The 144,179-nt window shown below is 38.3% G+C and overlaps 5 protein-coding genes across 14 annotated transcripts; 3 read left to right on the plus strand and 2 right to left on the minus strand.

Moving 5' to 3' along the window:
* The first annotated feature begins 3,562 nt into the window (after positions 1-3,562).
* RHOQ (ras homolog family member Q) lies at positions 3,563-38,399 on the plus strand. Of its 5 annotated transcripts, none has more exons than XM_007436503.3 (5): positions 3,887-4,656; positions 5,699-5,757; positions 28,500-28,664; positions 31,281-31,376; positions 33,327-38,399. In XM_007436503.3, the coding sequence occupies exons 1-5, from the start codon at positions 4,506-4,508 to the stop codon at positions 33,357-33,359; spliced, it is 504 nt and encodes a 167-aa protein (XP_007436565.1). In that variant the 5' UTR covers positions 3,887-4,505; the 3' UTR covers positions 33,360-38,399. The 5 variants fall into 5 exon arrangements, with proteins under 5 accessions (XP_088003979.1, XP_088003999.1, XP_007436565.1 ...); XM_015889504.3 differs by having other exon boundaries at positions 3,889-4,656; positions 28,590-28,664; positions 33,323-38,399; XM_007436502.3 differs by having other exon boundaries at positions 3,899-4,656; positions 33,323-38,399.
* Positions 33,667-55,610, minus strand: PIGF (phosphatidylinositol glycan anchor biosynthesis class F). Its single transcript, XM_007436500.4, has 6 exons — positions 55,469-55,610; positions 54,527-54,777; positions 52,874-52,965; positions 48,978-49,094; positions 41,971-42,079; positions 33,667-34,014 (listed from the first exon to the last, which is right to left on the minus strand). The coding sequence occupies exons 2-6, from the start codon at positions 54,752-54,754 to the stop codon at positions 33,901-33,903; spliced, it is 660 nt and encodes a 219-aa protein (XP_007436562.1). The 5' UTR covers positions 54,755-54,777; positions 55,469-55,610; the 3' UTR covers positions 33,667-33,900.
* A 55-nt stretch (positions 55,611-55,665) lies between these two features.
* Positions 55,666-63,238, plus strand: CRIPT (CXXC repeat containing interactor of PDZ3 domain). The gene is made up of 5 exons (XM_007436501.4): positions 55,666-55,819; positions 57,774-57,839; positions 62,076-62,130; positions 62,772-62,875; positions 62,999-63,238. Exons 1-5 carry the CDS (start codon positions 55,804-55,806, stop codon positions 63,061-63,063), a joined length of 306 nt encoding a protein of 101 aa, XP_007436563.1. The 5' UTR covers positions 55,666-55,803; the 3' UTR covers positions 63,064-63,238.
* Positions 63,239-66,314: 3,076 nt separating this feature from the next.
* On the minus strand, positions 66,315-83,040 carry LOC103050242 (GTP cyclohydrolase 1-like). Its single transcript, XM_007436504.3, has 6 exons — positions 80,602-83,040; positions 73,643-73,752; positions 73,161-73,216; positions 72,041-72,072; positions 71,311-71,395; positions 66,315-70,596 (listed from the first exon to the last, which is right to left on the minus strand). Exons 1-6 carry the CDS (start codon positions 80,912-80,914, stop codon positions 70,470-70,472), a joined length of 723 nt encoding a protein of 240 aa, XP_007436566.1. The 5' UTR covers positions 80,915-83,040; the 3' UTR covers positions 66,315-70,469.
* A 31,868-nt stretch (positions 83,041-114,908) lies between these two features.
* On the plus strand, positions 114,909-135,237 carry SOCS5 (suppressor of cytokine signaling 5). 6 transcript variants are annotated; one of them, XM_088147827.1, is made up of 3 exons: positions 114,909-115,380; positions 117,691-117,981; positions 131,613-135,237. In XM_088147827.1, the coding sequence occupies exon 3, from the start codon at positions 131,625-131,627 to the stop codon at positions 133,206-133,208; it is 1,584 nt and encodes a 527-aa protein (XP_088003953.1). In that variant the 5' UTR covers positions 114,909-115,380; positions 117,691-117,981; positions 131,613-131,624; the 3' UTR covers positions 133,209-135,237. The 6 variants fall into 6 exon arrangements, with proteins under 6 accessions (XP_088003953.1, XP_015746012.2, XP_088003949.1 ...); XM_088147823.1 differs by lacking the exon at positions 114,909-115,380 and adding an exon at positions 115,446-115,881; XM_015890526.3 differs by lacking the exon at positions 117,691-117,981.
* Positions 135,238-144,179: the final 8,942 nt, after the last annotated feature.

Raw genomic sequence — 144,179 nt, forward strand, 5'->3', positions numbered from 1 at the left:
CATTCTGACAAATCTGTCACATTCTAGTAATATTTCTGCTGAAAAGCATCTGATCTGCAAAGTTGAGTGACCTCCCCAGGGTGACTTGCTTGGTACATACATATCATACATATACATACATATCATCACACTATTACCTATCAGGGTAAGGAACATTATGCAAAGGGCAAAAAAAAAAAAAAAGAACCCCCCCCCCCAGTAACCAAGGGAATTAAAGGCATGAGATAATAAAAAGAAAAGGAAACACCATCAAAACTATTTACTCCAACATCATATTATATTATAACATCATATAAAAACTATTTACTCTATATCTCATCATACTTTTCTATCCTTGTAAGCCATCCTTGCTTCCACTGCATCCATACAGTGATTCATACATTGCCTGTGTATGTTAAACCCCTTTCTCTTTCTGAGGATGTCATCAATTCTGTCCAGCTACAACTTTCTCTGTCTTCCTATTCTTGATTTATTCACTCTTCCTTCATATATTTTTTGCAGTTTGATTCTCATTCATTCTCTCTACATAACCAAACCACTGTTTTGTACTGGTTACTCTTATATGCAGTCCACATTCATTCAGCACCCATTCCTTCTTGACCATATTTCTTCTTTTAACACACTCTTCTTAAGTACCCTATTTCCACTGCATCCAATTTACTTTTATGGTCCTCCTGACATACTCACCTCTCCCTTCCATATATGAAGTGGTGAGAGACACCCTCTTATCTACAGTTATTTTTGCTTCTTACAGCAAATATCTGTTCCTTACAATAGCCCACATACTATCCACTACATTTCTACTAGCGTTGCACATCTTAAAATTTCTCCATTTCCCCATCCTTAGTAAACATTCCACCAAGGCACAAAAATACACCTACTTGCTCTAATTTTTCATCATTTATGCATAACTTGCAACAAATCACCCCATCTTCCCTGTCAAACACAACTACCTTGGTCTTTGATACATTAATTTTCAGATCCATACTCTTCACTGCATCATACAATCTAACATGCTGTAAACCATTAAGGTTTTCCACCAACCACACAGCACCTGCACACAAGAACATGTATATCCTCAGTCAACACACCACCAGCATTCCTTACCCACACATCCATGCCTTACTCCCTGCTCAGTATCGAAAGATTTGTTAAGCATTCCATTTACTTCATGCATGCTTCACTTCCATCATATGGTGCTTTTATTGCATTCAGCAACCAATTTTCAGCTCCATATTTATGTAAAATATTCTGTTTTACTGGAGTTTCAGTGCCAGTTCTCTTATTTTCCCTAGCTTTTAAATCTTTTAACTCTTTTGCACCTGTTAATTTTTTAGTGGCATTTTGTTGTGTCCTGTACTTCTGTTTCATTATTATTTAAGCGCTGCTGTAATTTTTGGCATTGCAAGATATACAACAGTTTAGTCAACAAACTTCAATTCTCCACTATGCAAAGTGCATAGTGCCCCATGAGCTTGCTCATAACACTGTTATGAGTTTGGTCGTCTTCATTACTGTGAAACAGCCTATCGCTAGGCAACTAATGGATGGTCAGGGATTAAACAAAGAATATTAATGTTCTTTAATGGCTTGAAAACTCTTTCCCATGCCTGTGGGGTGGGAAATGACACTGTTGGGTTAACAAGAGGGGCAGGAAAGAGATAATTTTAGAAAGTCTAAATGTGGACAAAGAGAGTTTTGAGATGAAGTTAGTTAAAAGTGGAGCCATGTTTTTTGTTGTACTGTAATTCTTTTTCAGGAATCTAAAGCAAGATATGTTGTTATACTGCTTCTTTTTTGGAATTTGTTTGCTTCCATGAGAACATAAGAAGAGTTCTGCCACTAGTTAGTCCAAATTTCCTGCTTTCTGATAAAACAGCAAAGAGCGAGTGCTCACAATGATGCCATCCCTGGAACCATGCTTTAGTGAATGCCACTATTCTCAATTTTCTTCAAGGAGTTGAAATGAGGGACTTATGGACTGGCACTTAACAGGAGGTTAGCAATGTTATTCCTGTATGTTAGATTTAGTCACTGCCCTGTCTGATGTCATCAACAGTCAGAAAAAATGGCCAGAGACCTCTTCCATTTCCATATGCGCACCCAGGGACAATGTTCTTAATTCACCATGTTACTAGCCAAGAATCTGGGCCTGTTGAACCAATCCATGGATTGCATCATGAGAACATGTTTACAATCAATTTATTTTTATTTTGGAATGTACTACAGGTGAGTGTTGCTAATGCAGGGTAGATGCAGAAAGCTGACAATGGTTTAGTGAATGTGGTTAGATAAGGGCTTGAGATGATTTTCCTAATCTTAGCAACGTCCAGATGCGAGAACTTTAACTCCCAGAACTCTCTGCAGTGGCCATGCTGGGTGGGAGATTCTGGGAGCTGAAGTCAACATATTTGGAAGTTGCCAAGGTTAGGAAACACTAGACTAAAGACACATGTTCATATCTCCTTCTTAGCCATGAAGGTGACAAGGTGATGCTAGGCCAATCATTTTATAGTCTGATTGTTGGGAGATTCCTGATATAAAGATTGGGTCTATCTTAAATTTTTTAAAAATTGGTGGGCTGAATGATGAAACTGGATCTTAGAGATTTTGACCAGAACAGCCTTTCCCAACCTGAGGGCTCCCAGATGTGTTACCTTGTGTTACCACTGTCTTGTGGTAATGATTCTACCCATTCTGTCAGGCCATCTAGAGAGGACCTGCTTAGGATCTCAATCCCACATAAGGTGAGAGGATGTGAGAAAGAAGGGCAAGGCTTTTCAATAGTGGCCCCTACACTATGGAATACACTGACTCCAGATATATGCTTGGCCCCCTCACTTCTGGCTGTCAGAAAACTTTTTAAAAAAAACTTTTCTTTTTAAGCAGTCTTTTGGCAACTTTTAATCTCTAGAGAGTATGGGGGGGGTGACCATCTGCATTTATTTTAGTCTGTGTTATTTATTGTTTTGAATTATTCTCTGGGGAGATTGCTATTTAAAATTCTTCTGTTCACTGCCTAGAGTTGTTTGAGGGGGCAGTGTAAAATTATTAATAAATAAATTGAGGGACTATACCTATAAATTGATGTCTTAGATTACTATTCTCACTCTCTCTCCCCACCCCCCACCAGCTACCCTAGATGGTATCACTTTGGAGGACAGCTGCATTAGATTTTCTGCTTAGCAATAAAGGTTCCTAAGTGACCTATCTCACAGCCTGATTTTATCACACAGTGCTGTTATGAAAATAAATATGTTCGAGTTGGCATAAAATATGAAAAGTTAGTGTACAAAAATAGAACAACTTTGCTAACATCAATTCCATTTTGCTGATACTGCTATCTAAAGAATTTTAAACTGACATTGATATTTTCCTGATCATATCGTTTAAAACTCAGTGTTCAATTTTTAAAAAGCGCTTCCAAATACATATAATTTTATATAACCCCCCTCTGCACCTAACCAATAGGAGGAAAGAATCGTAGCAGCAATTCGTCACTCACAATCAAGAATGATTTCGAAAACATTTTACCAATAGAAAGTGCAAAAAATAATACTGTGCCTCTGGGGATGGAGCGGGGGCGGGGCCTGGATCATATTCAATTATTAGTATATCTTGATTATTTACATCATCGCTCAAGCCAGGGAGGCACTTTGCAAAAGCCGTGGACGTTTCTCGGCGCTGCAGGCTCTTTGGAGAGGAGCCCTCAGCTGTTCTGTAGCTACAGTATTTGGCATCGCTCCTCCTTTCTCCTCTCAAGCGAGCCGGAGGTGGTGGGGCTGCCTCGTTATTTTTCTGCTTTCTGCGCGTTTGGGAAAGTGGTGCCTGGAGCCGGGGGGGGGAGGGGAGAGGAGGGGGGAGGGATCTGAAGGAAAGTACTGTAAAGCGGGGTCCCACTCCCACCCTCGCTTTGGAAGGAAGTCTGGGCCTTCCTCTCTTCCTCCTCCCCTCGGAGAGCGACGGACGGAGGGAAGGGGGGGGAGGGTTTACCCGGCACACGCGAAGCAGTTTGGATTCTAAGAGGAGGGGGAAGAAGAGGAGGAGGAGGAGGAGGAGCTGGACGAAAGTGGTGCCCGTCTCGGTGCGGGTTTGGCTGCTCTAAGTTCCTCTTCCAGGCGCGCTGCTGCTGCTGGTCTTATGAAAGACTGTGTCATCGCGCCTCACTGGGGCGAGAGCAGGGGAGGAAAATCCCTGCCAGCCAAATTTGGCGGAGGAGGAGGAGGAGGAGGAGGACTTCGACCACGGCGAGGGACAGAAGAAATGCCATCTTCAGTGATTTGTGGCGCCTGCTGAAACAGGCGACCCAGCCAAGCCCGGCTGCCAGGCGCAGTCTAAAGCTACACAACTCCGGACTGGCTGAGCTCGAAATGCCACCCAAGGCGCGTCGCCTTTCCCGGCTCGGCGCGTAAACGGCCCCAGTCCTCGCTCCCCCTCCCCCCGGCCGCCTTTTCCCGCTTGGCTCTCCCTCTCTCTAAAATGACGATCGGCTCGGAAACCTCATCATGGCCAACGGGACGGGGGCGGCGGCGACAGTCATGCTGAAGTGCGTGGTGATCGGCGACGGAGCGGTGGGCAAAACTTGCCTGCTCATGAGCTATGCCAACGACGCGTTCCCGGAGGAGTACGTGCCCACAGTCTTTGACCATTACGCAGGTAAGGGGGACGAACAAACGTGTTTCGTTTGCAAGTGCTGAGTAAGTGTCTCACTACCACCTTTCCTCGTAGCCCCCTCCCCCCTATTGCCTCTCCCCGGCCGTCTTGCTCGCTCCCGCCCCTTAGCAGGAAAAGCAGCAAAGCAGGAACTTCAGCAAAAACTTTGCTCCCCCCAGCTTCGCGTCTTCCTCTCTCCCCCTCTTCCTCATTTCTCTCGATCTGCCGCCCTTCAGCGAAAACCCGGGTCAGCCTTCCCCAACTGGGAGCCTTCCAGATGTGTAGCCCTCTCAATCGAGTTTGAGCATATCTGGGGGGCAGCGAGTTAGGGAAAGTCAAGCTGGAATGTGTAATGGTTTGAATCGTCTTTTGCTACCGGGACACTTTGTGGCAGTTCCCTCAAAATGGTTTATTTACGGCGTCCCCCCTCAAACCCTCTCCCCATCTTGGAGGGCTTCCTTCTCTCTGCATTATGTTTGACGTGTTAGTTACGGCAGGTGGGACAAGTGATGGGATCTTTCAACTGTACTCAAGTTTGTTGTGAACCAGAAATATCCCGCCCCTCCCCAGTGACAAACCACCTGGAAGAGAGAGCAAAGTGGTAAATGTTATTACGAAAGCAGAAAAGATCTTTAGCCATGGTAAGATGGACTTTGCCATATTGTGACAAAAATCTTTATGAACTTGAGGGAAAATGTTTCTTTAGGACCCCCCACCCCCACCCCTTTGCAATCAGTTGGAGTAGTTTGACCCTGTTGTGAGCCATGCTTGTTAATGGGTGCCAAGAAACACATGTACTCGGGGCATCTTTTCTGGACTATGTTGTGACATTGAAAAAGCGTTTTTGTTCTCTTTCCTGCCATCAGAGAAGCTAGTAGTGTTTGTATAGTTTTATATTTTCAATGCTTGATTCCCCCCCCCCACTCATTTGCCACTGAACCATGGTGAATGATTGAAATTGCTCCTTTGCTTCTCCTCTTCTAGAGAGAAGAGACCATATGTGCCAGTCCCCCTTCCCCACTTCATTCTCTCTTTCTTTTTCCAGTCAGTGTGACAGTTGGGGGCAAGCAATATCTTCTCGGTCTATATGACACTGCCGGACAGGTAAGTACCTTTCTGATCAAGTAGAGCCAGACAAGGATTGTGTTGAAGAAAAAAAAATAAGTTCAGCTTAGAGTGTGTTCTAAACCTTTAGTTGTTTTTATGCTCACTTGCACATGTTGAATTATTCAAGATTCTGTTTGTTGAGAAATCTCACTACAGCAGCTTGTACTAATCGCCTCATTTGCTGTCTTGCTACAGCTTTCAGAATGAACCTGCTTCCCCTTGTTTTCCCTGCACAGCTCCAATTAAAAGACATTGCAAACAGCTCTGTTAATGTGATGGTCCAACTCTGGCCTTACAGTGAAAACTAACAGTTTGCACTGTACATTTTTGGTTCCCAATGCCTGGGCTGACTTTTGAGTTGCCTGTTGGTTCTCATTGGTGAATGGGCAACCAGAACTGCTTCTCTGATTGGTGAATAATGGCATCATCTACTATGGTAGGAAGGCATCTTGTCTCTTTCTTGTAGACCACTGCTTTCTGTCCTGAAAGAAGTCCTTTAAACTAAAACGTTTGCAAGGAATGACTGAATAATTTGGGAGTACAGGAGACTAGGGAAGGATGTCTCTCTCCCCCTTGCTGGGATGCATCTACTTGGAGGCAAGGGGAGCAAAATAAATAAATCCCAACTACAGCTTTTTCATCCAGAGCTCCTGGAATGACTGGTGAATTGCCATTGATTCTTGCAGTTTGACTTCCTTTTACATTATAATGCTATGGGCCCCTAAGTGATATCCTCTCAGTAAATTAATCTAGTATTGTGCCATAATGCTTTAAATGAAGACATTCATAGTTATGATGCTACTAGGATCAAAAAAGATTTAGCCAAAATGTACTTGAAAGCTGGTTATGCAGTCCATGACTCACTTCCTTAATAATTGCACATCTGAGTAGCATCAAATACAACTCATAAAAAGAATTCTGCCTCATCATATTCAGAATCTGTCTTAATCTGCCTTTTCTAATCTGGGTGGGTCAAGTGCATTTCTGTTAGATCCCCAACTTCCATAATTCCTCAGCCAGCCTAGCTGTATGAATGTTGAAGTCCCAACACTTTGGAAAAGCACCACCTTTGAAAGGGCTAATAGAAACCTTTACCTTATGTCCCACAGTGGCCAGTCAATAGCAGGATTTAAGTATTTAGTCCTCTTCACTCATATTTCACTCATAGATTGGTACTAAGAGGCAAGCTGCTTCTAGTTCAATGTCAAGTAAACATTGAGAAACATACTCCTTTTTAAAGCCATTTAAGTTAGGGCCATCATCATCTCCTGAAGTGCAGGCTTATGTGCTGTGTGCAAATTAATTCATTGGACTTTCTGTAAATAGTTTGAGAACGTTTGAATACACAGAATCAGGCCTGTAATCAGAATTTTTATGCTGGCAGCAGGACTTCAAAGATTTATATGAGGGTCTAATACATGAATTGCGACAATATATGGTTTGGGTAATAAGATGTTATTCTTAAAGACAAAAAGAATCAAAATATAACATATATAGAACTGGGCATTTGGCTAGTAGCTCAGTAGCAATGAAAATATTAATAGGGTAATTTAATCTGTTATTTAAAGTTCTTTAGCACATGTTACAATCATACTGTCAACCTTTCTCTAGAGCAGTTCTTACTGCAAATGCTTTGTTTTAACAGCCAAAGCATTAATTAAACATCTAAAAAAATAGCAGGGCCTTTGGGAAAATTGCAAGAACCCAGTCATTAATTAGAAAGTCCATTAGAATTATATCAAACCTTTCAGATTCCCTCCTTTTTTACAAGAATGGCAGCAGAGTCTTATTAATCCACATAAAACATCCCAAATGACAATTAGAGATTTGCAGTGCTGGATTTGTATTTGTTTTTGATGCTCTTAGGGACCTAGTGGCTCAAGAAAGCAATACCACACAATAGTGGAATATCTATCTGAAATGCTTATAGCTGCAATAGCTATTGATTTAGGATTTCATGTTGGGTAGCTGGCATACTTGGTAGCAGGCATAAAAAACAAAGACTCCTGTGGCATCTTAAAAATGAAGACTTTTATTGTGATATATCTCAGCAGGTGGGAGCACCTGGCTGATCTTCTCTGGGTTCTGAAACTAAGCAGGTTTGGATCTGGTTAATACTTTAATGGGAGAATACAAAGAATTTTAAGGCTGTAAGCATACTGGGAAATAAAAACAAAGAACATCCTGGAAGAAGGCAATGTATTTTTGCCAAGAAAATTCCTCTGACATGTCCATGTAGAGACAAGGAATTAAGCTTGACTGGAGGACATCTTTATTTTACTTTGTCATTATGGCGTATAATGAGGGGGGAAAGTTAATGCTATAATAAATCTCTTAGTCTTAAAGATGCTGCAAGTTTTGTTTTGCTGCAGTGACTAACTTTCAGGCTGAGAATCACCAGGTAAAAAGAATTTGAATAATAATCAGACAATATTTGGGGGTTTTTTTTGTTTTTTTTTTTCCATCCTATAAACATCACATAACCAACGGACACAAGACAGGCTAACAAATTCTAATAAGATCTGTAGAATGCAATAAAATAAAAATTATATATTAAATGTGATAAATGTCTCCAAAGGGCTGAAAAAATAAACCCAGCTGGGTGATAGATTATTCTAAGTTTTACTTTTAAAATCTAGACTGAAATAGTCCTACAAAGTAGGTATTTGGTAGACTCTGTACAGTTGAGACGTTCCACAGTTGGAAGGCTACCACTGAAAAAGCCTGTTTATGAGAAGCTATAACCCCAATTCTAGTAGTTGATTAGCCACGTATGTAAAGAGGCAGTCCTTCTGATACGGTAGCCCAAAGCTATGAAGGATTTTGAAAGTCAAAATCACAGGTGCTGCTAGCCAGAGCATTACCAACACTGATAAATCAATCATCTTATTCAATGTTGTGTCATAAACTGTAAAGGTTTTTTGGTCGGTGTTTGAGGATGTAATATTTGGAGATGTGTGAAGTAATATAGATGGATATCCCACTGGGCAGTCCTCTTCAGCATCATGTCCTCTGGATGTATTGGGACAATTCCCAGGTAGCATGGCCAATAGCCATGTTGTAGCATTCTGTATAGTACTTTATCTTTGTGGTCCAAGTCTTTGAATTCTGAAGCAGTTACCACATACCTGTAAAATAAATCAGACTAATTAATTCTGCATTACAGATGGGAACAGGCAGAGATCTAAACTTGAGAAAATATTGCTTGTATAATACACCCCCACAGAACCCAGGGCAGAAAGATGAACCAGAGAATTATGAACCATTTCACCACTAAGCCAGAGCCAATTTTATAATTTCCCTTTTATGTTTTATTAATACATGAGAGGTGTAAAAGAAATATTTTGAAGATTTGGGAGGATAAACTGATGAGTACTTACATATTTATAGCATATCCTAAGGTCCTAGGAGTTGCATGTATAATAACAGATAATTTGACATGAATAATTCTGCTACTAAGGAAAGTATATTGTAAGTTTAAAAGCTTGAAATTAGTTGTCTTGCAAAAGAAAGGAAATCTAAACCACTGAGGTCAAACAGTCTGATCTGTAAAATCACAAGTCAGTCTTTTGATGACCAAGGCTTCCTGTACATTCTAGACTGCAGCTCAGAAGCTCTCAGCCACTGATTTGTCATAAGGTTTTATTGGCTTGAGGCCAGATGATGTTTTCATAGCCTCCTTGTGGACCTCTTACCAATTCTGCTTGTTTTCATGACAAAACTAGGGATTTTTCAGTAACAACCCATGTAGTGGGGAAATAGAAATATTTGTACTTAACTGCATGCCTTGGGGAAGTAGTTGTTCCCCTTCAGGTATCACATCAGACTTCATCAGACCTTCTGCTAATGCTACCCTGTGACCTGTACGTAGGCTAAACTTCCCAACCTGATGACCTCTGGATGCCATAGACTACAAATTGAGGAAGGCTGTAAGCAGAAGGATTCATAATATGTTGAGTATGCTGTTATTCTTACTGCAAGACAGTCAAGACAGAGAAACCTTGTTAATACTTAAGTGTCAGGTTCAGCCCAAAGAACTCCATGAGACAGTACAAATACAGTTCTGTTGCGTTTATTAGCTTCCACCTCAAGACAGAAATCTCTCCAGACTGAACCTAAGTTCCCAAACCAGCAAGCCACAACACCGTGAATTCCTTAGGGTGGTGCCAATCTCATCTTCTTAAACTTCCCACGCTCCTTTTGAGGGCTAGGGAAACGCTTATCTCCCTGAGCGTGGCCTTCATAACACCATTCCATCACATTAAGATAGAAACTTGGAACTTATAGCCCTTCAGTAATTCATAAATACTTGTTGTGTTGACATAAGTGTGCATGCATGAACTAGAACAGTTTGTGAGGCAGATGCATGTATCACAGCAAACCATAATGTAATTTATTTGATTTTGGTTTAATGCAGTTTAGAATACTGCAAATGTTGCAGAACTACAACCCCAGCATCTCTCACCATTGGCCACACTAACTTGGGATGTTGGGAATTGTAGTTTAGCAATCTCTGGATGGCCACAGATTTCTTTCATCAGTGCTTTAAGCTGAAATGTGTATCTGGTCTTATCTATGGTAAATTAAATTTATTATCTGATGTTTAAATTAGGATTCTGTAGAATATATGCCCTTTCTAATTTTCAGATAAAAACAATGTTTTTAAGAGAGTAAATTCTCCTTCTCCCTTCAAATCCTTAATATGTAAACATTCACATTGTTGAAGTTTTCTGCCCTTGCTGCTGTTTCTGTGTCATCTTCCCTAAGAATATATCTCTTTCTGCTTCTCATCCGTTGGATATCATGAATGTCATGGTGAAGTAATGTTTTGTAGATAATTGCTTATGCCTGCATGGTGACATCACTGAAGGTCAACAGGACCGGCTGAGGCTGAGGATACTGTTTCCCGGACTGTTCACGTGGGAAGCTTAACCAATGAGGGGTCGTATAATGAGCCCCATCATGCTGTTGAAAGTAAACAAAATCTATTCAGGGTAACTCTTCTTGAATAACTGTACACTTTGAATTTCTTGTGTGGGAATCTCTGTAGAACAATGCTTTCTATTCTTTTTTTGATGCTGAGAAATATTTTGTAGTTTTCCATTTTTTACAGTCTGACAGTGGAATGTGGCAATTGAGTATGTTCATTCTTCTTTGGAATGTTCTCCTCCTCCAACCTCATTTTTAGGAGTTCTCTTTGTTATGTCTTTTGGTAGTTTTGCAGTTGGGTTCCCCCCAACTTTTGCCCTATGAATGGAAGGTACTGTTTCAGCTGTTTAAGAATCATAATTCAGAGGATGCATGTCTCAAGTGACGTTTATTTGCTTCTTAATTCTGATTTTATATATTGATGCAATGGGACTGCCCCTTCTTTTCCACCTTGCTGCATCCACTCACATCCCATAGATTTCTTTAGAGGATTCCATAGTTCTTTAGAGTGGATTTAGAGAAGGCCCTGAAGAAGAGAGGTGAAATCTATTCCACTACCAGATGATGCTCTCATCTGCAGATGAACTCTACAGAATAAAACTCTTCCACTGCTACTTTAAGAGCATGAAGCACATTATGGGTGTCTTAGCTGGGTGTCTTAGCTGACACTAATTTGCAATCTTCATTAAATTCATTAAATGTAAAAGTAGAAATGCCTTAGTTATATTGAAAGAATAGTGTGTGTTTGTGTGTGTTGTGTTTGTATATGTGAGCACCCACATATGCACACGCACATCCAAAATCAACAGCAAACTATTGTACTCTACACTTACTTTGTAAGTGCCCCAGATATCCTAATTTTTTAGGTTGAAGAAAACTGGAAAAGAATATGAAGCTGAAACTATTAACGTTGTAGTAAATAAGATGAACCTTTGATTATTTGAATGTTGAAACAACTTCCACCAGCAGCATTATCCAGTAGAAACCGTTTAAAAATAATGTCATAAGGGGACAGCCAAATGACTGCAGATTCTGAAAGAACCTACCTTGTTTTTGTTTTTTTTAATCAACTCTCTTAAAAAATGTCTGTCTAGCTTTAGAAGAATTGGTTTTGAGTAAGGAGTGTGATTTCTCAATTCTGTAGAATTATTTCTTGCATAGTTACTACAAACCAATTTTAAGGAATAAAAGTTTTACTAAAACAATTACTTAGGACATTGTCTTTAGGATATCACTCTATATTCTGAAAGAAGAGGAATCTTCTACTGGAATAGAATTGAATCGGGATTCAAGGGTGGGTAGGTGGGAAGATAAAAACCTGTAATCTCCCAAATAGGTTTTCTCTTAGGTCTTAACATTTTTCTGAGGCTGTTTTGTTTTGTTTTTAGTTTTTAATGAAATCAAATAAGGGCTTGGTTTATATTCTTATCAGTGCATAGTACTACGTTTACCTGCTTTCAGCTTTGCTCAGTCTGTGCATCTGCAGTACGTTCTATTTAGTTTGAATGCTTTAGGATCTGCTTGCAGAAGATTTTTAAAGCAAGCAAATGAAATCATGTATCTCACACTTTATTTGCTTTATAAGTGTTATTGTAGCATCAGTTCAGAAGATGTTATGAAAAGATGTAAGAATAAAAATCCACACCACCGACTAGCTTTTTGTCCAGAGTTTCGGATGTAGCAGTTTTAGGTTGTGAATGAAATGGGAGTAGGTGGATAAATATGCACGTGTACACACATGTACACACAAAAGTTCATTTTGTTGCTAGCTCAGCCACCTTACTGGTTGAAATATTCAAGGCTCTGTGGAGCAGAAAATAGCCAGTGCACTTGCTGGTCAAAGAATCCTTATTTCATTCTGCAGCTGTAGTGACTAGCTCCTATTTCTAGGAAGTGGGTGGGAAATGCCACTCTTTAGCGAACATAGCATTCGACCATCAGTTCCTAGCAGAGGCAGTTTTTCCTTTCTATTACCAAAATAGAGTAGCATCAAGGATGTTTTTTAGCTTTCCTTAATTGTGTGGATGAAACCTGTAACTATATTTGGGGGTGGTAGAAGAAAATTAAAAGGCCGCAGTGGTCCAGAAGAAAAAACTTCAAAAACTATAGTTGGGTATTACTTTTATTGGGACCAACCAATATGCCAGAAACTAATGAACAGACTGGTTCTCCAGAGTTCTTCAGCAGCCTAGTTGATACTTAACAACAGCAGAGAGAAGGGAGGAAGAGACAGGGAGGAAGATAAAAATGTACAAGGATTTGGCCAGATGTTGTGGTTGTGAGATCTATATTTTAGATAATGTCTCAAGATTCAGATTGCAGACTGAATGGTTGAACTGATGCATTTCCAGGTTATATCCAGGTTTTTGGAAGTGTTTGCAGATAAGCTCTTATTGTGCAATTACCATATCATGTTCCCAAAGCTTTAGAAATTTGGGTATGATCGGCTTCCATTTGTCAGTCTTATATGCTTTCTCACTCCTTCCTTCCTTGTTGCTTTTTGGAGAAAAATCTGTTAAAGAGGAAAATAGAATAACTGTTGAATATATTTTGAGTGCTTGTGTGTTAGAAGACCTTCCATTTAAAAATGCACTGGAACCAGGAATTAGTCATTAACACACTACTGCTCTTACTATTTTCATAAATAGTTTACATTAATTTGAAAAACACTTTCTTGATAAGCTGTGAAGTCAGAATTGCTTAAAAGAGCTGTCAGAAATCAGTGGAAAACATGGCATTTTGAAGAAACACACCACTGGATAGGCTGATTAGAGTATAGATTGTATGTTCCATTACAGAGGCATCAACACATTGATAAGATATAGCACTTGTGTGATTTGCTGTGGGAAATTTTAGTCTCAGAAAAGGAAAATCAAGTGACCAAGAAGGAAGTTTTATACAATGGAAAAGATCAATCAGAAACTATTTGGTGAATTGGAGGATGCAATAACTGAATAATTAGTCAGCTCTGGCTACCCAATTAAGTCTCTAAAACCATTTGCAAGGGGTTGAATATAAGCTACTGTACTTCTACAAGGCTCTAGCTCAGATACGCATGTTCAATACGCAGACCATAGAAGTGAGTTTAGAGAACTGCATATTCATAGGAAATAAATTACTTACATGACCACAGTCTCCATGAGCTGAGTAACTTATGAAGAGGGTTGTTCAGAGGCACAAACCATGGCTCAATTTGTCAAATACTACTAGTACAAACCAGACTTTGGTGTGGTATCTGAATCAATTTTTTCTCAGATGATTAGAGACCAGGCCTGAATATTATAGAGGGGAAAGGGACACATTGCTAAATTAAAAATAATTGTGGGCCGCAAAGGAATAGTTGTTTGGTGGCTAGTGGAGTGGCAACAGAGATGGAGTTGGCGGTGTCAGTGAGGCATTGGAGGTGCCCAGCAGCATGTTTTTCGAGGTGGCAATTCCTTCCTGGCAGCAGTGATATTTGGCAGCAGTGAATTTAGAGAATGCCAGCAGGCCGCCCGGGGGATGCGGTGGCGCAGCGGCTTAATGATGCTGAAAGTTGCCGGCCAGAAATGGTCGACGCTTCAGCGGTTCGAGTCCAGCCTTCGCGTTAAACAGGGTGAGCTCCTGTTTCCTCCCCAGTTCCTGTCAACCCAACAGGTCGAAAACTCACGTGAGTAGATAAATGGGTACTCTCACTCCGGTGGGAGGAAAAATGCTGGCGGCGCCTTGCAAAAAGGAGTTGGGAGCAGTTGCCGGTAAGCGCGAAAAACCGCGCGCGCCCGAAAAAGGGTGCGAAGCAATGGAAACCCCGCCTCCTGCGCTCGCCAGCTGGGCTCTGCTCTAGGAAGGAGGCTCTGGCAAACCACTTCTGAAAAACAATTGCCTTGAAAACTGCAAAAGGACTCGTCCAAAAAGCAGTCACTGCAGAGTCCGTAACGACTGAGCGCAGACAAAAAAAAAAAGGCCGCCCGAAGCTCTTCACAGGCTGCATGTTGTGTGGGCCTGCTAGAGAGTGATGTTTTTATGCCTTGCTTACTCGATGGTTCTCAGAAGAAAAATAAATTACCCAAAATAATTAAAAAGTAGAAAAATCTTCTGTTAACTTGCATAATTCAGCTTTCCTTGTCAGAAATTGTTTAATGTAGGCATGTTGTGCATGTTCTTGTATGTGTATATGTTGAGATTATTACAGAGCCTATTTTTCTTCTTTTTTAGACTTGCCATAGTCTCCAACTATGGCTTTATTGAGTAGCAGCTTTAAAAATTTTACATTCATTGTGTTTTATCTGTAGAAGATTATATACTTTTCGTTCCCAAAGAGAAGAAAGCAATCCATGCTCTAGCCTTTTCTTAGCACCATCAAAAAAGCAACTTTAAAACACTCAACTTCAGAAAATGATAAAAAGAGAGGAGTTGGCTGAATCATCTTCTGGAAGATTTTGCAGGCCCTCATTAGCAAGCTGTGTTGCGGAAAGAGATTATAATGTGGATCCAGAACTGGGACTGTACCCTCTCAAGACGGCAACCTTGAGTATAGAGGAGTGCTTCCATATACCCTTTTTAGCTGCACTAATGGCTACCCTTCAACACATGCAGGCTGGCTTTTTTCAGCAGCTCTGACCGATCGCTATTTTTGGTTCCACTTCTAAAAACAGATGGTTCTGATTGAGAACTTTTGCTCTAACAATGCCTTGCCATAAGCAACAGATGGTTGGCAGTGGAGCAGTTACAAAATCTAGAGATGTTTCTCCAGAGCCTGCAATCTTGTGTAATATTTAATAAGATTTGCCCAACCCAACTTCTTGATCCTTTGTCTTTTTGAAGATATCACCATGTTATGAAATACACATTTAGAAGTTTGAAAGAAACCGGAGGGGAAAAGAGAGATTTTTATTATTTGGTGTGGGTTGGAAAGGGATGAGAGCAGGGTTGTAACAGTTCATTCTAACATTTTAGGCAGGTTTCTAATTTTACCACCACCCACCCTTTTCAGAGAATATGACCAACCAACCATTCTGTACTGACTCATGTAATGATCACTCTGTTGACTGATTGGTAGAATCTGGAATATTAAAAAAGGAACAGATCTTCTCTGGGCTGTTTCTTCTTTGTTCTGTTGACATGTTGGATAATTAGGCATATGTCAAGACCCTCCCTCTCCAGGGAAGCCACTGTCAACCCCTAGACTCCCCTAGCTATACATGCCTTCCGTCCTGTTGATTTCGCCTGTTCTCTCTTCTAAGTAGGCAAGTAGTACCAGCAGTGAGAAGGTTGACTGAAGGTATTTTGTTGAGTCCGTCCTGTCCGAACCTGAAACTAACATAATCTCTGTGTTTTCTGTTCCTTATATTTTGTCTTTCCTGAAACATATTTTAGGGCGTCTATAACTGTATCTCATGCTGCAGAAATTCTGGAAATTATAGTTCCAGTGCATCTGGAAGTTGCGAAATTGGGAAAAAAAGTAGTTTAAGAAATGTTATTCAGACCGTTTCATAATCACCCTAATTACTAAGAAACTGTTCACACAAACATATCCAGTAAAAATTATGACAAAACAATACTGTAATACAGAATAAGAGCAAAAAAATCAAGAAAAGAAAGAAGAGAAATTGGAATTCCAGAATTGGTGGCTAATCAATGTAGTGTATTCTTAAGATCCTTCAGTCTGGTTGCTTTTTTCTCCATTAACCAACATAGTGCATTTGTATTTTTCTAGTGTACACAGGGACTCTTAAAACACCTCAGAAAAAGGATGTGTGTATGTGTGTGTGTGTATGAATGCATGCATCCATCCATCCATCCATCCATCCATCCATCCACCTATCTATCCAAATATTAAGAATTTATTTATTTTTTCTGTGTTTTATCATCATCCTTCTTCCATGTCAGAATGGAAGAAGGACCCAAAGAAAATGAAAAAAAGAAAGAAAATGGAATTCATATTAATCACCAGTCAGATTCAATCAGGAATAATTCAGTTAGAGCTTTGAATGTTTGCAGAATAAAGGAACTATTTACCACTGTAGTAGTTGGTGATAACACAATCATCTAAGCATAGCTATAGATGACCTATAGTGACCCAAATGAACAAATAGCTTTAGCTATTTCACACTGGAATCTCCCTTTGAAAAATGTCTAATGAGAATGGAAATACAGATTTGAAGGCAATGAAAGCTGTTGGGAAACACACACATAGAGTTTTTGGGGGAGGGGTGTGCTTTCAAGTCAGTGTTGACTCCTGGTGACTCCCTGGACAAGTCCCTGCAGTTTTCTTGGCAAGGTTTTCCAGAAGTAGTTTGCCATTGCTTGCTTCCTAGGGCTGAGAGAAAGTGACTGGTCCAAGATCACCCAGCTGGCTTTGTGCCTAAGGTGGGACTAGAACTCTCAGTCTCCCAGTTTCTAGCCTTGTGCCTTAACGCCTGCACCAAACTGGCTCTATACACATATGCAGTACTTAGGACATTGGGAGATTTCTATGGCATGTATCAGTTTAACTCCAGAAACAAAATTCTAATTTAAGAATTATAAAATCCATGGAGAATTTCAGAATAATCAGATTTTGGAAGTCTCCTAGGTCAAAATCTGACTTGTTGCCCATCACTTTGAAAATGTGGCTTTTAAAACTGGCTGCAGAAACCAGTTTTATGGTGAAGCTATTAGAGCATGGAGATTAAAGGACCTCTTTTAATTGCCAAATGGTCATGAAGGTCTGGACAAACTGTCCCCCAACTCTCAGCATGAGATGTTTGCCCTTTTCTGATATTTATAGAGAAAATAATGAGTTCTGTCTGTTTTTTTTTTAAATGTCTTTGCGTAGTGGGTTTAGTGGTTATAAGATTGCTTGCACTCCTATGGTGCTGTGTGTCTTTTGTCCGAGCTGATATTTGTAGTTGCAAGACAGCCTTTAAAAGTGAATACATTAAACATTTTGATGCATATACTTAAAGGCAAAAGCATGTATAGGCTAAACAACAATTTGCTGTCCCATCCTAGGTATTTTCTGGGCTCTTTGTTACTTATTTCTCAGCAGGTGGCAGCAATTGGCTGACTATGTCTAGGAAGCTAAGCAGGGTTGGGCTTGGGTAGTATTTGGATGGGAGAATTCTAGCTATACTAGAGCTGTTAATCAGACTGGGAAGTTAAAAAAAATCCTGGAAGACAGCAATACCAAACTACTTCTATGTATTATTGTCAAGAGAACTAGATAGAACTGTACATGAAGTGGCCAGAAGTCAAATACAACTTGAAGGAGATTTAACTGAGGTTTTCAGATTCTCTATTGTCTGAAAGTTCAGATATCACTTGGGTACTACAGAGAGTACATTATATGATTACTAAACAGCTATCCAGTTGCCATTGGGATATAGACCCTAGGTGTTGGTATCTAAAAATTAAAAAATGAAATAAATGCTATGTTCAAATTACTTATCTCCAACATGTTTTATGCTTCCTATTCCTTTCTATGTGGAGTTTGCTGGAGGTATGTTTTCATGTGACTTCACAGACATTTTTGATTATGTACAATGTGGAGAAAGCAGGTGCAATTGCTCTGGTCCTTTCTTCTTTTCTGTTTACTAAGATGAGCACAGAAGATGGGTAGCCTGATTTCTGTTGAATTATAGCCCGCACAGGTGATTTCATGGTATATTAATAGAGTAGTATTTGTTTTACTTCTAGTTTTGTAGCTTTTTATTTTTATTATTTCTAAACAATTTGCTTTCTTGCACAAAATAAGAAGAAAAAATACCTGGAATTTATTTCACCATCACCGGACCACAGGAAGTGAAAGTGAAAGACTTCATGTGGTTCCAGGGTGGCGTGCAGTGTACTCTGCCCTTCCCGCAATTCCCCAGCCTTCTCTTTCTCCTGTACAATTTAAAAATGGTCCAGTATATTCCAGGTACATTTTCCTCAGAAGTTAAGAAGGGGGAGTGGATGAAGTATGCTGGAGCTGATATATTCCATGGGTGCTTCTCTATGGAGGGCTTCTAATTCTACTTATAAGAAGGCAGTTGAGTAGTTCATCATCTTTCTCTTATGAATTTATTTTGGAAAAACAGATGAACTAAGTATTGGGGAAATATGAGAGGGTTCCAACAGAGACATCATCATTTAGGGTTTGATATAAGTTGAATACACTGTAAAAGCTTCATTTGCAAACATCCCAGCATAGTTCTGCATATATGGTGTTGAACTTGGGTTGTACTGATTGGTCTAGAGGGATTTAGGCAATGACGTTTTTTCATATCATATGATTTTTTAAAAACTGGCAATGCTGTGGATTGAAGATGGAACTTTCTACCTCAAAACATGTGTTTCATCACGGCCCTTTGCCAGTTTAGGATTACCATACTTCCTCCACAGAATTGCTAAATTGTTCCATAGAATTGTGCTTCTAGATACACAGTGGCATTGAAAAAATTCAGTGTAAATTAGACTGCACACTGCTTTCCAGAAATGTGGCTGGTGGGACAACTGTTATCAGAGCATAGTTGAATTTTCCGGAGGAAGAGCAGGGATATAGATTGAAATTCACTGAATGGTTTGTCATAATTTCTGTAGCTTCTCTTTGGCTCTCAGTTATTGACCCTAGATTTTCTGGTTGAGGATAATTTTCTAGGGGATTACACCAGGAAGACAGTATAACCGCAGTGATAGAAATGGATGCTGGTTTACCCCGGTGAAGGTCATGCACAGACTTTCCCAACAACTTGCATGTGTCTTTTATCAGCTGAGGAATTTGGCACAGCATCTCCTGCAACCCCGTATGTTGTAGATGTTCTGCTTTTATCAGTATAGTTGATCAGCGGTCAGTGTTGGTGAGACAACATCTAGAAGGCACAGTTTTTTCATCGTTGGACTTGAGTATATTCTTGAACTACCTTGAGGGAAAGAGGTTGATATGCTCTAGCCTTACAGCTAGTATTATTACCACACTTTGCAACTGTGATTTTTTATTGGGGGGAGAAGAATGCAGTCCTAAGCAGTGGATGAAAACTGAAGACACATGGTTCCCCGTGCTGAAATAGACTTGTTATTTTATGTAATTACCTTTTGGTTCATGATAGGGTAGGTCAAAATTGATATCTACCCAATTTTGCTTCATGATAACAACGATGATTAGGCCATATAATTTTAATGACAGGTATAGAGGCCAGAAAAGTTCTGATACACTATATAGGGTTACCACCATACCTAACAAGTATGTTCTTCTCATGCACTGCTGGGACAAAGTCAGTTGTAGAATCTTCTCAGCCTCTTCCAATCACAAAGCTCTGTTTTCAGTAGGGATGTCAAAAAAATTCTGCCATGGACATATTGTTTTGAATGAAATGGCAACAGACTCTGTTGTTAAAATCTGATAACATCTGTTCTTGGCTTAACTGTGTGCTGTTGGGAAAGCTGTGTGTTTAAAAAATATAAGTTGAAGAAGTTGGGTGCAAATGCATATACTGGGCTAGTTTGTGCAAACTGTATTTAATAGGGAAACTTCATAGAAAATATAAGAGAACTTTGATACAAAAGTAGAGGTTTAAAAAAGAAAATCTGATAGATTAGGATCATGGTTTAATACATGTGGCATACATTGGGTTTGGATTGATCTGCCTATCCCTATTTTTCCCTCTTATGTGTTCTTGTTCACCAGTATCCCTTGAAACCTGTTCAGGAAACCTTTTAAAGCTGACTTTTATCCTGAAGATCCTTGCAGCCTTGCGTCTGATTTTGCTTGAAAACGGTTGGCCATTGTCTGGTGACATTTCAAAAGTGGGAAGGGCAGCTGAATATGATTTTCAGTGGTTTGGGGAATAGTGCTTGAGTTAACCCCTTGTTCATAAGAACCAGGGCCCTGCTGGACATTATCTTATGCAGCTCCTTTTTCTCTGCATATATCAGGATGCCCCTGGGAAGTTGCAAGCCGGATAAGAAAGCCTAGCCCTCTTTCACTGTTCTTCCCAACCTTCAGATGCATCCTGCCTCTAATTGTGGAGTCAGTGCATAGCCATTATTGACCGGTAACCATGGAAAACCATGTCCTCAAAGAATTTGTCCAACTCCTTTAAAGATTTAGACTGCATTTGGGGGCCCTCAGGAGGCATGGAGGTGATGGAATAGCTGGAAATTTTAGCCTTTCCACTCTCCTTTTTTTGCTTTAAAAGAACAAAATAAAATAGGTCGATTTTCTTATTTTCTCTCTCTCTCTCTCTTAGAAACATGTTTTGTTCTTTTTTGTTGTACTAAAGGAATTAAAATAATAAAAAAAAATTTAAAAACCACATTGGATTTCTGCTATTATATGATAGACCAGGAGGACCACTGGCTAGATCGTGAGCAAGCTCAGCCTCCACCTCCCAACTCCTCTTGAGGTTAAATAATGAAGCAGCAGCTATCTGTGAAGGCCAGAAGATTTTGAGCCTATCCCATAATTGTGGAATGTGATTTTGTAGAATTTAAGGAGGAAAATCTAAATGTACCCAGATTTTTAGGTGCAATAAGAGATTTGATTTTATTTTGGGTGAGCCTTGCCTGATTCCTTACAAAGCTATTTTCCCTAAGGCTCAACCCCCATTTTGGATGGGTTTGATCATTGTTCTTTTCCTTACACTGGCTCTGAATCTTAGACCTTTTTTTTGCATCGCCAACAGCCAGCTTCATTCTTGAGTATCATAATAAATTAAATGCTATTTTAAAGATTTCATTTTTTATGCCAGTTTATGTCTTGTTGGGTGTAATCTGGTAACATGCCTCAGAAGCCCTGGATTTCTTCAGATTGACTACCAATATAGTGGGCTTCAACTACCCTTGTGGTGTTGGTGGAGTTTTCATTTAATCCAAGAAAGGAAGGCATCTTCCTCCTTTTGGTCCCTTGACTGGGGGGAGGAAAATAAACTGATGGATGGGAATACCAGTGAAAAGAGTCATGGCTTGTCTTGGTTGGCGGTGCAGGTCCTGGGGTGAGAGAGCTTACAGGAAGCGATCACAGCACCTTAAAGAAACAAATATTGTTGCTTAACTATTACTTGTGTGAGGATTTTTTTTTCTCTGCTCCAAATCTCCCATTAATTAGCTTCTTTGCACATCCACCATATGTTTTGTTTTGTGAGACAAGGAGAAAGCAGTGTCTCGGTACACTTTCTGAACACTATGAACAATTGTATCTGCCACTCATGCCCCTCTTTTAGTCTCCTTTTGTCTAATTTTAGTAGCTCCTTTCCTCACAGAAGAGTGGCTCCATCGCCACAGTTATTTTGGTTGCCCTTTTCAGCATCTTTTCCAATTCTTGAATATCCTTTTAGAGATATAGTGAGTGGGGTTGTATGCAGTATTCTAAGTATAGTCTCAATAAAGATTTGAATATCCACCCTCTGATGAATAAAGTCATAATAAATGGGGCTGTAAAAAGCTTGTCCATGATCTCAGGAGAAAGTGTGCACAAAACTTATGAGATTTACTGATTTCATGAGATTTGAGGCGATTTTTGGAGAGCATCCATTTGTGGAAGATTGTATGATAGCTTTTTGCCAGAACTCCTGGATTAACCTCATATGCAGATCAATCCATTATACCTTGTGTATAACTAGGTCACTGTACCTTGGTTAAAAAAAAATTGGCGTAGTGTTCTGTGCAAATACAGACCCTGACTGATAGCAGCTCTCCAGCTCTGCAGAAGTTTTCCCAGCCCTATTTTGGGTACTGAAAGTGGGATGAATCTGTTTGCAGAATTTATGCTCTGCCATGTATTTACATCTCTCATTAAAAGGTATGCTTTTCCATGTCATGAGAGGTGCTCTATGTTTAATTGTCTAATACAGAATTCCCAACTCCCCAGCATTTTTGCCAGTGATGGTTTGTTTCTTCAATTCTAAAGACACCCTTTCAGATCAGGCACTAAAAAATGTTCACGCTTAATAGAAAACAATGCACAAAATCATTATTCAGGGGAGAGCAACACACATATAAAAACAATGCAGATACATACTGCGTTGTCTAATATAGTCTGCCATATTTTGAATGTATAACAAATCACTTTTTAAAAAGGAGTTAGATCAATGTGTGGAGAATAAGTATGTTAGCGGCTATTAACAGCTAAATCAAAATTCTGTTGAGCGGAGGCCATGTATCTGTGAGTATCAAATGAGTAAACAGGTAAGAAGTTCCTGCTGCACCTGTAAGCTCTCAGCTGTCTAATCAGAAACTGATTGCTGGCTTTGATATCTTCTTTTTTCTCATCCACTTTTGGAATGAAACCTTTTAAGGCAGTGAAAAACACACTGAATCAATCTACCTTTCAAATCACATTATAAAATAGAGAAAAAATAGTATTAGAATGAACAGTGTATAAATGTACTTCACTTATAGGTAGAAATTGCTTTGTTTGAATAGCCCACATATAAAAAAAGCACCCTGCGGGTTGAAAACTAGCATGTCGGGAAGCCTCTTTTTCTCCCTGGCATATTATTTTTTTGTATTACATAAAGATTTTGCATGACCTCCATCGAAATATGCAAATTTCGACATACTTCATGAAGTGATACAACCAGTCAATATAGTACAAGTAAACTGAGCCACTTTCAAAATGATGAAATGTGCAAGTAGAGGAGCTCTGATCTGTATCCTGTTTTATAGATGGATTGGCTTATTCTCTATAGGAGTATATCTTATGTTTAACTTTTATTTTGATAAGGCCTTAGGGCTAATCCATAAACTTTTATTTGATTTGATTTGATTTGATTTGAGTCTATCTGCTCCTGTCATTGTATTTTTTCACTGGCCGTGAACTATTCTCCAGATGGTTCCAGTAAATATCATGCCTTGAACAATAGATGAATAACTTTTATCCTCTTGTCTGTGGTAGAAGTATCCTGAGAATTCAATATAAGGCCCAAATGCTATATAAAGTCTTTGGGGGCTGACCACAGTGATTAATCTTAACTAGAGAATAAGTTATTGTCTGCAGTAGGTTTGTTAAATGGTATTCTTAGTCCATAAATTATTATTTTTAATGAGTTCAGTAATGTGTCTAAAGTTTCGGTATTTATGTTGCTAAAGTTGTTTGTATTGACTGCAATTATACCAGTTCTGTCTCTTGCATCTTTGATACACGAGTTGATAGGAAGCAGAAGGTGTGTTCTTTCAGATGCTCTACTGGTGTTCAGTAGAGCATCTGAAAGAGGAGCCCAGGCTTGTGCTTCCTGAGGTAGGGATACAGGAAATGCCTATTTGAAACATCTTGCAACTTTAACTGATGCACAATTCACAGTTCCAGAATCTGCTGCAAACCGGCATATGCCCTTAATATTGAAATCCATACTTTTTAAAATGTTGCAGTACTGTCAGTAAAAAAGAAAACTAGAAATAAGCTAAGAAACCACAAAAAAGTCCTGTATCCTTATTCAAACATCACTTAAAATTATAGTTGCATTCAACAAGTCAGTAACAAACTGGGTTTAATCTGAGGCTTGCTGCCCTAAAATAAACAACAGTTTATTCACTAAACCCATGAACGCATCACACCAAAGCAAAACTAAACAAATCGCATTATGACTTAGATTAGCATGTCTACCCAATCATATTTTTCAGAGAATTAAAGCATATTTAAAGGGGACAGCCTTTCTCATGTCTACATTTACCTGTCAAGGTATCCCATTGTCCTATCTAGACATTATAGTACCGTGCAAAAGTTTTAGGCAGGTGTGAAAAAATGCTGTAAAGTAAGAATGCTTTCAAAAATATATATTGTAATTGTTTATGTTTATCAATTTACAAAATGCAAAGTGAGTGAACAGAAGAGAAATCCAAATCAAATCAATATTTGGTGTGACTACCCTTTGCCTTCAAAACAGCATCAATTCTTCTAGGTACACTTGCACACAATTTTGAAGGAACTCGGCAGGTAGGTTGTTCCAAACATCTTGGAGAACTAACCACAGATCTTCTGTGGATGCAGGCTGCCTCAAATCCTTCTGAATCTTCATGTAATCCCAGACAGACTTGTTGATGCTGAGATCAGGGCTCTGTGGGGGAAAACCATCACTCCCAGGACTCCTTGTTCTTCTTTACGCTGAAGATAGTTCTTAATGACATTGGCTGTATGTTTGGGGTCGTTGTCCTGCTGCAGAATAAATTTGGGGCCAGTCACATACCTCCCTGATGGTATGGCATGATGGATAAGTATCTGCCTGTATTTCTCAGCATTGAGAACACCATTGATCCTGACCAAATCTCCAATTCCATTTGCAGAAATGCAGCCCCAAACTTGCAAGGAACCTCCACCATGCTTCATTGTTGCCTGCAGACTCATTCTTGTACTGCTCTCCAGCCCTTCGGCGAACAAACTGCCTCCCGCTACAGCCAAATATTTCAGATTTTGACTCATCAGTCCAGAGCACCTGCTGCCATTTTTCTGCCCCCCCAGTTCCTATGTTTTTGTGCATAGTTGAGTCGCTTAGCCTTGTTTCCACGTCGGAGATATGGCTTTTTGGCCGCAATTCTTCCATGAAGACCACTTCTGGCCAGACTCCTTCGGACAGTAGATGGGTGTACCTGGGTCCCACTAGTTTCCACCAGTTCTGTGCTGATGGCACTGCTGGACATCTTCTGATGCTGAAGGGAAGTAAGCATGATGTGTCTTTCATCTGCTGCATTGAGTTTCCTTGGCTGACCACTGCGTCTACGGTCGTCAACGTTGCCAGTTTCTTTGTGCTTCTTCAAAAGAGCTTGAACAGCACATCTTGAAACCCCAGTCTGCTTTGAAATTTTTGCCTGGGAGAGACCTTGCTGATGCAGTATAACTACCTTGTGTCTTGTTGTTGTGCTCATTCTTGCCATGGTGTATGACCTGTGACATGAAATTGTCTTCCACAACCTCACCTTAGGAGCAGAGTTTGGCTATTCCTCACCCAGTTTTAAGCCTCCTACATAGCTGTTTCTATTTCAGTTAATGACTCTGTTTCAACTACATATGAAATTGATGATCATTAGCACTTGCTTGGTATAATTGGTTAATCATACACCTGACTCTAATCCTACAAGATCCCTGACTTTGTGCAAATGTACAAAGTGTGCAAGTATAAGAATTGATGCTGGTTTGAAGCCAAAGGGTAGACACACCAAATATTGATTTGATTTAGATTTTTCTTCTGTTTGCTCACTTTGCATTTTGTAAATTGATAAACAATTACAATATATATTTTTGAAAGCATTCTTAGTTTATAGCATTTTTTCACACCTGCCTAAAACTTTTGCACAGTACTGTACATTTTCAAATAATTGGTAGAGGGATAAAAGAACTGTAATGTCTACATACTAGCCTTCCCTAACCTTCTGTCGTCCAGATATGTTGTCCAATCCCAGCGTAGCCATGATGCTCTGGGTATTATTGGAACTGAATTCCAATACATACAGAAGGCAGCTCCAGTGTGTATCTTGAGAAATGAGGTCACTTAAAAGACTTTTAGATCCTTAAAAATGATTTTATCTTCAATCTCACAGCAGCTTGAAGACAGTACACTTCCAAACATATTTGATTTACAGCTATGGGGTTACTTTCAGATTTTGCTGTGTTCTCCATCCGGAAAAGATCATGTTTTCCTGGATATGACGACTGGAAAGCTAGGCTTACAAACATAAAAATTGCAATGTCCCAGGTGGCTTGTTTGTCACAAGTCAGAGGTTAACTGTCTTTTGTACATGAAGGTTGTGTTTTTTGTTTGTTTATGGCTAGTAGTCTCCATGAATTGATCTAATGAATTTTTAAACTGCTAGTAGCTTTCACCACATCCAGTAACAGTTAAAGTTCATAGGTTAATTGTGTTGTGTGAATTTTTGCTTTCTTTGAAATCTTGTTCAGTTTTTAACTGATTCATTGGATGATCTTGAAAGTATTGTATTTTGAGAGAAATGAAGTATGTGCTTTTATCAGCTTCAGATTTTATATATTTTTCTCTGTGATTTTTTAAAATAAAAACTAAGATGAAAAACCTCATAAAGTTTTTCTTTATAACATATTTCATTCTTGCTATGCTTAATCACAGGTCTCATTACTCTTACTAGTTTTATTTAATTATTTTAAGCTAGGACATCTAAAATTGAGATTCATTATGATGCACTGGTAATCTTAGCTTTAGAAGTACATGTTCCAAAGACTGGGAGCAGGGACTTTCTCTCTCTCTCTTTTATTAATAATTAGTAAGGTAAAATACATGGTTATGGCAGTGTGCTGTCTATGCCATAGTGCTACTTCATTGGGGAAATGCTGAAAAAAAAAGTAGGAATTTATTCTTAAATGTAGGACTGTAAACAGTGGGATTCCCCAAGAATCTGTTCTGGGGCCACTATTTTTAACATATTGAAGAATAATCTAGAATTAGGAATGAACAGTGAGGCTGTACAGATAATGGATAACATCAGATTATTTTGAGTAGTTAACAAAAAGGGGATACAGAAAAGTTCTCAAAGGATCTCTGCAAACTGGGCTTTAAAATGTCAAATGTCAGTGTGAGCAAATGATACATATTAAGACAAAAAAATCTTAATTTCATGTATATGCTACTAGAGTCTGAACTGGAATTGATTGAACATGGAAGAGTTATGGTAGAGAGGTTCCAACAGAAGAGAATATATGTAGCTCAGGGTTGAACTGTGGAGTCACTGGTGCTCTCTGAGCTAGGTTGTTTGCTTGCAGATGTTTCATTACCCAACTAGGTAACATTGCACTGATGATGTTACCTAGTTGGGTAATGAAACGTCTGCAAGCAAACAACCAAGCTCAGAGAGCACCAAGGACTCCATGATAGAGAGGTTAACATACAGCTGCTGTGAAAAAGGCAAATTCCATCCTTATCGAATTAATTAATAATAAAACTTACAACATACCTTGTATGTCTTCTCTAGAGCTATAGAGAGGTAGTAATGGAAGCAACATGTGAAAGGGGAGGGTGATTCCAATGAGCCAAGGCTACAGTGTTCAAGATACCATGTGGTAGAGATGTATAAGATTATGTGTAATAAGAATACCCAGTCCCTTCCAAGGAAGTTGAATAATGTAACATTCAAGACAGATATATGATAACAGATATTCAAACAGTTATCACGAGAAGTTGTGGTAGCTGCTAACCTGGACCATTTCAAAAAGGGATTAAATAAAGTAATGGGGGTTGAAGACAGCCATTGTGACAGCTGTTTTAGTCTGTCCCAGATCAGAGACAGCAAGTCCTGGGTATCCACTGCTAAGGAATATAAGGAGAGGGCCTGTTGTGCTTGAATCCTATAGGTGGACTTTCTGTTGGGTCTGACTGGCCAATGTGGGTAATGTATTCATAAATCTTTGATCTGATCCAGAAAAAAATCCTCTTAAAATATTTTGGTGAGAACCTCACCAAGGAAGCAAGTAGTTCAGTTCCATTTTTTGTTCTTTCAGACACTATCCATGAAAATGTTAAAATCAGCCAATAGCTGCAGCTTGGCTTAATGTCTTGAAAAATAAGGGGTTTGTTTGTTTGTTTGTTTATTTTTGTGTGTGTGCATGAAGTAATTCTTAAACATATATCCATTATTCCATATACTGTAGCAGCTGATAGGGAAGATCACTGTCTGGTTTTGTAGTATCATCATCATCATCTAGTTTTTATACTATCATCTGAATATACCAAAAGTAGGGGAAAAGCATAATTTGCAATAGATTGGAAGAAGCTTTTAACTCTGTTTATACAGCATGTAAAATACTGAGACTGATTGCTTAGAAACACCAATGTGTGTATCCATTAGAAATGACTGATCAAAATTCAAGTTTTTAGTGAAAAGTAATATGTGTATATATAAATGTCTGTCTTCAGGAAGACTATGATCGCCTCAGGCCGCTGTCATACCCCATGACTGATGTTTTCCTCATCTGTTTCTCTGTGGTAAATCCGGCTTCTTTTCAGAATGTGAAAGAGGAATGGGTACCAGAACTGAAAGAATATGCACCAAATGTACCTTATTTATTGGTTGGAACCCAGGTACGTAGATTGAATATCATATCTATATTTATGGCTATTTCTGTTGGTAAGAATGTGCCATGGAAAGAGCAACAGATATTTTCTTCCTCATTTACAAAAAGCACATGCACCAATTATCTTTGCCCCTGAAATGTTCTCAGTACCTTTAAAACTCATTGGCATGTTCTTTCCTGTGATCTTCACCTTTCTAACTCTACTGCCATCACTCTTCCCATTCTAATTATTTCTTATGCCACAATGCCCTTCTCAGAATAGTGCCATCTTAATTTTTATCTGAAAAGTCTTTTCAAAACTCACCCTTTCCCATGAAATCTTTGGCTTAACCTGATAGGTACCATTTACAATTGAAATGAAGTCCAATTTCCTCTTTGTCACATAAATCTAGCTTCTCCCTCTTTCCAGATCAAGCAGCCAGCTCCTTCACCCCTTGCTCTCTCCAAGCATGTAGGCTTATATTTCTAGTTTGCAACTAAAATAACAAGAAATGCATCCAAAGCAATCTAATTTTAGAGCCAGAAGGGACAACTGGAGCCCTCTAGTCCTTCTGTGATTAACACCATTAGTTGTAAACAGGCCTTGAAAGATTAACTATGGAATGGAGAAACTGTCCCAATGAAGAGAGTGAACAAAACTGCATCTCAGTCTACTTTTGTTGTTCTTGTTAGGGAACCAAGTCCTTTGAGAATACCCCCCCCCCCGCCCTTTGTCCTCTTTATGAATTTTTAAAACTTCTTTCAGCATTTAAATTGAAAGCAAAGCTCTGCATCTTGATGTGCTCTGCTTATGAACAAAAAGGGTGTTTGCTCATTAACAATAAAGCAGCAGTTATAGGATCCAAACAGATGATTCAGACAAACGTGGGTATCACATGCTGCAGCTGGATGGAAAGAAGAGTCTTGTGGTCATTAAGAGTCTCCTTTGCTGATAAATATATACATAGATACGCATCTCTGTGTATCCTCTGGGTGGGAAGAATCGGTTCATCCATTTTTACCCATGTGGCTGTGGCAGTTTCTGGGCTCAGTGCTCACTGCTGGCTTTCCAAATAGAAATGTGGGTGTACTTGGTCGGTAAGAAAATGCCTTCCTCCTTTTGAAACACCCCAAATACAGTCCCACATATATACTACTGCAGTCAGACCCTGCTTTTTTACCATTTTTATTCACAATTTATGCATCTTACTGTTTCCCTCTTTTTTCATGTTGAAAAGTTAACCATGAAATTCTGATATTCAAGACAGAGCTACACATCAACAGTACTCCTATTCCTTTATCCCTGAAAAGCAGGTAGACTTCACACACTAATAACAATGAGCAAAGATTTTCATGTATTTACGGCCCTGCTGCTGATGCTAGAAGGCTGGAAATCCCCTAATTCCTATTCTGCACTAAATTTAAAAATTGCTTTTATTCCCCATCCCCCATCTATCCATTTGTCTCTATGCAAAAATCTCTGAATGATTTCTATGAATGAGTTGGCTGCAAAGCCATCAAACCACTCTTACCTCGAAAGACCTGCTAGAATCAGCAGTGGTGAGCTCGCAAATATAGAAACAAACTAGCTCCATAGAGCTGCAACAACTCTAAGAAAAGACAAGTTTTACTATGGCTTCAAGTACATCACAGCTGAGCCAGAAATAAATTGGCTTGACTCTCAACAACTGAATCTATGGAGTCATAAAGGTCCGGAACTCATTCTGAAACTGCACAGAGTAGTTGTGTCTATGAAATAATTGTTTCGCAAGCACCAGTTTACCAGTAATCATGCAGAGACACTTTCAAGCTCCTACCCAGATGGTGCTCTGGAGGCCTTGAAAACCTGGCTCTTCTCCCAGGCTCTGGCCTAAGGTGGATGGACCCCCTTGCCGGGCGTGTGGTATATGTTTTGTGTCATTGGCTGGATTTGCCATCTTGTATACTTTTTTCTAATGTAAATTGTACATCTGTTATCTTCTCTGTAGTTGGGGTGGTGCCTAAATGGAATAAATGAATGAATGTACAAATAACGAAGAATGGGTTGGGGGACATTTAGCCTTTCTTCCAGATACCTATTTTCTTCTGCAAATTTCCTCCAAGCTTCTTCTTCTTAATTAATTTCTGGCTTGAGTCAGCAGAAGAAAGTAAGTAAGTGGGAAGATTAAGCAGTCCCTGCCTCTCATCTTCAAATTATTGGCTTCCTGTATGCTGAACTACAATTTTGGGAATTTTAGTTCAGCATATCTGATGGAGGAAGAAGAGGAGATTAGAGATCAGTAGTCTAGATTCCAGGTTGCTTAGTTTAAATGAGGTGGCTATAATATGCTTTGAGGTCACTCTTTGGAAATGTCATGGGGCCTCCTACATTTGCACAGTTCATTTGAACCACAGTGTGCCTTATGGAATTAGGCTTAAGATTCCAATTAAAGTGAAGGTTATAGATTGAATTAGCCTGAGTTAGCTGCAGTTAAGTTTCAATATTAATTATGCCTAATTTAAATTCCAAGGTGTTCAGCGAGACATTAGGATGGTTAACTTGTATTGGAGCCAATTCTGTTTTTTTTAATAAAGTCTGTGATGTAAAGTTTGATTTGAATCATGTAGAAGGAAGTATACACATCTACTGTAACTTTCCTAACAGATTGATCTTCGTGATGATCCTAAAACATTAGCAAGGCTAAATGACATGAAAGAAAAGCCAATATCTATGGAGCAGGGCCAGAAGTTAGCAAAAGAGGTAAGCTGGATATTTAAGAGTTCAAATCTTGCTTGGCACTATGTGTGCTGAATTTCCCCTACCTTTATTTTATCTTTCTATATGAAAAGACTTGCAATGTCCATACAAAAGGATCTGCAAGGACTGTCACCCCAACCTACAGGTACTCCTTGCCTTACATCCATTCATTCAGTGACTGCTCAGTTATGGTGGCACTGAAAAAATGGACTTATGACTGATCCTCGAAGTTCTAGCCATCACAGCATACCCTGATCACGATTGCGATGTGGGTGCTCAGGCGCCTGGCTTGTGATTACGGTGTCACAGTGTGCCACATCACATGATCGCCATTTGTGACTTTCCCTGCTGGCTTCTCACATGCAAGGCCAATGGAGAAGCCAGCAAGGAAGATTGCAAGTCACCCCAGTAAGTTGCTTCTGCCGTTTTCTCCCGAGGAGCCCACTACAGAGTCCAGGGATCTTGTACTCCGTAGCATATCTGCACTCCATAGCGCCTGCCTGTTACATAGCACACCCCTCGTGCACCCTCCCACACACACACTCACCTGACCTGCTATGTAGTGCACACTACACCCCTTCCTGCTTAATGACCCGCACATCTTGTGGTTACGACAGCACAAGAATTGCTGTCATAAACCAAGGACTACCTGTACTTTGAAAGTTGCTGTTTCATGGCAACATGAAAGGAGATCTCCATGTAAATCCCTTTGAATTCTTGGAGGATATAACTCTAACAAGTAAATAAAAATATAAAATATAAAAATCAGCAAACATTAGTGTAGCGTTGACAGTAAAAAAAAAAAAAAAGATAAAACAATTGCCATTTAATTCAGTTATTCCCAGATAACTGTATAACAGCAATTCTTCCCTAACCTAATGCCCTCCAGATATGTTAGACTATACCTCCCATCAATAACTGTAGACAGTGAGGGGCCACAGGAAGGCTCGTGTGGAGGATTTGTATCCAGGCATCTTTCTTCAGCTCTACTAATTACAAACACTGCATTTTTCTGCATCTTGGTTCTGCCTTCACTTTTCTTATACTAAATTATCCCTAAAATTTAATATTGCATTTGTCCACCATTTTCCTCAGTATGTGACTTCTTTCCAGACCTGAAACTTGCTGCATGGCCAGCTGCCAGCATCCTTGAGCATGGGCAGGACGTGCTCCCAAAATTCCAGCTGTGCCCACAGTCTCAGGGAATAAACTTAGTATGGCTCCGTTTTTCAAATGGGCCAGTGCCACTTTTAGTCTCCTTCATTGAGAAGGAGCAACAAGAATGCAGATTTTGGTACTGCATTTAAAGGCAGCTGTGTAAAAATTAAGCACTACATAATCTTACCTGTTAATATGGCTGTTTTGTTCATGAATAAAACATAATATTAAATACTGCTAAGTAGGAAAGTTCATTTAGTACTTTTCAATAATTAAAAGATAACTTACTTGAATGAAAGGCAATAGAACACAGTGAGAGTATGAGTTGAGAAAATTAAAATAATCACCTGAATTTTTAAGCGTTTGAAGTATAATATTATATCAGGTGTGATAATGTATTTGGGTATAGACAATTTTCTGTTTGATGGTAATCTCTGTGAATATGTTAAATATCCATACATTTCATTTGCTCTTTACACCTTCCTAAAATGCCTCAGGTACAAATATACTGCCAATAGTAAAACAAACTGAAAACTCCAATATATTTAATGTTTTTCTTTCAAACCCTGAATGTAATGAAAAGAATTCTAAATCTGTCACCAAAAGACAAACTTGAATCACTTCTTTTTCTGGAAGGTAGAGTGCTGGAATGTTTTTCTCAGGGCAAAGACAAAACAAAAAACAAACATTGATGTTTCAATAAAAATGAAAGCCCCCTGGGCTTGCAAATAGAGTTTGGGGAAGGTGGCCACTGTCTGTGTAGCTATTAAATGCATTTGTTTTCTTGACAGATAGGAGCCTATTGCTATGTGGAGTGCTCAGCTTTAACACAGAAAGGATTGAAGACTGTTTTTGATGAAGCCATTATAGCCATTCTAACTCCAAAGAAACACACAATGAAAAAGAGAATAGGCTCAAGATGCATTAATTGCTGCCTGATCACATGAAAGCTGCTGGGACAATGGCCACGCATACTGTGAAACTTCTGACACTGTGCAAATATACACTTCAAGACAGCAACACCTTATTAAGAGATCCACTGATGGACAGGGAAGCTGATTTTAGGAACTGGCATTTGGTGAAACCCAGAGGGGGAGGGAGAAAATCACAAATGTGTGAAGAAGTAGGCACCATCTACTGCGAAGATTTTATTCAGATGGGAAGGAATGTACAATCTCTCAGGGGTAACGTAATTTAGGACACACAACAAATGTATGATCACATTGCCACTGCATGTCGACCATGCTGTAAAAAAGGAGCAAAGCCCAACAATGGTCTGAAAAGATTTGGAAAGCCTTTTGCTTTGACCATACCCCTGTGCGGTCTTCATGGAATCACACAATCAAAATGCCTTTCCTCTTTGTGCCAGTTATCTGCTTTTGTATGTAAGCTGCTTCCTATTCCAGTATATCCACAAAGATGCAATAAGGAGTCCGGCCACATAGCCAAAGGTGGCTCCCAGTGAACAGGAAATGGGCCACACCTGAAAGAGGAAAATGCTGCATTAGAAGAAGAAAAGGATGTACTTTAATGAGCACAAGTTTTTGGTATAACTGAAAGAAACCAAAAGGGGGTACAGAATCCTTTGCAAAGCTTGACATGCTTTTACAGAGAATGCCAAAAATGGTAATAGCCATCAAGCATTTGTTATGAATACAAACAATTGTACAGTTTTTAAACTCATGTGCATTAAAGTGTAACTAGCTGCTGGCTATTGCATATGATGCTTGATCAGAACCAGGTAAGAAATATGTGGTGCATCTGTGGTCAGAGCAGTTGATGTATTCTTATTTTCCAGTTAAGTTGCTAATTTTTTTAAGCATGGATGGTTAAACTGTCTGTATTTCTTCTCCCTCTCCCTTCCCTACTGCATTCTTTCAGTCCTAGGTAGCTGTGATAACACATTTGATATTGAAGCACAACTGAATGAAACATACTAAAGGAGCCCATAAACCAGAGGGAAGGGCCGGGGCACACACGATAATGATTGCTTCATGCAATGACCTTTCTCTGCCAGCAGTAGCAATGAATATTTGCAAGGTAAAATTCTGCAATCATGCTAGAAAGCGTATTGAATTGGATCTGAGCATCTGTCTTCTGTGGATAGAAGGTTCTCCATCACTGGAGACTGCTGATCCAGGAGAAGAGTCCCTGTAATAAAATGGAGGAACTGATGGTCTTTCCTGATTCACCACTTTTCCTACAGTCCTCTTAGCTGCTTCTGTTCTGGAATATTAGGGGAATGGGTACTGGGTTCTGCACAGGAATGCCCCTTTTGACCAGCAAGAGAAATCTGAGCAGAAATTGGTTTAGAGAATGGCTCCCATGGCTGGAACTAGATCCAGCCTTTGCAAAACTCTTGCTCTCTCTTTTTTAACCCTCCCTCCTCCCTCTCAGTGCTGTTCTCAAATGAAATTAATTGGCAGTTCCTGAAATATATTTGCTGCTTATGTGTTATACCTGCACTTGGAATTCCAAGTTGTATAGGCAACGTGGAGCTGCAGTTAATATCCCAATATTCCTGTGTGTTCAGCCAAGAAGTGAAACATGTAAGGATGAAAATTCTGGGAGCAGTGCCAGATATTTATGTGGAATTCCCTAGTCAGTATTAAACAGCTGAAGTATTAAACATGGCAGCACAATCCTGTTTATGCGCCACTAACTGAATTCAAGCCTTGCAACTATACTCCAAGATCTGTTTGTGATGGGTGAAATCAGAAGTTGCTAGCCAGATCCATTCAGAACAAAATAAAGATACTATGTCACTTGTAAGTAACAACTCTGGCTACCAATCAGTCAGAGATCTAATTAAATCAGCTGATTGATCAACTGAAATTGTATCTGAATTAAAATAACTTCACAGAGGGGGAAAGCATACTTGTTATTTTCAGATAATGCACATCATACCATATCTTAGAAGAGGAAGCTTCAGAAAAGGAGGGGGATGGGGAAGAATGCCTCTTCCAAGATAGTGCCTGCTTCCTAAAGTTTTTATCAATATCTACACACAAAAATTAAGATTAAAAAAAGCTGACCAATTATGCAGGGCAACTTTTTAGCCAATACAATAGTTTTAATTAGTTTTACTGATTAATTCACTAAATGTCACAGTGTAATAAAAATGAATGCATTGCAAATGAATGCTGCTTTGAATTCCAATGGATAGGCAATCAGATGAGTTCCTTAATTGGGCAGAGCATCATTTTGATCATCATTCTTCTCTCTTTAAGTGAAATCCAGTTCAAGCTATGTTTATTTAGCAAGACAGGAAGTGTTAGCTGCTTAACATGGGTGGAGTTGTAAAAAGAGGAATTTTATATGTAGCTCCAAGGAGGAGTTTCCCTTTTTCATTTTTGCTGCTTAGCAATGGCAGGAGGGAAGGGTTTGCTGGCACAGAGGGAATGGATAAGTTGAGGTTCAACAGGACTGCATTTTGACAGTTATATCCTGCCCTTGCACATTCATTGTTAAGGCATATTGAGAATGATTTAAATTTTAAAAATAATTATAGAGTTTATTAAGGAGCTTTCAGATTTGAAATTTACAAACTATAAATATAAAAGACATTTCAGTAAATACTTTTAAGAACATTAGTTTGGAGCTGCCTAATTACCCCAATTTTGTTATAAGAGAGAAAATTAATCGCAGATGGGAATATTTGCACAAATGTAGATAAGAGACATTGAAAGCACATTAAGAGGCATTAGCTCTGTTCAGTACTTCCCCTTTTGTCTGAGCTCTGCATGTGAGAAAAAAGAGGAAGGGGGGCTAGTTAGTTCTCCTCCTCCCTCATGCTCTTGTGGCTTCCTCCACATTGAAGCCAATTGTTCAAATTCTGTAACTCAGGGAAGAGTCTTGCTGTACAGCTGCCATTCACACATAGAAAGCAGTGAGGATGGGAAAGGGAGGAAGAATTCATTCATTCCACCTCCAACTCCTCACATATAAAGCTTATACATGAGAGCCACTGAATAGGGCTACTTCTTTCTTAACAAACCCCACATTTATTTCCACTCTGCTGAGTTTGCATCTCTTAGCAAAGTGACTCTTAACCTATGAATGCAAACTGCTGGCACAATAGCCTTCCTTGCCATGATCCACAGCCATTCTGCTCTAAGCTAGCTACTCTAAAATGATTCATAGAATGATGAACTTGTGGCCAACAACCAGCTTTGTGCTACCACACAGCTCCTGCATGTACACACAGTGTAAATAATCTGGCTTGAAGATCTGGGAATGTGTTGCTCTCACTTTCAGACTTGCAGATATAACTTTGCAGCAGTTATCGTTATCTGCTCCAATCTAAAAGTTATCACTGTGTGTTCTTAATATGAATTGATGTACAATGATCCATTCTATTTCTATGGGGTTAAAAGTATGCACAGATATTCTCAACAATCACCCCATCATTCCTGCATCTGATGACTGTCAGTGGGCCCCGTTGTACATCAGTGGGCCTGACTGTAGAACTCTTCTTTCAACTATTTTCATGTAATAATCTGCAATTACATATGTTAGGACAATAACTCTCATGGTTCTCAGCCAGTATGACTAGGAATTCTGCCTTTGGCAATCAAGTACATCGGAAGTACTGTACATCCAGGCTGGGAAAGCTGATCTATCTGCTTGGGGGTTCATACAAGTATTTACTAGAATGTAATTTACAATACATATATCTAAGGCAATGCCCAGTTAGGCAAACCAGAAATGGGAAGGAGAGCACTGCTATTCCAATCCATAGGCCTTAACTTATTTGAACCACCCTTTACTCAAGTAAAAGGGTTGAGAAAGCTTTCTTGATAGCAATGGTTTATTTTGGTACAGACTTTTAAATATTTAGCCAAAATTAAATAATATATTATTTGATTAATGAACTGACTCCAGTTCTGAAACTTGTTGGCCCAGATAACACAGCAGAGGTCAACTTTTTATTTAAATGAAGGAAAACACTGTGTTGCAGCTTATCTCTACTCTTTCATAGAATGCTATAGGTTCAGGCTATCCTTACAGTGCCTTTTGCTATTCTAAGGTAGGTATACACTGTATTTCCTTAACCTTTATGAAAGGCACAATTTACAATCCCCTGTCCTTCATCTTGTTTTTCACTCATCTCCTGGACACCATATGAAATGTAATCCAGGCAATATAATGCTAAACTAAGTGTCTGTATCTCTGTCTGGGTGGCATTTAGCTCCTGTCTCTGGCTTGCAAAAAGCATGCGCGCACACAAATTCTAGAACAGCTTCCTTTACTGGTGTTTTGGAAACACAATTGACAGACCTCTGAGATATCATCCTATCCCACATGAAGAGATCCAGGTGGTTGAAGGCTATTCCAGAACTAAGTTTGAAGAGAACAGGAAGGGAAAAGAGCCAACTTACTGTTCCACATTTTCTCCTAGCCATTATTTTTTTCATATTACTCATAATTCATCAAACCAATATCTTTGTTGTTTGTAATATGATTTGATCTTTTGTGCTTAATCTTCATATCACTAAATGTGCATTTAGTGTTATATAGCATTACTTGGAGGTCTTTAGAAGAGCAGTCAAGACGATAATAATATGTTCGTGAGGTGCCTTAGGGACTCTCTTATTGACCTTGCTTCAGCCTTTTATTTACAGCCTGAGAAAGGTCACCATTTCAGTATGTCATGCCTGCTTTTCAAACCAAAGATCTGCTTATTCATGTTCAGTAACATGGGACTGCATATTTTTTGCAAAATGTTAAATAGTGTATATTTAGTGCTAACATACTGCATTTGGCCTGGTGAAGGCTGAATTTCCAATGGACATTTTCGTTCAAAATAAATTAAATTTCACCAGGAATTGACCAGACATTAAACAATAATAAAAATAATCTAGGCAATGGTGTACTAGTCTTTGTATGAAAAACTTGTATAATTCTATCCCTTTATGCCCAGCATATTTGAACCTGATCAACTACTCTTACAAAGGTCATTGGTTTGCTGTGTTCCTAGTTATCACCTTAATTACATCTTCCTTCTCATAAGTCTATCACAAAGGTACAGAACAGATTTCCTAACACAACTCAGTGAAGAGCCAAGGGTAATAAATTAGATTAATACTGCTAAAGGCTGATCCTTGTTCCTTGCATAACCATGATTCTTCAGGGACCAAAGCCTAGTTAAATTGGAAATATGGTTATGTTGGCTGCAGGTTTTTTCCAATTAGGACAGGAAAGAGAATATGGCCACGGGAGAAGAGGGCTGCACAGTATCCTTTGGCTCGCTTTCTATTACTTAGATACAAGACTTCCTTAATCAGGTACTGATTTACAGAAGTTAGCACTACCACTACAGACCAATTACATGAGAAACATCCAACGCTGAGAATCTTGATAGTTTCTCCTCAATTAATTTTGGATTTTTGCTACTACAACTCACTATTTTTAAAAACTCTATCATGCCAAATCCCTCTGCTGCAAAAATCATTTTCCAAACTAGAAATACAAAAATAACTCCTTCGGTAAGCATTCTGCTTCTCATACTGTGCAGTCATCACTTTTCCATTCTCCCACACCTTTTCTTTATTAAAAATGTCAGAGGCATTGTAAGCCCCAGAGTCCACCACTTCTCTTACGGATATTGCAGAAATAGTTTTAGAGCAGTGCTATGATCTCTGGAAATAAGTTTTGACAAAAATGTAACAGACTTTACTTTTGCACTAACTTAAAGCAAATCCAAAGAACCAGAAAGGGCTACTTGGATATATGCATATTATTACTGTACAATCCAGGAGCTGCAAGTTTCAAGATTTCAGAAGCTCTCAAAATGGACACCAAGAGGATCATTTTGCCTTCCTTTATCATTGTTGCCAAGAAGCAGCACCAAGTACCTGGACTCTGTATAGGTTTTGCAGATTTCTGCACAGGATATCCTGTTAAATGATACAGTAGGTTGTGACATCCAACGCTATACTTTCACTGGTAAAAATATATCTTTTTGTATGAGTCAATTCTCTACTTTTTTGGGAAGCACACTGGTTCTTAATATAAAAGACCAGTTGATTATTTCTTTAGCCCTGTTTTTCCAGCAGAAACTCTCTTTCATTCCAGGGGCTCATCTATTTGGTACAGTTTTGAGGTAAAGGCTCATTTATAAGCTCCTTTTGCAACAACAACATTCATTCATTCATACTTTCATTCAATGTCCCTTATTAAGAAAATAATAAAATAAAATAAAGCCTGTTGGTGAATTTGAAAGCTCTGCCAATTCATAACCTACCACACCTATAATTAAATTTGCTGGTATGTGCCTAGCTATTTCCAGTGGCTTCTGAGAGGAGAAATCATGGTAAAACAAAACATTACTGCCAGGATGCTTTCTAAAACTTCCAGGAATCTAGAGGTATCTTAAATACTATCAGGTATTCTTGTGTAGGATTTCATGACCTAAAACCCATTTCACCCACGAATTTAGCTCTGATGCATGAAAGATGATACTCCAGTCAGCTTGTTTAAAGACCTCTTGCTTCAACAGAAGCCTCTTTGCCCTCAAACTCTCTGCTGGTGTGAAATTGGCTCTGTGCTTCTGGGTACCTGTAAAATTTTGTAAGGTGAGCCAATACCAGCTCAGTTCCTGTCAGAAAAAAAAGATGGTGAAGGCAGCTTTGCAGCATTTCCTCTGAAACGGGGGGGGGGGGGGCAGCCTTTCTGTTAATGGGAACTCCCACCTCATCCTGTTTCTTGGGATTCCCCCCTCCCTTCTGTAGTCATGGCACCTTGAAGGTGGGCACTGGTGTCCCCTTAATGTCCTGGTTTTTTGTGCTTGTTGCCTCCACCAGCTTATCCTCAATTTGTTTTATATTTTTATGCATATTATTTACCATAGATCTATCTAGCATAAAAAATATGTGGGAATATAATTAGATGTTTGCTTCTTAAAAAAAAAAAAAGGAAACCAACATTCCAATCTTCAATTTATTACTTCTGAATTATCTAGCAAGATCATTTGCATTTAGTTCTGAGGTGAAAAACTGTACAAGGGTAATAATTAACAGTAGACTACATTCATTTACATTAGAGATTCTGTTCAATCTAGCAAGTTTCAGAATGCTTAATGCCAAATATCCTTACCCTCTGGTCGTGGGTATATCTGCTTTGAGAATATTTTAATCCATCTTACATTAATAAGAGAATCAGTTTATTCCCCCTCCCCAACAGTAATTTTGGCAGATGAATGTATAGTACTGTTTTCCTGCAATCCTGCCAGCTTCTCATTTTTCCTATAAGCGGCAAAATGCTTAAGGACTTGTTGGAAAACTGCAAAACATGTTTTCGGCACTGGGTAGCTCAGCTATGGCTTTTTCAAAGATCAATCTGGAGCCAATAGCCATTTCAAATGCATTTTGTTAAGTGCTTTTAATGGAAGGCAGCAGCACACCACAGGCCACATTCTCAGACGGCATAAGAGTGCAAGGCCTCCATGACATTAATGGGCTGGATGCTGACTGGCTACTGCTTGCACTCGAGAAATGCCATTAACTGTACATTAGCAAGCAGCAAGGTCTTTGCACTGAGCACATCTGAAAGTGTTCTGACAACCACGTAACTCACATTGAGAAAGCAGCTTCATCCACTTCCAGTTTGCTAAAGAAAACATTCTTCCATGTTGTTCTCAAGGGCCTTTACAGTGGAGGTATTTAAATGGTTCAACTTCCTTCTCTGGCAGACCTACTGTCCTCAACCCCAAGCAGCAGGCTGGCTGGTACATATTAAGACAGTTTATTTTAGGGTCAAGCTTAATTGGCTTCTTTTTGCAGTCCAGAATGATCTTATGCTATTGAATTGGTTTGAGCTGTGTTTTCTTGTATTGCAATTTTTCAAACTGATTCTGAATTGTTTATGGTAACCTGCCCAGAAGTGATTATTGTAAACTGCTAGTTCCTACAGAATTGAAATGCAGGTTGTAGTTTGATCATCTGAAGAAGATCTAGCTAAAATAAATACCAGTCGTAGTTAATAGGATAAAAAAAAAATAATAAAACCAAAATTTTAAAAAATGCATCAGAGGTGGGGAGTTAAATGGCCACATAATATGTTTTATACTTCAGTGTGTCTTAAGCACAAGATTGCTTAGAAGTCCTACACTCAGCTTCAACAGGCATGGTTGCAACAGTTGAATTCATTAATATAAGATTTGTGATAGCCCTTTAAGAAAGCTTGAAAAAATGAGGGTTAGGCCAATTTCTGGAGGAAATAAACAATCTACCAGGGGTTCTTTTTCAGGCTAACAGAATCTTAAAGACCACCAGTCTCTGAAAAGAAAATGCTAGAAAGCAAAATGGGAAAGACATTTGACACTTTGCTCATAAGCTTTTATAAGGGAACTAGCCAGATAATTTGCAAACTCAACATGCAGCTGGAGGGACCTGGTCTGATCAAACAGTTTTAATTTTTATAAAACAGAGCAACCAACCTGCCATGGACGGTCCCAGTCCAGTGGAATAGGAAACGCTCCAAGCCATGCTCCCACTACACTGCATATTGTGGTAATTTGGAGATTGTTATCCCAGATGGACATAGCCCTAAAAAAAGAGTAAAAAAACAAGTTAATCTTTAAAACTGTGTGTTCTTCATCAGTTGATTTGTTTATTCACCCATAACTTTGACTTACCTATCCAAGACTGCAATATTACAAAATATGAGTTACTCATTTGCAGATTCCCATCTCTTATTCTTTTTTTTAAAATTGTGACATTTTAAAAATTAAAGATTTTGACCTATCATGGCCCATCTCTAACGGGATGTCTTCTAGTAGTTCTTAATAAAACAAATGATAGGACTTATAAACTACACATTCTGGAGAATACCATAGTTGCACTAAATTTATTATTTTAAAAAAAATAGAAAATGTATATCTCACATTTTCATGGGAGTGCTTTTTCCATTAGGAATATTTCACAAAGCATAAAAATTATTAGAAGGACTTTGTCACATGAGTCCACTCTATTTTTCACACTGTGGTCCCAAAATCTCAAAGCGTTTTGTTTTTTTCTATGCACAACAGCCAGTTCTTTATTAGGCCTTTGCAGCAATACAAATCACACTTTCCCCTTTGAATGTAGACTGTTCCACGGCTCTATTCTTTATGCTGTTCAAAAATTATGAAAACACCGCTATTTTGAAAGGGTTGATAGGTTTTTAGCAATCATTTTATTTTATTTTCATGTAGTTTATGCATATACATTTTCCATAGAAATTTTTAAGGAAATTTTTAAAATTACATTTCATTTTTACCAGTTTCTGAAAATCTTTAGGTGGATTCTTAAGTCATGACAATCTGCAAAATAAATAAATAAATAAACTCCCTCTATTTTCTTTCTCCAGTTGTGTTAATTTATAAGTTATGCTTTCTACAAGTCCAAGCATTATGACCTGAGCTTCAACAAAACACTCTTTATATGCTTCCAGACTGGGCTATAATTTGCTTTGCGGCTGATAATTTTTTTTTTTTAAGTTTTACTTTTTGTTCTTTATAATAAATATATTTAAGAACCTGTCCCACTGTAAAATTCAGTAATTATGTGTCATGTGATAAAATACAATCTGGGTAAAGTATCTATTCTGAAGTGCTTTAAGGGGCACTTCTTTTATTTCTGCTGATTATAGAAATGAGTTTTCCACAGCATGAAAACTTTGTATCTCCCTCAATTAGGAAAATTTCTGCAATATCCCCTTTTTCTACCAACTCTGAATTAGTTTACTTCTATGCTGATAATAAAATAATGGAAGAGCTAGCAAGGGAGTCAAGTGGGAGTTATGTAATTTAAAATATGAAGTCTTTTTTTCAAACAAAATACTATTTTCTACCTATCCAATGTGGCTCATTCTTTTCTAAGAAGGGATAAAATGCTCAAAGATTTTGATTTTTTATAGAAATGTTTGATATGCACCTGCTGTTTTATTAGATTCTCCTGCAGAAAAGAAATCATATGATGCAATTATGAGGCATTACATTTTATTGTTAAAGTACTTGTACATTGCTGATCATCAAAATAATCCATCTGTGGCTCCTGCATTTTCCCATCTCCTTTTTTCTTGGCTTAAGGCAAGCTGCAGTCTGCCATTTTGTTCAAACCTACAGGTTGCATTTACCCAAGGAGAAAAAAGGGAAGGAACTGCCTCTTGGGAAGAAAGAGAGAATGCATGAGCTATATGCTAAATCTTGGTTTGATGTGATGGTTATACTATCTTATAGAAAAGTCTTCTAGAGATTGCCATGAAGGCAGAATTTTTTGTTATCTTTATGGCTAGGTTGGCTTGGTAACTAATGCATGGTTAACTGAATAAAGCCAACTGTTGGGTTTGTACAATGCACTGAACCATAAATAAGCCAACACCCCTGCCCCTGTGTTGCCTCGTTGTGATGGGGGTGGTGTTTCTGGGAAGGATGGGAGTAGGTTGGGAGTGTATGCCAAGAGTATATATTGCCAGCAAGGTTACTCAAGGGATGAAGGTCATCCTAGCTGCCCAGCTAAAGCAAGCAGACACTTATTTTGGGCAGCAGAGATTCATTCATTCATTCATTCATTCATTCATTCATTCATTCATTCATTCATTCATTCATTCATTTTATATGGCTGTTCATCTCAAACATATGACTCTGGGTAGCTAACAGAGAATTAAAAAAAGATTAAAAACAGCAGAGCAAAACAATAAATAAAAAATATAGGAGCTGAGATAAAACCAGCAACAGTCAACATAACCAAGTTACAGGCTCAACCACATAGGAAAATGCAGGACATGGATTATCATTTTAGTGACGACCGAAGACATCAATTCACCAATTGTGTGGGAGAAGGCAATGGTAAGCCATTCCTGTATTTTTACCAAGAAAAGCACATGGATAGAAAATATAAAATGATTGACAGTTGGAGAAAATGTACAGTGGAACCTCGGTTTACGAACTTAGTTCGTTCCGTGACTCTGGTCACACCCCAAATTGGTCGCAACCCGAAGGAAATTTCCCCATAAGGTTCAATGTAATTACCATTAATCTGTTCTGGCATGGAGGACAGGGAGGTGGCTATTGCTTGGAGGGAGAGTCCCCTCCCTACGAACATGTGTCAGGGGTGGAAAAATGGCTGCGGACCACATGTCAGGGGTGGAAAAATGGCCGCGGACCACGTGTCAGGGGCAGAAAAATGGCTGCGGACCACGTGTCAGGGGCGGAAAAATGGCCGCGGACCACGTGTCAGGGGCGGAAAAATGGCCACGGACCACGTGTCAGGGGCGGAAAATGGCCGCGGACCACGTGTCAGGGGCGGAAAAATGGCCGCAGACCGTGTCACGGGAGGGAAAATGACCGCGTATCCTGTTCGTACCCTGAGGCGGAGTTGCAAACCGAGGTAAATTTTTGTGGCCGGAGCTGGTCGTAACCCGAAAAGTTCGTTAACAGAGGTGTTCGTAACCCAAGGTACCACTGTATGTGGTTGTTAAGAGTTGACACTGACTTGATGGCACATAATGGATCACTATGTGAGCCCAACTTTTATGTTCATCATTTGTAACTCTGGGAAGGAAAAAGTCAAGAAAGTGCCTTAGCTGAAAACTGTGTTGCAAGAATTCTGCATCATAAACACTGGGCCGCATATTCTGTTCAGCTAAAGTACTGGAGCAGAATCTGTCAACTGGGCCAAAATCCCATCCTCAGAGGCATTGGTGCAATTTAGGGATTCCACATGCACAGCAAGATTTACTAATTAATTTTAGAGTTGGTCATGAGCCATTTGGAATATACTGCAATTTCTTCCATTGTGTTAGCAATTATGTTCAGCTGGGAACAAAAGGCTCATAAACTGAGAATTTAAATTCACAACTGAGAAAGAATCCAATTCAAATCACTAACTTTTTATGCAGGTGAAATTCATATTCTTGTCAGATGGTTATGGAAACTGTGAATAGCACTTATGTGAAGAAGCAACAGAGCTGCTGCTTTCTGGAATTGAAACCAGATGTCTCCCTACACAAGTCTGAGGGGATTTGTGTTTATTTAACATCAGGAGTTGGGTTTTAATTAAAATTGGTTGAGTTTCATTCCACCCCCTCCTGAGAAAATAGTTGGTTAGGAAAACGTACTGGGTGGGCAGGAATAAACTTTGATAACTGTATGTATCCAGCCCAAAAGAGAAGACATTTTCTCAAAAGTAAATGAAGTGGGCCTGTAACTTCAAGGAAAACAACTGACAGTATTTGTTGCCACTCTAAAGTAATGGTAACATCCCAGTTACCATTATCACCTCACTGAAAACCAGGGCATAATTACAAGATAAAATGATACTTTTGAAAGACTACCAGGACAAAAAAATGAAAAGAAATCTAAAAAACATATATCTAAAAATCTAAAGAACATAAGCAGCAATACTGCAATTTTAGCACCAGTCCAGCTTTCATAAATACTCACAACATCAAGAGTGAAGCTGTATTTGATTAATGCAAAAGTAGGAGAAAAGAATGAACAAGAATTCAAACAGAAACACAGCAGAATCATCAACTATCTGTAGACAGCCAAGGTTTGTTCATTTAGAATGCAATTTTCTCCCAAATACTGAACAGTGCTACAAAAAAAGCATTGTTTTTCTGTTTCCATTAATACTGACAATCTCTTCCCATAATTATTTTTACGATTGGTTGGTGACAGCCAATTATTAGCTTTCTGACACTGAATCCAGCACCAGGATATCAGAATACAGGTGACAGGAGATATTGCCATAGGTTTCATGCTCCTTGGTGGCAGAATTACTGAAGACAGAACCATAGCTAGGCAATCATACAACCCAAGACAGATTTACAGAAAGGTTTCTTAATGTGGTATAATATTTCTGCTATATAAATCCAAATTGTATTCCTTCTTTTTAAAGGGAAGAATGGGGAGCCATTAAAATTTATTTTAAAACATACAAATTCCTAGGGACAGTTGGGAATTTCAAAGCTGGTGAGGGAGAATGTCCTTTAAATACTACTGAACCATTTCCTTAATTGGACCACTCCAAACCAAGTCCCTCCAGAGATTCCCATCATTTATGACCACTGGTCATGTTGCCTACACTGAAGGAATGGAAGTTATATGGAGTGATCTAGGTTAGGGACACATGCCAAAGCATCATTTCTCAACTTTAATCACACAAAACAATTTTGATTTGATCCCCACACAGCAGCACCTCCTATCAGCCAAGAGCAAAATAAAATCTCCATATTTAAAGTGTTAAAACTTTTTTAAAAATCAGATTTGCACTACGAAACAAATCCATAGGGAAGGTATTCACTTTCATTCATTGCTAGAGTGTTCATGGCTGGGACCTAATCAAGAAAAAATTTAACTAAGATAGCAAAAAGTCTGAATCCCAAACCATTCTCTTTATTCACTATTTGTTGCTGCAATGTAGATTTTGCTGGAAGCAAACTACTGAGATTAATAAATAATGCAAATGGCATCTAAGACAAAAAGGAGCCTAACTTTCGCTTTCAACGGCCATCTCTCTCTCTTTCTGATTTTGTCAACCCATTCTTCCTGCTCTAAGTATCTCCCTTAAATTAATTTTCTCCCACAAGTCTCCAGTCCAAAATGCATTTCCCACTACCATCATCCATATATTCCGTCACTTATTTATTCCTCTACAAAAATCTGAGAATTTGAGACAGGAATATTAACTCAGTGACAGAATATATACAATGCCTGAAAATATTTTGATTTTAATCTAGGTTTAATCTTTGGACCTCCAGCTAGACTAGGAAAATTCCTCTTTGAAATACTAGAGAACAACCATCAGAAATAAAGACAGGCAATAAGACAGACAAACCCATGATCTCACTCTGTAAATTGCAGCTTCTCATGTGAAAAATTTCTTCCTTTAATCATCAACTTTGTCTCCTGTTCAGTTTTAACACAGTGGTGTCCCAGGTCTATGCAATAATACAGGAGTAAATAGACACTGAAACTCAAAAAACAGAATTTATCTACCTCTAAATCCCAATCTATGTAATACTTTTTTCAGTCAATGCTGCCTAACCTATTGCCTGCAGGACAGGCAGGAACAAAATAAATTATTTTTGTACACCTGCATTGGCATTCTTTTGTCAGTGTCATGACCTATTGGATCCCAAATATCCCAGCTATTTCTTTAGTTTGTGAATACAGGTTGTCCTCGCTTAACATCCATTCGTTCAGCAACCATTCAAAATTACGATGGCACTGAATGGACTTACAACCAGTCCTCGAAGTGCCACTACAGTGCCCATGTGGTCATGTGAACAAAATGTAGCCCTTTCAGGCCCACCTGCATTTACAACCACTTTTTTCAATTTTAATCAGGTGAATTGAGAGGAGGAATGGGCTGCCTTAAGATAAATGGGTTGAGTACATGAAAGACATTACAGAGAAGATCCAACAAGACAAATGTCAAGGCTCATTTAACCAGACTGTTTCTACACTGAGATCTGACCTTTTCAACTGGATGTCAAGTTGCTGAGAACAGAGCATTTGGGATAGTTCAGCACATTCTTGGCTTTGCATGTTTATGCTTTACATGTTTTTAACAAAATATGCAAAAAATTATTAAAATAATTTCACCCCAAAAGACAATGTTATTGAAAGGATGCAAGATACATACCCAAACTCTTAGGAACAATTTTTCAAAGAGTAGATTTTTTTGCAAGGAAAACAAAATGTAGTAAATAAACAATGAGTACATACTGGAATTAACCAGCATTATATAAAGCTATTTTAACTGTGTTTGCTTATGAGCCAAAGTCTTGTTTCCACTTCTGGCTATAATTGCATAGAATGAGAAGCTACTGTTTAGCATTATGAAGAAATGGTGCAGGAAACCTCAGCTTGTGGACTCCACCTCTCTAGTATGACCTTGCGACTGGATATATTCATTGCAGTTAATCTTACATATGGTTCGTGAAAAGAAGCCAGCTTCAAATCAAAAATTATGATGCGTATTTGTTCATAATTGCTATATATCACAATTTAAGGTTTGAATGCTAAAGCCTAATTCAAATATCTCACTAAGCTGCATTCTGCAGTTTGATGCCTCCTGTCCATGGGACAAATTACACAAATCAGAAAAGTAGGTTATAGTATGACATCTGAACCTAACCTCTGGCTTGTTTTTTTTTTTAATCCAGAATTGGGAGCAAAGAATAAACTTAAACTTGTTAAGATAAAAAAGGCAGGGATCTTAATTCAGATAAATGAATGAGAAAAGAAATCACACTTGTAATTACTTCTGGTGGCAGGAGAAGGAGCCGCTGAGCAGTTGTGCATTAGATTTCTGCTTGGATTTGCTAAGCCAGAATGTAGAAGTCTTCTATACCTCGCCTCTGATAAGAATATGGCCGTTATTTAACTATTATTTATTAAAAAGAAGTGTCTAATCTCAACTTTGACATTGCAAATCTCAGCTGCATGCAACTTACCCATTTTTACTGAACACTCTGAGCCATATTTGAATGTTTGGCCCCAGCAAACATAAGCAGGGCAAAGTAGTAAAGGTGGATAAAAGAACTGCAAATAAGAAGGTCTCCAAGACTGATCTGGAAAGAAGGAATGCAAAAGAAAAAAAAGTCAGTGAAGGTATTTTAAAGGCCTATCTTGATAAACACAGTGAAAGGGTAAGAATGATAAACTGTAAAGCATTTGTGTTCAGACACCACAATGAATTGTGGTTATAGAGGTAGGAATGAGCCTAGCCTTTCTCTGGGCTTGTATACTCCTCTTTTTTCTCCTCCTGAAAGGTTATTAAGAAACTGGAAACATTTGCTTTCAAGTTCAGTTAATCACAGCAAACTATTATGCGTAAACCATAATCAGTGTTCATTCTGCTTTGCTGAAATCGGTTTCATAAATGAAAACCATTATAATCTGAGACCTCTGAACCACAGGATAGCCCCAAACATTTCTAAAACTTGTTGCCAATAATAACTTTAATATGACCAGGGAGGTGGGGATGGGGAATTATGAAAAAAAGACTGGATAATATATTAACGACATAGAATTCTAATTAAAATTGTCAGTTAGAGGCAAAATGTTCTGTTGGAAGCTGTGGGGAGAATCTGGAATACAATTACTTTGTAGTGATTATTTAAAGATTTTTCTTGACTTCTCCTTAATTCACAGGAGTGGTGATATAATCAACTCAAGCATGCTTTAAAGTGTCAATGTGGACTGGATGCTTTGGCCGTGTCCAAGAAACCCAAGGTGTAAATATACTTGATGAAGTCGATGTTTGAAATAGTTTTTATATTAAAAATGAGAGACTATTTTAAAGTTGACATTAAGGACATTTATGGTTCATGGATTAAAGAATTGGAACACCCAGTAATGGAATATTAATGGTTATACATTTTCAAAAATGTGAATTTGCTTCAGTGGATTTAAAATTAAAACTGATTCATCAAAAAATCTTAGTTCGAGTTTACTGGGCTCCCCAAGGAATGTATGTGAAAGGATGGGCATCATATTTTCTCTGTTGGCAACTGAAAAAATTGAGGGGTTGTTGACTCATATGATTTGGTCTTGTGAATAACACATCATTTTGAAATAACATTTTAATGTACATAAACAGCTTTATGAGAAAGCTGCTTAGTGTTAAAGATGTCAATTAAATGAAATCAAACTTGGTTTTTGTTCTGGCCTTACCTTTTAGTGTTTGGAAAGCAGCCCCCAGTTCAACTGTGGCTTTTGGGCTAGAAAAAGTTGTCTATCTCTGTCATATAAAATGAAGATCTAAACAAATCTCAGTGAAGATTTACCCATGTTTGTCAAATCTGAATATCACAGCAGGCTGTAATGAATACAAAATAAAAGCAAATGCTTCTGATCTCCTCCTGAATTAATGATCTGGGGCATGTGTGATTAATGTTTAATGTGACATCCAAACACAGGGTCTGACTCTGGAGTGAAGCAGTTTATATATCTTATATAAAAATGGAGTTTTTGCAATTCTGAAACTAAAAAGTTCCACATGGTGATTGTCACAACTCTCAAAAGTGCTTTTCTAATTTTATTATTTTGCTGTAATACAGCAATCATCAGTAGCAAATTGGAGGAAGAGCATCTTTGGAACACATTGCCACAGAACCCATCAAAAATTAAGATCTTTGATGTAACACTGACATTTGGACAACCACTTATGAAAAAAACCATCCCACAACTTAGGATACTTCAAATCTTACTTTTCTTCACTACAGTACACTATTTCTAGAATTCCAACCTAATAATATTTGCTTAGAAACAAGTTTCCAATTTTGGCTACAGGTAGTCCTTGACTTACAACCATTTGTTTAGCGACTGTTCAAAGTTACGATGGTGCTGAAGAAGGAAACTTACGTCCAGTCCTCGAAGTTGCAGCCATCCCAGCACCACCACAATCACGTGATCACAATCTGGGTGCTTGGCAACTTGTTCACACTTACAAAGGTTGCCAAATGCCCCACGATCACATGATCACCATTTGCAACCTTCCATGCCGGCTTCTCCAGAAAGTCAAAGGGGAAGCCAGCAGGGAAGATCACAAGTCACTGGGTAGGTAAGTCTACCCCAGCCCTTCTGTGCTTGCATCGTGCTGGCCACTTACGCAACCCCATGCACCCTCCCCAAGTAAGCAAGTAAATAAATAAATTATTATTACACAGAGAAAACTGGAAGCTTGGGGGAAAAAATCATGTCTAGTGTTCTCCCTGTCATGCCAGTCTTCCTTGTAATGCTAGTATATTTACTCATTTTGAGACAGAGCAACCTTCAGAAGTGGAATTTAGTGTGATTAAATTCCCCTTAGGCTTTCCTAGTTTTCATTTGATCAGGTCTCAATAACATTTGTGTTTGGTTTTCTCACCAGCTATTAAAATACGTTTTCCTTAACTCTCTAAAACAGGCTTAAAAATGACATATAAATGCTCAGAGCTTTGATAATATGCTGCATATATACACTTTACATATTTTATGGTTTAATATACATCCTGTGGCATCATGTGCTTTAACTGTTTTCACTTATATATGCATGCATGCATGCATGCATGCATTCATTCATTCGTTCGACTTGTTAAGAACACCCAACTTCAAGAAGTCTCTAGGATCTTTCTATATTTTGCCAATGAAATGTTATGCTATAATGGATTATGACAGATTTGTAACAGTAACTTCAAATCATCTGTAGAACCTGAGACAGAATGCCATCTGCAATTGAAGTACAATTTTAGTACTTCAGTAAGAACTTGGCAATAATATATTAAAATAAGCCAGGTTCATACAAAAAATAATAATGCTATCAATACTTCATTTTGAAGCAAGGGAGCCGAAGTCAAATTTCTGACTGACTCTGGGCCAAGTACCCTCTCACAGTGCAACCCAACTTTCAGGGTGGTTGTTGTTGGAGATAAAATTATGGGAGACTCCAATATAAATTATCTTGAGTTCCTTGAGGCAATGTGAGATTTAAATGTAATGAATAATAATTATGTATGTGTAGAAATATAACTTTAAAAATATTTAAAATTTTGGCTTATCTACCACAGATCATAGTTAGGTATTACTGAATAAAGTTACACTCCTGGTGACTGCATAGATAAATGCTTGCTATCTTGACCTGTTTCCAGTAATACCCAGTAGCTCTTCCAAGGACATTCCTGTAATCTCTTTGATCACATCTATCCATGTTATCTGTTCACTACTTCTTTGATTTCCCTCAAGCTTGCTAAACATACTTCTTTTTTCTAGCCCATCATTTCCTTGCACCACACACCTGTATTATAAAGTCAGCCTATTTGGGCCAGAATTGATTAGTTGCTGCTACGTGCAGTCCATGGTAATCTTACTAAATGTCATATGATCCATAATTTGAAGGTGTTTTTCTTCTTTCTCTTGCTTTCTCAATGTAAAACTCTCACACTTTACCACTCAAAAGACCATTGTTTTAATTATTCTGACCTTTGCTGTCATTGAAATGACCTTATTCTTCATTATCTTGTCTAACTTTAACTATGCATTCTTCCTTAGGATTAGTGTCCTCTTTACTTCACCAGCAAACTCATCTTTATTTATTCTTCAAGCCAGGAAAACAAAACTACATGCTACTTTGACTTTTTTATCTTCAACTCTAAATTCACTAAACAGATTGGCCCTATCACTTTTGTCTTCATTATTAATATTTAATATTATCCCAAAAACACAAATCATGCAAGTATATAAAAGCAAATCCATATTACCCTTTTCCATTAGAGGGTCATATGAGACACTGTAAATCCAGAGTGATCGTGGTTCAGATTTCTAAACATTTAGCTTTATGATTTACCAGTTGAGATTGTAAGAGACTTACTCTATTAATGGTGCTCCATAAAGAACAATAATTCCATGGAAGAGGATACAAGATATGAAGTAGTATACACAGCATCTTATAAACCTTGCCACCTTTTAAAGAGAATGAATATTAATCTATATAATGCCATCAATATGCATAGTTTTTTACGGAACACAAATCCTTGTTCCATAAAGTACATTATTAGGTATAGTTAGATTAGATTAAAACCCTTGTAAACCTTTTCTACATCATTAACACTGAACGAACGCTTGGGTACTTAGTATCTCTTAGTGGTCAGGACCAAAACTGACAATGACTACTGTATCCTCTTCTCTCTCTCCACCACCCTTTCTCTTCTCCTTACCTGCCTGATCCCCTCCCCCATCCTGCAGCCTGCTAGGCAGGAATGCATCTCTTTTGCCAGAAGACCAATCTGATTTCCAGCAAGGCTTTTGAAACAGGACTAACACTCACATAGTGCCAATGGTTGCTCATTGTTGGACTATAAATTATTTAAACACTTGTCTCATTGAGTTTTAATATTAAAGTGAAATGCTTGTTAAAATATGTTCAACTGAAACAAAATGCCCAGATTGAAACTTTTTAAAGTCTCATTTATTTTCATGGCAGAAGTTTAAGCATGTGTTTCAATCTCTTGTTGAAACCAGTACAATTTAAAATGCTACAATCTGAATTTGTTTTATCCCAATGTGCATACTGAATATTGTGATGCTCTCAAAGTTAGGAAGATGCTCCTTTAGCAGCCATTGCAGTTTCACAGCTGATTCAATACCATCAGAATCAGATTTACAGGCTAAGGATACTTTTGCAAGCAAATTCCACAAAATCAATCAATGTCCTAATTAGTTTTAGAATACTTATTAATCATTAACTGCTAGAAAATTTTCTAGGTTTACTTTTGTTTTTGTAAACTCCACAACAATATTCTGATTACTATGCTGTTGCAAGATAAATCTATACACAACCTATACAATAGACAAGCTTACCCACATGGGCTTGGAAGGTTTCACACAAGGGTGCACAATCATAGCTCCCAAAATATTTTGGCCAGTGACAGTGTCAAGAAAACTAGCTAACCTATTTATAAAGAACTACCACTTCTCTCTCCATTTGCTGCAATTCTTTGGGAGATATGACTGGGATCCTTTTAAAACATGAAATATACTTTCATTTGATATGCAATTTCCCTTGATATGACTGGGGTCCTCTTAAAACTTGAAATGCAATCAAACATGGACTTTTATATATCACTACAATTCAAATGTTCTATAGTCAAAATACTGAAAAATATCAGTTTCAATTAATAGCAAAGCATACCTTATTATTTAGAGAAAGAAAAATCAACTTCCTTATAGCAGAAATATTAAGAGAATATTTAGTTACTTATAGGATGTGATGGTTAGATATATTTTACTGTTTTAGGTGAGAGAGAAGTGGCGTGGAATAATGCTGAAGATATGGAGCTTTGAGTTTTATTGACCGCAGCCATAAAGTTCCTAAATAGTTGAAGGCATGGAATCATTCATTCAGTTTTACTCTCTCATATGGCCTACCACGTAGCATTACTGCATATAGAATATTTTTGTCAAAGATGCCAAGTAAAAGTGTTATCCATACCAACAATTAAGTTTTATCAAGATCATAACATACCTTGTGGGCAAGAGAATATCTTCTTGTAGATAAATATGGCTTAAAAATCATATGTAAAATTATATTTATAACACCAACACTTGCTGAACAGATGCACAGCCATGTCAAGTGTGTGTCCAGGATTGAGAAATTCTTCAAGAACAAAGAAGGAACAGTAGTGGTTACAACAACAGAAAAGATACAGATGACATTGGCAGTCAGCAGTCTCTTTATTTCTGTATCTCTCATGCTGTATTATTTTTAATTTCTACCTGTTGAGAAGGAAATTAAGGCATTTATGTTAATATTGGTAGTGAAGGAAATTCTCTTTTGTATAAAAGATAAAGGCAATGCATTCCTGCAGAGATGAAATGGGTTTATAGCATAGAAAATGTCCCTACAACATGAAAAAACAAGTAGGCTTCAAAGTTACAATTTGTTGTATGAAAGAAAATAAAAATATTTAAAATAGCTGATAAGAATGGTTTTTAAGACCTTCAGCATGCTTCCATTCAAGAAGATGCCAATCCAAATGAATGACTCTGAGTCTTTCCAACTTCTCCTATGCTCTGGGGTGGTTCAGTTGCAAATGCCTTAGAAAAAGAGGATGTATCTCTGTCTGAGTCATTGTTCAGATCTGACCTCCTTCCAAGCAACCTGTACCGTTGAGGAATGGAGACTAACAGACACACCTATAGATACAGGTTTTTATTCAGAACGGGGCACCGAAAGGTACTTCAGGCCAGCCTTTGCATTGTTTGTTTAAATAAGTTACTTTTCCTACCGAGATGCGATAAGATGGAGACGGGGTGAAAACGTGCAAGGGACTAATTAAGACCACTAATGACATTAGTCCTTCCCCGCTTCCCTTCCTTCACCTACGTGCATGCTTTTAGGAGGCTGCTATCCGGAAAAATATCGACGCAGGATCGCCACTACCAGAGGCAAGAAACTCCAGCTTACCTGCCGTTTCCCAGATGCTAACACGGAAAGCTTCGAAAATACGTCATACATTCACCTAGAAACAACCTCCGCTCTCCCTTAGCGTTACCGGCAGCACTCAACCCCCAGTAGCGTCATCGGGCCCTACGTCATGACTACTTCCGTACAACAATCCGCCAGTCTCTAAGGCGCTCTCAACCAGTAGACGCCAGGAGCGAGCGAGGAACCCGGAAGCGGAAACGTGGAGGGTCAGGAAGGTTCGGAAGTGGAATGTTGTGGTGGTGAGGAGCTTCGAGTCTCTGTCAGCTGGCTGACGGTTTTTCGCCGGTTTCGGTTCGGTGTTTTAGGCCTTCGCCATGGTGTGCGAGAAGTGTGAGTTGAAGGAACGGGTGATGGTGGGAGAACACGCGGTGTAAGGTGGGGAGGGTCTTTTAACAACAATAGAGCAGTTCGTTGGAGCTCGTTCCTGAGAAATGAGTAAAATCCAGGTGGCCCGGCGCTTCTGTCATAGATCTCGGGATTCTCCTGTAAGGAACGGCTGCCTGCCCCGCCCCCACCCTCACCCCCCGCCCGGTAAGGAAGTCTAGTAGTATTTCTGAACGAGTCGGTGCCTGGTGCTCTCAGTTCAGTACCACAAGCAGAAACAGAGGGCTACCTGCTGTAAAAGCCAAGGACTTGTTTCTTTGTGTCATACTTAAAACAGAAGTTTGGGGACCGTTGCCTTATGTTGCCATCCTGACTGCACTTAATGGAATTTGGTTCTGTGGGTATACATACCTAAGATTATTCTGTTTGGAGCTATTGAATCAGATGAAGCATTATTATGAATGCGCAATGAGGGAGGTTTTCAAAGCAGTTAAAGTGACTTAGAGGAACAGGTGCCATGAAGTTGCTGTTTGTTGGATACTTTGATTCTCAAAATTGTGAATACTGTAAAGTTTTCAGTAGGTCCTAGCAATTATGGCTGTTTGATATTCTGAAAATCACTGGTAACAAAATGCCTGGAATGTATTGTTCAGATACAACAGTAGGAGAGGTTTGTTGTGCTAATAATTTTTTGTCAGCTTTTGTGATTGTTAATTACAAAGTTCATAATGTAGATGGGAAAGAGAGAACTGAACCTGAAAGATACTAATTTCAAAAACAGGATTCAAGCTTATCAGTACAACCTTTCTCAACCCATAGGATTGTGTAGTGATGTATAGTGATTACAGTTCCAAGAATTCTTACTCTCTCTCTTAGCTACTTGGCTACACAAAGATTATGGTCACTAGAGAATTATGCTCTAGTGACTATAAGATTTTTCTTTTTTCTCAATTTTTTTAATATTAAGATCTGCATAGAAAAACCTATATCCTAATCTATCTTTGTTTATATATACATAATTCCTGTTAACTTGATGTAATTCAGTGGTATACATACCACTTGCAGACTTCCAGGAAACAAGTCTATCATCCAGAATACTGGGATTAAAATTAGCGTAATCCTACAGGTGTCAATTTAGAAAGTAGTAATGATTTCAGTGAGTATAAGATTACAGCTTTACATGGATTTCTCTGTAAAAGGTGCTACACTGACAACATAGCTAAATATTCTAATTCCTAAATATTCTAATTCCTAGAGCATATGAACCCAGAAACAAACTTGCCTTCTTTTGTTCTTTTGTAAAAATGCATACTTTATTCTCAAAACTATCAACTGGTATATTGTCAAAACTCAATAGCCAAGATTGGACTATTATGATACAAATTTCATCCACGACAGCAATTCTAATCTTTCCTAGGCTCATGGAGCTTATGTGGTGATTACACATCAAGCAGCAACATATGTGATCATGGGAATTTCTACTAACTCGATTTGCTGTATATTCCTCATAATCTGCAAACCCTAATTCATTTGCATTCCTGTTTGTTATTTTTACATTTATGTCCTGTTTTCAATCAGAATTTCTTGTGAACATGTGTCATAGACCTGTTCATAGTTATTGATAAGTAATCCTTACTGTATTTAGAAGGACCAACACCTCGCAGCTTTAAAAACGTGTATTAGTAGAAAAACCTCACTAAATCCCATAGGGCAACTTCTTGAGTCATAGGGCAGACTCCATGCATCATCAATGGCTGTCCAATTTTCCTAGAGTGTCATAGTTATAGAAAAATTGTCTACATGGCATGCAGTACTTTGTATTACTAGTATTTATATTATTAGGATTTCTGCTGTTCAGCTTAATTGAATCTGTGAAATGATATTTGCTGAACATACTGTGCTGTTATAATCTATTATATTATCATAGTTTTTATTCTGTCTTTTCTATGCTGCTTCATAGGTGAAAGAAAACTTGGTACAGTAATTACGCCTGATACCTGGAAAGATGGTGCAAGAAACACAACAGGTACTCTTAAATATCACAAGAATTGCTATCTATTTTTGATAATTAGTACACTTTCTCATTTCTTGATCAGGAAAGTGAGTAGGAAAAGTCAATTAAAAAACTGCAGATCTTCATGTCAAGTTGTATGTTCTTTATTTTCTTTATAATTATTGCCTCAGTAATCACATGGGTATGTTTTCTTTTATCTTTGTTCAGAAAAGTAATGTTTCTTATAAAAGTATAAAGAATTTCATAATCTAATTATCATTATTAAGCAGTAGACAATCAGAACCTGGAACTGCCATGTATAATATATAAGCAGGTTTCCTTTCTACCATCTGAACATCACAGGGACATTTGTAAATTAGTTTTCCTTAAAAACAACTACTGATGCTAAAACCCTTTACAATTTGATAATAAGAACATGATTGAACTTGTATGGTTGAACCTAGTTTAAAGGGCTCATCATTTTTAGCTGGATCATTGTAGGATATTTAGTATTCCATAGTTCTAGTTGTATTTCCTCTGGAGTACCATATCGTTGTGGCCAAACCTGGCTCACCTAAGCAACCAAATTGCTAAAAACATAATTTTATTTGCATGCATGCGAGCAATAATACAGTATATCCTGGACCCCCAGCAAAGCTTTGATACTTTGCTGAGTGGCCCTGAGCAAAATAAGAACCAGGGTTTATATACCTTTGCCCACTACATTGCAAGACGAAAAAAGGCAAAGGCAAAAAAAGAAAAAGGCAGACACTGTGAAAATTACAGCATGATGTTGGAATATTTTGGATAAACCCATCAGTATGACTTTATTATTTATCCCTTCCTACTAGGTCAGTATGCTAGCCATACTATCTTTGAGATATGGTCAGTGAATAGAAACACTTTGGTTTACTGGACAACAGGTTCCTGACTGAGTCTTCTCCCTGTTGCCACTCAGGGTCAATTCAGCTTGCTGTGAATGTTTTCTTACAAGGGCACTTTAAGTAGTTCATATGTATGGGGGGCATCTCAGAGGTTTGGTAGTGAATGCAGCTTATATGTGTATTGGGGGGGGTACCTTTTACCACCACAATATATTTATACATAATTCAGATCTGCATCAGATTTCTATTGACTGCTTGTACAAACACTTATGAAGTATTGAGAGCAATATTACATGTCCTACGATGCTGAAATTCTTAATCATATTAGGTTAGGGAAACCTGGTGAATATTTTTCCCACAAATACATGATGTCCTAATTTTAGTTAAGTATTTTCTGTTTTGAAGTAGTTTCCAAAGGAGTGCAGTTCTGTTTTGATCTTTAGCTGTGTATACTATCTGTTTTAGCTGTTCAGATTACCAGAGAGAACAGGATCTACTACTGTACTAAGCCAGTGGCAAAAGATCTACCACAGGAAATTGATGACTAAGTTTTGGAAGGAGAGTGAATGCAAAATATGTTGTGTCCGGGGATATCCCACACAATAGAATCAAAACCAAATTCCCTCAGTCCATATAAATTCTTGAAACTTAGGAGGTAGGATTTGTGGACATTTGTGGATGCAGAAAGAAGGCAAAATCTCATCATATGTGCAAAAGTCTACCTGTATAGTATTAGATGGGCCTCACAAGTAGTTAGGTGGTAGTAAAAAGTGAAAGGGACATAATTAAGATGTTGGGAAAAGTGGCACAATTTTAACATTCTTCTCAGAACCTTTTGTTAAATTCTTCCTGGGGAAGATGGCGGACTGAAGACAGCTCCATGTAAAGCAGCGCTGAAGTCTACGGACTTTAATAAGGAGCCGATTAACATATCGGCTCCTGCACTCCTCTCTGGACAAAAGAGACACAGCAAGATTGTCCAAGCTTACGATTGTTCCTTTTCCTCATGGAGAGACTGCACGACAGCAATCTCAGGTGCAAGGGGAAATAGGGAGATAGGAATTCTCCATAATTGCTCAAGCTGCAAATGGAGCTTTTTTTTAAAGGACTTTTCCCCTAATAACTACCTTCTAATTGCCTGTTAACTGCTTCAAAGAAGTTAGACACCTACAAAGTGACAAGGCTGGAAATAGCTAGTGAATGCCTTCAATCCTTAATATAAGAGGGTGAAGATTTATTTTTATAAATTTTAAGAACTTAAACAGCAAAAAGCTAGACAAGGTTTTGGCTAAGTTTTTAAACAGATTAAGGGCTCAGAAAGCACTGGAAATTGGACTTTGAATATTAAGACTCTGAAATTACTCTGAATAAGAGTAGACTCTGAAATAAGAGAAAGACTCTGAAATTATAAGAATAATTGCTTATTTGTGGGAAAGAGAAATTGTTTTTGGGACTGAAGACATAATAAGACAAATAATTTAAAATGATGTTTAGCGATACCTTTGAGCAACTGCATCAGGATAGTGAATCAATTGTGTCAGCTGTGTTGTGTTTTTCTGAGAACAGTTTGTTCTTAGAAGATGTTATAGAACAAGATATGCAGCAAAACTTACCCAAGGAAAACATGGATGAGAATCTGAATAAGAACTTTTCACCAGACATAAAGAAAAAACTGGATGAGAATTTGAAAATTAAGAAGGAAATAAAAGTGGCAGTCCTAGAGAGCAATTGGAATAATTTCTTTTTGTTGGAGTCACAAGAAAAATTGTTTAAAGTACTGAAGAAAGTTCCAACAAAGGTCAACTACCATCTGAATGGATTTCAGAGAAAGATTGTTCTGTATAGAACATAAAAGAATATAAAATCAGCTTATTCGGCCAAGGATAAAATGGGATATGTTATTCTGGCTGGTTCTTTTTGGATTTGCAGATATCTTAACTAAAAAAAACTGTGCACTGGATTTATTTATACTTAATAAGGTGTTTAAGTTCTTTCCTTTATTATTTTATGTATCTTAATTTCACAGTACTCAAATTAGCTTTGCATTTAATTGTCTTTTTATTTAAAGTAAGGAAGCTTGATCTTGTTCTCTTTAAAGGAGAAACTATTTTGCTCTGTTATGCTAAATTTCAGTCTTTTGTGGATTTGCTTATAGTTTAGAGTTGAGATTTGGAATGTTTATCAGAATGGGATAAGTTGTTATTTAGGGTAAAAATGTTGTGTATTGGAGCTTGTCTTTAGTAAAGAAAAAATTGTCTCTTTTTGTTATGTTAAACCTTTCTTTTAATTTGTTTATATTGGGATATTGGGGCCATTTTATGTCTTTTAAATGGGATTTTATTTTAGCTAAGAGTGGAGATGAGGAATGTTGAATTTTATATATGTTAACTAATGTTAATATTTTAGAGCTATGTTTGGACTTTTTGCTGAGATTTGGATGGGAGAAGAGGTTAGTTATTTGATTTGCCTATTGATGGGTTATGGGATGAAGAGTTGTATATTGACTAAATAAGAAGAGGTGAAGAGATTATGGAATTGTTTATACACTGGTACCTCGGGATACGAACGCCTCTACTAACGAACTTTTCAGGTTACGACCAGCTCTGGCCGCAAAAATTTACCTCGATGTGCAAACTCTGCCTCGGGGTATGGCCATTTTTCCGCCCTGACACGTGGTCCGTGGCCATTTTCCCACCCCTGACACGTGGTCCACGGCCATTTTCCCGCCGCGCCGCTCGGCCATTTTCCCGCCGTGCCGCGCCCGGCCGTTTTCCCACCACGCCGTGCCCGGCCGTTTTCCCGCCGCACTGCGCTGCGCCACACCCGGCCGTTTTCCCGCCGCGCCCGGCCGTTTTCCCGCCGCGCCCGGCTGTTTTCCCGCCCCGCCGCACCACGCCCAGCCATTTTCCCGCCCCTGGCACGCGGACGCCAGAACGGATTAACGGTAATTACATTGAACCTTATGGGAAAATTTGCTTCGGGGTGCGACCAAATTCGGAGGGCGGAACGGATTAACCGGATTTACATTGAACCCTACGGGGACATTTGCGTTGGGTTATGACCAACTCGGGATACGCCCAGAGTCACGGAACGGATTAAGTTCGTATCCCGAGGTACCACTGTACTTGTCATGATGAAGGTGAGAAGTCACTTTTTTGGGGGGGGAGGTTTTCTGTTTTGTTTTTTGTTTTTCTTTTTTTCACTTGTATTTTATTGTTCTATCTAAAACCCTTAATAAACTTATTGGAGAAGAACTTGTTAAATTGTTCATGTTCATGTTTATTACTGGATACTTCAGACATTTATGTTTTCTTTTGAATGGCTTCAACTTTAATTTGCAGTGGTTCAAAATTGTTTATATTGTTTTTATTTTGTTTGTTTATAGAAAGTGGTGGGAGAAAACTAAATGAAAACAAGGCATTGACATCAAAAAAGGCAAGGTAATTAAAATCTTAATTCATTTATCAATTAAGTCAAATGCTGGAAAAATTGTTAATTTGCCTATTCTTCATTCCCTACATTCTTCAGAATTTCTCTTCCAAGTTTCCTCATATTCCTACTTCCTCCAGTCTAGGGTTGCCATAGAAGCTTTTTTCCACTCACTGTACCTTTAGCACCTGTAACTCTTTAACACTATCACTGCATCTTGAGAAGCAGTGGCAACTTTAAGATGTGTGATTCCCTGAAGTCCATCTTACAGTTGCCAAGTTTTAAAAACATTGGGCTAGATGGTGGTAATTCTGTAAGGCATTGAGCAAGTAATAAAGGATTGGGAAATTTATCGTGCATATGTCCTCTGGGCTGATTTACCCATAGGTAGAAAAGAAAAGGTGTAAGAGAAAACATGAACACTTGAAGTTTATATAGATTATGTTGTGCAAATCTACAGTGGTAGTTCAAAATGGCAATTTGCATTTTGATAGTTTTATGCAACTGCAACAAATAAACTTTCTTAGGTCTTTTGTTAGCTTTCTTGGGGGCTTCATGTCCACCTCCCCCTGCCCCCATCTATTGCAAATGTATGAAAGTAAATAGAAATTCTTTTGATAAACAGCTAATTCACTTGTTTTTATCTTCTTAGATTTGATCCTTATGGCAAAAACAAATTTGCAATATGCCGAATTTGTAAAAGTTCAGTTCATCAGCCAGGCTCTCATTACTGCCAGGGATGTGCATACAAAAAGGGTGAGATATTTTCCATAAACCCAGTTTCTTTTCTTTAAAGTTTATGTGGTTATTGAGAAACAAGTTAAGTTGTACTAGATTGATTAAAACTAATTTCAGTATTCCTGTGCTTTTTATTAACAGGTATCTGTGCAATGTGTGGAAAGAAAGTCTTGGATACAAAAAACTACAAGCAAACATCAGTTTAATTATTATGATTTTTAATTGACTAGCTTTGAATATAGAAGCAATTGCTGAACATCTAGGAGAGACTCCTAGAGAACTTGCATGGGATAGTTGTGCTGTCTTAGGTCTAAGTTTAAATCTGCATTAAATGGGCTTGCTTGTTTTAATTTTGAGTAAAGAAATCTTTGTTCATCATAATTTGATTAAACAGAATCTTCATTTGGATTTTTGGTGGACATGGTAAGTGATCTTACCATATCTACCATAGGGGGAAAAATATGAAATGAATATGGAAGTGCTTAGAATATTCAAAATGTAAGTTTCTTTTTGAGAAACTTAAAGGGCAGCAAATAGTTCAACTTTCCCATCATCTCAGCTACTCTTACATCAAGAATAAGGGCACCAGCAAAATCTCAATAAAATAAATTGGCATAAGATGATGTATGAGGTAAATGTATGTTTAAATATAATACTATGTAATTTAGCAATCCAGCTACACCAATAGGAAGCTCTTCTTTTCTCCTGGCCCAGGGTCTGAAGGCTATAAGGGTTTGAATGGGGAAGACTTGGCTTCAACATAACCCTAACAAGACAGAGTGGCTCTGAGTCTTTGGTCCTCCTGGTTCCAGTGACGCATCATCTTTGACTCTTGCTGGGGTTGCACTCCCCTGGAAAGAGATGGTGTGCAGTCTGGGGGTCCCCATGAACTCGCAGCTCCTACTCAAGGAGCAAGTGGCAGCCATAGAAGCTAAGGCGGCTTTGCACAGATTCATCTTGTCCACCACTTGTGCCTATTCCTGGACCACGAGGCCTTGCTCACTGTCACTCATGCCCTGGTGACTTCTCACTTGGATTCTGCAACACACTTTACATGGGCTGCCCTTGAAGATGATCTGGGAATTACAATTGGTCTAGAATGCAGTGGCATTTCAGTGTGGGTGCTGCATGGTTCACTGCTGTTGTGTGAGCTGCCCTGCCTTCCAGTTTATTTCCAGGTTTAGTTTAAAGTGCTGGTATCTGCTCAGTCCACTAAGTCTGATAGAGTGGCTGTGCTCTAGGTCCCTTCCCTTAAAGGTTACCAACTAGTGGGACCTGGGCAATGCACCTTCTTGGTAGCAGCCCCTGCCCTTTGGAACACCCTCCCCCGTGAGATCCTGGGAGGCCCAATCCTCCTGGCCTTCCAAAAAGCCCTGGTTTTTCCCACAAGCATTGGGATAGTGCAAAGCTGGTGCCCAGTAAAGTTCTTTGTGGATGTGAGGGGATGTGTTGTGTTTGGGGATACTATGAGTTTCTGTGTTGGTTTTTATGGTTGTTGTTGTTTTTTACTGTTGTTGTTATTTGTACTGTCATTTGTGAGTCACCCAGAGTAATGTTGTGTAAAATGGGTGGCTATGTAAATCTTTTAAATAAATAAAATCTTCACAGCCTATGTTTAAAAATAATACAATATTAAAATCCCATCAACAATTGTGAGAAGCGGTAGTGGCAGCAAATGTGTCAATTTTAACTTTTAAAACGGTAAATATTGATAAATATAACCCATACAAAGAAAAGCTCTTTTGGGGTCCTCCATAATTTTTAAATGTGAGAAGGGGTCCTGAGAGAAAAAAGTTTAAGAAACGCTGCCTTAGATCAACACAAGAAGCATTAGACTTTAGATCATTCTTCTCTAATATGATGCTCTTCAAATGTTTTTGACATAAAGATAGCCTGCTAGTGAGCAACAGTGGAAGAGGACAAGGGTCTTCATAACCTGTGCAGAAAACAGTTCTTTTGCCTAATTTAGCAGATTTTATCTTATGTTCTTATGCAAGCAAGAACCTTGGTAGCACTTTCTTGATCACTGAAACATTCAAACTATGTAGGGTGTGTTTCTTTGGGAGTGGTATTTAAATATGTACATATCCATGTTCCAAAATATCAGTGCTTGCAAAAAAAAAACCACCCTAAATCAGGTGTAATTTTTAGCACAGTGTATTTAAGGCATGGTCTACTCAGCTAATAATTCAGCTAAAATGGCTATCTCAGACCTGTATTATTGTTTAGTCATCCTTTCTTTTATTTTGAGCATGGTTCCTTTGCCCTTATTTTTGTATTATGTTATAATACAAGGGGGGGTAGGAGTACTGGATTGGTTTTATATATTTGGAAATATGTGTGTGTGATGTGTGCATTTTCCTTATATTTTAAAAGGCAGAGGCTCTATTGTGCATTCATTCTGAACAAGCAGCTTACCTTTAGTGTTAAGCAGCAATGTTTTGTAATATTGTAGAATTCAGCAACCAAAAATGAAAAATCTCTTTTGGGAGAGACAGGTTGCTTTTCCATCTATGACACGTAGGCTTATTATTATATACATACATAATGTAACCATTGTTCTATTGCCCTTTGATATGAGCAGTATTATGCAAATCACAGAAAAGTGTAAGAAGTAGTAAGCCAAAAAATTAGAAGGAAAGGTAAGGAAAAAGTTCTAAAACTAGTTTACATCAATCCCATGTACCAGGGTTTTTGAAAATGTGTTCTGCAGCACTCTGGAATTCTGCAAAAACGTGATGGGGTTCTGTGAGAGGATAAGAGCCAAATAAAAGTTCAGTTGAATGCAGCCAATGTTCTACCACAAAAGCTTTGCTTCTTGATCAGGGATCCAGGATTTTTAAAATTAAATAACAGGTTCTATGGCATGAAAAAATTTGAAACCCTGCACTATACCACTCCATGCTCCAAAGCATTCTTGCTTCTACCATATTCATTAATCAGTTTCATATCACATTGCCTTTGAACTTCTCACTTCCTTTACAGGATCTTATCAACTCCATCCAACCAAGATTTTCTGATCTTCCCTTTCCTCTTGACCTATTCACTTTTCCTTTATGTACAGTATTTGTTTTGTAATTTGATCCTTATTCAATCTCTTTATGATCAAAGCATCTCAACATACTGATCACTTGTTTTTATATTCAAAAGTGTCTCTTCCTATTTTGCAACATATACCTAAGTACAGGTAGCCCCTGGGTAAAGAACACCTGGGTTACAGACAACCGATAGTTAAGAACAGAGCCTATTGTAGCAAAATTTGAGTTAAATACATAATGATTCAAGTTAAATACACAATGGTTTGAATTCATTACACAGTGCTACTTATACAGTATAATACAATAACACTGTTCTGGCTTACATACAAATAAGGACAGACCTTGGGAACAGAACTTGTTCTTAAACTGGGGACTATCTGTACCTCTTTCTCACTCCATTCAACTTATTTGACGTTAATATGACATATCCAACTTTCGCTTCCATGTAGAAAGGGATGAAAGCATGTCCTGATATTACCATTTTTATTTCTTCTGACAAATATTCATTTCTCACAACAGACCACATACTGCCTACTATCTTTCTACTAGCATTTACATTTTTAAAATATCACCATCCATTTCCTCATCTTTAGTAAACATTCTACCAAGAAATACAAATTCCTATATGTTAGATTTCAAAACGATACTGTTTGCATAATACAATTTTAGATTCACTGCAAATAATGTTTACTATAATAGCAGGACATGTTAAGTTTTGAATATATCATTGCTGGTTTGGGGAAGCAATTTTAATATAAATTGAGAAGAAGAGGAGTAACAGTAGTGCAATCCAATGGTTAGAGACCTGGATTAGGAATAGGGAGATTTATGTTCAAATTCTCACTCAGGTATAACTGGGTCCAATCATTATCTTGCAAGCTAACCTACCCCATAGGGTTGTTCTGAGATTGAAAGGGGGAAGAGAATAATACACCTTCCTCAAACAAGCTGGGTGCAATAACGTAAAATAAATAATACAATTTATTCATTTAAGATTTAGAAGGACCTGCTTTTCAGTTTTGCAAAAAATCTTAATGTATTTTTTAAAAGCAGCTGAGAAAGGAAATATTACAGGTGCAAGGTGGTACCTAAGCAATATCTGCAATATGTCATGGTCTGGTGATTCAGAGGCTTCTTTGCAGACTAATTTGTTTAGTCTGTACAAATTGTACAGAAGCATCCAGCAATGAAATTGCATTTAACTGATTCTATCTCACGCTGGTTTATGTCATTATATTATAATGCAGCTAAAAATAAGAATCAAGGCAACACAGCAATCTGTGATAAGATAATTTTTAATCATTTGAATACTATGGCACTGTTTAACAAACTATATTCTTGAAGATGCCAAATAAAGCAGAAATGTAAAACAAGCTTTGTATTACAAACATTTTATACATGCAGAATATGATGACCTAAAATAAAGTAGTTATGTGCATTTTAGCATCACTTTTAAGCAACCATATTAATAAAAATGTTTTAAAGAACTTGTTAGCTAACAGGAAGAAGAGGGGGCCTCATGTTTATGAATAGTGACAAATATTTCTGCTGCTAACATATGCAGTTCCCAGTATGTGTCTGTGCAGGCAGCCACTTAAGAAATATCACATAACATGACACAGTAGTCCTTTTTCCCTCTAGTGAGTAAATTGTAAAAATATATATTGAGAGGCACCCCCTCCCATAGACATTACAGTTTTGCATTTAAGTAATGCCAATATTTTCTGCTTCTTCAAGTTAGTAGAGTCTATAAGGCACATTTCAAGTTCTGAGGACAATACAGTAACATTTACAGAACTTTATAGCAAAAAGTTCCAAAGAATTGTGTAGCAAAAATCTTTACTATTTTTGTTTCTACTGTTGTTTTGTAAACACCATTATGAAAAAAGTATCTTCAGTTAAGAATCTTTCAGACCAAGACAAGTATATATCTAAGGCAGACCTTGCCTATATGTCTATCTTAGAAGACCTGTGTGTCCAACAGAGTTTAATGCCTCTAAGATATTTAACACGTTTCCTCCGCCCCCCCCCCCAGCATAAGGTAACATATTAGCACAATCTACTTCCCAAATTTATGTCCTAGATTACAGTGCTCACCCTTGCTGACAGTTAGTCATGCTGGTTGAGCATGGCAACTAGTCATAGCAGATATGTTAGTTTCAACCATGAAGGAATATCCTTCCCAACACTTGTTCAAGAGCATGCGGGAGGATGCTATTTTATTTATGTTCTGCTGATGGCCTCCATAGATATGTTTGGATGGCTACTGTCAGAAAGAGAATGCTGGACCAGACAGGTTTTTTATCTGGTCCAGCTTGGTTCTTCTTACATGCTTAACATAAACACTGTAGCTCTGCAACATCTGAGGATTCAGTGCTGGAAATCACTTGGTTGAATAAATAGTAAGTATAGGGGACCTAAGTTTGTATCAGCAGTGCAGCATAATTCAAAGTATATCCTGGTAGCTTCAAAAGAATTTTCTAAAAGTAAATGCGCTGAAGTCATTTAGTCTTTCTACAATTCTTAACACCCTTCTCCTCCTATGATTCCCAAGGTTTCTTAGGGTTAAATCATTAGTTTAAATTGCTAATAAAAAAATCTCAGTTTGAAAGGCAGATATATTCTTTTCATATCAATAAGACAAGTATGTATGCCACTACAAAAGATAAATTTCTCATTTCTCATACATTCCTGTTTCACAAGCATGGCCTCCAAACTGGAACATGAAATCTAGAACCAATGCATGGTCTGAAGTCACAGAACAAGCCTACCCTTAAAACTTTCATACAGAGAGGACTATAAATGATAGCTAATTGTCTAGGTCAGCCAAAATATGTGGAACCATCAATAGAAGAAATCACAATGTAAAATAGCTGCCTTGAATTAGACCAAGGATCTGCCTTGCCCATCAGTATTTATAGAAACAGCTTAGTACTGGAACATATATAACAACTTGGACTGTAACTCCCATCAATGTTGACCAATGAGGCTGACAGTAGATGTAGTCATTATCTGGAGGTCGCCAAGATGAGAAGGCTGGTATCTAGGAAACTGCCTTACTCCAGGCAGATTATTATCCATCTACCTAATTACTGTCTATTCCAACAGGTAGCACTTCTCCAGGGCCGCAGGCAGAGAGAATGTTTTCTAGCCTAATACCTGACGTTTACACTGAAGATGAACTTGGGGGATGAACTTGGGATGACTTGCTTACAAAACATGTGCTTTGCCACTGATGCTCTTTTTCTTGTTGGAAATCATTATATAAAGGTCTCAAGTCAGAGGCCTTTTTCAATCAGCTGTGTCATCTTGAGAAAATGGACTGACCATCTAATATATACAAAGTTTCACCAGGCATAGATGTAAGTCTCAGCAATCACACGCCCACCCCTTTTGGGGGCTTGTCATTATTAATTTTTTATTCAGAAAAGAATAAAACCATACATGGTGCAGTACACATGAACTAAAGCCCTTCCATAGGTCAAAGCTCTAGGGTTTAAGTTCTAGGCTTTTTCCTCTCACTTTTCCAAGTTAGCAGGTATTTGACTGTTTTTGTTTTGTTCTTCTGTTTTAATGGTCTTGGAAGGCACCATGTTAACATATGGTTCTCTTTACCCTGGGAAACACTGGTTCCTGCCTAATTAGCGTCATTCTTTACAGCAAATATGAAATATACCTTTTCTGTTTTAACTAGATGGCTTTAAAGTAAATTGACTTTAGTATACCATACATCTTTCTATATTATAATTGCCAAGAATCAACATTTTGCCTTTGATTCCTTAGAAGATGGAACTTGTTAGGACACCAGCATTCTGGTGGCCTTCCATAAAAAAGGTCAAGTAGCAATGGCTGCAGGTTAGAGGTAGCTCTGTGAAACTTAAGGAAATACACAACAGAGGAATGCCCTGCATGAGATTTATTTTGTTTAGCTTTACTATCTTGCAATCATTTATTTTTCTCTCCATGGCTTTGTTTACAGAATGACATAACTGAGGCCATAGGTCTCCCCTAGATTCACCATCCAAGCTTTCAGACTGAGGGTACCTAAACCAGCCTTCCCTAACCTAGTATCCTCCAAATGTTTGGACTAACCCCCATGATTCTGAGACAATATGGGATTTGAAGTTTAGTATCTCTGATGGGCACCGGGTTGGGAAAGCAGATCTATATCATTCTCATTTGGGAAGGAGAGTAGGTCTCTTGCCTTATTCTCATTTGCATATATCTAAAGATGCAAGAAGATCCATGCAACTATGTCACATATGCGGCCATATGAATAATACTGATTTCTTGATATTTGCACTGCCTGGGTAATATTCCAACAAAACCCTTGGGTGGCCTTCCTTAAACTTACACTCCTCAGAAGTGTTAGGACCACCATTCCCAAGGGAGCCTATTGTAGAAGGCTATTAAGGGTGTTATCCAAAAGTGGGAACAAATCTGTGATACAATTATTAACTCTGCTTTCTCTTTTTTCAATTACACAGCTTCTGAAACAATGGTTTACATAAGGCAATTATAATCATCAATTGTGTGTGCTCCAAATCACTGATATAACTGCAAGCTGCTGCTCTTTAATTCTTGATCAAGGCAAGAAATTCCTCCCTGGTTTTTGAATCTTCTTGGAGGATGCCAAACATACTGCTAGTGACAGTTGTGCTGTTCATTTTCTGAACTCCCCTCATGATCATGCACATGTGTCTGACAAAAAATGTTAAAAGAAGCATTTTTAGAACATTAGCAAACACTGTAATTGAAGCACCATTCAAGCCTCAAACTGTAATACAAAGTTTGATAAAAAATAATAATAAAACCATCAGCAAAATTAAACGTAAATTCTAGGACTATACTATTCCAGAATGCAGAAGCATGCATTCATTTTAATGATGTCCCTGACACAGCATTTTAAAAATCCACATATCCTAGGAAATCTACAGCACCTCAGCAACACTACAGTTCGTATGTAGGACTACTTAGAAAGAAACCTGACAGAATTCAATGGGAGTTATTCCCAGATGACTGAATATAGGATTGCATCCTATTTTCTTATTATCAGAAATAATAATAAGGAAGGAAGAACTGCCCCAAATACTCTTATTTCCATGGTAGAAGCCTATTCTGGATCCAGGTGCCTTCCTTCAGTAGAAGGACACCAGATAAAGCAAGATCAATTGTGAAAATGCTGAGATTTGCAGTTCAGGAACACTTGGATGCCCATGGTAATACCAGGCTACACACTTTTACACAAGACTGAACTCATTGAATAAGCACATAGTATTCCAGTGTAAATCTGCACTTCTATGTTTTTAAAGTACTGTTTACATTACTTTTAATAGTAATAAAAGAAAAAATAACTGGCAGCAGAGAGGGAGAATTACAAATTAGACTAAACTAAATAAGGAATGATGAACTTACGAAGCTTCAATCACCACAGCCACTCCGACAGGTTTCAGAACTTCAGTAATTGCTACGGCAATCTGTTTTGTAAGTCGTTCCTGGACTAGAAAAATAATTAGTGTTTTATGAAAAATTATATTGGCTAGAATCAATTGACAAAGTATATGCAAAATTGCTTTTTAAGGATAAGGCATATAGTGTTCACACTGGACTGAGTCTGGTCAAAAGTTTCTTCAAAAAGAACTTTTAATCCAATAAAAGATTTCTGTAAGCAAGGGAGAGGCTTCCTTTCTTGCACATTCTGTGGTTGGAAATAAAACTCATCTATTTCAATGGCTATCACAAATTTTGAATTTTTAGAAATTCATTTATTTATTTAAAAGATTTATATGGCCTCCTATCTTGTGGTACACAACTCTGGGTGGCTAACAACAATAATAAAAACACAAGTAATAAAAACAATACCAAAAATAAAAACCCTGAAACCTTTGCTGTGGGCTAGCACAAGTTTATGTCCTACCTAGGTTATTTGTTTTTTGAATGAAAACTGAGTTTTCAGTTCCTTTGCACACAAATCAGCTTCTGGATTTCCCTCCAAACAGGCTAACTGGAGAAGGGAGCCTTTCTCCTGGTCAGATACATTTGCTGATCTTTTCCGAGAATTATCAATGGGTCCTGATCTACCTTTAGCCCTTCCTGCTCTAAAAATTGAAGAATTTATTAAGCAGAGCACAGAAATAATACTAACCTTGGAGCCTTCGGCTAAACATTTCAACAATTCTGGAGTGGGGAAAAAAAAGATACGCTAATGAGAGAGGGAGATGGAAATGATGGAAATGCAAACCAGAAAGTGATTAAGTTTGTTTATAATCAATCCCAGACTATAGTCATCAAACTTTTTTTTACTTCAGTGATATCCCAGTTTGAAATAGATATCCAATCACGTTTTTGAGGTCAGTCAAAATTCACAAATTTTTCTCCTGGCTCCTTCCAGCTGATGGCTGCTATTTCAATGCCTAAAATTCCCTGAAATGACACTATAGCTCACTTCAGGCATTTGCCTGAATGTATGAGTGCTTGAAAATGGGTAGCGAATAGGGCTGTGCATATAGCCATACCCATTTCTCTCTCTCACCCCATATGTTCTGCCAGGAAGTATGAAGGGTTGTAGTACTTGTTTTTACTTAAAACAAGTTGTCATCCATGTGAACTCCATATACAAGGTTTAGAATCAGAGCGCTATATTGACTCTCTGTATTGTATTCAAGTGAATACAAGTACAATTCTACTTCAGACTCCCAAAGAATATATGCAGGACTCCATCCATTTTTAAAACTTTCACACATTCAAGCAAGTGTCTATAGAGGGTTTCATCATCATGCTTTTCTAGCATATAGAAGTATGTACTCACATAAGGTCTTGTACCACTATTCCTAAATCAACAACCACAAGAATTCTATTCCACCGTAGTAGAACAGAGCAGTTCTTCAAATTCAAAGGAGAAAGGGAACTTCTGAGCACATGAGTGCTCAATTATCAACTGCCAGTTACTCCTTAAAGTAATTGCATCTTTTCCTGCAATTGCATGGCCGTCATATATAATCTGTGACAGTGCATTTCAAAGTTCAGCTATGAAATAGTTGTGTGTTATGAAGTATTGCGTGATGAAGTATTCCTCCCCAATTTTTACCCCCATTTACCTTTATGGAGATTTCAAGCAACTGTCATATCTAATAGTTATTACTTAAAAAGAGAATCAGACACACTCATACAGTAATCTAAGCTGTCTGTTTTCTCTTGCCTTATTGAATCCATAACATAAAATAGTGTTAAAATAGTGTTAAGAACAGAAGATGAGTAATAAATACCTTGCAAGTTTGCTTAATCCAACTACTTTCTTCCTTGGTAAATATCCAATGTGCACCTGCAGATGTGAAAGGAAGATGAAGAATAATTAATGTACGCATGTATTATTAGATCCATGACTGCCTCTATCTCATGTTATGATTATTTCTTCACTTGCACTTAGAAATTAGTTTTCCACCCACATTTACTGTTGTTCTCAACATTCAATTTCCCAGCATTGCAGTGAAGAAGCTGAATATGTAACTGGGCCAACTTAGCAGGAGCCAGCTCCCTGTTAATTTCATTCTGAAAAAAAAAGTTGCTGCTACTCCTGTAAAAAAACTAATAAAATGGATTATCACTCAGTTATTCTGCAAGGCATCTTACAAATAACAACAAACTTGTTCCACTGGTCATCATGGCTGAAGACTATGGACACTAGAATTCATCATATATGAAGCAGGCTAAATCAAAAAGGTGCTCATACTGTTTCCACTGTCTTTACCTTGCCAAAGAAAGGTACCAAGTGATGTTCACAAAGAGAAAACATATCGATGCCCTTTACGATTACCATTTCGTCATGGTCCTCATCAAAAACAGCATCACTGAGTATCTCTGGAAAAAACAAAAAGAAAGGAAGCTATAATCAAAGAACATGACTTCTCAATCGAGTTCTATCCTTCACTACAGATTATTTATTTATATATATATAAATTTTTCAAATTTGTCACCGCCCATCTCACTGTGGGGTGACTTTATTTGATTAACTAAACAAATAAACTGCCCCCAATGACAACTTACTTGATTCCTTAGAAACTGACTTTGTTTATCTTGTTCCTATCAACACTTTATTCAGGCACTTAATTTACACATAAATTTCATTTCTTTTGCCCCAATTCCCTGCCTGATGAAAGCATACACTGACGTCAGGACCTGGTTCTACATACGGCAAAACTTGAATACCACTCCTGTACTTTTCTGGGCCTGGTAGGAAGCACATCCACCATCTATATTTCTGATACTGACACTTTTTAATATTTATATGAGGAATCACTATGAAGTTCTGTTACCATGGAACTCAAGCTAATTATAATGACTGTTATTTAAAATTTTTAAGTAATTTTAACCCAATCATTTGGTTCTCCAGGATTCCTAATTATAGATTTAATCTCCATTTGACTTACTCATGAAACTGAAAATACTATTCCCTTAAGTGAATTTGTTTTTTTCCCAGCCATTACAGTTTTTGAGATCATATAAACTGGGCTTGAAGAGTTTTATCTCACTTGTTTTGCACATGTATGATTACTGCAAGCAGAATATACAGAGCAATTGTTTTTAATAATTCATGAACAGACAAGGACTGTTCTTTTTCTTTTTCCAGAACAGGCAATTCTAAATGGTTCTTGCTATATTTCTTTTATTTCCATTATTGCAGCACTCCCTAGCATCTGGCAAATTAGCAGTGAGCAAAGCCAATTTTAAGAATCTTGTTGTTTCGGTAATATTAAGACTTAACACAGCTGAGTGGGGAATGTGAACCTCCAGGGTTATTGAACTACTGCTCCTGTTATCTTTTCTCACTGACCATATTAGCTGAGATTGATGGGAACTGCATTAACAACATCCCAGAGGTTACAGATTCTCATTCCTGATTTAAAGTACCTCTACTCATGACTGCTAACTCCTTAGGTATCAATAAAAAATGTTTTACAGCCCTAGTGATATGATGACTGGGATCTTCTGGTTTGAGGACCGGTAGCATTTTACCCAAATATACTCCCCACATTTCATATAGGTTCAGGGTCCCCATTTTATATTCTCCAGATGTATCAAGTATTATCCAAATCATGGATCAAGGATTGTGACTCTATGTACTTACTGAGGTACAGCAACCTTTTCAAGGTGGGGTTCAAGGAGGTGAATTCCCCCACCCCTTTGAGGAGATGTGCAAGGCCTAGTTCTGTGATATACAACAAGCTGTATAGAAGTAAATGTCTTACCAGTAGTGAGTTATAAATCTTGTTCAGCCATAACAAAAATCTGTACCAAATGCTTAGTTCAGAGGTTCTCAAACTTTGTTGGTTCATGGCAAACCCTAGTGGTTCCCAAACTGTGTGCTTTGGCACCCCTCAGCAAACTCACTAACAGTGTCATTTATTAAGTAGTAAATTATCCTGCAGCGCCCCTGTGAGTTTGGGAACCATGGCCTTAGTTCCTAGATGGCACTTACTGCATTATAGAAATAATTCTGTAATAAAACAACAATTTAAAAACACTTAATCAACTGGCTTCCAGACAGCAAATAAAGAAAACACATCTGAGAGTTTTTTAGTTTTATCATTGACAGTAATTCTAAAGAACAGAATTCTCTGGACATTTTGGTAGTTGCAATCCCATCTAGAAGGTACTAGTTTGGGGAAGAGTGACCTACCTGTTAACTGGTATCAGTAATCAGTATGCAGAAATGAATATACGTGTATATATATAGAGAGAGGGAGAGACTCTATTTCTTCTTCTATTGCTTATCTGTTTAGGTAAGAGTTCATTCTGTGAAGCCTCTTCTCTGTTTATCATGCCACTCTTAATTCTGAGGCTGAGCCCAAAAGGTGGAGGTACTTTGTTGTATCTTGCAATGTTAATATGTTTGGAATTGAAACTATGCCTCAGTGGGAAAATGCTAGAAAGTATTGAAGTAAAAGAGAAGAAAAGGAAGAAGGAAGTTATTGTGATAAAGCTCTTGATAAAATACATCAATATAGTCCTTACAGCAAGGTGAAAAAGCTTCTTTCTTTTGCTCAATTTTTCAGGAAAGGTGCTCTAAAAAGAGGTATATGTGCCCACTGAGTAAGCAAAAAACTATTTCCTTCATTCTCTGTTGGCACTGGTCAAAATCATAAACAAATGCTTTAACTCCTTTTCAGCACCCATTTTAGTCTCATTGGATATAATGATCTCACCTCACTGGCTGAAAATGCTGCTGGTCCAAACTGAGATGTCAATAAATGTTGCAACTGTAAATATATCAGCAGGTGACATTAACAAAGCATGGAAAAAATAAAAACTGATTGTTTTTATGCGCTAGTTGATAATGTATCTAATGTAACAATGCCAGCATTCATCTAGATCTTCCATAAACTATGCTTTTTAAAAATCAATTTTGAGATCTGGATTACCCTATAACATCAATTTAGCATAAGAAAAAGGTTTGAAACACATTTTTCCAGAAATAATATACTTCTGTTTTTGAATCAACGTGAGATAGCAGAAGATAGAGTAAATGTATTAAATTTTGAATCCCAAACAATTCAGTTAACTAAAGATGTTATGTATGAATACTTCAAAAGGGCCCAGAAGTTGTTCAAACTGTGGTACTAGTCAAAAAATTTATTTATTTATTCATTCATTCATTCATTCATTCATTCATACATACATACATACATACATACATACATTCTTTGGCACTGCCTGACTCCAGACCAATACAGGGCACTTCACAATATCAAAACAAATACAATAAGATAAATTAAAAGACACAATAAGGAAAATAAACAAAATGGCAAATATGGACCACTAACATCAAGCATATGAACATAAAACAAACTCATTTAATAAGGGTTTCGATCCACCTACCCCAAGGCCTGGGAGAACAGCCAGGTCTTCTTCCAGAATGCCATCAGAGTGGAGCCATCTGGCTCTCAGGAGGGACTTCTTTCCAGAGGGCAGGTTGGAATAATTCATGTTTTAGAAAACTGAACCCCACCCCATCTTTAATTGACAATTGTATATTTGCAGAATATCTTTATAATTGAAAAACCCTACAGAAATGTACAAAATAGTGTACTGAGTTTTTACAAAACAGGGCATTGAGTTAACATGCGTGTTCTATAGCAAAGTCGGACAACTGAAGTTGTTCCCTGATTTGGAATGAAAAAAAATTAAAAACATACAATATACATTTTGATTAGGTGGTGAAATACTCTATTATCTTACATGATAATAGTCAAGATGGATCATATCAGCCAAATCATATTTGAGAGGTGGGAAGAATGGCTCTAGAGAAGCCTATGAACCACAATGGCCAAATGTAGGTGGAAATCTGGAGGTCCATCTGACTTCACAGCTCCTGCTGTGAGAGCAGATGGAAGCCATGGGCTAGGAGGACCATACCCAGCTCTGTCTGGTGCACCATGCGGCCATTCAGAGAAAAGAATGCACTAAAGGCAGGCATGAATGCCAATGCCATTTCTCAACTGGCCTACTGTAATCTGCTCTACATGAGCTGCCCTTGAAGGCCTCTTGGAAACTTCAAATGGTGCAAAATGCAGCTGCACATGTGCTTACAAGTCAGACCCATTACTGTCATATTATACCATTACTATGGAAAATGCACTGGCTTTCAGTTAATTTCCAAATGCAATTCAAAATGCTAGTTGCCACCTGGATATTAGAGACTGGCTATTCTGGGTAGAATCTGCCCACCCAATATACATGAAGAGAGCGTGCTAGGTGAGGGTGAATGCACTTATTGGCATGTTTGGCAGGAGGAGAATGCAAGTGGGCATTCTTTGTGGGGGTTCCCCTCTTATGGAATAGCTTGCTCCTGGAGGCAAGTGGCTCTTCTGCTATGGCCTTCCAAAAACTTGTTAAGGCATGATTAATTCAGAAGGTCTTTGGAGATTAGGCTGGTGTAAGATTTTGATGTAAGGAAGATGTAGCACCATAATATTTGACCAGTATAATAGAATTATTTATTGTTATTGTTTGTACTTATTATTTTATTATATATTGTATACTCATTATTTTATTATATATTATGTATGTATGTATGTATATATTATATGTATATATGTATATATGTATATATATATGTATATGTATATATATATATGTGTATATATATATATATATATATATATAATTTTATATATTGTATACTTATTATTTTTTATATATATTGTATACTAGCATTTTAACTGTAAACTGCTTAGAGATGAGTCAAATGAAGTAATAAAAAAGTCCCACAAGTAAAGGAAAAGAGACTCTGGCAAAGTTTGATCAAGACTTTCACCCACCAGCAACATGAGCCTGGACTTTTGAATTGTTGTCAAAAAAACCCTATATGAAGACTACACATCCATGTAATCATCAGGAGACTTCTATTCAGTTGTATCTGACAACAAATTAAATTACTGTAATAACTTCTTAAACTGCAATATCTACCTAATAAAGTTTAAATGACAGATCAACAGGTCCACACTGATGCCTAGGAATAATGTATTAAAAGACAGACCCAGAACAGAAAACTCCAGAACACAGCTTGCTGTCATAAGACCCAACTAAAATAATTCAAGTACATCATAAATGATCTGCAGTCATCCCTGTTATGGTCCATGAATGATAGTTCTGTATTTGCTTACAGGCAGCCACCTAACCTAAAACAGTTACTAACCAGCTGCAACAGACCATGTCATACTAATATAGATGCAGGAACCAAATGCTCTGGTGGATCCAGATCTCAACTCTGCCTCCTACGAACTCTGATAACATTACTACAATTATTAAGTGTATCCCTAACATCAGAGGCACATTCACCTCTCCATCCTTCAACATGTAGTATGCCATCATCTGTCAGCAATAACTCACTGCTATTGACTGGACAAACTAGCTAATCTCTACACAAAAGAATGAATGGATACAAATCTGACATCAGGAATGGCAATATTCAAAAATCAGTGTAAACACTGCAGTTCTCCAGGATACTCTGTTGCTGATCTCAAGGCAAACATTAGTATGAAAAGGAATTATGATTTCAGGACAAAAAAGCAGTTAGAATTGATTAGAAGATGTAACACCATTTCTCAAGGACTGAACAAAGATTAATGTCTCATTACAGATGTTAACTAGCTGCTTAATGAAAGAACATCTGTGTCATGCCCAACTGCTGCTTTGTTTAAGGTAATTAAAGATAATTTTTAGTCTTTCCTTTTCCGATGTCTCCCCACCACCACCACCACCATTCTCTTCCTCCCAACAATAGAAGAAGAGGGAAAACAAGCAAGTTTTCTTGCTTTTTGATGGAAAGCAAGAAAACTTAGGTGGAGGTCATCTTCCCAGCAGCCTAGGGGTTGGCTGAGGATGATGTCCGTTTTGCCTTCTCAAAATGATAGATGGCAAGTTCTTGTGCAATGGTAAGCAGGAAGTGCAAATCAGCCCATATAAATGCCCAGGTAAATGAAGTATTTCTGGTACATCTAAAATTACTCAACTCTCCAACCAGTTTCATAGCATTTACAAAGGAAGACGGAGGTTGCAGTCTTAAACCCACTGACTGGAGTCACAAATTGCACAAAGCCATAATGCAGCTTGTTTTGCCTGTGACTTCCATAAATCCAGCCAAATATGATTGATTCAGCAAACCATGTTCAAGCAAATTATGACTTAAAGGATGTGCAAACCTAGCCACTTTTCTAGAAAGTAAAACCTTTTGAAGTTAGTATGGCTTCTGAGTAAAACATGGAGAGACCTATCCCGCAGGGCATGTGAAGTGATTGTTGTGTTTCATTACACAAATCCTATGTGTTCCATTTTTGTTTGGGCACAATAAATATATAGTTGCCTTGTGACTTATGAAATGAGAACTTTGGTCTAATGGCATTCTGAAAAAAGTTATTAGCTATCTTGCTTTGTGCATCTCTCATTCTCATAATGTGAGATTCACAAAAGGTTGACTTAGTTGCCACTGCATAAGTTGCTATTGACATGCATTGTGAAGGATTTCCCCATTTCAATATATTGGCCTCTGTAAGCATATTCAGAGTGGCTTTTCTTCAGACAAGTACAAAACTTTATGTGTTAAGCACCTCTCAGTTTTTTTGTTTAGCAGGACATTAGTTGTTGACAGGGTGTGTGGAGAAATGTGCCATGCCAAATTTTCTGGGCACAGTATCTACTTTCTAGTCCTTTTTGGTCTTATTTTTGAAGAGTAATGGTTTCCTGGCTGGCATCTTATGCACACACTTCTGAATGAGATGCACCCATTCCATTTATACCATATATATTTGGATGGGGAAAGCATCAAGGTGGGTGCTGTTGTTTATTTTAACGGTTTCAAATCATGGGATGGTGGGGTTTTCATTTTCTATTTCATATAATTCACATTTGTGCTGAAAGATTTTTGGGACCAGGATCTAGAACTGCCTGCCTCAATCCCTACCTGAACATTTTCAAGAGTGCTTCTAGAAGCCATCCTGCTAAAGGCACCTTGCCTTCCTTCTGCCTGAAAAAGGTACATCAAAGCTCCCTCGCAGACCCTGTTTCCAGTAGCGACGGAATGAAGACTAGAACGAAGGACTATTTAGACTTCCCTTTGAAGGAACCAAAGGCCGCTTTCTGGTAATGGATTGAAAGAGCACTGCCTCCATTAAAGAAAGAAAAGGGGCTCTTGGCCTGAAGGAGACTCACCTTCGACGGTTTCATGGTAGCCCTTGGTGAGGAACTGCATGGCTTTAGCCGCCCTCCGAGGCGTCAGCAACAGCCCTTGCCTCTCCGGGTTCTCGCCCAACCCCTGTAGGATGGTGGCGTAGGCGGCCTCCAGAGCCGGCAGTCGCTCCGTTTCTTCCGCCTCTCGAGCGCGGTGCCCCTTTTCGTCCAGCGCCAGAGGCCGGTACTTCAGAGACGGCCTTCGCACCTCGCCGCCGCTCTGCCCGTCGAAGAGGCAGCTGGGATGCAAGTCCCCGTTTTGGTAGCCCTGCAGGTTCAGCCGGAGCGGCTCCATGGCCCGGCGCTTGCGGCGGACGCGTGGCAAACACGGGCAGCGACCCTCGAAGAACCGCTGAGGCGGCGGCCAGTTGCCACGAGGGCGTATGGGGTTGCCACAGCAGGCGCCGGTTTGAAATGGCGAGCGCGCGTCTAGGGCAGGCGAAGAGGCTGCCCAGCGCTTCTAGGGGGGCTTCGGAAGGGCTGCAGCGGGGGCTTGAGTGGGCTTTGAAAAGGGAAGGCTGCCCCCGCCCCCGCTCCTCTCCTCTCCCAGGCTGGGGCTGACTGTGCCCAACCCTTCTGGTATTTATTGCACCACTCAGCCTTGTTGATCAGCTCTTCTCGGTCAGAGGATGTCATCTTGGGACTGTCAGCTGGGCGAGATCCACTAAGGCGCCCTTTGTCACCTGGCGCCCCCCTATTCCTGCTTGCTCTAATCGGAGGAAACAAGCTTAGGGCATGAATATTAGTCACACCGTACACGCAGATAACACACGCAAACTTTTGCCTTTACCGCCAGTCAGACCGCCCAGGACAGAGGTCTCCCCACCCCTCCGCAGTCGTCACAACAGCTCTTCCTTCCCTCCCTCTCGATTTCATCTCCATTTCTCAGCCCCCACGTGCTGCCTACCCGGCCCGCAGTGGCGTTGGCTGTGGAGGAGCAATTCACACTCTTATGCTTGCATGCTTGCATCTCAGGTGCTTGAAGCTTGAATGAAGCACGCACTCGATGTGTGCATTACGTGCTGGCAGGATGGAGCAGGCTCGTGGGTGTAATTTCAGGTGTCGCTTTTCGTTGCCTGCAAAAAAGACCTTGGGACCACAAGAGTTAGCGAACGTGTTGGAGCACTGCGGGTTGTCTTGGCCCTTGAGTGGCGTTCCAGGCCTGCATTCTGAAAGAAATGCGTGGGCCAAAGCAAAAGTTTAAAACGCTAATTAAAATCTTGAATGGACATAATTAATTACTGGTAACAGGATTTCTTTTAAAGTAGTTTTTTCACTGCTGTCACGCTGGAATTACAGGTTAATTTAATGCATTGGGACTAGGTACCCATTTGCTGCACTGAACAAGAGGCATCATTGGCCTCTCCCCACTGAAGTTAGATTCTAACTTTTAAAAATCTTCACTGTCAAGTTCATTCTTGGGCACCAGGTACTTGTCTATCCTTTTCTCTTTGGGTGACATTCTTGACAAAGAATTAATGGCTTTGATTGTAGAACCAGTCAGGAGAGATTTTAGAAACATCAACACAGCAGTCATGCTCTTTGGTCCATCTAACTCAGTGGTCAGCAGCAGCTCTCCACATTTTCACAAAAGGTTCTTCCCAGCCCTAGCTGAAAGTCCAGGGACTGAACTGAGATGCTCTGCATGCCAAGCATCATGGCACTCAATCCACTCAATCATGGCAGATAATGGTGGGGATCCTGATGACCTCAGGAGATATTCCTAAAGTTAAGAGCTGTTTGATATCTTGGTGCAGGACAAAATGTCTTTTGCCGGAAGTATAGATGCTGTCGGGAATGCTATAGTAACTTGGATTCTGCGCTGAGTAGGGAATATGGATGAGATACCATCAAGGTCTTTCCAAACTAAGGATTTTATGAAAAGTACTTACTGATGGTTAAATCTTGATCACAATGCCTTTTTATGTATAAAAATTGCTGTTTTTTCATTGGTGCTCTCCAACTACCCATCCCTTTATCAGTTTTCACATTCATTCTGAAGCATGTGCTGCTACAGCATGTAAACCATGAAATGTCTTGAGGTTATTCTGGCTGAACATCCATTTCCTAAACCACATATAATCATTTTAATAGAGCTGTTGTCTAGAAGAGTCTCAATTACTAGAAAAGTAATTCAAGGAACTCAGTTTGTGTTTTAGAGCAACCTGTCCAACCTGATATCCTCCAAAGGCATTGGTGCTACAGCTCCCATCTTCCAGTTCAGACAGGCTGTTTTAGATGAACATGCTCAAAGATCATAAAACATGTTGTGGAAGATTTGTGTTCAGATCACCTTGTCTATTTCTTAAAGTTCCATATTTCATATTTTTCTCCTGTGCCATTTTTCCAATTAAATATGGAAATAAATGTACACTGAAGTTTGGTTAAGCAAATGCCTGAAGTTTATGCATTGAATTGACTATGATTTCTTTAAGCAGATGGTAGATCTGGAGTCCCACACAAAATGTTGGGAATCCCTTTTGTTCTGCATGACCTACAATGTAGCATTGCTTCCAGCTGAATTAATTTAATATCCATCATGCTGCACAATCTGCATCAACAGATGGGAAAAAAAAACATTCCCCATTTTATTTGGTGTTTGACTGGAAGTCAACACAAACGTTAGGTTAAGAATACTGTCCACTCAGAAACCAGCGTCTTTCATAGCATGCTCTACCCTCCATTAAGATAGTCTACATCATTATTTGCAATAGAACCTGCCACAAAACAACATGTTGTACAATGTTCTCATTCCAAGTTCCAACAATTGTATGATTCAAGAAAGGACAGATTAAATCTAAACGAGGCCCAACTTGATGTATTTCTCATTCAAGATGGATGTGCTCTGGTTTCTGTCACCTTTGACTGAACACACAAATGTGGGCTGCAAGCTACAGTGTCTACAGGACTACATAACAGGCAGCACACTGATCAAAAGATGAGGCTCATATTTCCATAAATTGATGCGGCTTGAAACAGTTTTATAATCGAATCTGCCTTTCAGCATATGGTACATCTGTTTAAAATTAGTAACTTATGTTTTCAGAAAACCATACATCAATCCCCCATTTTGCTCTTCAGATGAGCTTATGCATCTGCCGTCATCATCATAGACTGCCACCTGGGGTTGTGGTTGGGGCTGGTAAGCATACAGCAATAAACTGAGAATAAGGAGACTTGCTTTTCTACTTACCCTCTCAAAAAGGCTGTAAAGACATGAAGTTACACAAGGGAAAGTCTCACAGAGAAAAGCCTTTTCATGCAGGAGGAGATAGCAACATTTGGGAAGAGATAAGTATTTGGCAACTTTACAGAGAAGCACTTTTCTCTGCCCCTTACAAGTGTACTCTGTACAGCCAGATATGAGGGTTTTTTCATTGGGAAGACAAACAAAAGAGGAGTTGTCAAACATTTGGTAGGCCACCATTCCTTGGTTAATAGATTTCCTTCCACTTGACAGGTCATAAGCTGTGGCAGCCGACACTAATGTATGTCAGCTCTGTGTGCCAGATTTCACTCTATCCTTCAAATGCACTGGACCTGGGAATGGCACAAATAAGCAAATTGAATAATATACAGAAGAGTCATCCAGAACACATCAGATATTTCTTCAAATGAGCCCAGGATTTTTTCAAGTTCAGCATTTTATCTTCTGCATACATACCAAAAACGTATGCGTTAAATTTCCACAAGACCCCAAAAAGATATCACAAGTCAATAAATGTTCTTACTCATAAAGACTCCTATTGATTGAACAAAAGGCTATGAAATTATGATTTTTTTCCAAAATAACTTACAGTTTAATTATAGAATGGCACATAGTATGGGCCTTTTTCACTCTTATGTAGTCCAAAGGATAGAGAAAGGAGATAAGTGGTACAAAATAAAGGAAGGATATACAGGTATCCTTGTTTAATGATAACTTGTTCACTGACCCTTCAAAGTTATGATGGCACTGAACAAGTAGTACTTCCGACCGGCCCTCAAGGGTCTGGCTGTCCCAGCATCCCCATGGTCACGTGATCGCGATCTGGGCACTCAGCAACCAGCTCACACTTACAGTGGTTGCAGCATTCCATGGTCATGTGATCACCATTTGCAACATTCCCTGCTGGCCTTCAATAAGTAAAGTCAATGTGGAACAGGGAAGGTTGCAAGTCACTCTGGTATGTCGCTCACACTCTCCCCCTCCTGGTAGCAGCCCCTGGCCCCACCGTGCTCGTGCCATGCCTCATCAGCCATCTGCGCGTCCTCCCTGCCCAGCAGCAGTGACCTCCGCCCCACCGCGCTTCACGGGCCACCCATGCACCCTCCTCTAATTAGATACTGCTAATCTTCCTGTGTGCAAAATGAAGAAAAGAAAGATTCTGTCAGAGGAAAACAGTACAAGTTTAAAAAAGAAAAGGCTTTTTATTACATTAGAGCAGAAATTTGATGTAATTGAATAACATGAACGTGGTCATAGCAATGCTAAAATAGAACAAAATGTTGGAATGCCTGAATCTACAGTAGAATTTTTTTGTTTTTATTTTGCTTTCTATAACTACTCTGTGACTTTGTTAACCATAAATTTAAATTAAAAGTATATTTTTTGTCCTTTGCTGTAATATTCCATTATTATACATATAAAAAATTATGTTTAAAAATTTTCATTGCCTACTTCCATTGAGCTGGAACCAATTACCATATTTTCCATAGACATACAACTTTGAATAGTGCAAACAGTGCGAATAATATGACTATTTCGTGGGATTCATTATCAGCGCTAGTCAAGACCTACCTGTATAATATGTGAAGAGGATTCTTCATAAATGTCAAACCATGGCATCATCTTTATGATCCATACTGATGATAATTGAATAACAACATCTCAGAATGTAACCTCAGAACCAGGAAAGAGCCAGATTGTTTATCTATGAACAGTGCCTCCATCTTGTTGGAATTCAGCTTAAGCTTATTTTATTCCATCTAGTTTTCCACAGCCCCTGGACCCTATGAGAAGCTCCAATGCATCACCAGACTGGGGTGGTGATGTATAACTTAGCATTATCAGCTGTCAGTCTTTGGCAGTTGCTTCAAAATGAAAGTAATTCTTTCTCAGCAAGTTTCTCACAGTTTTCTTTAGCAGATTTATTGAGATGCAAGGGATAGTGTTACAATAATTTCAGTAGCTCAGCTATCTACAACCATCTTTTCCCTAATAGAAAGAAACTAAAAAAGTCTCCATCTTAATCTAACAGCCTTCCTGAGATCTAACAGGGAGGTGGGTCTTTTCACTCATAACTGATAAGTTTGTAGCAGGCTGTTTACAAAACCATTTCTTCAATCTTTATCAATCTGGGAATCAACCATTACCTCGGTCTAACAGAACCAAGAGGGAGACACACCCTCTATCCAAGTCTCATGCTTATCTCATGCTGGTCGTCCACCAGAGGGCCCAATGCAATTTTGATCCCTTGCACAGGTCTGAATCTTGACTAGAAGAAATCCTGATTGTTAAAAGAAAGGCATTAAAGCCTAACAGAGAGCAAAAACTTCTTTTTTGCGTTGACTTATATTCCCTCCTCACAATTGGGGCCAAATAGTTAGCCTTATCTACTCTAGTGACATCCATGCATCAGCAACTAAGTCCCCTAGCCCACCCACCCCAATGTGGACCCCAACTGCAAAAACAGTAATCTACCTTTGTTATATACATCAGGATGGTAGCTGCAGATTAGTTATGTAATTGGCACTAATTGCAATGGCAATCGGAATGGCATACCACCCACTTGTTTTTGAGTAGAAACCCTTCCCCATGTTACATATCGTAGATTAAAGGCAACGCACTGTCTGTTGAAAAGGTTGAACATGGCTTGAAATGTTTCTCTCTCTTGGGATCTTACTGGACCTCTGCATTTTAAACAGCTTCACTCCACCTGGAGTCTCACCTCTAAGTTATAAATATATCAAGGATTAAGGCGATGTATCTTCAAAGAGTCTTCACCAGAAGGATGCAATGTTCTGGGACACCTTCCCGTTGGAAGTCTCATCACTGGAGAAGTTGAAAGGGCATAATAATACCATTAGTCCCTCCCTTGATGTAAGAGCAACAACACAGAAAATTCATGCTGATCAATGCCATCCAAACTACAGAAGCAGAGTACTGCAAGCATGACAGTAAAATATAAAAGGAAAGTACAGTGAGAGAAGGCTCGGTTTCTTAAATGTTTTTATAGTGATCTGGGGAACAAGGCGGTTCTTCCTTTGATCCTAAGAGCTTTATTACTATAAATGACAGTATTGCCTAGCACTCACAACAGCAGCAACCTAACACTTAATGAATCCTTTGGGAAGATTTGTCTTTATTTCTGGTAATCTGGGAATGAGAAACACAGTGTCGGGAAAAACCACGTTAAACACAGGAGGCAGTCACACCATAAAACAAGTCACTTCAAAGTTCTAAAAGCTTTATTAAATGTTAGTTCAACAAGCAAGTAAAGTTCAACCAATAGCATACATGGTACTCACTTAGATTCACATTGCAATGCCGTGACCATTTTAATCGAGCCGTCAGGTAAACAGCTTGACCAAAATGGTACCGCCCCCCTCAGATGCAATCCTTTTTATCCTTTAAAACCACAAACCACAGACATGACTCCTAGGTTTAGCAACTGATTCGTAACATCCTTGGTGCTAATTTTACCATACCTTCCTCTTCTATTCCCATCAGCAGTTTGCTTAGTCTTGCATTTGACTTTTCCTGTCATTGCCCTACAGGTCACAAGAAGCTAACCTGGCTTTATCAAATGCAATCAAAACTAACATTAAAACATATAGAAGGCTACTAAAATTTTCCTCTCACAACAGATATGTAATGCTGTTTAATGTGACTGATTCTTATCAAATAAAAAAGACATTTTTTACAGACTTGACCTTATTGAGTTAATGGAAACAAGCCAAGACAGTTTAGGAAGATCAAGGCCAAATAGAATGGATTATAACTATTTCCTTTTCTATTTCTGAAAACACAGGAGGAGTGAGAATCACAAGGTCTTCCCATGATACTAACCCAGAGAAACCATCATTGCTTATGGAAGCTTCACCCTATCTGATGCCTTCTACATGTGCTTGGAGTACAACTCTCCAAATTCCCATTTACTGTGTTTTTTTAAACCATGTTTTTGTTTTTATGCCTTGTTAGTTGCCCAGAGTTATTTGATTAAGATGGGTAATCATATACATGTTCCTAAATAAAATAAATAAATATGGGGAGAAGGTATTTTATTATTTTCTTTGTGTGTTTTTCCTGACTTATCCAAACTGGACCCTCCAAGTGTGTTAGTCTATATTCCCATTTTGTACAGTCAGATCCATAGGCTGGAAATGAAAAATATTGTAATGTAACATATTTGGAGCACTCATTAGCTATTTGCATTCCTCAATCTCTGGGCTTATGGCTAAAGAATGGCAAGCTAGGGCATCTGTGCATGAGCAGAAATAATTACTATAGCTAAGACAGAAGGACCAGCGAGTAGACCAGTCCCATGGAACCTCTCCAGATAAGGAGAGGATTGGAGATTGCCCACTTGTGCTCTGGACAGCTGCTCTTTGCAAGGAGACTGCAGGACAGCAGTTTCCCGTGGGTGTGAGTGCTGGGAGACAAAGGGAACCATCATGCTCTCAACTGCAGCAGAGCCTTTTAAAGAACACTGAGCTTGCTCACTCACTTTATAATCACCTTTGGAAATTACCTATTCAACTACTTTAAGTATATTAGAGATCTTCAAAATGACAAGTTTGAAAAGCCACCTCGTGAGTCTACCTTTGTTCTTGAATTAAAAAAAAAATAACTATATGCTTAAGAACTTAAAGAATTAGAAATAAACAGCAAAAAGCTAAATAAGAATCTGGTTCAAGAAAGTTATAAACAAATTAAGGGACCAAACAAACTTTGAATAATGGCATATTAGGACTTTTGCTATTACATATTGGAAATAATTATATAAATATTTATATTATATTATAATTATATAATAAACATTGTATGGGAACCAATTTGTTTAGTCTATCTTATGTTTTCAGAAATTGAACACTAGTGTGATGGAATGGAATCATGAAGGCCACACTCAGGGAGGAAAACATCCTCTTTCGTCTCCTGAAGGGCAAGGAAGAGATAAGAGGATGAGGCTGGCACCTCCCTGAGGAATTCACTCTGTTTTCACTAGCTGACTGTGGGAACTAAGTTTCAGTCTGGGAAGATTCTTGGTAGAGGTCGTAGCTAATAAACATTGCTGAACTGATTCTGCATGGTCTCCTGGAGTTCCTTGGGGTAGGCCTGACAACTAGATTAAGATTGTTAGAAGCAAAAGGAAGGAGTACAGAGTTGGTTTGTTTGATCAAGGTTAATAAGACTTGTTTGTATAAATCTGAGATCCCTTTATGGTCTTTTTGCTGACAATAGGAATGAAATGTTAATGATTTATAGATTTGCATATGGATAAGGGTTGGGTTATGGGAGGAAGAGATACTTGTATCTAACATTATGGGGGTGATGAATCATTAAGTTTATACTTTTTTTCCCTTCAAATAATTTTATTAAGAATTATACATGGAAAGAATAAAAGCCAGTACAAAAATACAAACAAAAAAATAGAAAAAAAGGGGGAAAAAGAAGGGAGGGATATGGAAAGAAAAAAAGAAAGAAAAAAGAAAAAGAAAAAAGAAGAAGTAACTTCCCCCTTCATACCAGCAATAAAGGCAAATTTAATAGCCTATCGCCATCTCTAAATATAACATAATCTCTCTTCTCCCCATCGCTCATCAAGTAAAAACACAAAATTCAAATGTTTCATCAATCATTCTTTGTCAGCAAAATCCAATAAGGGCAACCAGATATAACTATTTTCCTCTTTTAGCCCTGATCAAATAAGCCAACCTTGTATTCCTTCCCAGAGTTTTTAAAAATATTCTTTAGACCCTTCAAAGAGAGTCCCAGAGGTAGTTTGCTGGTCATCTACATTTCAAGGCAAAAAATCTTTCAGAAATTTAACAAGTTTCTTTTACATATCCAATAAGTAAACTTTGTCCTTTTGTTTATCACTTATAATAAAGTCCTTCAAAACCTTAACAGAGTGATTTTTTTATTTCCAGTAAGAAAAAATTATCCAAATCAATTTCTTTGTTTAATATCTGTACATGTCCTTTAGGGAATAAGTCATCCATCAGATCCATTTGTGTAACATTTAAGTCCCCCTTCCCAGTAATTTCATAAACATCCATTGCAATTTGTTCTTGTTCTATAACTTCATTACAACACGTTCTGTCCATCTTGTCAAGCAATTGATCCATTTTATTAAGAAGCTTAATAGAGAGATATTCAAAAGTGTACAATATTGATTTTTGCTCCATATTTTTTATGTGCTCCATAGTCCTTATCCTCTAGCTCCCTCTAATGTCCAACCTCCAAGGTCTCCTCATTGTAAAAACAGCCAAAACATTCTTCTTATCATAAAGAAGCCACAACAGTCACCATTTTCTCATGAGAAAATATCTTCTAATTAATTCAAAGCTGTAATTCCAAATCCCTCTGGCCCCTTAATTCATTATTAATTTCCTAAATCCATATACTAAGCACCCTTTTGCTGTATAGTCTAAGAAATCATAGGTTTTCAAAACTTTTAAAATCGAATTTACATCATCATCCCCTAAGGAGGAGGAAACTCACCAGATGAATACAGTAAAATCTTGCTGGTCCAAAGAGTCTTAATTTCTCCAGTAAACAAAAAATAATTTAATAATCCAAATCCAGAAAAGTGATTAAGAAATAAGGCTTGGGAAGGCGGAGCTGGCGTCGCGGCGGTACGGTGTGCGATCTGGAGCTCCCAAGATCGCAGCTGATATCTCCGATGCTGGACGGTCCCGAAGGACCTAAGCCGTCCCGTAGAGACGGCGACTAGATAGGGCACGTCCTGTTGATCCCAGGGATATCGCAAAATCTCTGGTTGATCCGGGAGAAGTCCCTGAAACCAGCGACAGAGCGGCAGCCATTGAGACTGCAAAAGCCGGGACAGCTCCAAACGGAAGAAGAAAGTGTGTCAACCGGGTGAGATGGACCTTTATTATTCAATTTTGCTTAGAGAAGACCCTAAGTAATCCAAAGTGAATTTTTAAAAGTGAAGAAAAGTGGGACTAAGCGGCGAGATTAAGCCTTTGGGAAAATTTTTTTTAGTTATTTAACTTTCCCTTTTTATGGACTTGAATCTGGCAGAGTGTGGTTTATTTCATTTTTAAACTCAACTGGACTGGCTTTTCTGTTTGATACTCAATAATTTCTGATTTCAAGCATTAGGACTAAGATTTTTTTTTAGTGTTTTAAGAAGCATATTTCTTTTTCTCTTCTTTTCTCTTTTTTTTTCTCTCCTCTCTCCCCTCTGGGAAAGAGGAAAAGCGAAGCGAAAGCCAATGAAAGAAAGTAGCACTGCCACCTAGAGGCTTGGATATATATATATATATATTGTTTTTTCTACTGTGACTTGTTTTACTCATATTCAAGGACTCTTAAAAAGATAGCGAAGTGCATCACAAACTGTTTATATAGGTGCCACCTGAATAACTATAAACAAGACAGCGGAGAGTGGATTCTGAAAATGTTTAAGGTGGAAAGCCTGATTTAGTCACAAGAGCCTTGGACATTTAGTGGCAGTAGCGTACTTCTTGCTAGAGCCTTGGTTTTTTTTTCTTTTTCTTTTTTCCTTTTTTTTTCTTCTCTTTTTGTTCCTTTCTTCCTCTCTACCTTCTCTTCAGCTGGTTTTCTTTTTTTTTTTTAAAAGAAAAGAAATTTAGCTTTCTTTTCCTCTTCCTTTAATTTTTTTTAACTGTATACTATTGGATTAAGGCGGACAAGTGCCTGAAGGTTTTTCCTTTTCCATTCCCTTTTATTTCCAGGTTTTTTTTAATCTCCTTTCTATTGTTTTTCATTCTCATTTTGTGGAATAGTATCTGTGGTTCTTGCCTTGTTCTCTCCCTCTTTTCTTTTTTCTGCAGCTTTAAGCATCAAGATGAGCAAGAAAATAACAGCCCCAATCCCATCAACGTCAGTAGCTTCCTCTTCACCCCCTGGGAGACAACGTTCAATTCAGACAATGATACAATATGAAAAAGAGAAGGAAGTGACATTACAGGCAATTATGCAAGAAATTCAGAAGATTGGAAAGAGAACGGAGAATATTGAGCATAGAATTGAAAAGACAGATGAAAGTATACAACAGATGATGACAAAATATGAGGAGAGATTTAAGAAAATTGAAGATGAAGACATACAAAGAGATAAGAAAATTGGAGATATCGATACTCGACTGAGTGAAGTCGAAAAAGCCAGGAGTGACTTGCTAGGATGGGAAATTGATAAATCAGAATACTATTTGAGATTTCAAAACATAGAGGAAGGAAAAGGTGAAAACCTTGCGGAAATAATGACAGAAATACTGGCAGAAGCATTGGAGATAACCACAGAGAAGATGTCAGATGGGATGGATGAAATTTTTCGTGTCTATACGAGATATGCAATGAGAAATAAACTACCAAGAGAAGTACACATAAGATTTACTAAAAAAACTATTAAGGCACAGATACTCCAGGTGGCAAGAGAGAAAACACTAAAGTACAAAGATAAAGAAATCGTAGTTCTGAAGCAGGTGCCAAGAAAAGTAAGAGATATAAGAAGGCAATATTCATTCCTGACTAAAGAGCTACTTAGAAGAGGAGTAAACTACAGAAGGTTGATTCCAGAAGGTCTTCAGTTCACTTGGCAGGAACAAAGACAAAGAGTTGATACAGTCCAAAAAGCAGAGCTATTCTATTCAGAATTCTTTAAAGGAAAAGAAGAAGACACACAAAAGGAAGAATCGTTAATTGAGTTTCAAGAAGAAGGTGCAGCAGCAACTGGAAAAGAAAAAGAAGAAAGTGGGGGAGATGGTGTTCCCAGAGAACAACGAGAAGTAAGATTTACTAGAGCAATTAAACCCTCGTATAAAGCCTAACATGGAGGAAAGAAAATTGATTACGATCAATATAAATGGACTTAATCTGGCTATTAAAAGAAGGAAAGTATTTCATAAATTAGAGAAGTTAAAGTTTGATATAATTTGTCTGCAAGAAGTACATATCAAAAAACAACACGAATATTTGTTGCAGCAAAAAAACAGGGTAAATTATTTACTTCCTTGACACAATGTAAAAAAAGAGGAGTGGTCCTATATATTAGAGATACAATGCCAGCAGAACAAATCTATGCGGATGATGATGGAAGGATTTTGATGGTTGAAATAATAGATAATAATGTTAAAATTCTTTTAATTGCAATTTATGCTCCCAATGACAATCAAGAAGAATTTTATAGGAAATTACATATGAAAATAGCTGAATTGGACTATGTTAACATCTGTATGATGGGAGATTTTAATGGAATAATGAATGATCAATTGGACTATAAAACACAGAAATTGACAAAGAGAACTAGGAAGACATTGCCAAAATCCTTCCTTCGAATGATAGAAGAAATAGACTTGAAAGATGCATGGAGAGAAAGAAATCCAGCAAATAAACAATATACTTTTTATTCAGACAGACATACATCTTGGTCTAGAATTGACATGATATGGATGTCAGCGGACTTATTTGCTAACATTCGAGAAATTGAAATACAAACAAGTACTTGGGCCGACCACAACCCAATGGTAGTTATTTGGAAAGGACAACGGAAGAGATTTAGATGGACTTTAAATAATAGGATACTAAAAGAAAAAGATTTCAAACAAAAAATAGAGAAAGAACTTACCTTCTTTTTTAATGAAAATAAAAAAGAGGATACATCATTACAGAATCTTTGGGATACAATGAAGGCTTATACAAGAGGTTTAATAATTGATTATACAAGGAAAAGAAACATAACGCAGAAAAAGACTTTTAAACTACTGGAGAATGATCATAAAAAATTGGAAGAAGAGTTACAGAAATCCCCGCAAAAAAAAGATATTAAAGCGAAAATGGATCTAATTAAACATAAAATGGGATTAATGGAAAAGGAGGAACTGGCACAAAAAATTAGAAGTGCTAAACAGAATTACTTTGAAGATGCAAATAAACCAGGTAGATGGCTAGCCTATAAACTGAGAAAAGAGAGAGAATCAAAAAGGATTAATCAATTGATAAATGAAGAAGGACAGATCTGCTTTGGTAATGAGGACAAGAAAAATTATACAAGACTACTATGGAAAATTGTATTATCAAGAGAATGTACAAGAAGAAGAAGTAAGACAATATTTACAGAAAGCGAAATTGCCTCAGATACCTAAAGACATTGAAATAATGTTAGAGGGGAATATAACTATGATGGAATTAACAGAAGCTCTAAAAAAGCAGAATGTCGGGAAAGCCCCGGGTCCAGATGGACTGCCAGTGGAATTTTACAAAACCTTCCAGGACATATTGAGCCTTCAACTATTGGAAGTTATGAATGAGGTTATGACAAAGAAGAGGATACCCCAAACATGGACTGAAGCATATATTACACTTATACCAAAGGAGGACGCTGACCCACAACAGGTTAAAAATTATAGACCTATATCCTTATTAAATTCAGATTATAAAATTTTTGCTTCAATATTGGCAGAAAGACTAAAAAGATATTTGAATAACTTTATCCATGTTGATCAAAACGGATTTTTGCCAAAGAGACAAATTAAAGACAACATGAGAGTAATTCTCGACACATTGGAATACTATGAGGCACATCCTGAAAAGCAAATGGCCTTGATATTTTTAGATGCACAAAAAGCCTTTGACAACGTGAATTGGCGATTTATGCTACTGCAATTGGAACAAATGGGCTTTGGTAGAAAATTTACCCAAGCCATTGAAACAATATATCACAAGCAGACTGCAAAAATTATGATAAATGGAGATTTAACAGAACAGATAGTCATAACAAAAGGGACGAGACAAGGTTGTCCACTATCGCCCTTGTTGTTTGTCTTAACATTAGAAGTGTTGAACAGGAATATAAGAGAAGAGAAAGAAATAAAAGGAATGAAGATCAAAAAGGAAGAGTACAAATTGCAAGCCTTCGCAGATGACCTAGTATTTATACTAGAGGACCCACTGGAAACAGCACCTAAATTAATTGAAAAGATAGAAGAATATGGAAAAGTAGCAGGATTAAAAATAAACAAAGATAAAACAAAGATATTAACAAAGAATATGTTAGCAAGGCAAAAGAAAGAATTGGAAGAAGTCTTGGAAATACAGGTCACAAACAGGGTTAAATACCTAGGGATATATATTACACCAAGATGTAGTACATTGAAGGAGGATAATTATGTTAAACTTAAACGACAGATTGCAATAGATCTGACAAAATGGGAGAATTTACAATTATCAATGATTGGGAGAATATCCACTATTAAGATGAATATATTGCCTAGGATCTTATATCTATTCCAGACAATTCCAATTCGTTTAGGGAAAGAGTTTTTTGATGATTTAAATAAAATTGTATTGAAATACATCTGGCAGGGTAAAAAGGCAAGAATAAAGCTTAAATTACTACAAGATGCAAGAGTAAGAGGTGGGTTTGCCTTGCCTAACTGGGAATTATACTATCAGGCGACAAATCTGATGTGGGTAAAGGACTGGATAACTTTAAGAAATAATAGACTATTGACCTTAGAGGGACATGACCTGTTGTTGGGCTGGCATGCTTTCTTATGGTATAAGGGAACGAAAACACAGGGCTACTTTAGAAGGCATTATATTCGAGAGGCATTGTTTTTAAACTGGGAGAAGACAAGAAGACAATATTATTTAAAAGTTCCACGATGGATATCCACTATTGAAGCCTTTTCTTATTCAATAACATATAAAAAGGAACAAACAGTTAGATATACTGAGATATTGAATGAAAAGGGTGAACTTAAAACTATGCAAGCGTTGGAAGAACAAGGTATAAAAATGAACTGGTTCTCATATTTGCAAATACAATCTAGATTCGATAAAGATTTTAAAGCAGAAGGTATTTATGATGAGCTGACTGTTTTAGACAAAATTTTGATGGGTACTGATGAAAAGGTGATTAAAAAACTTTATGGACATTTACTAGAATTTAAGATGGAGGAAGAACAGGTTAAAGATACAATGATCGCATGGGGGAAAAATTTTGGATACGGAATTGATTTAGAGAAGTGGCAAAAATTATGGTCTCAAAACTATAAAATGACAATGTCAACTGCATATAAAGAAAATCTGTATAAGATGTTTTATAGGTGGCATTTACCTCCAGCAAGGATTGCGAGAATGTACAAGAACAAGTCTGATAAATGTTGGAAGTGTCATCAGAAGCCCGGTACATATTACCATATGTGGTGGACATGCCCAGAAGCTAAAAGATATTGGATTAAAATCCACACATGGTTGGAAAAAATGATAAAACAACATATAGACTTTAAACCAGAGATATTCCTATTAGGAATTATACCTGAAACATATAGTAAAGAACTGAAATATTTGATTGTAAATGTTCTGACAGCGGCTAGAATTGTATTTGCTAAAAATTGGAAAAATGAAAAAGTACCTATGCAGGAGGAAGTCATTAAGAAAATTATGGAATGTGCAGAGATGAGTAAATTAACATTTGAAATTAGAGAGCAAGAAGATAAACAATTCTATATGATATGGGATTTGTTTTATCAATGGTTGGATGAAAAGATATAGTAATGTAATAGATCAGCAAATTATATAATAGAAACTTGACAAACTGATATAAATTACTATATATATATATATATATATATATATATATATATATATATAATCAATGGATAAAAATGATATAAATCCTATTATGAAAGCTGGTGTTATAGACTAGTAACAAATGAATAATAATTGATAATTGATAAATATATAAATATGTGTTAGATAGATGACATGAGATTTTATATAAATGATGAGTGAAGATTATGAAAGGATGGCACAAATGATTGGTAACTGGCTGACACACGGTTTAAAATGGAAGATGGTTTTTTTTATGCTTTTTATGTTATTGTTTGTGTTTGTTGTAAAAAATAAAAAATTTATAAAAAAAAAAAAGAAATAAGGCTTGGTCGAGCTTAATGTCTCTAAAAGGCTGCTTTGAGAGCATGAGTGTGATGAAATCCTGACTCCCACCCTCTCCACTCATAAGCCAGCTGCAAAATGGCAGTTTCTGTGGTCTACTCACAAGTAGCAGCTGTCCAAAGTCACATGGATCATCTCAATGATTTCTCCTTCTTCTGGAGACATTTCACCGGTCCAGATCCAGCATCCAGCCACAATTCCCCTTGCAAAGCTGCCCTGCTAATGAGTAGGACATCAGTTCACCATGGCGCTTACAGGGAAGTTTGTTTGTACTTGTGATGAAGATTGGAAGCGACTTCTTTAAATATTTCTTTTCTTTTTTCTGTACACCTTTTATTCACTCTTTACTTTCTCCTCTTTCTGAGTTTAGTTTGTATTTTCTTTTACTATTATCATTAAAACTTTCAATAAAAATTATTATTAAAAAAAAAACATTCCTTACTCTCTGAAGGTTTAAATGGGAGATGTTGGGCATTGAGCCTGGGGCCTTTTGCTTACACCCTGCAATTGAGTATTTTCTTGGTACTCTAATCACAAACTGATGCTAACATAAGGAGATGTCAGAATAAATGCCACAAACAGTGGAAAAAACATTACTTGTCAATAGTATCTTTTGCATCTGTGAAGTGGATAATGGAACCAAACTTGGTAAGTTCTCTCTGCCCTCACCCGCCGCCCGCTCCAAGAATTGTAGAAAAGCCTGCTCCTAGTTCTCTCTCATATTGAAAATACAAGGCTGGAGAACCTAAAAATATAAGGCTGGAGAACCTAAAAAGATTGCATTTCAGAAGCATTTTCTGAGCATTCTAGAAGAGAATCTCCAACCTTATATTACAAGCTTCCAGAATGACAGAACTATACTAGTCTTGAAATACATTATTCTCCCATTGGCATCAGTGAAAAGGGGAAGGAAGGAAGGAGGAAGGAAGGACAGACTTCTGATCTCAGAATTCCCTTACAGGACTGTTCTACCAATATAGCTAAAAGTTCTATTTTTCCTTTTTTTTAAAGATGCTTGTGTGCGTGTCTGTATATATATCTTAGGTAAATTAAACCTTTTCAATTGTTGTAAAGTACACAGCACACAGAAATAAATGAATTTTTTAATTACTTAATGTCACACATCTGGGAAAACAGAAAAGAATACCAGTAAGAACTGACAGAATTTTAAGCACAAAATCAGCTGGCAGGATTGGGAAGTCAAATGGTTCTTTGCTCTGAATTACAGAAGACACAGTCAAATCTGCTTTTTTTCTTCCATGTTTTTATGTTCATCAGTTGAAGCTCCATGAATGAAGCAAACATACATTCCTGTGTTCCAAATATATTAGGAATCCTAGCATAGTAAAACAAGTTTAATTTTCAGACCTGAGCAGAGGAGATGTGAGTGGGAGAATCTGCAGTAAAAGAACAGCATCATCTAAAGCTCTACTATATTTGCATTGTCAGAATTAACAAAAGAGTAGCATACTTCCTTTTCCTTATCTCTTCTTATGTCTACAGTTGGTCTCTGAAATTGGGATGAATGGATGAGAGGGGTTTGGAATGGAATAATCCAAAACCTCCAATAATCCATCCCTGGCTCAGTAAATCCCTGGTAACTGGTGTTCTTGAAATCTTAAAAATTAGGCAAGTATATGGGGCCCTCCAAATATCTTGTACCTAAGTCATGGGGAGCTTTAAACCAGGAACGCCTGGTTCAGTCTGGAATTCAGCTGGCATGGTTCTCCCAAAAGAACTTCCTTTCCTTTTTTAATTAGCTGCTGCATTTTATACCAGCTGCAATTACCAATCTTCAAGGAAAGCTACACAGACAAAAACCTTATAGTAACAGTCATGCAATGGTATCCTCCTTATGAGTTTTCTTATTTATTTATATTGATATTTCAAATTTGTCACCGCCCATCTCACTGTGGAAAACAAGCCCAGCAATGAGCAGATTGAGCTTAACGTTTCTTTCTCCCTCACTTGATCATGTGTTCTGTGTGTATTTGCTTGCAATACTTCATGGTGTTTTGCTTTTCTCTGTGTAGAACTGTTCACGCAATCCACCCTTCTAGCTCTATTCCTTCATCTCCTTTTGCTGTGTATGTGTTGTTCAGGCTAATACCCAAATGTCACTGCCACACTCCATCTATTCGGTTTCTTCCCTTCCATGGTTGCAGAGTGTCATCTGCTGACTAAGAGGGTAACTGCTGCATTTTCAAATGACTTGTTGCAAATTGTTGGAAAGCCGCCTTGTAATGAGGTCAGATGATTGACCCCAGTATGGTCTGTTTTGACTCTTATTTTTTATTGCTCAGGCTTATATGCTGCTTCGGTCATAACTGACTCTAAATGGCACACACTCCAATGAAATAAATAATATAATAACAAAATATACCAACAACATAATTCAAATCATACTATGCCAAAGAATAATTATCAAAATCACATGACCAATCACTTATTACAGGGGATCAGGAGGAGACTGGCAGCATCTTTTCCAACTAACCAATTTTATTAGAAGACATAAACTTTCATAAGGTGCAGCTCACTTCATCAGATGTCTAGAGGATCTTCGCTAATTAGTCGATATGCCTCTGATGAAGTGAGCCGCAGCTTACAAAAGCTAATGCCTTTTAATAAAGTTGGTTAGTCAGAAAAGGTGTTACAGACTCCTGCTTTTTTGCTACTATACTTGGCTCTCCTACAATGACTGCAGTGGGAAATCTCACATTTTAGGCCAATCCCAAAGGCTTCCTGGAACTGACAGGTCTTGGTAACTTTCCTAAACACCAGCAGAGTTGTGCTGAGTTAATCCCAAAGTGAATGTTGTTCCAAAGTAGGGGAGCAGCATTGGAAAAGGTCTGCATTAGTGGTCCTAACAGAACAGGGATCCAAAGGAAATCCTCCCACCCATCCCTTATTGGATAGACAGATACTCCTGGGAGTATCTTTCTAAGAAGAGTGAAATCCATTGCAACCTCCCTAACAACACCATTTTAGCTGTCATGGATATTGAGGCACTACACATCAACATCCCCAACAAACATGGACTTCAAGCCATCATGAACATCATCACAGCATGCCTTGTCCCTAGACTGTGTGTCTTTGTACTTGCACCCATAACTACTTCACATATATCAGCAAATCAGCCATGGGCACACGTGGCTCCACAATATGCCGACAACTTCATGGCCACCCTAGAACAATGCTTTCTCAATTCTAAAACTCCTCCTTTACTTGAGATTTATTGATGCCATTCTCATCATCATCTCAGAAGGTCTCAACAAACGCAATAGGTTTTTAACACATTGTAACTACTAATTGATGAGTTACTTGTAATCTGTCTCACACATAATCTGCATCACCACCCTTTCTTTCCTCACCCTATCCCCTTTTCAAATCCTTCATCAATTTAACTACTCCATGGATGTGATGTAGTGAGCCATGGCTCACAAAAATGTATGCTTTTTTAAAAAAAATGTATTAGTTGGAAAAGGTGCTAGCAGGGTCCTTCTGCTTGCTAGGAGTAGGCAATCTGGTCCTGAGCCATGTACAGCTTTAAAGATGGCAGCCATCATCTTCAGTTGTGCCTGGAAGCCAGCTGGTAACCAGCATAATGCCTGAAGCCATGATATTATCTGTGTGAAACAAGATGCACTTGTACCATCCAGGCCCTGGCATTTTGGACCAGATGTAGCTTTGAGGTGATCTTTAAGAGCTATTAGCAGTTTAATGTATTGTCGAAGGCTTTCACGGCCGGCATACGATGGCTGGTGTGGGTCTTCCGGGCTGTGTGCCCGTGTTCTGGAAGTTTTGTTTCCTAATGTTTCGCCAGCACCTGTGACCGGCATCTTCAGAGTGCAGGAGCACAGACAGGAGCAGTTCTGGGCACAGAGAGAACACAGCCCGGAAGACCCACACCAGCCATATTAGCAGTTTCTCCCAGAGCCTAAAACTGAAAAAGTTTGTTTATTCTTTTTCATCTCTGGTACAGTGAGTTGTTTTGTTTTCACTGTTAATGCTTCCTTTGCATATTCCTACTTAGAAGACTTATCTTTAGGGATTCATTCAGAAACAAAGTGAAAAAGGAACACAGAAATATGCACCTCCAGGCTATTTTGCATAGCAGATACTATGATACAATATGCCAGATGTCCTGAATAATTGATAGTTCCTCCTTCCTTTAGTGCAGGGATGCAAAAAGCGTGGCCCAGGGCCATACTTGTCCTAGCATTAGCACCTGTTCTGTAATATACACACATACATATGCACCACAGCGAGCCAAAAATTTGGGCCCATTGTGCATTTTGTGGGATTTGGAAGGCAAAATGGGTTGGAAAGGATTGTGTTAAGCTTTGCAGATACTTAATGCACCTACTGCATCACTAAATACTCCTTCAGAAATGTATCCTTGCTCTACCCATTGTGCCTTCAACATATATAATGAAGTTTTCAAATTTGGTTTTTGTGATGGATTCTCATAAAGTCAAAGAAGGGGGAGGGGCAAAGCAGAAGATGGATGCTTTTGTTTTATGGCTCATTATTAAGTCCCAATTTATATATTAAACAGAGTCTAAGGGTAATGCATTTCCTGGACAGTTGGATTCTTGCTTACATGTTTCATCATAACAGAATCGCCCACTCATGGAAGTACAACAAATTACAGGGAAGACTTTTACACATGCAGTACGTTCCTTTGAATGATAGAAATAATTCCTTGGCTCTCCCTATATACAGCCTAAAGTAGACAGTACAAGCTTTGCCATATATATGTATACATCTGAAAATATAAATGTAGTTTTTTCAAGGGCAGGCAGGGGACAGGGCTTTTTTCCTCCTAAAGTATTCCATTTGTATTAAAATAGAGCATGTGTTCTTGAAAGTACAATATGTCTAACACATAAATAAAAGCCAGTATTTTGGCTCTCAATAAACAAATCATTGTCTTCAGTCTCTCCTCAAGCCCACTGGGTTAGTTTTATTCACACCCTGGGTCTCCTATGAATATTTACTGGTCTACACTATGCAAGCTGATTAACTATGTACACTTACTTATTATAGGCAAGCACTTGAATGAGGACTTTCTTCCAAAAAAACAGCTTTAATTGCCTTTGTGCAACTGGATGGAGCTCAGAAAAACTGCTAAGCCTGTCTAGGAATTATCTAGTTTTATCTGTTTGACTCTGGAAAGGGATCCTTTCCTACTGTTTGTATAACAGAGCATAGAAGCTTCCTCAAGAAAATCCAAAAGATGTTGAATAAAACCTTCACAGAAACTTCCACAGTTCATCATTCCTCAGAGAAAAATTCCCACAATGTGATTATTTGTTTTATGTTTTTATGTATAAATTATCCCCCAAAGTATCATGGGGCAATGTACAAAGAAATAAAATATCAATAAAACAATCTAAAATATCAATAAAACAATCTAAATGTAAATATTTTAAATTTTACTTACAAGCACATGCACATCCACCCCCCACCCATCATGATAGACACTAAGCTATTGATCAGTCTGTACGCAGAAAAAGAGACAGGTAGTAGTACAGAATAGGCTATTTATTTGTTCATATTTATTTATTTATTTATTTCCTTTTCAGGTTAAACAACAGACTAAAAACAGATCAATCCATTAAAATCAATCGCCAAGTAGAGTGTAGGGCAGACCCAAAGACCCTCCTGGTACTGAAATTATTTTCAATAACCAATTACTGGCTTGGGAAAAAAGAGAGCTGCTCATTACTAACACTGATTTAGCAGCACTGAATCGCCCCCCTTCATGTGTATGTGACTTTGGGAACTGGATCTCCCCTCAAGGGCCTTCAGAAGTCTGATCTCTCAGAAGACAAGTATATTCTTGTACAAATCAGTATCAAACTTAGAATTCACTTCTAAACCAGCTCCTTTCTCCTGCTCAATGCTAAATTCACAATCGCAACAATTATTTGGTGGAACTGTTGCGATTCCAATTATCTGTTGCTCTTTAGTGATTTAACACCACAGGATGATTTTAAGTAACTGCCGCACCCAACTCTTCTTCAATCTTGCACCATAGAGATGAGATGGGATGACAATTCCCAGAATACTCAGTCAGCATGGTTATTGCTAGCCCACATTTATAATCCAAATTAAGAACAGGGAACTAAGCCTTTAAGGATTAAAATTTAACAATTGAGCAGACATGGGAGTTCTCATAGGATACAGCTCATGTTTCTTTATATTTCAATTGATCCTATTATAAATTGCAAGCTGTTGTGTTAAACACACAAAATAGCTTGAGCACTGCAGTCCCAAAGCAAAGGACTCACAATGTCAAAGTGCAGTGATGAATGGAACGAGCTAAAACACATTTCAGGATCATATCACATAATGTCCAGGAGAGCCATTGTAACATCTTCTCAAGTAAGAGCTCTTTAAACAGTTTTGGGGAACTCATCTAACAGCTTCCCAATGCTACAACTGGAAAGGCTAAGTAAACTGAGATGGGGAATTTAGAAATGGGTGAACATGCTTCAGACATAGACCAAGATTCTAATCTAACTAAAGTTAGCTGCAAATAGAGATATGTTTTTTTCTTATTTTATTGCAATACTAAGTTACACACTGAAATAGGTTGGGAGAAAATCCAGGGTAGACAAAAGAAAGTGCTTCTTCAGTCAACACTTGTCCATACCAAGAGCTATTATCTCAGCAGCACCATGCAAGGGGCAAATTGTACACTTGGGTTCACTCTCTAAATCATAAAATAGTCAACATTTGACTTAGAATTTTGTAAGGACCCAGCTACTGCAGCTTGTAGACTCTGGCTTAAGGCTCAGTGTGCTGTATGAACGTTGACAATTGTGCTTTTTCGTAGACCTCAATTAAACAAATAACAGCATGTTGTATAATCTGCATATAAGTTTTCCCTCCATTAAAGGGGTTGCCATTTTTGTACTGCTGTACTGGCTGAACAGGAACTCTATTGCCTTCTGCACTTTAGTCTTGCTGCAAAAAAAGACATCTGCAAAGGATTCCCTAATCCTCAGAGCCTTAAGCCTGAATCCCTACTCAGGTTTCCTCAGGAGATTTGCAGAACTACCATTGCTGTACACCTGTCTTGGCCAGCTGTAAGAGAGGCCTGGTTTTGATTCCCTGCGGGTTACTAAGAATGCTTCCACTGACAGATACCACATTTCAACAGCACTGAGCACAACATGATGCAGAATGTGGGAATATAATATGGAAAAAGGGGAACAGGAGCTGTTGCAAACTTCTGACCTCAGAAGACAAAGAGAAGGGTTGGGTGGACAGTGCAAAAAGTCACTAGGTCTGGACCCAAAGATTTGGATTAATACTTTAAAGCTAAAATATTACATAAACTGACTTAGAGCTAAGATTAGTTCTAAGTTTAATGGTGCCCTAGGAACAGTGTCTGCAGGGGGACCCTTCCAGGGAAGTGCAGCCTCCTGATTTATTGAGTGATAAGGAAGTGCAAACAGCAGTGGCAGGAAAACTGAGAGGTGGCTGCACTGTATGAATTTTATATCTGTTCCTTCTGTTCCTTAGATAGCAATGGTGCATCAGGACCATTGAGATAGGAGAGACATCTTGCTGAGTTAAGCCCTATCAGTAAATCAGATCTGAGGAGGGAGTTGGCAAAATGTCCTGTGGAGAGTCCCTTCCTTCATCAGTGGGCTCCGGCAAGCTTTTCTGGTACCAGCTATAGTCAAGAGCAGCCACCATGCTCCAACTAACACCATTTATGCTTTCCACAAAGCTCAGAAGGAATACTATTCTGGGAAGGGGGAAGCACTATGGAAAATTAAAATGAGGCCCAGGATAGAGAACCATGTAATGATGGCCTCCACCAGGAGGAGGGGCCCTGACAGCTGACTGAGAATATCATGCATTGACGCCAACTGGCTTCAGCTCCTGCTATTTCACAGAGGGCAGTTACAGTGATTAGGTCTTGCCATCCAAGGACTATTTGCCTTCTTTGCCTGTCACAAGCAACTTCACAGACATGGGGGAACCAAATAGAACAGTGGTCAGATGTGTGTGCGTGTGTGTATGTGTGTGTATGTATATATGTGTGTGTGTGCGTGTGTATGTGTGTGTGTATGTATATATGTGTGTGTGCGTGTGTGTATGTGTGTGTGTATGTATATATGTGTGTGGGTGTATGTATGTATGTGTATGTGTATGTGTGTGTATGTGTGTGTGTGTGTGTGTGTATATATATATATATATATATATATATATATCCCCAGACACATCTATCACAGGAGAATGGTAACTTATGAATGTCTATACATACCAGTAGCCCAACACATACTTATAGCCTTGGCTAAAAGTTTGAAAGAAACTGAGATTGCTTCTGGGGTCAAAAAGTACAGTAATAACTTATTTCCTTATAATCCAAATTATATATACTCATTTTAACCTAAAACATGTTTAATCCTCCTTGCTATTAAATCATAGGAAGAACGTGCTATGTTGTGGTAGCTGGTGAGCTGAAATTGGAGACAAATTGTGCATGGAAGATGGGAAAAAATTCCTCATATCCCTCAGTCACTGACCTTAGACGGCAGGATGCAGATCAACCTCTTTCAGGCCTGGCTAATTCAGCATGAAATACTAAGAGACAAGAATTTATTGTTCAATTTGCAGCCTGCTGATTGAAGAGCAACTGTATTCATTTCAGGAGCAAGCGCTAATTTTAGAGCACAGCTGAATGTGCTGATGAGAACAACAGGCAGGCACTGGAGAACTTAAATGCACCATTTTGGAAAGCAGACTGAACTTTAGCACCTCAGGCTCCATCTGGGGCTATGAAAAATGGCCAGGCCTTTCCTGGTCCCCAGCTAGGTTTACTGTAATGGCAGTAAAAGTATTCTGAGTTGCAGAAGTCAGGCAGGGAGACGCTTGAATGTCCCTTCACAGAATATAGTTTTGCTTCCTGAGGGTAATTTGAAAAAAGTGGGAAGTAGTTTTATGCTGCCCACCTCCCCTTCTTCATAAGTTGCCCTCCATGAAATTGGTTTTCTGCAGAGGAAAACTCAGGGTCATGACATTCTACTGCCTGAGATCAAGAATAAGTTACAGTGGTACCTCGGTTCACGAACTTAATTCGTTCCACCATTCTGGTCGCCAACCGATTTTGGTCGTGAACCGAATCAAAATTTCCCATAAGGTTCAATGTAAATAAGGTTAATCCGTTCTGAACCATATGTATTTTTTTTAACCATCTTTATTCTTCAAAATAGTCGAGATTGTCAACTTCGTGATCTTGTACTCCGAGGCCAGATCAGTCACACAAATACCACGCTCATGCTTTTCTACAATTTCCTTCTTCAATTCAATGCTAATTTTCTTCAAAACCTTCTTCTTACCATTCTTGCTCTGCACTTTCTTGTTACCTTCATTACCGTTCTGCACGTTCTTGTCACCTTTATTACTGCTCTGCACTTTCTTTTTACCACCATGCTTGCTCTGCACTTTCTTTGGAGCCATGCTGGATGTACTGTATGTGCTAAAAAGCACACCAAAAAGCTTCACAGCAAGTGTCTGTCTGTGACCACGATCTCGCCTAGAGGAAGCCACAACCACGTGTCAGAGCAGGGAAGATGGCTGCAGGTCGTGTTCATCACCTGATGCGGAGTTCGTGAACGGAAGCAAAAATTTGCAAACGCTGCTGTTCGTGAACCGAATTGTTCATGAACAGATGCATTTGTGAACTGAGGTATTACTGTATTTCCAATTCCACAAACAAAAGCCAGCCAGATCGGTAGCTAAATCTTCAACTCTAGTGTTTTTCAACCTTGCAACTTTAAGATGGGTGGACTTCAACTCCCAGAATTCCCCAGCATGCAGGAATTCTGGGAGTTGAAATCCACATACCTTAAGGTCACCAAAGTTAAGAAACACCATGGCTGGTGTGGGTCTTCCGGGCTGTGTGGCCGTGTTCTGGAAGTTTCAGACACACTCTGAAAGCTCCATAATAAACTGGACAAAAATGTGCAGAGCATACATGCATAGCTAAACCTAGCAATCCATTATCAATATGCTATTACTGTCTTTCCCCCAAAAAAAGTTCTATGCTGGTTTGCATTTGCTTTCTTGGCTTTTTTGGAGGTTTTGAAGTTTTAAAAGCAAAGAGTAACTCTGGTTGACTGTTGGAGTTTTTTCCTTCGGTGTCACTGTTCATTTGCATCTTCTTGCACTCTGTGCATTGCATTCTCTTGTGCCCCCCTGGTTAAAGAGACTCCAGAGCACATTTTAAAATGTACTCTGACTATACAGGTTGGCCTGCTAAGCTTGGACATATGTGCAGTACATGCATGGTTTCAGTTCCTGTTGAAGTTGAAATTCAAGATACCTATGCAATGAGTGTGACATCTTCACTGGCACTCTGAAAGCTCCACAGTCAAAAGGACAAAGAGCATGCACAGTGCACATGAACTCAGCAAGCTATCAATGTAGTATTATCTTTATTTCCTAAAAACCTATTTATTTATTTATTAAATTTTTCAACTGCCCATCTCCCCCCAATGGGGGAACTCTGGGCGACTCACAACAAACATTAAAAACATAAATATATATAAATACATAAAACATCAGTTAAAAACATTACTAAAAAGGGGAAGGAGAGTCCAAGAAGATGAAAAATCTGAGGCTGAAGACAGAAGGCCTCTATGGGGCTGGCCATCCCCATGCTTGGGGTATTCCCTCCCCACCCCAGGCCAAGTGGCAGAATCAGGTCTTCAAAGCCTTAAGGAAGGCCAGGAGTGAGGGGGCCAATCGCACCTCCGGGGGCAGAATGTTCCAAAGAGCGGGGGCTACCGCAGAAAAGGCCCGCCTTCTGGACCCTGCTAATCAAAGTTCTTTCACCGAGGGGGTCCGAAGCATGCCCCCTCTGTGTGATCGGATGGGACGGGTTGAAGTCATAGGGGAGAGGCGGTCCCTTAGGTAACCTGGTCCCATGCCATGTAGGGCTTTAAAGGTGATAACCAACACCTTGAATTGGACCCGGAAGCAAACTGGCACCCAATGCAGCTCGCGGAGCAGAGGGGTTACATGGGCCCTCCTTGGGGCTCCAACAATAGCCCACGCAGCTGCATTCTGGACCAGCTGTAGCTTCCGGATACTCTTCAAGGGTAGCCCCATGTAGAGCGCATTGCAGTAGTCTATCTGGGAGATAACAAGGGCATGAGTGACTGTTCGAAGGGCATCCCGATCCAGGAAAGGGTGTAACTGATGCACAATCTGAAGTTGTGCAAAGGCCCTCCTTGCCACAACTGCCACCTCCTCTTCAAGGAGCCGTGAGTCTAGGAGGACCCCCAGATTACGCACTGGGTCTGTCTGGGGCAGTGCCACCCCATCCAGCACCAAAGATGAGAAAATCCCGGATACAGAGGAGCCATTAACCCACAGCCACTCCGTCTTACCAGGGTTCAGCTGAAGCCTGTTGTTCCCCATCCAGACCCTTACAGCCTCCAGGCACTGCGAAAAGGTGGCCACGGCATCACTTACTTCACCAGGGATGGAGATGTATAGCTGCGTATCATCAGCATACTGATGATACCTCATCCCATGATGATGGATGATCTCATCCAGCGGTTTCATGTAGATGTTGAAAAGGAGTGGAGAGAGAACCGAGCCCTGTGGCACCCCACAAAGGAGGGACCGAGGATGGGACCTCTCGATATCACCACCGATTGGGATCGGCCCTGGAGAAAGGAGTTGAACCAGCACAAGACTGTGCCACCCACCCCCAATTCCCTGAGCCGTCCCAACAGGAAAGCGTGGTCGATGGTATCGAAAGCCGCTGAGAGATCAAGGAGAGCGAGGATGGTCACACTTCCACCATCCCGCTCCTGCCAGAGGTCATCCATAAGTGCGACCAATGCTGTTTCTGTTCCATATCCGGGCCTGAAACCTGATGGTTTGCTTTGGTTGGTTGGCTCTTTTGGAGTTTTTAACTTTTGGTGTCATTCATGTATCCTCTTATATTCTGTGCACTGCATTCTCTAGAGCTGTTGGTGGAGGACTCAGGGTGTATTTAAAAATGCAAAAGACTATATGGTATGTTGGTTAGCCTGTTAAACTGAAGGAGGGGCACATGCAGATGTTCTGTTCATGCTCTTGTGCGCTGTTAATGCAGTCCATGGTGCATTTTGCAGTAAAGGCATGTTTGAACTTGTTGGTTTTTGGCCATAACCTGTTTGCTGCAGTTTTTTAGCGCCAAGTGTAAAAAGAGTTATGCTGAGCAAGAATGCATGTGTGACTCATCGATTACTAATTTGTTCTGTGTGCTACTGAGTACTGACAATATAAATATAAATTACAGGGGATTCTGTGTTTTCAAGGGTGGGTCTATTTCCTGGGTAGCAGCTCTGTCTTCTTTATTTTACCAGATAAAAATGGCATTGTTTGTTTTTGGCAGGAAAAAAGGCCAAATCTGTAAGTAATGTTTAAAAAGAGAGATAGTATATTTCTCATTAACTGCAAGTTAATGAGGTGAGACAATATCGATTTAGAAGATTTTTATTTTAAAACATAATCTTTTAGTATACTGATTGGAATTAATTTAATATTTTCTACCAAGATGGCCTCCTGGTCTGGAAGAAGAGAGTGAAACGGCCTTGTTTGTGAGTGGTCAAAAAACCAGAGACAGCTTCCCTGTCCCATCACATTCTTTGCAATCAGCCCAAATGGCTGCTCTAAGCTTAAGGAAAGCTACACTACCAGATTTAGGCTTCAAATATCATGATTCTCCTCCTTTTTGGACCATTGCCTTTGGCTTTATTGGTGGTGATGGTGTCAACTCTATTCACTGATTTGATTCCAATATTCTTTTCATACCACATATTCTGAAAATTTTGCTTTCTAAAGCAAGGAGAGAGTAGGGCATGCAAAAGCCTTCTGAGTGTTGGTGCCCCACTTTTTCCAGGGAAGTTTGCTTGACGTGGCTTTCCTGTATCAATCAATTTACATTTATTTGATTTAATTTCTGTCTGATGGTGTTTGTTATATAATAGCATGTGTTTTTTTTTAATGATTTACTGGTTAGAATATTGATGTGATTTTTAAATAATTTTGTAAGCTGTTCTGATCATCTTTCAGAACAAGTGTTTAAATTACAGACTTGATTAATAAAATGTGCAATTAACTTCTTAGAGTGTTATATACTGACTTTATATATCAAGTTTTAGTAAGAATACTACAGAGCTGGAAGCCAAAGAACTGAGAAAAACCAACATAGATCATTAACTCTGTTGTCTTTATTAACAATTTATCAAATAACATGACTTGAAAGCAGCAAAGAAAGTATAGTTCAGGGTTACAATCCTATATAGATACACTTCTCTGATATGAATCTAACAGTTCAGTGGGATTTACTGCTGAATAGATATGCACAGCATAACTCTAATTAAATGAATTAGGAAGGTCCCAATTTGAATCATGCTTCAACATTTACTGGATTTACTTGGCAAACTACTCACATTTCAATTTCTCCCTGCCCCTATCTGCAATGAGAAAATATTACAAGTCTACTTGCTTCAGTATGTGAAGTGATGTGACTTACTGAAATACTGAATCCATAAGTACCGTAACCCCATACATCATCCTTCCCCATTCTGATCCTATTAGTTGACAGTTCTGGAAACTGAGGTCTTAGCACATCTGAAAAGTATCAGATTGGCAAAAACTGCTACAAAAACTATTAGGAATATATAACATTTATCTCAATAGGACTTATGAATAGATATGCAAAGAATTGCCTATAAACAGTTGTTACTCTTATTATTAAGGTATAAACACTTTATTGTACAAATGACCGAATAACATGCCTCAGAGGATAAAATGTGAGCTAGAACAGAGAAGAACCATACCTGTCTTTCGTGGGTACGACATTCTGGAGATGTTTCTTACTTTCTATTTTTAAGCCCTGAGATTGGGCAACATATACATTTGCCTACTCCTGCCACCACACTTCACGATTCTAAGGGCACACTAAGGTAAATACACATCAGACTCTACCAAAATGAAGTAGTTCCGATTTTCTGGTTAACTTACAGTTGTTCATGATACCCAATGATGGAGAAAAATGGGAGAGTTATAATGGAAGATAGTAGTCAAGAAACAGTGTTCCCCTTAATTATATGACTATATGGATAAGGCACAGTAACTGTGCCCTAACTGCAAAAAACCTTGAAATTACCCATGCAATGAACTCACAAGCAATTGTCCTGAAAAATTAAGCAACCGTGTTTAAGAACTGACCAATCAGTAATATTTATTAAACATATTTGTATGCTGCCACAATCAAAAACAACTCTCGGTTGCTCACCTAAAAAATACAATATAAAATAAATCCCATTTCAAAATTAAAAATACAATATCACAAAAATATAGAATAAAAGAAGGCAGCAACACTCAAATCAGGGGAAGGCTCTCCAAAAAAGCTCCGTCTCTAGAAGTTTGTGGAAAACCAGTAAGTTTCTTGTTAACTGATAACATACAAATAAAAACTGGCTATAGGTCTTCTCCTGAGATGACTACTTCATACTGGGCACCTTCCAGAAATGTAAACTCCAATTCAGGAATTACCCAGCCAGGAGACACATCTCTGAGAATTCTAAGAGTTGGTCCACCCACTTGGAGGGTGCTGAGGTTGAGGAAAGCTGGATTATTCTGTTGTTTTTACTCTCCTCCAAGGCATCCTTCCCATGCATGCTGCTCTGGAGCTCTCCTATTCAATTAAATGGAGTTCCTGATCAAAGGTTTAGAAGATGCTTATATAAATAAGCAGTAGAAGAAAGGGAGAAAGAACACATGCTTATCACCAAGAATTTTCTGTTCGGATTCCTAAATAGCTAAGTCATTATTTAGAACAATTACTATAGGTACACTGCATTCCATACATAAATAGCGGACACAAGTTTTGTTCCACTAGATGGCACTATAATAGTTACCGTTTAAACATTGGCCTGGTTTAAATCATAGAGAAACACAGGATTAAAGACCTATATATTAAAGATTAAGCCTGCTTGAAATATAGAATTTCATCCTCACATAGACACCATCCCACATTCAGAAGCTGAATGGACTGGCAGCTAAATATTACTTCAGCACGATTAGATGAGCATTCTCCACTGCAGCTAAAGGCAGAAGGCTAGTTTGTGGAAAATATAGAGAAGCTAGGTAATACCACAACTCTGCCCTCCAATACCTCATCACCACTACATATCCTCCAGCATCTTCCACTTGAGGTAGTTGACTCAGTCTGTTTCATGGTAGGGCTCACCCTAACATATTTTCTCTCTTGTGTTTGGATCACACTGAAGTTTAAAGTTACCAGTGTGCTAAGAATGATTCCCATGAAGTTTGCCATGTTGAGTTTGCAACAAGTAAATTCAAGAACAAGATTCAAATATATATGCCACCATCTGCAGACCAAATTGAAATAATCTATTATTTCAGATTCATCTCACTGTTATGTGTCTCAGTCATACTGCTTGTTGGTAAAATATCATTTCTTTATAGTATGCTGCATGAATATAATTTTGGATTTTTTTTCCTGGAAAAGGTGTTAAGAAAACAAGGTAGGTAGACAAAGTATTTGTTTTCTTCTTTTCTTCCAATGCATCATGTCTTTGGAGTTGCCCAAGGTAGGAAGTGAGGACAGCTTCATACTAAAACCCTTGTGGCAACCTTCTTGACATGTATCTTCAGATCAGATATAAGATGTGAAATTCTTATTACATCTTATTACATATTATAATATAGCACCAATTCCTACCTCTGCTTCTGGGGGCATATTTTTAGGATTTTTTGAATGACTTACTTGGACAATTGAGGCAGCTTATACATTGAACAGGGGGACGCGGTGGCGCAGCGGCTTAATGACGCTGAAAGTTGCCGGCCAGAAATGGTCGACACTTCAGCAGTTCGAGCCCAGCCTTTGCGTAGCAGAGTGAGCTCCTGCTTCCTCCCCCAGTTCCTGTCAACCCAACAGTTCGAAAACTTACGTGAGTAGATAAATGGGTACTCTCACTCCAGTGGGAGGAAAAATGCTGGCGGAACCTTGCAAAAGGAGTCAGGAGCAGTTGCTGGTAAAACGCGAAACCGCGCTTGCCCGAAAAGGGCGTGAAGCAACGGAAACCCCGCCTCCTGCGCTCGCCAGCTGGGCTCTGCTCTAGGAAGGAGGCTCTGGCAAACCACTTCCGAAACACCTTGCCTTGAAAACTGTAAAGGACTCATCCAAAAGCAGTCACTGCAGAGTCGGTAACAACTGAGTGCAGATTAAAAAAAAAAATACATTGAACAAATAAGAATATAACCATAGTTTACTCTGATAGCTGAAAATGCAAATGTAAAAAAATGGGGCTAAGATTAAATATAAAGAAGACCTAATTAATAACTAGCTTTAGAATCTACAGTGAAGATATTGAAGGATCAACTGTACAAGAAACATCAATCAAGAAATATGCTGCAAACGAACACTTGGCAGAGTAACCATGAAGGCCTTGGAAAAGATATTCAAATGCCAGGATGTGTCTATTCCTACAAAGATCAGAACTGTGAAGGCAATGGTTTTCCCTGTGAAATTCTGTGGAAGTGAAAGCTGGACTTTGAAGAAGCAGGGTAGAAAGAATACAGTATTGGTGCTTTTGAATGTTAGTGTTGGAGAAGTCTCCTGAGAATACGATGGACAGCCAAGAAAACAGACTATTGAACAAATCAACCCAGAGTTCTCACTCAAGACACAAATGACCAGACTCAAGTTATCATATTTTGGACAAATTATGTAAAGACCTAGCTCTCTGGAGAAGACTTTAATGCTGGGAAAGGTGAAAAGAAAGAGAAGAGGATGACCAGCAGCAAGATGGATGGATCCTATTACAGCAGTGATGAGTGCACCCTTCAAAGACCTGTAGGAGCAGGTTGGGGACAGACTGTCATGGGAAAAAAAATTGCTTATGTAGTCACTAAGAATCAACACTGACCTGGTGGCACATAATCAAGCATAGTTCCCTAAATTTCTGAGTTAACACGATACACCTGTGAATCAAATGACCAGAAACTAAATAACTAAGGCTAAGTCACACTACACCCCAGGCTAAAATGCAGTCCAATATTTCTGGTTCAGTATGTTGTGAGAACATTTTTCCCACTAGAAAAATAAACCCCTTTCTGTGGTGGAGCAGCAATGCAGTAATTCCATCTTAATCAGAAATTATAAAATGAAAATTCACTTTCTTCCTTTCCTAAAGCATTGCAGAAGAATGCAAAGATATCCTTGAACAAGGTATCCAGAAACAAGTAAGGGAAAATAAAAGTCAACTCAGTCCTGGGAAAGCAGAGGCATGAGAAAAAAAACTCAAAATAACCCCACCTCAGGTTGTTGGAGGGTTTTTTTGTTTTTGTTTTGGTGTAAGAGGGAGCAGAGGGAAACTCTAGCACAGGGGTTCCTAAACTTTTTGCCATCACACCTCCTTTTAGTGTAATCTTAATGTACACACTTCCTCTACAAATCCAAACACAATGAACACAAATGAACAATGAAACAACACAGTGAAACTCTAAGGAAAGGTGGATTTATTGTAAAAATGCACAACTAAAAAGTTCTTCACACATCTGGGTGTACCCAAGGGAGGTACACCTCACTGTGTGGGAAACCCTGCTCTAGCAGAATCTTTCAAAATTATCTTATTACACCTTGCAACAGTAAAACAGCATTCATATTTTGTGATTGAAGTTTCTGGGCTTCACGAGATCAACGCTGAGATACTAATCAGATTTTGTTGTGGAAGAAAACCCAGGGAACTCCCAGTTTCAGAGAACCAACAGTAAAACGCTTAGCTCTTAAAAATAGCATCACGTGCTCAATAGATCTTGGATCTCAACAAAATAACATTTCGAGAACAGCTCCCCCCCCCGGTGAACATTTTCCAAGCAAGCGTCCTTTCCTGACGTTATAGTAACTCCTTGCTCTGCCTCCTCTACCAGCACCAGTCGGTATTCGGGCCTATCTTGATACCAACCACGCGCACGCTGAAGGGAGAAAGGGCGACGTTTGCTGGGCTAAACAAACGTTTTTACTTTCTATTCCTACCCGCAATGCATCCCGGGCTTTATGCAAATGAAGCGCCGCGCTCCGCCGCGCTCCGCCGCGCCGTCCCCAAGATGCTCGCACGGCGGGGCGGTTTTCGCCGCGATTTCTTTAGGTTCGCTGCAGTCGCTGTGAGGACTTATATTTGCTAGGAAACAGCAACAACCACGTCGACGCCTTTTGCTTGCCTTTTTGACCCACGCCCTCGGGTCAATCTGAGACTGAACGTCACTGTCTTCAGTAGAGCTTGCAAGTACAAAGGTGTTCGCGGGTGTTCCTGCACGACGATAGGAATACACTTAATTGAAGGCACCGGGATTTGCATCCAACTGAAACACGTCGCGTTACCATTACTACAGAATCTCCAGAAGGCATCATCTCTCCTCCCCCCGTCAATCCAGACCGTCAACCATGTTCCCTCTTTCAAGATGGTTGCCCCGCCAACATCCTTTCTACTGCTGGGGATCCCGCCCTCAGGCTCACTTGACGCGGCTGACGAGAGAAAGAGAAATGTCGCCGGGCTGGTGGGCGTGGCTTATATATCTTGCCCAGGATTGGCTCTTCGGTTTCTAACGGGGGAATGTTGAGGGGCCTGCGTTGCTATAGGCTGCGCTGAGGCTGCACCGTTCCCCGCTATCGAGGGTAACGGTTGGATGAAGGAGCGAGGCTGCCGCTTTGTGCAATTGGCTGCGGCGCTGTCACTCCTCCGCCCTCCCCCGTCGATGCTGGTGGCACTCTCTCGCTTTCTGGGCCTGAGGCGAGACTGCTGGCCAGGCCGCGCGAGGAGGGGGTCCGCGCCGTCTTCGCGGCGAGGGACGGAGGAGGAGGAGGAGGAGGAGAAGGTGGTGGTGGTGGTGGTGGTGGTGGTGGTGGGAGCTCGCGCGGAGACGCAGCGAGGTAATGCCGGGACCCAGGAGGGAGCTGGCACGGCGCTGAGAGCGAGGATAGCGGGGAGAGAGATGCGCTGGCCTTGCAGGTCCGCTACCTCCAGTTGCTGCCTCCGACGCTGTGCAGCCGCAGCTTAGGTGGGTGAATCTGGTTAGCTCTTGCTGAGCAGCCGGGAGAGGAGGGAAGCTTCCACTCCCGGACCCTTTTCTTTGAAAGGCCCGTCGTCAGGAGGGGGAAGCGAGTGACATTCCTCGGCTGCCGCTTCCCGCCCCCGGAATTTAAGGAAAGGGGACAGGAGGATGACCCGCGGAGAGGGAGAAGGAATTGCAAGCTCTGTTTTATTTTACAAAGCCCGGTTGGGGGACTGCGGGATGAGCAGTTTTCCGGTTTCCTCGGGGAGATTTATCTGACTGGCTAAATACTGTATGCGGTATTTTCTTCTTCGGGGCACTTGTATTTTTCGGATGGAAGGCTCAGAAAGCTCAGATTGTAAACTCTACCTGTCTCGATTTAAGTCTTGCAAAGACATTGCAACGTAAAGGAGAGAAACGAGAAGTTAATAATTCTAATCCGGGAGGGAGATGAGAAAAGTGAAATATATGGCTCAAGCATTAGGAATTCCTTCCTTCATTATTTTGCAATTTAAAACTGTAGCAGATGGGTACCTTAAACTTCAGTTTTGCTTATTCAGGGTAGTGGGCAGAACTGTGGCTAAAGATGAATTTATAGCATATTGGATGTTTGTGTTGAAAAATATATTTTCAGCATTTTATCCTTACTGATGATAGTTTTTGTTTTATGGCCTTGGTGGTCTATGTAGTCAGGAGGAAGAGAATTATAAGCAAATATATGAAAAGAATTGAACTGATTTTTTTTCTTCAGATTATACCTCCAATAACTACTTCAGATTTCAGTAATCAGCAGTGTTCTGTTTCAGATTTGCTGGATTTTTTTTTTTCTGGAGGGGCTATTGAGCAGGGATTCTGCATAACTGGTTCAGTTATTCATAGCTTCAAAAGTCTCATTCCACCAAACTTTGAATATGCAGTATCTGGAAGCCATTCTGTATGGGAAAATCTATATGTGTAAACTTAAACTAATTATGTTGTAGCCATTGGTTGTGCCATCAGTCTATAATTGCTGCATATGAGTACATGAAGTTGCATGTTTTTACCTGTACTGCACTACTGATGACAGTATTGGACATATTGGAACCAGTTCTACTCTTTGGATAGTCATATTTCTTGTGCCAAAGATGATGGTTAACAATCAGTCTGTCTTGCAGAATTGTTTTGAATGGATGGCAAATATTGTATCTGAGTTCACTACAGATACTATTACATACATACTTAATTTAGGCTTTTTAGTGCTAGATATGAATATTATATAATAGGTTAAAATGATCTGCTATGCAATCCAGCTCAGCCTGAGCCTTGGTGGTAGGATCTGATGAAATCAGAGTCTATGTTAACTATCCCACTGTTAGGAGAAAACATTCCTTAGTTTACTGTGCCTTCTTGATGAACTACATCAAAACCAGAAAAAGGATTCTTCCATCTGAATGGGTAGCTATCAGTAACTGCATGTTACCAAATTTACATATTCTAATCTCTATTATGGATTCCCTTGATGTTAGCCATTAGTGATTTAAGATTTTGTTTACAGTGTTTGCATACAAGTCACACTTGGCAAACAGTGTTTTATCTTTTCCTCAAATCCACAATTTTAATTTTTTAGAGAAAATATTAGTTCAAAAAGATGATAAGAGTCTCCCTACATCAGCCTGACTCGTCTTATTGTCCTGGAGAGCTAGACTGCAGAAGTTAACCAATAGAGCATACTTATTGCTAGTAATGGCTGTAAATTTTGGGAGTAGTAGTCTATTGCATGTTCAGCTTGGGAAAGCAGACCTGTTTTATAATTATTTAATTTTCAATTATGACTAGCACTTGGTGGAGCAACCATGAAGGCCTAGGAAAAGATATACAACAAATGCTGTGATGTGTCTATACCTTCAAAGATCAGAATTGTGCAAGCCACAGTATCCCGTGTGACACTCTGTGGAAGTCAAAGTTGGACTTTGAAGAAGCAAGTTAGGAAGAGTATTGATGCTTTTGAACTTTGATTTTGGAGAAGACTCCTGAGAATACCATGGACAGCCAAGAAAAGAAACCAGTGAATCATCAAACAAATTAACCCAGAGTTCTCACTCAAGGCACATGTGTCAGCCTTATGAGGTAGACTAGACCAAATGAGTTAATTCTACTTTATTATAAAGCTACATTAACAGAATCTTGCAAGTCTGAAATTTACATATGTCCTCCATCTCCTTTACAGCCCAAGAAACTAGGAAGGATCTCTTCTGAGCCTCTTGCCCTGCTCACATTCCTGCTGTGGGCTCAGCGGTCTTTTATCTGACCATTCCCTTGGTTGTATTTCTTTGCCCTGTCTCCCAAGGACATTCCCACATACCATTACAGAAATGACCAGGCTCAAATTATGCTATTTTAGAGACAATATGTGAAGACCTAGCTCCCTAGAGAAAGCTCTAATGCTTGGAAAGGTGGAAGGAAAGCGATGTCCAGCAGCAAGGTAGATAGACTCAATTACAGTAGCCATGAGTACAGTGTTGGAAGAGCTGAAGAACCAGGCTAGGGATAGATCATGGAGAAAATCTGTCTATGTGGTCGCTAAGAGTCAACAATGACTTGATGGCACGTAATCAATTGATCAGAAGTTCTATGCTCTTGTCCATTGATTTTCTGTCTTCATAAAAAAGTTGATAATGTTTTCCCTTTTAGCTTTGGAAACTAGAAATTATTATATACCTTAGATCTTATTACAAATCAGGATTTATAAGCCAGGCCTGAAACAGACTCATTAATTTCACTGTGGCATTCTTACATCTGTAGACATGAAACTGTTTTCTAATAATTGGTCTATTTTGCTCAATAATATCTGTACTGATTACTAATATCTTTTGAGGATACAGATGTGGATTAGATTAAACATTTACAAACATAAAAAATGTTCATTGAATAATAGAATCTTTTTCTTTCCTTTATTTGTAGTAACAGGTGTATTCCATTACAAAATCTGCGCCTGAAGAGATAGTACTTAGTTGAGCCAACTAACTTTTCTTGTTCCATTTTATTTGTTATCGTGATAAGCAGCATACAATACAGACTTAAAGTCTTTTACACAGAACAATCTAACTGGAGTAACCATGTGGTAATGTATTGTAGCATATTTCTAGGATAAAAATATAAAGGAAATGCTAGAGCCTTAGGGTAGCAACAGATGACAAGTATGGTATTTTGCTTACCTTGCAAATCAGTATGTAATCATCTGTATTGTTCAGGGTCACCTCTAGGACAGTGAAATAGAGCAATGTGGAAGTGGCTGGAGGAAACATCCATTTATGTAAACACATCTGTCCTTTTAGTCACTAAGACTTGAACCTAGAAATTGTTGATGTGGATGGTGGAACATTTCATAAAATGTCACAGAGAAGCTGAATTTGTTTGCAGATAAGTCATATTTGGAGATGTTCTTACAGTTTGTGCAAAGTTACTGATATCTATAAATATATACAGCATGCCTTGATAAATTCAAGATATTATATGTATTCTTGAATTAAAGATTCTGAAGAAAATGTAAATGTTTATATATTGCACTAAAGTAATCTGTTAATGACTTAAGAGCAGCACTTGAAGTTTTTATGGATGGTTATGTCTATGGTGAGCAAGGTAATGAAAGATGCAAAATGAGAGGGATAGAGTTTTAAGTTTTTGCAGAGAATTTGTTTTATGTTTATGCTGTAGTTTTCATGTACTTTCCACCTTGAAATAGTGGAAAGTGAAATTAGATTTGACAGTGTGGCAGAAAGTTATTCTTGGGACCACAAAACAGATTAAAGGAACCAAAGATCGCTCGCTGATTTTGCTGAACTAAATATTTAGGTTTTGAGATTGGTATAGTAAAGCTACTGAAAGGGAAGCAGAGCTAACATTCTCTGAATTAACTAGATTGCTGAGAACTTATAAATACTTTACCTAGTAGAAATTGCACTTTCCCCTTTGTTTCTACAGTAACATGCAGATAATTCATAGATGAGACCAGTTCTAGAAACGCTGCAGTTAACTGACTGAATCCATGAGATGCAAATATTATAATCAGTAAAACTGTATGCAATAAGTTTCCTAATTCTAAACAAGAAAATCATGTATGTATGTATGTATGTATATGAATATGAATGAAAATCAGGTGGTAATTCTGAGGAGAAAAATGTGATTTGGCATTCAGGTAATTTGATTTTATTGGGATATTTCTAAATCATTATTTGTTATGGTCATACAAAAACTTTTCAATCCAAGTATTAAAACAGTCACAATTTAGAGTTCTGATTTTATTAGCAGAGTACAATTTTTTTTCAATGGAAGTTGAAAAATATGTCCATGTGTTTAGGCTTGATTCAAATATAACATCATATCTCGAATTTATACTTCGCAATTGCCTGCATGCTACTTGATTTCTCAAAGAATCATACAGTAATTTGCCATTACATCTTTTGTATAAAACCATGATCCTCTAAAATCAGGTAGTCTTGTCAACATTTTTTGAGAAACAATCCATTTTGATTTTTTAATTATACAATGTGCAACAAGGAAGGTTTGAATATGGCTGAGAATCATTTTGAATCCAGGACTATATCTAACATGTTGTCTAGGTTGATTGGGATGCATAGTAGGGCTTTACAGCAACCAGGATGCAAAGGAAAAAAGATGATACAGAGCATGCGTGGGCATACATGTACCACTGGTTAGGAATCAGACTTGCCTTTCCACAGGATCACTTGCCAACTGCAGAGGATAGCCATGCAAACCCAGGAAAAGATGCAGCTGCTTTAAGGTGTTCTTGGTAGGTGCTATCTGTACATTCATGCACTCTCCAAAACATTTTGCCCATGAAGTATGGTTTTCTGCACATTCTAACACACCAATTTTAAGAGAGGTCACAGCTTCCATCTTGCTAGTGATAGATTTAGAGCCAAAGTGGTTAAGTGCCAGCATTTCACTAGTAATGCCAGGCAGATGGGTTGAGGAAGTTCTGTCCTCAGTTGACTCAGCTGCACTTCTTGCATTACTATTTTGGTGTTGCTGAATCCTGTACTGGCTAGATAAATTATTATATTTTATGATATTCAGTTTTTACAGGTAATAGTGACACGTGTTTAAAAATAGCTAGGATAAATGCCGATTCTTTAAGCTGTGTACACTGCACTGTAGTTTCTGTGTAAATCCAAAGCCCTAACAAGCACCCACACTAATTAGTGCAAGACTGCAATCCTAACATTACATCCTAGGGGAAAAAAATCAGTGAAATAGACTTTTAATTCTAAATAAACATACAGAATCCACAGTTGATTATGTGTTTAACCTATTGTATGCCACTTTGATTGGTTGATTAGGAAAGTAGGTTAGAAGAGAAGGGAAGAAACATTTTTGGCTGATTTTAGGCCATGTCTGTACTAGTTATGGTGTTCAAGGAAGTGATGGACAGATTTCAGTTATGCAGTTTGAGGGGTTCTTAATTGGTACAGAATAGTATGTTGTGATCAGCGTGCTGAAAAGAAGAAACAAGTAAGGAAAAAGATTCCTTCCTTCCTTCCTTCCTTCCTTCCTTCCTTCCTTCCTTCCTTCCTTCCTTCCTTCCTTCCTTCCTTCCTTCCTTCCTTCCTTCCTTCCTTCCTTCCTTCGAAATTATGTTCTCTCTAGCTCCTAAACTCAAAGATCATTAATCCCCAGACTGTTTCTAATCTTTAACAAAATATAGCCAAGAGATGAATCCTTGAACTTTAAAACTTGCACGCACTTTTGTTTCATTTTGGTTAGTTCTAATAAATGTATTACCCAATTTGGGGATTTTTGATTTTTTTCTTAACCAACATGGTTAATTGATGTCCCCACATGAGAACATAAGCAGTCCCCTGCTGGATTGGACCCCTTGCAATCTAGTGCAGAACTCTGTTCTCACAGTGGCCAGCCTGTTAGCACATGGAAGCCTACTAGTCTCCCAGCAGATGGCCTGTAAAGGCAGTCACACTGCCATCAAGACATAGCTAACTAGTTAAATCCCCATGACTTCCATGAATTGCTCCAACTCATTTACATATGTGGTAATTTTGCTTTTGAATGAGTCTAAAAATCTTAACAAAAATATTATTAATAGAGTCCACAATTCCTGTTCCTACTTGGAAGTAAATACTGTTGAATTTTGGATTCAGTCAGGCTATGATAAAATTGCTTCTCTTTAATATAACACTAACATTTTTGCTTTTGCATTTGGGAAATAACATGACATGAAGTACAACCAAAGTGCCATATTTCTGAAACTTGCACCTTTTCTTTTTCCTTGTTCATCCTGAATAGTCTATAAATAGAGGGTCCTGAAGGTACATAGTTTAGAATGGAGTTGTGCAACTCAAACCACATCTTGCAGAGAAAGCAATACTAAGCTAAGCCTTTGAATTCATTCATGCTCCTGTGACATAATTACTCATTATACTTTCTAGGTGGCCAGTTCTCTTTCGAGTTTATACGCATTCTTGGAAGGAAATGTAATATTGGAGGCTGATGCTTTGATTTGTAGCATGCCATCTTTGCATTTTTAAAACAGATTTTAGAAATTTAAAAGAAAATATTTTTAAAATTTATTGGTTGGTAGCTTATTGGTTCTGAGGGGCATCATGCTGGTAACTCTAAACATAAAATACTGGTTTTGCAATTATAGGATCACACTTGACTATTGTTTATAAATATTTTTTTAGCTATTTTGGATAGTGGGAAGCAATGCATTCAACTTTTAATCTGCAAAACTGATTTTTAATTTGTATTTTCCTTGAAATTCCCCCTCCTACCACATTCTTCAATTTAATGTACACTTGGCCTGCTCATATGTGACTCTTAAATCTGCACTTCTGTGAATTTTTATGCAAGAGCAAGTTGCTGAATTCAGTGAGACCTACTTCTGAGTAGATTCCCATTGGATTACATTACTAATTACAATACTGATGGATTTATTTATTTCACTAAGATTTGTCATAGTTCATTTTTTCAGCAAAAATGGAAAACCTGGGCCCTTAAATACTATTAACTTAAACATATTTATTGTTTATAGAAGACTTTATCAGTTTTGTACTTCAAGAAAACTTGTAGTTTAGATGAGTCACTGTAGCTTCATCCATTTAATATTTTATTTGGGTAATCTTTATTTTAATAGCTTCTTTTGAGAAGAAGAATCGTATCAATGTGTTATATGAATTTGGTTGAGTACTAGGCCAGAATTACGTTACTCATGGAATTTTATTTATTACATTAAAATGTTTTTTAACAGTAATTTATTTACTACAAATATTTTTCTTTTTATTTGGACTACATTGTTTTTGGTAATGCATTTACTTAACTGGTTGTGTGTAACTGCATTACAACTTTGTAGTACTTCATAACTGAAGAAATTGTAAAAATGGTTTTAGTTTTTGAGGATTATACCTAATGCACTACTGAAAATGGAATCTTTCAATCTTAATATTTCTCTGATATAATATAAAATATTTAGCAACACTGGAACTTCTACACTACATGTGGGCTAAATTGTAAAGTATGTAAACTTATATTAGGAGCTACGTATCTTTCTACACAACTCTGGCCCATATCTAGCTATTCACAGTACTCGGGATGTGAAAATTCATTTCATACCTCACATCCTGCTCTTCTTTCCCAATTTTACACACTTATCTTGATAAGAGGTTGTTAAGTCAGAGCAAATGGTTTAGCTTTAAGGGCTGACAGGGAAGGAATTCTAACTGAAGAGTACAGTTCTTTTTCACAATATCTTCTGATGCATAAGTGGGAGAGCAGGAATTTGCTGAGTTTTTTTGTTTTCTTAAATGAGTTCTCTTCCCATTGGCCTTTTTTGATCAGATTTTATAACAGCTGAAACTTGGAACACTAAGGGTAAGGAAGACTGATAGGAGAAAAAGGAGCAAGGGAACAAAGAAATCAAGGGATTGAGGAAGAAGTTGAACAATGGGAAAATACAATTTAAGCATACTGTTTTAATACAAGGTTTTGTTTAAATTGTTAAGTAGGCCCAAATATAATTGAAATTAATTAATAATGTATAGTGTCACTGGTCCCAGTACTTACATAATTATAGCTGAATAATAACCCATAATAGTAACTATAACTATAAAACTTCATTTTTAAGCATATAAACAAAAGATTTTTACAGGTCACTTTTAGTTTTAAATCATATTTTTAACAGTTTTTTTTTTCTTCCTAGCATTTTCCCGCAGGCGCAGAGTCTGCATTTTTGTATCAACCAAATGTTGATCCATTGGTTGCGACAGGAATTTACCAACCGGCTTGTCGCCCGGGCCTGATGTTGTGGCCCAAGAGAAAGTGACTGTCCCAAAGTCACCCAGTTGGCTTTCATGCCTAAGGCAGGACTAGAATTCATAGTCTCCTGGTTTCTAGCCTGGTGCCTTAACCACTAGACCAAACTGGCTCTCTTCCCATATTTTTAACAGGTTAATGTTGCTTAAATGTATAAAGAAAATAGTTTGTAAATTTCAGGGCAAATGGCCTGATTTGTATAATAGATTGGTGTATGCTTATTGGCAAAGCTTTCTGTCCAGTACTGTGAACACTGATATATATCTGAATTTTAAAAGTTAACAGAATTACATTGTATAGAATTGGGCACTAGGTAGTTCTAATGCTATGTTAGAGGACTTAGTCAGTCTATAATTATGGATACTTTTCAGCAAGGATAAATAACTTCTCTATTCAGGCTTTATTACTCTCTACAGTGGCAAATATATTTAGACAAATAAACTTTTCTATCAGAATGCAGTGTAGAAGTATGTGATAATTGAAATCATTCTTCCAGTTATGTACATGCTAGAATTTATTAATAATTAGAGTATTGACTGAGTCTTGAATTAGCTGCTTGAAGCTTTTCATATTTAAATATTTGAACAAGGAGTTTTAAAAATTGTGAAAGTTTTAAATCCCACCGTTATCTAAGAATAAGCCCAATTGAATCCAATAATTCCAGTGAGAATACATCTGTATTTAAAAAAAACACAAACCAGAAGAAGACAGTTGCAAAACATTTCTGTATATGTTAAGAATGGCATGGATGCATTCATTTAAATCACTAGTGGATAAACTTGTTTTGAAGATTACTTTAAAAAAATTAATCTTCATGTTAGGCTTATCTGCTAGGTAATCATGGGCACCATGGTATATATGAAAGTTGTTGGTCTTTAAATGATTTAATCAGTTTTGTTCATAATTCCATTTGTCAATCTGGCACAGGTAAGAATTAAACTTGTTTATTTTATACTTTTTTAATATATCCAGTAGCATAAAAGACAAGAACTAGTTTTTATGCTTTAAAAAAAATTCATACTTAGTTATCCAATTAGTGATGTTGATACCTAGTATGCTAAGGGCCAACTAGAACAAAAATGTGTACATGATGCTAAGCCTGATCCAGGTTATAAGCCTGAATGAGTGTTCATTCTTGCAGTCTTTGGCAGCTATATTAGTAAAATGTAGGTGGGATTGTTTTAAGGTGGTTAGCTGAAAAACATTCAGAAATTGGAAAAAGAACCTATATTTATCATTCATCTCTGACAGAAAAGATGTACAGGTAGTCCTTGAGTAATGACCACTGGTTCAGCGACGTTATGGTGCTGAACAAGGGGTACTGATGACCCATCCTTGAAGTTCTGGCCATTCAGCACCTCCATGGTCATGTGAGGATCATGGCACTTGGCAACCAGCTCATGTTTATGACTGTTGCAGTGTTCCACGGTCACTTGTTCACCATTTGTGACGTTCCCTGCTGGTTTCCCACAAAGTCAATGTGGAAGCTGGCAGGGAAGGTCGCAAGTCACTCCAGTAAGTCTCCCCCATCTGGCAGCAGCCACTACTGACCTAGCTCTTGCACAGCACCTCTCCGGCCACCCACATGCCCTCCCTGGCCCAGCACCAGCCACCTGCGCACCCTCCCTCCCCTGGTAGCAGCCACTTACCTGTTTGCCAGCCTCCTTGCAAGCCACCTGGGACTTGCAACTTCCTGCCAGCTTCCCCACTGACTTTGTTTGTGGGAAGCCAGCAGGAATTTGCGAGGAGGTCCTTGCTTAATGACCCACAATCCTCACTTTACGATGGCAACAGGGACTGCCAGGATTGCTGTCGCTAAGCAATGTGGTCACATGACATTGCGCTTTACAACTTCATCGCTTAGTGACAGAAATTCTGGTCCCAATTACATTCATTAAGTGAGGACTCTCTGTACCAACATCAGTGAAAGAATGCATGTGGGTCTTCAAAAACTGAGTTCTTTATACCATTCAATATGTCTTACGGATTTTCTAAAACCCAATCAATTCAGCACTTTGTTTCAAAGCATTAAAAGAACCTTACAGCAGTGATGCAATAAATATATAACATGCATGTTATTGTTCCTTGTCTAATAGAAGCAGTTTCTTTGGTTTTAATATTCTCATATGTTTGGTTTTAATTTTCTCATCTGTTATGTCAGGTAGACTTTATACTGTACTTAAGATTCTTTTTTATTTTTATTTTTGCAAAACAAGAAGACATACTTCTTTTTACAAAATATAAATTTAAAAAGAAAACTAAACCAAAGAGAAAGAGAAAAGCAGGGGGGAAAGAACCCTTGGGTTTATATATGAATCTGTGTATATATGCATATATATAAGATATTTTTCTGAATGTGCAGGCTTCAAACTCTGCCATTCATAGTCTGCATTCACAAGAGAGACATGGCTTTATCCCTGTTCCCCCAGTTCCCCCTCTGCTAGAGATAGTGTTTTTAAGAAGAAAGTATAGTTTATCTGGAATAAGCCCAGAAAGACAGACTAGGTAGGATTGGAGTTTACTGTTTCCTCTGCAACCTCTGATTAAAATGAAGTCTACCCCAAAAACTGGAAGTAAGTGAAGCAAAGGAACTGTTGCTTCAGAAAATTGGGTTAAATTCAAGTAAGATTAGAAAGGCTATTTATTTATTTAATTATATAAGGAAAGAAGGGCTGAAACCTGTAGTCACATGCTTGTAAGCTATATAGCTAAGGAAAATCATTATAGAAATTATTCCTTTTTTAAAAAAAGTTCACCTTGTCATTATTAGGCAGTGCAGGATGTGAGAGTCCTTGCCCACCCACACATCAGGATTAGAGGGAGGCAATCCCTACAGGGTAAGTAGTACAGTGGGAACAACCTAGCCATTACCCCAAAACATGAGGCAGGTCCAAGGTGTGAAGACTAGAGGGCCTTCTGGAATCCTCCAGCCTTCCACCCTGTGGGTTCAACCATTTGATTACAAACAGATACACATGTGATTTCAGGAAGAAATACAGTAAATCCTCAATTTAACATTTAATAAAGGGAAGGGGTGTTTGTTAAAGCAGCAAGTCGTTTACATTTGAACCAGATTTTATGCATGCACTGAAGCATACTGTGTATGGACAGATTTTGTCATTGATCCAAAGTCTGCTATACTGAGTCCATTAAATTGAAGATTTATTGTACAAATACTGTCACAACCCTATTCAGTATTTTCGTTCGCTGTACAGATGAAGGTGATCTATATCCATTTATCAGGAATCAGATTCATGCATTCCCTCTGGAATCTGCAAGATACTGTTTACTACATCACTTATTTTGATTTTTTTTCAGGCAGAGTTGTATAATACTGTAACAAGCTACTAGTTTATGTGGGACCCAGAGGTATTCTTGGAAGTAAAGATGATGACTGATGGTGGTGCATTTTTTTCAAAATATGTGAGCTCCCCATCCAAAAGGAAAAAATAAAACAGGCATAGTCCTTAGTAATGCCCAGCTTCCCTAAGGTTGTAATGCTTTAGTTCCTTAAGATTGTCAACACTGGCTGAAATCACCCTTGTAAATTTCTCTTTCCACAATAAAAGTGCAGATGGGCCACATTGGCACATTTTTGTGTCTGTATATTAGGTATGTGTATACTTATATCAACCAGAACACACACCCACAAAAGGGAGGGCAGGACCAAAGAAAAATAGAAGTAACTAATATTTAAAATTAATTACCTGGAAATTGAGTTATTCTAAAATTAATTGATTCTCCCTATTCTTTCTCATTCATACAAATCGTACAACTTTTCCCCTTTTTTTAGCAATGAGAAGAGAATAGTTTGTAATTCTTCACTGCATTCATATGATGATTTCATCAATAAAATAGATTGTGGATGCAGTCCAATATACATTTACCTGGAAATTTGTTGAGCTTAATAAAGCTGCCCTGTGAATACACATTCAAAAAGGTTTGTTTGCTCATTATGTTTGAATTAACAAAATAATTCTGTGCATTCATGTTCAGAAATGTATCCCTTTAAGTTATGTAAGGCTTACTCTTAGGTAAGCAGGTTCAGGACCATAATGTTAAATTTACTTGTAGCTTAGTTTAAGTATTAGGTATTTCTGTTACCTTGAATAATTACTATTGCTTTGCAGTTGGTGTTCTTTCTCATATGAAGCAGCCTGAAGGCCCCATTCTTGGGATAGAAACAAGGACAAAGATTATTTTGCAGTGGCTCTTTGGTACCTGATTCCAGCTTCTCATGGCTTTCTTGTTTTAAATGTGGTCAGGGAGAACCATATTCATTATGTATATTTTGGCTATCATCTAAAGTTGGCTTTGTTTGAGCCTTAGATGCTACCTTTTTGCCTGCGTATGTATGGTCATGAAACATTTGATAGTTGAACTGCTTAGTAATTAATTCATAGCTCTTTGATTTCTTTTATGCATAGTTTGGAAAATAATGCAACTCTGCTGCCTTAAACAAGTGGAGTTGCTGAGTACCGCTATAAATGAATATGGCAACTTCGAAGAATGGGTATAGCAAAGGAAATAATTTCTTCCTCTTACTTATATCTCTGGTTCACTTTATAGGGGACCCTAAATATTCCATAAATTGGCAGTAGAAAACATAATGCACAGAGGGACTCCTTCCCAATCCCACCCAGAATTATCCTGGCATTTCATGTATGGTATGCCTATCTTATTTTATTTTCAGTCATAGTAGTTGTGACTGAATGGAGGATTTTTCCAAAATGAAACGCTAGCCTTGATTTCTCAGAACACATGGTGCCACGTGTATTCAGAGACATTATTGGGAAGTAAAAGTGATGGGCAGCTGGAAATAACAATTTCATTTTGAAGTTTGGCAAGCAACCCAAATCGAAATGGAACAAATAGCACCATTTCTGTTGCTTATAAGAATGGAGATATGGGGATGACATCATGATTACCTTGGGAGAATTGGGAGTGACTTAGTGTAGTGGGAGGAGGTTAAAAAATGGCCAGAAGTGGTCTGGAGGTGAGCCAGATGATGGAAGAAGGCTTGAATTGGAAAGGTGACCAAGCAACAAAAGGGGTAAGGAGACAAGGAAGAGCAATTGTCTGAATGATTTCCACTCTTCATTGTCATGTTGAGTATAAATAGAGAAATTGTGGACCACTGTCAATTGACAGTAGCATAGGAGGTGCCATTTTTTCACTGTATTATGCTTGTATATCCTCCATTTCATTTTGGGTCTTTTGTTGATATGTTGGGCCTTAGGCAATTTTTTTTCTGTTTTCTCTTATTCAACTAAACTGTGTGAATTGGAGAAAGTTTCCCAAGTTCTCATTACTCAGAGAGTAATTAAATGTAAGGGATGGAGAACTGGTATTAATTAAAGGTGATGTTAAAGAATTGTTAAGTGTTAGGGCTTGAGGTAGAATAGGAAGACTGTTTAGTTAGCATCGTAATGAATATTGCCTTTCAAGTTGCAATTGAAGAAATTGGAAACATTCAGGCCCAATTCTTTATATTTCAATGTTTCACGAACAAAATCTCTGATAGAATAAGCAACTAAAATAGAGTAGTAGGAAATGTGTATCATTTTCTTTCCTATTTGCTCCTTAGATCAAACATATTAATCAATGTCACATGGGATACAGGAGCACATTGTTAGTGTGCATGGTATATTAATACTGTAGGTTGGTCTTAAACAAAGTACTGTAGTTGATTAGTGTCTGTCAAATAATTGTCTAAAAGCAAGCTAATAATACTAGGGAACTGAAAATAAACTCTGGTCTTTGAAAGTGTTGTATCATTTTAATGGCAACCATAAGAATTACTTACCTGGAAAACTAATATTAGAAAAGAGGTATATATTTAGTAGCCTTTTGATGTTAAGCAGCAGCTGGGGGAAAAAGCAGGCAGCCAGCTCAAATGATCAGCCAACTCCTCAGATCACCAACCACTTTGTGGGTCATCGTTCAGAATTCTTGTTTTAATGCACTTGCAGATGAATAGAACTCTTTTTACAGTGTTTTGCTAAGAGTTACCTTTTAGGAATATTGCAGATTTTGGCATTTCAGCTCCACCAGTGGGTTTTCAGGGAGCTTTTTAAAATGTCCAGGGATCCAGATTTGTCTAAAATTATTTTTAATAGAAGATTTTGTAGTTCATTAGTATGAAATATTTTGTTAATAACATGTCAAGTGAATGGACTACTTTAAAAAAAAGTACTCAACCTAAATATTATTTTGAATATTTTTGTTACAGATGTATCCTTTACCCTTGAAATCAAACTGAAAATTCAACTCCAATATGTTTAATAGCTGTGGTTAAACATGGTAATTCCTGAAAGTATGTGACCATATTTTTATACTGAATCTATAGCATCAGTATTTGTGTCATTATTAGTAAAAAGAAAGTACTGAGGCATCAGTGTTGGTTTCTCAGGCTAAATCTTACACAAGCACACACATGGCAAGCTCTGTCACATCTAAGCTCTATGGCATGCTAAAGCTCTTGTGGGAGAATGCAGTGCTTCATTGCATAACTTGAAATCATGCATTCATCTGGAAAGTACTCACCTTAGACTGCATATTAAATGAAAACCAACGGCACTTCAGTAGTGAAGTTAAGCTTGGCCATTTAAACTAAAGTCCTCCTCCTCCTGTCATTTGGGAACTTCCTGCCATGGTCACCCAGAAATTGACAGGGACAATGGTAATACAGATCTTGTGTCTACCTGGCCAACATGATATTTATATATCTGATTGAAGCAGATATTGGCTAGCTGGGCATGTGTACAATTAGTGCTGCTCCTTACTGTAATTATTAACCCTTTTCTGCAATAAAATGTTGGGTACTTGCAAGTAAATGCTGTATACCAGGTCAGAGGCATTTTTTCCTATGGTCCTTATGATGTTTTGAGTCCTTGGGGTCTCTGAGCTTGGTTACAGTTAAATTACAACCCCACTCCCTTCTAGCACTGAAGGTGTTACCTAGTCAGGTAACGGAACGTCTGCAAGAAAACAACCAAGCTTGGAGAACCCCAAGGACTCCACAATTCAATCTTGAGCTACATATATTCTCTTCTATTGATACGTTTCAAGTCAATTTAAAATGTAAACCTACATGCATTTGGAATTATTTATCTATTTATTTACAGTAATGTATTGGGCATATAAAAAGAATGGTAAAGCATGGAACACTGGGAGAGAAAAAACCAAAATTAGTGTTCTTGGCAATTAAAGGAATATAGCTGGTTTGTATTAAAGTAACACAATTATTTCACAGTTGCTTAATCTTTTATTGATGCTTATGTTATAAACTGAAAGTGAGATGGATTAATATCACACTTTCATTTTATTCATGAATTAAGTGTTCAGCTATTTATTCTTTATTCAATAAGTGACTTTACTAAATTAATTGTGTTTCTGTCTTTGAAATGTAGGTAACATAATCCATGGGTAAAGTTGGGAAAATGTGGAACAGCTTCAAGTACAGATGCCAAAGTCTCTTTAATCCTGAAGGTGGAAATAGAAATGAAAATGTAGACATAAATTCCAATAGTGCATCTGTTAGAGATAAAAGTGTTTGTGTGCCTGGTCCAACTCAGCAGCAACCTAGCAGCCCTTTGCAACTGAATCTAAGTACTTCAAAAAGCTTTTCAAGGAAGAATCAAAATTGTGCCACAGAAATCCCTCAGATTGTGGAAATAAGCATTGAGAAAGAGCTTGACTTGAATGTTGCCTCAGGAGCTAAATTTGCACGAAGGGATTCCTACTCACGGCATGCCCCATGGGGTGGGAAAAAGAAGCATTCCTGCTCTACAAAAACCCAGAGCTCTTTGGAAAGTGATAAAAGGTTTGGCTGTTCTCACTTGCAAAGGAGGGAAAGAAGATACGGTGTGAGCTCAGTTAACGATACTGATAGCATCTCAAGCAGAACCATAGGAAGTCGTTCTCTGAGGCAAAGACTGCAGGATACAGTAGGCTTATGTTTCCCTATGAGAACATACTGCAAACAATCTAAACCTCTCTTTTCCAACAAAAGGAAGATCCATCTTTCTGAACTAATGTTAGAAAAATGTCCTTTTCCTGCTGGGTCAGATCTGGCCCAAAAGTGGCATTTAATTAAGCAGCACACAGCTCCCGTGAGCCCACACTCTGCTATTTTTGATGCATTTGACTCCTCCTTGGCTTCTACAGAAGATGAGGAAGACAGACTGAGAGAGAGACGAAGGCTCAGTATAGAAGAAGGGGTGGATCCTCCTCCCAATGCCCAGATACATACTTTTGAAGCTACTGCACAAGTTAATCCATTATATAAACTAGGGCCAAAGCTGCCCCCTGGCATGTCTGAACTGATGGGAGACTGCAATTCAACAACACAAGGAAGTTGTGATTTGGAGGAAGACACAACTACTCTCTGTTTGCAGTCACGTAGACAAAAGCAGCGCCAAATATCTGGAGAGAGCCATAGCCACATCACCAGACAAGGTGCTTGGAAAGTACATACTCAGATTGATTATATTCACTGCCTAGTTCCAGACTTACTTCAAATTACCAGTAATCCATGCTACTGGGGCGTGATGGACCGTTACGAAGCAGAAGCACTTCTAGAAGGAAAACCTGAAGGCACTTTTTTGCTCAGGGACTCTGCTCAAGAAGACTACCTCTTCTCCGTGAGCTTCCGTCGCTATAATCGGTCTTTACATGCACGCATTGAGCAGTGGAATCACAACTTCAGTTTTGATGCTCACGATCCTTGTGTGTTCCACTCCTCCACTGTAACAGGGCTTCTGGAACACTACAAGGATCCTATTTCTTGCATGTTTTTTGAACCGCTACTTACAGTTTCCCTAAATAGGACTTTTCCTTTCAGCTTGCAGTATATCTGCCGGGCAGTAATTTGCAGGTACACTTCATATGATGGGATTGATTGTCTTCCTTTGCCAACAGTGTTGCAGGACTTTCTGAAGGAATATCATTATAAGCAAAAAGTTAGAGTGCGATGGCTGGAGCGGGAACCAATTAAGGCAAAGTGAACAGAGTTCAGAATCCCTAATAAGCTCACATTGTGCTTTTTTGTGTATGTGTTACAGTATACTACAGTAAGCACATCAGTGTTTAGATTTTATTGTATTTTGAGCTTATTGTGTTTACGAGTCAGATGCAGCCTGCAGTTAATCAAACTTAGTTGTGAATACCTCTTGAAACAATAAACAGGACACAAAATTGCATTTTTCATGCAGATTTTTAGGTTATAATTTGCCGGTTACAAAATATGTCTACTTTCTACTACAATACTTGTAGTATTGATGTAAGACAGCTATTGGGCATTAACTTTTAAATTCTGTTCAGTTTCATAATTCAGTAGCTTGTTAGTTTTTTTCTTCTTGATTAATATGAGCACTTGGATACCAAAAATTAATTCAGTAGAGCTGCATTCTCAGCAAAGTGCCACTTTTCAGTTCATTTTCTCCTATGCCACTTTGGATGTCAAATCTGTTTTAAGAGGAAGAATAATGGGAAGTCACTGCCACATCTCATTTCTACATCTTTAAATCCTGTGTATTAAGAAGTTCTATACCAGTATTTGGTTTTAGGGTTGTCTCCAAATTAAATATTTAATGAATAAATCATGTGGCTAGAATCAGTTCAATCCGCTAAAAATGCATATAAGTAGAGTAATAGTTCTAAAAGAAGGAAAAAGTACTTCCTGGTATATTGGCAATAGATGAGAATTACAATCTAGCAAGTCTGATGGATGCCAGGCTGGATGTGGTTGCCCTGTCATTACAGCGAAGAGGCATTGCCTCTTCAGATACGGCGTGTGCCATACCGTATTGTTTTCATTAATCAGGGCCGTCTTCACTCTGCTTTAATCATTTAATAGATGCAAAACATTTCATCCATGGTCCTAAAGGCATGTTTTTAAAATTAATATTTTAGTATTTAAAAAAATAGCTTCTAATTAAGCAACCACTGCAGTATAGTGATTAAACTGAATCTTGCTCTAGGATTAACAGTTGGAATTTGTATTAACTCCCAAGTTCTTAGTCTGATCTGCAAGTTCTGTTCAAGAGGTTTGTGGAACGTTAGTGCAACAGTCAAGAGTATCTGTACTAGATCTTGCATTTGATTTATTTTTTCTGATTCTGTGTGATCAAGGCCATTTTGATCTGGGCTGGATTATGAAACAGGCTAACACAGCCTTGGTCCAGGTTTCCTGCTTTTCAAAATACAGTACTGTTACAGGCTACTATATTTCCTTATAACATTTAGTAATTAAAGGGACTCTTAACAGCCTAACCCTATGCCCATTATTTGTTAAAGGCATTGTTTCTGGGGATGCTAGTAATAAAGAAAAAAGTTTATTCAAATATGGGATATGTGCTTCAATTTGTAGGAAATTAATTGGGATCTTAGTGGACCATTTAATTTATTTCCATATGTGTGGCCTGTCAAATATAAATTAAAAAGCTTACCACTCTGATTTTTTACTTCTTCAAAACAGTATTTTTACATATCTGCAATGCCATCGAGCTTAGTTATAACTTAAACTGATCCAGAACAATTAATATTCTTTCCCACTTCTGTTTTCCTCTGATTCCTATTTGATGCATCAGAGCAGTTGTATTTGTAAATCGTATAGCACCTTTTTTTATAATTTGCATATTGTGTTCCTCCTTAAGTGAAATACTTTTGAAAACTTGCTCTTTTGCTTTCTTTTTTTCTTTGGGGACAGAACATAACTTGTTTTGTTCTAGCTGTGTTTGCACTAAAATTTGTGTTGGAATACAGAGTCCCTTAGTTTTTGCTTATGTGTCTTGTATCAGTGAGTAGTTTTCTTAGTTTCTTAACCAGTTGCTACAGTATATTCTTCTCCATGGCAGCGAATGTGAGGTGAGAAACTTCAAAGCTGCATATACAAGAAAAGTTATATTGTATGCCAACAGTAACCAGTTTATCCACGTGTGTGTTTTTCTTCTGCTTGGTGTGCCTTGTTACAGCTTTGTGTGTGTGTGTGTGTGTGTGTGTGTGTGCAAATAAAGTACAATATTTTCAATTTTATTCTTGTATAATTACTCTTATATTTGCATAACTCTTCTTGGAGCTGTTAACATTTTTAGGACCTTGGAAACACAGGTTCAAATCTACTTGCAGCTATATAAATTCATTGAATGACTTTATGAATCACAGCCTAAGTTATTCCATAGGATGGTTGTGGTGAGACAGGAGTGCTACATACTACCACCTTGGGTTTTTAGAGGAGAGACAGGATACAGACCTAACAGTTAAATAATATGCAGCTGAATGGTTGCTGGTCAGGCCACCAAAACCCAGCATAAATGTGATTTTCCAGAACTCCAAAATACAATCACTTCCAAGTATTCTTGTTATGCAGATACTAGCTTTTCAAGATTCAGTCATCAGAGGTAAAGAACATGATACTCCCCTACTGAATAGATACATATAATATCGTAATTGGATTATTCTATTCTATTCTATTCTATTCTATTCTATTCTATTCTATTCTATTCTATTCTATTCTATTCTATTCTATTCTATTCTATTCAGGCATGCAGTTACATTTTAGTAATACTTCATTTTGTGGAACAAATGGATGCATTCCTTTAACTGTCCATTACTGACTGTTAATTGATCCTAAAGCATTTAGTACCTTTCCAGTTGTAAATCCAACTTCTTGCTGCAGGCAAGAATTTGGATTTGGTTTTCCCAAACCCGTTGAGATACTAGTTGCTGCAGAGATACAGGATTTCTTTCCTTGAGATAATGTCATTAAGTTGATCTGTCACACTATGAATATAGAGAGTGGGTTATTTTTTATAACATATTGTTTCTCATTTCATTTTAAAAAGATATACAGTACTGGCTCCATTTTTAGCAACTGGGAATTGCATGTTCTTTCAGAAAATTAATATCTATTGTGTATTGTATCAGAAAAAGAAATGTTCAGTTGTGTTAAACTGGAATGCTGTGTAAACTCTGAAGTTCTAAATTTTAAAACCAGTTTGTATTTTTATTTCTTACTATAAAAACAAAATTGTGTTCCAACCAAATCTCAGGTTTTATACAGAGTAATTTCTACTGTGAATTTTTGACAGTAATATCACTGTGAGTTCCTAGTGGCACAATTTGAAATGCTTTTCCTGATAAGCATTTACTTACTACATTTCTGTTCAACTTGTTAGTACAGTGATTTCACTAAGAACACTCTTCTTGCATCTGTTTTGGATTTTATACTATTTTGGTGATGTTTATTCTTACCCCTGTTTTTTGAGACAAATTGAGTAACGGACTTTCCTTTTAATAGCTACAACTTGTTGGAAATCAAGTTCTGTTTCAGACATGGCATTAATCTCCAAAAATTACTATGGATGACATTGCTTTTTTTTTTTTTTTGGTAGTAAATATATTTCTTCATAACAAATGTATTTTCACATCACATACTGTACATTTGAAATTATCCTTAAAACAGCTGGCTATGTTAGGAAAAGTGGTAAAACATGGAAGCAAATACCATCTACTGGGTTGATGGTGAGGAGGCAAGTCACCTTTGGGTCTCCAGAATTTGAATAGTTATCTCAGATTTAGATGTACAGGTACAATACAATTGGATGTCATCTGCATAGTAGTACCACTGAACTGTCTTGCTCCATATTATCTCTCCTCGTTTCACATAGATGTACATTTGTTAAACAGTGAAGGAACTGAAACTAAAAATTAAGCTCTACTGTAATGGAACTTTATTTTATTCAAACAAGCCTGCACTATGAAATAGATAAGTCTGATATTTATATGTGTCTGTATGTGTAAGTGTGTGTCTATACACATGCACGGATACAGTATCTGTGTATGTCATAAATTATTGTTAATTTTTATGTCTTTCCAAACTTGCCACAGCGAACTAGATAAAATTTAAAACCAATAAAACCATCCATCCTAAGTACAAAAATAAATGTATTGCAGTATGTATTGGAGACATTTGGGTAAATAGGCATGTTGTGATTTAAAACGAGATGTTTTCATTTTGGGGGGGTTAGGTGATGTGGGCATGGCAGTCTTTCAAGTACTTGAATCCTAAGCAATTTAGGGCATTATAGAGTAATGTCAGCACCTTAAATTGGACTTGGTAGTTTATAGACAGCCAGTCCAGCACTTTCAGGCCCAGAGTTATTTAGTTGTTTATTTAATAATTGGATGATTGTGTTCTGTACTCATTGCAGGATCCAGACTAACTTCACCAGTACCCCAGCACATTGTCCATTGCAAAAGAGATTAGTAATAAAATAGTAAAAGATCTGTGGATTCAGTTGCAGTTTGAACTATTTATTTGACTTGGTTCATCGAAGCCAGTCAAAACATCAAGTTGAGCTCATCTAATTCACTATTAGTCTATGAAAGTTGGGGGTGGGGAGAAGCCATCATATTGATAGATTGGAGACAAGTGATCCAAATTGATGATACACTTTGGAAAGCCAATTCTGATACACAATTTAATCTGTTTCCAAGTTAAAGTGAAGCCCTAGTTATGACTGAGACTACTGAGTCTAGGCTGTCCCAGTCTACATTGGGTCATAGCTGATTGAGCAAGTAAAGCTGGGCATGAGATTCCTTGCCACTTATATCAACTGAGCTCTAGTGACAGACCAGAATCAAGTACAGCCTTCAAGATACCCATATTTCCCCTCAGAAGGAATACTGTCTCATCCAGAACAAGCCACCTTTCTAATAGTTGGGCTTGAGAAGTGCCCAAGCAAAGGAGCTTTATCTTATGTATTACACTTGATATCGGTATTATAAATACAGAAGAGTTCATTAAATTGTACTTTTTTATAACCAGAAGTCAGTGGTCCAATGAAAGACAATGACTTGCTCTCCCACTAAGCAATTTATTATGAACCCTTCCTTCTCTGAAAGGTATAGAATATTCTCATAGCCCAGGATAACTTCACAGCAATCTACTGTACAGGACATAAGGGATAGCAAGTTTAATGGCATTCTTTAGCAGAGAAAGGTACCTAATGACGTGTTAGGAAGTATTGAAATGGTGGTTCTAATGTGAGTTGCTGCCAAGATAGAATGTTGAAGAACCTGGAAAATTTGTTAGATATCCTTCAACAAAATTCCCTTTGTTCGTGTAGAGATAGCAGTTCAAACTAACTTTTTTATGTGCATCAGCCTACTCTACTGCAAGAACTGCATATAGATGGAAACTGAACTGACATCCTTCTTCCTTTGGCTGCAGCTGCCACCTCAAAATGTGACTGGGATGCATATGTAATAGGAAATGAATACTGCAAACATTCTTGTACTCCATGTAGAAATACTCTGGTGATGGTCAAGCCAGAAATTTAAATGCATGCAGAATTAAATTGGAGTCTTTGCAGGTAGGTACCCAAGATGCTAGGAAATGGACTCCATGGCAGGTGGACTTCTATCTTTCCTCCATTCTGGAATATGTACCCCAAAATCTCTGGAACTATTATTACATTTTCGTGTAGCCAGTGTTACTTTTCTCAAGCTTTATTATTTTCAATATTTTGTTGATTACTGTGTTCAAATAAAATTATAAAGTGGGACATTCCTCAGCAGATTTTGAAGGCACACAGAGGTCTGGCAGTGCCGTGAGGCATTTTATCTCTGGTTCTTTCAAGCAAAATCTTGTGGAAACTCAATATCTCATTCCACTGTAGGAACTTGAGAGCCCTGTGCTTTGTGCCAGTTAAGAAGTCAATTTTTATTCTCTTCCTTGGCACTGTCAGTGATAGTAATAAATAGTGCTTTCTGGTGCAACATCTGATTATTTTCCTAATGTCCTTGTGTTTATCTGTTTTTTTAAAATGATCTTACTTGTGTGATTTTTGCCTCAAACTCTTTCCTTTTGGCAGTAGCCTGCATTTTTTCCTTGTAAGCAGTTGCTGCTTTAATTCTAATATATTTTCCTGCCTGCTTACCATATTTGGGCAAAGAACATGTTTTTACCCAAGGTCAAGACTAGGTTGTAATCAGTGGGTGACTCGGCTTTAATGACAGCATATATATTCTTGAGTAATGTGCTTAGCAGCACTTTCCCTCTCGCCCAATCTCTCCTCCCTCCCCCCCACCCCCGGTTGGCTTGGTGAAATAAAGTGGGAAGATACAGAACCATCCCATGTTGCAGAAGGTGTCCTCGGATCTTTTCTGCTTTATCGTACAGACACATTTAAAGGGATCGAGACTGCCGGCTCAAGCTGGGTGTCAGCAAGGAGAACAAACAAAACAGAAGTGAATGGAGCCTTTGGGACAGAAATAGACTTCATGTAGGAAGCCGAAGCAACAAAATGCTTACAGAGGCATCCAGTTTTTGGAGCACTGAGGTTGGGTTTAATGCATCAGTGCCATAGCGGTGCAAATGGGCTTCAGTTCCAAAATGACAACTTTCTGTTCCAAAGATAGACAATAACCAAACCTTTTTGTGTCATATATGGACTTTGGTGTGTTGCAGTACTGTTGACACGGTTCTGCTGAATCCTGAACATGGTGCATTTACTTTTAAAAATAACTTTCAAATGTAGCAAGATATTGGAACATTTAATTGTAAGAATCCTAACACGTTGGTTGCTGATAACACATAAGAAATGCACCTGTACCATGTGCCACAGTTAATGATTTCAGCTACTTTCAATTTTAGATCAATTTGTTGATGCAAGGAAGAATTTGGGCACAGTGTTCAGAACTCCACTGGAATACCATACCATTATGGTGCTACTAAACTCTTTGTTCCTTCCTACTTTGAAAATTCTCTTGCAAAAATCTAAGGATTCACAGATGCAGTAGACAATATAGTCTCTCTCCAGCACTGCAAGCTAGAAATTAGAGCATTATGATGTGCTCATACCCCAGAGGATTCTGCAGGAGGGTCAAAAAAGTCAAGATGGTGCCATAATTGCACAATTGAAAGCCTGCCCCTTTTTAATGTGCTACAATCTTGACTTATTTTGATCCCCTTGGTAGAAGTACTCTGTGCCCTCTGCCATCATGCTAGTGTAAACAATTAGAAACTGAAGAAGGTAGTGTGGCCAAACTGGAATAAATACAATGCACGAGGAAGACAGGAGATATGTAGACAGTCCCCTCCTCCAAAAGGTGGTAAGAGTAACTCATATTTGCTAAACTGCTGCTATTTCTATCTGTTTATTTTGTGGATTTGGGGAAGGATGATGAGGTTTCCTCTATAAAGTAGAACTTAATTCCTATGGGAAAAGAGAGTGTAAGTAATAATTCCCTAATGCTACCACCAATTGGTTCTGGTAAAGTGTTGGACTCTTACAATTTGTGATCCTCATACAATTCCTGCCATTTAAAAGAAACATCCAGAGAGACAAAAACATGTCTCTCTTGAACATTTCCCTATTATGTTGTTGGCTCTCCTGACTATTACATCACTTGGTATATTTTTAGATTGATTCATATAAAACAATCTGTCTTAAGAATATTTTGAAGGGTAGAGGAGGGTACCCCCATATACTGTAAAGTCCTTGCTAACTCTAAGGATCTTTCTAGCCTTTCAGCATCCGGCCAGATGTTTTCAGGAAGCCCTTTCCTATTGCCCCCCAGCACATGATATTTCAAGGCAGTCCACTAAAATGGTCTGATGGCAAGTTCTTTTGGCAGGCCTCATTCCCATTATATACCAATTTTGTTTCTGGATTTGCATTTGGGGTGGTGGTGGTATATGTATATGTGATGTTCACAACCCAAGAGATTTTTTTTAGTTACTGATTGCCCCAACTTAGGCCATGTTGACAAGATTATAGGAAGTTGTAGAGAAACATCTAGAAGGCAGCAGGCTAAGGATGGCTGAATAGATCTCATCCTTAGTATACACATCTAGTTTCTTCCTGTGGATGTATGGATGATTAAAAAAAAAAATGAACACCTGTGATTAACAATCACTTGTTCAGCTGGTGGTGGATCAACCAGCAGATTCCCCTTACCCTGGTGAGCTAGTGCCAGCTCATTTGGGATTAGACTGCAAGTCACATAATGCCTGGGTCTTTGGCTTAACTCTAGAAATGTACTGGAGGATATATATTTCTAAAATGTTCTTCATATGAAGCTGCACACTTTTATAGTTCTATATAGTTTTTTTTCAATATATGCCATTTCAAAAATGGGTAGCTTACATTCTCCTCCCTTCTTGCCTTAGACAAAGATTTCAGTGTTCCTTTAAAGTCTGAATGTAAACTCACATCTGGAAACACTTAACTGTTATTTAAAAAGAGAGAGATTCTTCTAGAGAGTCAACACTGAAATGTGCTTGGAGCTTAAAATTCAAACTATTAAACTGAGATTTTCAGTTATTCCTTCAGCTATTATGAATTGAGCTGAAAGCCAAACCTCTCTAAACTGCTTCCCTGGGAACCTAATAACTAATTATTGATTAAAACTGAGTATCAGGAAACACTTTGTTCCTTTCTTTATAGGAGGGTTTTATTATTATGTTAAGCCAAGCTGAATTAATTAATTCAATTTAATTAATTAACCAATTAATATAATTAATTTACATTTTATTAATTTAAGACAAGCTGAAAGAGATGTTCGCATCATCAGCAAATCACCCTCAGTTTCACACTGATGACTTTCCCTGCTCCACAGTCTGCCTTTATCCATGTCAAAGTGACATTGTCTGCAATTCCACCTAGATTTGGAACTCTGAGCTGATTAAACTATGTCAGAGTGCCTGCTACATGAGACCAGTTTTATCTATATAGTTCAATTATAGTTTTGCAGCCAGAAGAGCTGGACTGAAGTTGTCATTAATTTCATCATCACATTGTCACAGAAACCTTCTGCAACCTGCTGAACTCATGTATTGAACTGCAACTCATAGAATCCCTAGTTAGCATGGATTTGTGACTCTGTACATCTGGAGGATAGCAGGCTGGTTAGTGTAAAGCTTATTGTAAGCCTAGAGTGGTCATCTGAAAGGCCAGATGTTTTCTATTGTGCTGTAAATGTTGGGCTTGAAAAAGCTCTGAGTTTACTCAGCAAGTTTCCACCAGCCTAAATACATGACTTTTATTCTCCCATTTAACAAAGATTGTTCAGAATTAGATGCCTAGGAATGAAAGTTTTAAAAAGTTTACCCTTGAGCTATTGGCCTTGTCAGAAGGTGACCCAATGAAGTTTGTAATATCTGGGGCATGTGAATCAATGGGGGTTACATTTGGATAGGTGGTTGGCTTTCAAGAATAACAAAAATCACAATGAAATCCAGACAGACTCAGATCAAATTTTACTGGGTTTTTAATGTTAGCAATGATAAGAGGATCAGAAAGGTGCAGAGGTTCTTTGGAGGACCTTTATTTTTAAAATTAATTTAATTACTTCAATATTATTTATATAGAGCTGCCTTATAAAACTATGTCAAAGCTTCAGATATAATAAGACATCTTTTGCGCAAAGAGAGGATGCTAAAGCAGGAGGAAAGTACTTGATGCTTATGTGTATGATAACTGAAGCACATTCCTTTTCATTTTCCAGTGGAAAGTGTTAAGCACATGAGCCATTCTCTCACTGAAATAAGTGATGCTCAAAATGGTTATCTGCAGCTTGTGTCCATGAAGTTTTAATGGTTCAGTATTAATTTTACTTATGTTACCCTGGTCACTTTAACTGCAAAAATACATTTGTTTAAGTGGTAATTTGTTCTTTATGCATTGAATGGAAGGATGATTATTCTGAAAGCAAGCTAGGTTTCAAATCTGTATCATGGCCCAGAAGAAAGTGGTATTGCCAGGAAGGGTTGAGGAAAACTGGCTGCTCCCTTGCAACTTTAGTAGCCCAGGCTAATATCCAAATAAAACTTTTTCCCATTATGTCCAAAATTTGGTTTATTCTTCAGCCTATGGAATCTGATAGCAAGAAGTAGACTGAGCATACAAGTCAAGCGGGTAGAAAAGAAGCAGAGGAAGAAGACAGTGCAAAAAGATTTGACAGCATAACACCGCCTGTTGCCTCCAGTTGTTTTGCAAGTACAGAAACTCCTGAAACAGATCTTTGGATTAGGTATAAAAAGTGTAGATATATCTTTTCCTTAAACTGCACAACTGATGATCATGGCAGGTGATTTAGCTTCCTTTTTTTCTTGTTCATTTTGTAAACATGCTTCTATTTTGGTATAAATATTTTGCAAACATACGTCATTAAGTCCACTCTTCTGGCCATGTATGTTCGAACAAGATAGTCTTTGAGAACTGGCTTGTTTATACTATATGGGCAAATCTGATCACATATCCACTAAAGTGGCCACTTCCTCTTCTCATAGATTGGATGACTTTTCTGCTCATGCTTCATGCATCAGCAAAGGTTACATAACAAGTTGACACGCAGTGTGGGACACAATGCGTTTTGTTTTCCATAACACAGTAGTGCGAATTTGTCCATGTGCGTGCATCAGCCCTGTTTTTATGCATTAGCTTCATAAATAAGAATGGGCTTGCTGAAAGAGAAATACAGTTACCAAACTAAAACCCTTTAGATATGCAGGACAAGAATTCCCAGCCACATGGGCACTGCCTCTGCTGGCTAGGAAGTCTAAGGCAGCATCTCTTCTGGACAGCATGAGGCTGGGGAAGATTGATCTTAGAAATGTTTCTCTATTTATTTGTAAAACTTGACTGCCTGAAACCAGCTGGTCCCTGGGAAGCTTACAGAGTTTGAGTAGATAAGTATGGACAAAACAGGAAAATCAAAAAACTAAAATATAAGTTAAAAATTATAGAATTATAAAAAGTAGTGCCACAATATAATAATCCCAAAGGCTCCATAAGAGTCCTGTTTCTTGAATGCTTCAGGAGGCAAGCTGTTCCTGAGGGCTACTATTGAGAACTCCTGCCACCAGCCCCCTCATACCCCACCCCCTGGTAAGCAGGGACCCTCAGCAGGCAATGCCCAGATAGGAAATTATTGGGAACATCTGGACCCTGAGCCATATAGTTCTTCCT

Source organism: Python bivittatus, unplaced genomic scaffold, assembly GCF_059951505.1.
Source record: "Python bivittatus isolate LINGU-HERP-01145 unplaced genomic scaffold, Pbiv_v1 ctg000020_np1212, whole genome shotgun sequence".
In the NCBI taxonomy this organism is placed as follows: Eukaryota; Metazoa; Chordata; class Lepidosauria; order Squamata; family Pythonidae; genus Python; species Python bivittatus.

Bases quoted from the DNA above. Each gene is read 5' to 3' on its own strand.
- RHOQ (XM_088147853.1), top strand. From the start codon at position 4,506: ATGGCCAACGGGACGGGGGCGGCGGCGACAGTCATGCTGAAGTGCGTG. The intron at 4,657-5,698 runs GTAAGGGGGACG...TTCTTTTTCCAG, and splicing joins AGTCTTTGACCATTACGCAG to TCAGTGTGACAGTTGGGGGC. The intron at 5,758-24,906 runs GTAAGTACCTTT...TTCCATTTGCAG, and splicing joins TATATGACACTGCCGGACAG to AAATGCAGCCCCAAACTTGC.
- PIGF (XM_007436500.4), bottom strand. From the start codon at position 54,754: ATGAGAGATACAGAAATAAAGAGACTGCTGACTGCCAATGTCATCTGT. The intron at 49,095-52,873 runs GTAAGTCTCTTA...CCTTCTTTCCAG, and splicing joins TATGGAGCACCATTAATAGA to ATCAGTCTTGGAGACCTTCT. The intron at 42,080-48,977 runs GTAAGTTGCATG...CTCTTTTTTTAG, and splicing joins AGAGTGTTCAGTAAAAATGG to GGCTATGTCCATCTGGGATA.
- CRIPT (XM_007436501.4), top strand. The intron at 57,840-62,075 runs GTACTCTTAAAT...GTTTGTTTATAG, and splicing joins TGGTGCAAGAAACACAACAG to AAAGTGGTGGGAGAAAACTA. The intron at 62,131-62,771 runs GTAATTAAAATC...TTATCTTCTTAG, and splicing joins TTGACATCAAAAAAGGCAAG to ATTTGATCCTTATGGCAAAA.
- LOC103050242 (XM_007436504.3), bottom strand. From the start codon at position 80,914: ATGGAGCCGCTCCGGCTGAACCTGCAGGGCTACCAAAACGGGGACTTG. The intron at 73,217-73,642 runs GTAAAGACAGTG...TCACATCTGCAG, and splicing joins TGGTACCTTTCTTTGGCAAG to GTGCACATTGGATATTTACC. The intron at 72,073-73,160 runs GTATTTATTACT...TCCCCACTCCAG, and splicing joins GGATTAAGCAAACTTGCAAG to AATTGTTGAAATGTTTAGCC.
- SOCS5 (XM_088147827.1), top strand. From the start codon at position 131,625: ATGGGTAAAGTTGGGAAAATGTGGAACAGCTTCAAGTACAGATGCCAA.